Source organism: Macaca mulatta, chromosome 2 (assembly GCF_049350105.2).
Source record: "Macaca mulatta isolate MMU2019108-1 chromosome 2, T2T-MMU8v2.0, whole genome shotgun sequence".
NCBI classification, from domain to species: Eukaryota; Metazoa; Chordata; class Mammalia; order Primates; family Cercopithecidae; genus Macaca; species Macaca mulatta.
In genome coordinates, this window is record NC_133407.1 from 48,409,752 (window position 1) to 48,553,930 (window position 144,179).

The window sequence follows — 144,179 nt, forward strand, 5'->3', positions numbered from 1 at the left end:
GGATGGCAATGGGAAAGAGTGGGAAAGACAGGGAGCAACTGATGGTCAAATAGCGTTTTTTGATTCTGTTTCATTAACTTTAAATTTCATTGAGTAGTATCTGCAGTGCAGTTAATTCTTCACCTATGGAATCTTCCAGGTGACTGTTTAGGAGCTATGCCACTGGAAGTCTTTACCAGTGACGTGTCATTTTGTACTTTGTCATACAGTAGAATTTAATTTTCAATCAACACTTATGACTTGCCTTGAAATTGCTGATGATTTAGATTTATTTTCATGGGCTAAAAGTGCTTATTTCTTTGATTACTTCTATTTATAAACTTCCTTAAATTTACTAGACCTAGGAATACCTCTTTTCTGAATCTCTCATTTCTTTCTTATCTATCTGCATCATTCTCTGAAGTCCTGTACAATACACCTGTCCATAAACAATAATCTCCTTTGTTACATTGCTTTCTTATCTGAGAACTCTTAAACCAGCATGTATAACATTTGGCACACGTTGTTTGTAGTATTTTTTAAGTTTTTTTTTTTTTTTGCCCATTTTTGTCTTTCCAAATAGATTTTAATTCTTTAAAGATAATGAACCATGACTTATACAATTTGCATATCTCCCTGTTACTGATAAACTATTGCACACATTGACAGAGCACATGCATATTTCACAAATGTATGAACATGACTATCTTTGACATGAAGATGCAAAATATTCCATTTAAGAAACTTCATACGATTATTTTTAGTATGGTCAGCACACCAGTCAAATACTTATTTTTAATTTGCTCATGAGAAGAATTATGTCCCTCATTTTATATACTTGGCAGTCTTAGCATACACACAGCAAAATGAAAAAACTGACTCAGAATTATAAATGGATGACAAAGGCAGAATATTTTGATGTGTTTCATTCTTAATATCATCATCCTTATTTATTTTAGTTTTTGAAATTTGTAATTTTAAAACTATTGAATAAATATTATATGCAAGGAATTTATAAGTGATATTTTTAATAAATACATTTAAATTCTTTCCTGAGTACAATTTGAAAGTCTACATAAACACCGACACATAAAGAGAAATGTCTATTTTGAAAACATTTTGACTGGCCAAAATTCTAAATATATATTTGGGAAATATAATATGAGATGATAGAAATATTTTCTTTTAAGAAATAATAATAAACTAATATTTTGAACATTAATAAACCATAAATATAAGTATATAAAATTATGCCTTTGGAGATATGACAATATACAGTAGAATATAATCATTTTACAAAGAAAACAAAGGTGAATTAATAAAAATTTTTGGTCTAATATTATTCAGATACAAGACTAAAACTAGAATACCTATCTCCATTTCAGAAAGGTTTTTTTTCCTATTTCTCTCTTATTACCTAAATGAATAAAAATAAAGTTCATTATTTTTAATGTGAAGCAAAGCATTCATAAGGCACACAAAGTAATATTCTGCTATGTAGAAAATATACAATAGAAAACTACTGTATATAAGTGAAATTAAACTTTATCCAATGACTAAGAAGATAGAATAAGAAAAAAATTATTAGAAATCTGCAAACGATTTTCTTTTTTAATGCTGCTGAGAAGCGAGTTTCACTTATTGAACACAGGCAGACATAATCAATTCAAGTTTCAAACTATTCGTTACACAGTGAAAAATTATGGCAGTGTGCCACAAAAGTTTTTAAATGAACTTTAACTTGGTATAAAATGTCCTGAAATTCATTTAATCTATTTTTAATTGGAATGTTAAGAAAATTATTCTAGGGACAAACTCATATGTGAGTCCCTTTGAACAGAAAGCATGTTTTCTGCACTTAGGAAACAAGCATGACAGCATGGCAAGTATTTGTTAATGTGGACATCTGTCTCTCTACTCTGGAGAACATAAATACTACCCACGTGATACATTCCAGATGGTGAGCATTTTCAGCTACCATGGCCCAAACGTATTTCTGAGGTGAAGTGCCATCCCTCTTCTTGCCGAATGCTCTAAGCCTCGTAGGAGATGAGGAACTGAACCTTTCATAATTCAATATGATCAACAAAAAGATGCAATCTTTAAATTGTTGAAATGTTTGATATATGCATTCTCTCATTTAAAATATCTTTTATTTAAATGCTGTATATAGTTTATTGGTGTTTGGATAACATATTTTCTTGCGTAATATTCCTTCATTGCCTTGATGTTCTCTAACTCAATATGAGATAATTTTGTAAGAATATGGATTCAAATCTTATATCACTCTTGGATGTATTAGAAAGCCAAACCATAATTTGCTACATGTAAATGGCTCACTAAATGTATGCACTAATTGGGATCAAGTATCATCATTAGTACATCCCCTAAGAATATCTCCCTTAATAAATATCTAACTTACAGAAAACTAAATAGTCAAAGTTATTGATAACTGAATGAGGAAGAGCATTCATGAAAAATAATGGAAAGAAAAGAAAATGCTTTGCAAGGCATAACATTTCTGGTGCTGACATTCATGATTCTATTCCTTTGGAAATATTTAGGCTCTGGACTTAAGCATAATTGATTATAGGAAGGATCAAAGAAATAATACACCCACAGTTACCCACTACACTCACATCATATATGCGAGAGAACACTGAGGACATGAGCGTCTAAACCCAGGTGAGGTTGGTAGAGGTCCACTGTAGAAAAGAATAAATTGCAAAGCTGCTACACAAAGGTAGGAAAGTTAGAAGAAGCTGATTCCTGACTGGTTTAAATCCACTATTTAAAATTCCCTGTTTCCTGTTCACAGAAAAAATTATATTACACATAATAAAACTGCTGACAAGAAAAAATAGTAGTTTGAAAATAAAATTGTCAGGAACTTGAATGCTCAGGAAATATTTTTTTCCTCTGAGTTATCAATAGTTGAAAGTAAGAGAAAAGTTAACATAAAATATGTTAAAGTATATATCTATATACATTCAAATTCTATGTCATCAATATATTTACGACATAAGTTTGTAAAATATTCTATGTGATTGTATTGTTTTTGGAATTAATTAAAAATGTTATCCATAAAATAGGCCAAAATATTTATTTATATACTGTTAGTAAGTAACCTAGGTGATTAAATGAAATATTTGCTCTGACTCACTAGACAATTTTTGATATGCTGTTTATCTATACTAAGAGAAATAAAATGTGAAGAGTATGATTGAAAATAATTTTGAAATTCTTAAATGCAAAAGTTATATTCACTTACTTAGAACTGTTTACCTTGAGGATTCCTGGACTGGAAGCCTCAATACTTATTCAAAATGTGAATCAACTTATATTGCAAGTCCAATAGACTTTTAATGATTTGCTACATCATAGGTTCACAAGGAATGTACAAAAACAAAATAAAACAAACTCAATGTCCAGAAGTAATAATAAGTTTGACCAGGTCACAAGATGTAAAGTAAACATTTAAAAATCAATTGTATTTCTAAATTGTAACAATGACCACATGGACCCCCAAATTAAAAATAAAATATTATTTTAAATTGCCAAAAAAGAGAGAGAAACACTTAGGTGAAAATTTGACAAAACATGTACAGGAAATGTTTGCTGAAAACCACAAAATATTAGTGAAAGAAATTTTTAAAATCTAAATAAAGAGAGAGACTTTGTGTTCATGGATTGGAAGACAGCACAGTAAACTCAGTTTACCCCAAATTAATATATGGGAATAACATAATTATTTTAAAAACACGGCAAAATTTTTAGGCATTATGTATATAATAATATCTATTAAAAAAGCCAAAATATTTATTTTGTAGACTTTTTAAAACCTATTTTGTTTTAATATAGTCAAACTTTTGCTAAAATTTATGTAGAAAGGCAAAGGAAATAGAGAGGCAAAAACAATTTTGAAGAGGAAGAGTAAAATGGGAGGAATTAATTTCCCCAATTTCCAAAAATTATTATAAAGTTAAAGTAATCAGGCATGAAGTATTGGTGAAGGGATAGACATAGAGATTAATGGAATAAAATAGAGAAACATAAATGGACTAAATGGAATGAAATAGAGAAACTAAAACAAACATGTAAATTGATTTTCATATAGATGGAAAGGCAATGCGATGGTGGAAAGATATCTATTTTGGATAACTGCAGGAAAGAGAGAGAGAGAGAGAATGAGAAGGAAGGAAGGAAGGAAGGAAGGAAGGAAGGAAGGAAGGAAGGAAGGAAGGAAGGAAGGAAGGAAGGAAGGAAGGAAGGAAGGAAGGAAGGGAGGGAGAGAGAGAGAGAAAGAGAGAGAAAGAGAGAAAGAAATAAGAAAAAAGAAAAAGAGAGAGAAAGTAAAAGAAAGAAAGAGAAAGAAAGGGAGAAAGAGAGAAAGAGAGGAAAGAAGGAAGGAAGGAAGGAAGGAAGGAAGGAAGGAAGGAAGGAAGGAAGGAAGGAAGGAAGGAAGGAAGGAAGGAAGGAAGGAAGGAGGGAGGGAGGGAGGGAGGGAGGGAGGGAGGGAAGGAAGGAAGGAAGGAAGGAAGGAAGGAAGGAAGGAAGGAAGGCCATTCTGGCTACTGTGAGAGGGTATCTCTTTATGATTTTGATTTGCATTTCTCTAATGATTAGTGATATTGAGCATTTTTTCATATGCTTTTCTGCCACATATATTTTTTCTTTTGAAAAGTGCCTCTGTCCTTTGCTCAATTTTATCATGGGGTTATTATTATCATTATTTGCTTGTTGACTTATGTTCCTTATCAATTCTAGATATTAGATCTTTGTGAGATGCATATTTTGCAAGTATTTTCTCCTACTCCTTTGGTTGTCTGTTTAATCTGTTGATAATTCCTTTTGCTGTGCAGCAACTCTTTCGTTTAAGTAAGTCTCATTTGTCAATTATTTTTGTTTTTGTTGCAATTGCTTATGGCATCTTTGTCATGAAATCTTTGCAAGAGCCTGTGTCCAGAATGATATTTCCTAGGCTTTTGTCTGGAGTTTTAATAGCTTTAAGTTTTACATTTAAGTGTTTAATTTAACTTGAATTGAATTTCGTATATGGTAAAAGGAAGGGGTCCAGTTTCAGTCTTCTGCATTTGACTAGCCAGTCATCCTAGCACCATTTATTGAATAGGGAGTCCTTTCCCCATTGCTTTCTTGTCAACTTTGTCAAAGGTCAGATGACTGCAGCTGTGTGACATTATTACTATATTCTTTAATCTGTTCCATTGTATTATGTATCTGTTTTTATACAGTACTAGACTGTTTTGGTTACTGTAGGTTTGTTCTTTTTGCTTAGGATTCAAGTGGCTATTCAGACTTTTTTGGTTCCATATGAATTTTAAAATCGCTTTTTTCTAGTTATGTGAAAAATGTCATTGGTAGTTTGATATAAAGAGCATTGAATCTTTACATTGCTTTGGACAGTTTGGCCATTTTCACAATACTGATTCTTTCCATCCACGAGCATGGAAGGCTTTTCCATTTGTTTTTGTCCTCTATGATTTCTTTCAGCAGTGTTTTGTCATTGTTGTTGTAGAGATCTTTCTCCTCCCTGGTTAGCCATATTCCTACGTGTGTGTGTGTGTGTGTGTGTGTATGTGTGTGTGTGTGTGTGCGCGCACACCTATTGTGAATGGGATTATGTTCTTGATTTGGGTCTCAGCTTGGATGCTGTTTGTGCATAGGAATACCACTGATTTTTGTACATTGATTTTTGTATCCTTAACCTTCGTTGAAGTTGTTTATCAGATCTAGGAACTTTTGGGCAGAAACTATGGGTTTTCTAGGTATAAAAATCATATCATCTGTGAAGAGAGATAGTTTGGACTTTCTTCCTATTTTGTTATTTTTTATTTCTTTCTCTTGCCTGATTGCTCTCAGGCACCATGTTGAATAGGAGTGATGAGAGTGGGCATCTTCATCTTGTTCCAGTTCTAAAGGGGAATGTGTCCAGCTTTTGCCCATTTCAGTTTTCTTATCTATAAAATGAAGACAGTAATAGTACTTTTTCTGAAAAACTGTCATAAATACATACTAATGTATTTATGCTAATAAAACATTAGTATATGCAATGAATGTATTTATGCTAGTAAAATATTATTTTAGCATAAATACTTTAGCATGTATTTATAACCGTTTTTCAGAAAACTTTCATGCTAATAAAATATTATGTTAGCATAATAATTTTACATTTTATGCACTCAACAAATTTTTATTAATAAAAAAGTAATATAAAGCCACTGTTTAACATATGACTATGGCAGTGTGAGTATGACTTAGATTTTATGTCCTTGGTGGGCATTTTCTTCTTTAGAGTAAGACAAAATAACAACTCAAAAGTCTCTCTTCCATTACTCTGAGACTTTCTCAACATTATTGCAAATCACTTGTGACTCTGAAATACGTATAAATCTTTTGGTAATGAGAATGACCTAGCTCAACATTTGTCACTGCTTTGGTCACTGTGACGGATGAGTGATAGGCTGGTATCTTACCATTGCTTCATAATCCAGAAGGTGCCCTCTTCAAGCATGTTCCTAATAAATAAGCCAACTAAGAAAACAAGGACAAGATTTTTAATTGGAACTCACATGTCTTTGATGAAGTATTCAAATAAACCCACTGGACACTTTTAATAAACAAACTCTAAGACAGAAAAAATATAATATTTCAGTAGTGGGTTAATAATGAATAAAGATAATTAGAAAGAAGTTTTAAATTGATCTGAAAAGTGGGCAAGTGTAAACACACTGCATTTAAAGCCAGAAGAAGTTGTGTTGGACATTACAGCATATGAAGATTCTGCAGAAATATTTGAGCCAGTAGAGTCAGATGAGAAAATCAGAGGACCTTCCTTTAATGGAGAAGGGACTGTGGAATTTTAAGAAGGAAAGCCACACAGCCTGCTACACATGTGAATGTTATTAGAACCAAATAAGAGCCTGCTCTAAGCTCGGTGCTTTGTTGTGAGAAAGAAAAATGGAATTCTAAGTTCCCCGATCAATGGAACATCCATCCCAGAGCAACCTTGGAAGATGAGTTAGTGGCCATAATGGTGCGGGAAGTCAGTCATGCCTCATTATACTTCCTCTCTCACTAACCAATATTAGGTTTTCTTCCCCAAGAGCTAAACAGAAACCGGCCCTCTCAAAAGACTGCAGGGCTGATTTCAATCAACTTCCTGACTGCTTGCCCTCCTTGTTGTGGTTTCCATACAATAAGTGACTAGCATTTCTTCCTGATAATAGACCACCAACCACAGCCACCAACCATGGAGCATATCTAGCCAGGCTCAAGAGGATGTGCAGTGGGGATTTTCATGTCTTCTGCTTTACTATTTGACATTATAGGACTAAAAATTCCACCGCTAGATCATGCTAATACCACCAGTTTTTGAATGTTGGACCCATGGAGTGTAATGAAGCTCAATTGCGCATGTGCATGTTTCTCCTTTCATAAATATTCCTGACTCCTCCTGTAGCTTATTGAATCTTTATATTATGTCACCTTATTAAGTATAAATCCTTGACTTATTCTTCCTGTTAAGGGTGGCAAATATTCAAGTTACTAGTGGTAAATTTGTATAAGTCTGCAGTAACTTTAATCCTTGCCTCCTCAGAAGAAAGAATTTGACTGAGGCATATAAGGCAAAAAAAAAAAAAAAAAAAAAAAAAAGGGACTGAGGCAAGTTTTAGGGCAGGAGTGGAAGTTTATTAAAAAGTTTTAGAGCAGGAAAGAAAGGAAATACACTTGGAAGAGACCCAGGCAGGTATCTTGGAGGTCAATTGTGGTGTTTGACATTTTGACTTGGGGTTTTATATGTTGGCATACTTCTGGGGTCTTGCATTGCTTTTACCATGATGCTTCCCTTAGAGTGGGCTGCCTGCATGCTCAGTGGTGTGCTAACACTTGGGAGGTGAGAATGCATAGTGTATTTACTGTCGTTGTACATATGCTTGCCTGAGGTATTCTTCCCTTTGGTGGAATGCTCCCAGAAGGTTACACCCCACCATTTTATCACACTTGAGCCCATTCATCCAATTCCTGAGATTTTATTGGAAACTGTTAATTACCAATTTCAAGGCTTTTATCTATTCTGATATTGCCTCTTCCTGGCACTGGCTCTGACCAGTTATTATTTTAGTGTGACAGCTGACAGACCATCACTTGATAGTCACCTGATATTTCTGCTGGTCACCTGATATTCCTCTCCTGCCCTGCTCATGCTTGGCTAGTGACCTACCGTAACATTCCCACTCTCAAAATGGCTCTTTCTAGCTTCTGGCCAGAAGCTATGCTTCCCAGCCTGTCAGAATGGTCACTGCAGTCTGAAACCCTTTTCAGAAATAAAACTTTCCAAATTTAAGAACCTCAACATTCTTCAGTTTACATCCATGTTATCCTAAAATTTGATCTCAAATTAACTTTAAAATGATTCAGGTTTGCTTCCTGGACTATTAAATTTGACCCTTTAAGTTGCTAGTGACAAAAATGCTACTCAAATTCGTTTAAGTGAAAGGAGAATTTCCATGGCTCCACAATGAAAGAAAGACTAAATTTGTTCCAAGGATCATACGATTCCTCTTTCTATACCCTTTGCTTTTATTTTATCTGTGTTCTGACCACTCTCTATTAGTATAGGTGGTTCTCCTTGAACTGGTAAAAGAAGTTAGTGACATAGGAAAATAAGAGGACTTACTACTTTATTATCTTTTCATTTCAGAAAAGGTCCATGATTGCTCTGGCATGTAAACAGTGCTTACTATTTTTGATACAAGTTCGGGCCCATGGAAATGAGGTATTATTTTTAGTCAGTATTCTAGGACAGAAAGAATTCAACAAAGATGTGAGGAAGGAAGCCATGATGCACAGTCATCCTTAGTAAGTTTTGGAATTTTTCCTCTCTGCTCTAATATCTACTTTTGGATTACTTCTGTGTTAAGCTTATTCCTCACATTTTGACACTGATAATTAAGAGGCTGTGATAAGAAAGAATCAGTAAAATATGTATTTATTGAATTAAATCTGAATTTATATCTCTAACTTACACTTGGTCACCTGCCAGGAAAGTATCTCACTGTGAGATGGAAAATTTCTCATAAGGTATCATTTATGATTGCTAAAAGTTCCATTTGTCAGGTACTGTCAATCATATAAGTCATGGCTTCAAGAATTTAGGAATTACACAATGTAAAAACCTACTATTCATATGACACATTACCTTCCCGTGATATGTTTTCTTCCTTAATAATAAGTCCCCAGGGTTTATTCACACGTATGACACATGACTGACACTTTTAGGATAGATTGTACATAGCAATGCAGATATTTCTTAAATAATTAAAAACCTAACAATGATTTTTAAATTAATACTTGAATTAGTTGTACATGGTTTTGAAAAAAGTACATTTCCTAAATTAACATGTAAAATTATTAATCACAACAATGCAAACATCATATTTAATTATAATCACAAAAGTCTTATAGTAGGACTTCAGAACTAAATAAATACAACAAAAGTAATAAGGCTAAAATGATGAAAATTTGTTTACAACACAGGTGATCTGGCTCCAGAGCCTGTCCATGCTCTCATTTCTACTGACAATTATATTGTGATAAAACGTCTAGCCTTTTAAAATGAATAACCATTTAAAAAGTATTAAATTAATGAGTTACTAATAATTTTATTACTTTTATAGTATTGAAGTCTACATTTGAAAATCAACCAATGGAGTTTTGTGACATATGCCCAATCAACTTCTGTATCAATTTAATCTAATTAATGAAATATCAATCTAATCAATTTTTATATACATAATTCAAACTGTATAATATGCATGTACATATATAGCCTGATTAAACAAAATTCCTTTTTTCTTTTATTCTTTTATTTTATTAAATGTCAAGCCCTTGTTTAATTGAATTTTTAAAAATATATATTAGGACCTTCTATAGCACAAAGCAACTCAAAGAAGTTGAAGATTTATTCTCCAATCTTTGCCCCTCCAACATAGTTCTTTATCATTTTCTTTCCTTTTTCCTTTTTTCAACTTTTCTTCATGTTTTTTCTCTGTCTCTTTTTGTAGTGGTTTAGTATGTGGTCACTCCAGTCCTTTCAGTCAAATCTTGTTTAGTATGGGCAGTTCTGTCCATATAGACTGTTTGCTGTGTTATAGTATGAGAAATTATCCTTAACATTTATCCTACGCATCCAAGTCTCCTCATGTAAAAATCTTGATTATAATTTGAGTACTGTCCTCCATCCACAAGCATTTGGCCTTAGAGTAACTGATGCCTGTGAAGGCTGATATTCTGTAAAGTCGGTTAATAATTTTAGAGATCACTGATAGCTGCTGTCTTTTAAGACTGCAGAAACACAGCCTAGTGTTATGTTTTACAAACGAGGAAACTGAGCCACGGTGAACTTAAATTTTCTTGACCACTCCTCCATTACTATTAATTGGTGCAGCAGGATTTAAAACTGTATTTTCTAATTAAAAGTTTAATTCTTTTTCTGTAACAATACACTTTGTATTTGTTAAAGAGAAAAGGTAAAAATCTTAGAAGAGGTAGAATTACAAATGGGAGATTTTTTAAGGAAGGAAAACAATTAGAAGAGGAAAATATACGTGCGTATTCACCCATGAGCGCACACACACCCACAAACATATACACCCCAAGGACTTCAGCAACAACAGTGAAGCCCAAGCCCACATAGGCATCCTGACAACACTACAAACTGATGTTCATTTCAGGATAACATATTGCACTTGATTCTCAGCAGATCGATAGCTATAGTGCATTCATTTTTTAGTTAACAACCACATTAGTGCCTAGGCATTAAATAAAGGTCAGTAAAATTGGACTAACAATTTGATCAAAACAAACATATTTCAACTGGATTTTTGAGCATAGTCTGAATCATTGTTCACTCAAAGCTTCACCTTCTCCAAGGATTTCTTCTAACTCAGCACCTATAGGAGATATCAGCTAACATATCTCACTCAGTCTTATCTACTTCATCCAGATTCTAACTACGGAGGTAAAAACACTAAAACAAACATTTCTCAAACTCCACTCGAGCAATAGTTCTGATGTAAATTGTTTTCAGCAATCAACCAGGTTTCAAGATTTGAAAAAGAGAAGTGATGTGGAGTCTATTTTTCTATGAGCTATTTTCTGCTGAGAAGCTAGGTTGTGGAAATACGAAGCTTCTCTTACACTGGCTTTCACTGTCATTACACCAGCTTCTGCAGAGTGTCAAAAGGAAAACCAAGTACAAGCCACAAAACATTGGTAGCTGCTTGATCTGACATCCTAATTCCTAACTTAAGGCTTACATTGTATATGTTCAGTTTTTCCTGGGTTACCTGCACAGTTGCAGCAGCAACAACAGTATTGCTTTCCGTATTTCAGTTTTGTTTTCTTCAGTGGTCACCTCAGCAGTTATATAGTAACTCCTAATAAAGCTCCGGTCAGTCACTTCATTTCAGTGTCATTCTAGAAAGCTCAGTTAAAAACTGAGATTCTGTTTTAAATCTCTTTATACTTAAAATGCTTAGTCTATCTGTTTTTTTTTTTTTTTTTTGCCTTGACTGATATAACCTTTTCATCAACTAGAAACAATACTATTGTAAAACATATGATAAATAAAAAAGACTTTGCTTCTAAGTGATATTCTTTTAATTAGTTTAATATAGGTTTGAATGCCTGATATAATTACTCATGACCTGTTGCCAGTTTAAACCACTGATTGTCAATGGCCTGGTTTGCCTTTGCAGACTTTATTCTTTTCTTTTTTTTTTTTTTGTTTTCTTTTCTTTTTTTTTTTGAGACGGAGTCTCACTGTGTCGCCCTGGCTGGAGTGCAGTGGTGTGATCTCGGCTCACTGCAGTGTCTGCCTCCCAGCTTCCAGCGATTCTCCTGCTTCAGACTCCTGGGTAGCTGGGATTACAGCACGTGCCACCACATCTGGCTAATTTTTTGTATTTTTAGTAGAAATGGGGTTTCAGCATGTTGGTCAGGCTGGTCTGGAACGCCTGACTTCAGGTGATATGTCCACCTTGGCTTTGCAAAATGTTAGGATTACAGGCATGAGCCACTGCGCCCGGCCGCCTTTGCAGACATTTTGTTCCAATTTCCAAAGGCTGTTACTAAGAAATGTCTATGTTATTGGTTTAATCTACAGCTTTAGAAATTATCATTTACAATTATAGAAAAAAATCTCTATTAAATTGTGGTGGAAATTTGATATGTACAATGACTTTCAAAGATGATTAATAAGAATAGATTAGAACAATTGTGGAAGGTATTAATAAAGAAATGAGCTTTGAAATAATTTTTACTCATTGACATAAACAAATTCTCTATTTCATTGGACACTAGAAAACTTAAAAAAATCGGATTACTATGAAAAAGTATTTTTGCAGTGCATAATTTCTACCTCATTCTTGGACATATTTTTATGACTTATTTGGTTTTATCAATTTACTCTTGCTTCCAATTTAATTTATAGTTTTAATTTTCTCTTGCTTCTACTACTATCAATCTTACATTTCATGCAAATTTGAATCTTCTTTGAGTGAAGTGGTAGTTAAATGAAAAAATAAACCTTAAGTTTTGAGAGGCTCAACTCATGATATGCTTAAATTTCAGAGGTTTCCCAAAATAACTTTCTACTCATACTGATGTTTACACATAGTACCAAAAGTTGTGTGTAACTAGAAAGTATTTCAAAGGATAAAAGATTTTATCATAAACTGAGCTTTGTGAAGAGTCATCCTGCTATTATAATCATCTTGTCTGGAACAACAGCTATAGCTTAACTTTACCCTGTTAACATAATTTCTTCTAAGAAGAAATAGTATCCTTGTAAACCTAAACTACTCTATGAAACAGTATATTAATTTAAAAACTTGTATTTGTTGAATTATACATTCTAAAAGGCATTGTGGCTCCAATAATTTATTTTTTAAAAAAAAAGGGAAGGAAAAGAAAAAAGGTTAACAAGGACCAAGATCATACAATCAGAAAAGTAGTATTTTGATTCAAGTAGTTTCCATATGCTTCTATAGCTCCTCACCCATTTCCAGCAGAGTATATTTTGCTATGCTGTCAACAAAGTTGGACCATGAAACTTAACAGAAATATGATTTAAAATATCATCAAAGATAAAAAACTTAAGAATACATTTTCTAAAACATATACAGAAACTATCCTACACAACAGTGAAAAATATTGCTGAGAGAAATTAAATAAGACCTAAATAAATGGCTATATACCACTTTCATAATTTGGGAACCTCAATTTTTTTTAAGAAAGCCATATTACGCTGTTCTTGCATTGCTATAAATACTGGAGACTGGGTAACTTATAAAGGAAATAGGTTTAATTGAATCATGGTTCTGCAGGCTTCACAGGGAGTATGGTGCTGGCATCTGCTCAGCTTCTGGTGAAGTCTCAGAATTTTCAATCATGGCAGAAGGCAAAGCAGGAGCAAATACTTAATGAGGTGAGAGCAGGAGCAAATGCGCGCATGTGAGAGACAGAGCAAGAGAAAGAGAGAGACTAGGGGAAAGTGCCACACAGTTTTAAATATTCAGATCTCATGTGAACTCAGACCAAGAGCTCACTTATCACCAAGGGGATGGCCTAAGCCATTTATGAGCAATCCAGCCCCTTGATTCAAACACCTCCCACCAGGTCCCTTCTCCAACACTGGGGATTACATTGTAACATGAGATTTGGTTAGGAACTAACACCCAAACTATATCAGAATAATTCTTCCCAAATTGATATGCAGATTTAATGCAATTAAAATCAATATGGCTAAGATGTTTTTTTAAATACGAATTTTCAAAAGAATAGACTGGAAGTGGAGCACAATGGTTGTATAGAAGCCTCCACTGATTGTTCTCCCCACAGGAATGAAATTGAACAACTATCCACATGAAAAATCACTGTCATAAGAAACAAAAATCAGCTGAGTAATCACATACCTGGTTTTAACTTGGTATCTCTGAAAGAGGCACTGAAGAGGATAGAAAAGAGGGTCTTGAATTGCTGATGCCACCCCTCACCAATCCACTGGCAGCCACATAGTAAAGAAAGTAAATCTGTGCTTTTGAGGGAGGGAGAACACAGTGATTGTGGAACTTTTTATTGGAATTCAGTGACACTTTTTCACAATGGAAAGGAACATGTGGCAGAATTTAGTCCACAGCCCTGGAGGGAGCATTTAGATCAGCTCTAGCCAGAAGAGAATTACCCATCCCAGTGTCAAAACCTGAATTCCAGTAAGCATCACTACCAAGGACTTAAATGTTCTAGGATTCTAAATAAAAATTAAAGGCAGTTAAGCCAGAAGGACTGTAATTCCTTGGCAAGTCTGGGTGCTGAGCTGGGCTCAGAGCCAGTGGCCTTGTGGTACCTACAACCTAGTGAGATGACAGCTCAGGCCGCCAAGAGAGTGCATGCTTCACCCCTCCCCCAACCCCAGGCAGCACAGCTCACAGCCCTGGGAGAGACTCCTATCTTCCAGTTGAGTAGAGGAGAGGGAAGAGTAAAGTGGACTTTGTCTTGAAACTCGGATATCAGCTAAGTCACAATAGGATAGGGCACCACACAGAATCCTAAGACCCCCATTTCAGGTCCTAGTTCCTGGGTAACATTTCTAGACAGACCTTGGGCCAGAAGGGACCTCACTGCCTTAAGGAGAAGGACCTAATTATGGCAAGATTTATTACTGTTCGACTGAAAAACATGTAGGCCTTAAATAATTACCACTGGTAGCCAGGCAGTACTAGTCATGGGCTTTGGGTGAGACTGAGAGCCATACTGGCTACAGGTGTGACCCAGCACATTCCTAGCTGTGATTATTGAGACAGACTCCTTTTGCTTGAGGAAAGGAGAGGGAAAAGTAAAGGGGATTTTGTGCCACATTTGAGGTACCAAGCTCAGCCACAGTGGGGAAAAACACCAAAAGGGCTCTTGGAGTCCCTGATTTTAGGCCTTGGCCTCTAGATGGTATATCTGGAGCTGTCCTGTTCCAGAGGGGAGCTGACTGCCCTGAAGAGTGGGCTCCAGGGCTGGAAGCATTCACCGTAATGGGACTGAAGAGTCCCTGAGCTTTGAGTAAACATCAGTGATAGCCAGGTTGTGCTCACCATAGGTCTATGGCAGTGATGACCATGAGGAGTGACTTTTCTATTTGTGAAAAGAGGAAGGAAGAGTAAGAAGGACTTTGTCTTGTTGCTTGGGTGCCAGTTCAGTTGGAGTAGAATTGAGCACCATATACATTTCTAAGGTTTCTGACTCCAAGACTTGGGTCCTGGACTCATAGTCCTGAAGGAAAGGACAGGAGCCTGGCGAGTTTCATCATCTGCTGATTTTAGAGTGTTAGGACTTGAGCAAATATAAGCAGTTGCCAGGCAGTCATTATTGTGGGCCTTGGGGAAGACCCAATGCTATGCTGACTTCAAGTTGAACCAGTGTAGTCCCAGGGTTGGTGGCCACATGAGTGCTTGTGGCATCCCTCCCTTGACTCCAAGCAACTAAGCACAGAGAGACTCTGTTTGTGTGGGGAAAAAGTAAAGAAAGATAGCAAGAGTCTCTTCCTTGTATTCCAGGGAATATTTCAGATCTCCTCAAAGACAACCATGGAAATACCTCTACAAGTCTGCAAGAGCCACAGTGTCATTGGTCTTGGGGTGTCCCCTAATGCAGATATGGTTGAGTGGCAAAAGACTTAGATCAAAATATGCAAGTTTCACTGAATACCTGGAAGGCCATCCCAAGAAGGACTAGTACAAACAAGCTCACAATGTGAAGACTACAATAAATACGTAATTCTTCAATGCCTGAACACTGACAAACATGCACAAGCATCAAGACCATCCAAGAAAATATGACCACACAAAATGAACTAGATAAGCCCCCAGGGACCAATTCCAGAGAAAGAGATATGCGACCATCCACGTAAAGAATTCAAAACAGCTGTTTTGAGAAAACTCAACAAAATTGAAGACAACACAGAAAAAAATTTCAGAATCCTATCAGTTAAAATTTAAAAAGAAATTTGAAATAATTAAAAAGAATCAAGTAGAAATTCTATAGCTGCAAAATACAAATTGACATACTAAAGATTGCATCAAAGTGTCTTAACAGCAGACTTGATCAAGCAGAAGGAAGAATTAGTGAGCTTGAAGACAGGCAATTTGAAAATGCACAGTCAGAGAAGATAAAAGAATAAAAAAGAATGAAGCATGCCTACCAGAAGTAGAAAATAGCCTAAAAAGGGCAAATCTGAGTTGTTGGCCTAAAGACAAGGTAGAGAAAGAGAGAGTGATCAGAGTAGGAAGTTTATGTAAAGGAGTAATCACACAAAACTTCCCAAACCTAGTGAAAACATCAATAGTAAAGTAAAGGAAGGTTATAGAACACTGAGCAGATATAACTCATATAAGACTACCTAAAGACATTTAATAACCAAACTCCCAATCATCAAGGATAAAGAAATGATCCTGAAGCAGCAAGAGAAAAGAAGCAACATACAAAAGAGCTCCAATATGTCTGGAAGCAGACTTCTCAGTGGAAACCTTACAGGTCACGAGACAGTGTCATGGCATGCTTAAAGGGATAAAAGAAAAAAAGAAAAAAAAAAAAACAACAAAAAAACACCTTTTATCCCAGAATAGTATATCCAACAAAAATATCTTTCAAACATGAAGGAGAAATACTTCCCCTAGACAAACAAAAGCTGAAGGATTTCATCAATACCAGACATGTCCTACAAGAAATGCTAAAGACAGCTTTTCATTCTAAAAGAAAAAGATGTTAATGAGGAAATCATTTGAAAGTACAAAGCTCACAGATAATAGTAAGTACACAGAAAAATACAGAATATTATAACCCTGTCATTGTGGTGTGTAAATTACTCATCTCTTGAGTAGAAAGGCTAAAAGATGAACCCATAAAAATAATAACTGCAGCAAATGTGCAAGACCTAGACAGTAGAAAAATATATTAATATAAATAGAAATAAGAGAAAGTTAACAACTGGGAAGACAAAGTTAATGTGTAATATTTTCATTAGGTTTTTTTTTTTTTTTTGCTTGTTTGTTTAGGCAATCAGTGTTGTCAGTTTAAAACAAGATATGAATGGAAACCTCATGGTAACTGCAAATAAAAAAAAACATACAAAGAAAAATGTACACAATAAAGAAAACACAAGAAATTAAAGCATACCATGGAAGAAAATCAACATCACTAAAAAGAAGACAGAAAAGAAAGAGAGAAGGAAGATAAGACCACAAAACAAGCAGAAAACAAACAAAATGGCAGGAGTAAGTGCTTGCTTATCAATAATAACAGTAAATGTAAATGTAAATGCACTGAACTCTACAGTTAAAAGACTTAGAGTGGTTGAATGGATTAAAAAATAAGACTAAATATTTTGTTGCCTACAAGAAACACACTTCAACTATAAAGACACAAACAGACTGTAAATAAAGAAGTGAAAAAAAATACATTCCATGCTAATGGAAACCAAAAAATAGAAATAGCTGTGCCTATATCAGACAGAATAGATTTCAAGATAAAGACCATAAACAGAGACAAAAAAGTTGTTATATGGTGATAAAGGGGTCATTCCAGCAAGAAGATATAAAAATTAGAAATACATAATGCACCCAGCACTAGAGCACCCAGATATATGAAGTAAGTATTATTACATAAAAGAGAGAAACAGAATTTAATAAAATAATAGCTGTAGACTTCAGCATCTCACTTTCAGTATTGGACAGAAAATCATGAAAGAAACATCAAACTTTATCTATACTATAGAACAAATAGACCTAATAAATATTTACAGAATATTTTATACAACAGCTGCAGAGTGCACATTCTTCTCAGCACATGAATTATTCTCAAGGATAGACCATATGTAGGTCACAAAGCAAGCTTAAATAATTCAAGAAAGTAGAAAGCATATCAAGTAACTTCTTGTACCACACTGGAATAAAATTAGAAATTGGTAAAAAAGAATTTTGGAAATTATGCAAACACATGGATATTAATCATTATGTTCTTGAATGACCAGTGAGTCAATGAAAAAAGTAAGAATAAAATTTAAATTCTTCTTGATAGTATGAAAATAGAAACACAACATATCAAAATTTATAGGCCACAGCAAAAGCACAACTAAGAGCAAATTTTCCAGCTGTAAGTGCCTACAATTTAAAAAGTATAAAAACTTCAAATAAACAACCTAACAATGCATTTTAAAGAATTAGAAAAGCAAGAGCACACAGAACCCAAAATTAGTAGAAGAGAAAATATAAAGATCAGAGCAGAAATAAATGAAATTGAAATGAAGAAAACAACCCAAAAGATCGACAAAATGAAAAGTTGACTTTTTGAAAAGATAACACCAACAAATTGTCAGTCAAACTAAGGAAAAAAAAAAAAAAAGAGAAGTCTCAAATAAATAAAATCAGCAATGAAAAAGAGACATTAAAACTGCTACTTCAGAAATTCAAAGGATCATTAGAGGCTGTTATGAGCAGCTATATGCCAATAAATTGGAAAACCTAAAAGAAATGGATAAATGCCTAGACACATATTACCAAGATTAAACCATGAAGAAATCCAAAACCTGAACAGACCAATAACGAGTAACAAAATTGAAGCCATAATAACAAGTCTCTCAGCAAATAAAAGCCTGGAACCCTACGGCTTCACTGCTGAATTTTACCAAACATTTAACGAAGATCCAATACAATTCTACTCAAACTATGCTGAAAAATAGAAGAGAAGGGAATACTTTCAAATTCACTCTACAACGTCAGTATTACTCTGATACCAAAACTTAGCAAAGACACATCAAAAAAGAAAACTGTTTTACATGCCAGTATCCCTGATAAACTTTGATGCAAAAATCCTGCAAAAAACTCATACTAGCAAGATGAATTCAACAATACACTGAGAAGGTCACTTATTATGGCCAAGTGAGATTTTTTCCCAGAGAGGCAAGCATTCAACAAATACAAATTAAACAATGTAATATATTATATCAACAGACTGAAAGATGAACAGCCCATGAGCATTTTAATTGATTGTGAAAAAGCATTTTATAAAATCCAACATTGCTTCATTATTTAAACCCTCAAAAAATGGGTATACAAGGATCATGCCTCAATATACACCAAAAAAAGCCACATAGGACAGACAACGAATGGGGAAAAACTGAAATCCTTTCCTCTAAGATCTGGAACGTGACAAAAATGACAACTTTTAGCACTTTTATTCAATATAGCACTGGCAGTCTTTGCTGGAGTAATCAACAACAGAAAGAAATAAAAAGCATCCAAATTGGAAAGGAATAAATCAAATTATACTTGTTTGCCAATGATGTCATCATATATTTGAAAAAATGAAAACACTCCACCAGAAAACCATTAGAACTGGTAAATTCAGTAAAGTTTCAAAATCAACGTGTAAGAATCAGAAGCCTTTTTATATGCCAACAGCAAATAATCCGAAAAAGAAATCAAAACAGTAATCCCATTTACAATAGGTACAAATAAAATAAAATAAAATAAAATATGTAGGATTTAACTGAATCAAAGAAGTGAATGACTCTACTTTGACAAAAAAAATTACACTTTCTGACAAACACTATATGACTTTGTAATCCTACTTCAAATCTGCACCTAAAAAAATAAAAATTCATGTTTACACAAAAGCCTGTATGCCACTGTTTACAGATGCTTATCATAAATGCCTAGAACTGGACACAACTATTTGGTTTTCCCTTTTATAATAAATTCTGGAAAAGATACATGTATTGGGATAAAACAATAGTTGGGTGTAATAGTTAAGCACAGGAGTGTCGTGCAAGGAATATTTTCAGGGTGAAATAATGATTATGGCTGGTGATGGTAGATGCATGACTCTAACTCTAGATTTCACTTTAGATTTGTCAAAAATCGTGGAACCATACACCACAAAGAATGAACTTTCCTGCATGAAAATTAAAATCAAATCAATGAGCAATAGGGTATATCACAGGAAGAAATGCATACTATGACAAATGAATCTCATTGTTTTACAAACCTAGGCTATTTTATAACACCATTAAAAGGTGAGAATAAAGGAGCTAACTCTGGAAAATCGCATTTTAACCAGACACTATGAGGGGAAAACTGAAAAATAATTTTATGTAAATATTCTTTTTGGGGCTATTTTTTCTCATAGGAGTACTGATTAGAAATTCAGAAACCTTATTGTATGTGTATTGACTTTGAACACTCGAGTAAAAGGAATATTTATTAATTGTGGTGTGACTTTAGTATATGTCAGGAACTCTTTGATAGTTCTTACTCCAGATGCTACAGCTTAGTTTTCCTCCACTTGAGTGTAGACCAGCTTAATGATGCTCCTCTAACCAACAGAATGGGAAGGGAAAAAATAAAGTGGGACAATGTAGTAGACACCACCATGACCAAGTGGTCAAAGTTAACTCATCCATAAAAAGTCATCATTTTCCCTCTGATGTGATACAATGAAAAGATAACCTCAGTTCTGTGATATTCTTCCATAAATAATGAAACTCCAATCTAATCATAAGGAAACATCAATGATATCCAAATTAAGGGTCATTGTGAAAAATGCCTAAATAATACTCTACAAAAGTACATTATTGAAAGCATAGTGAATCAGAATGAAGTCTGTGATTTATAGTATTGTGCAAATTTTAATTTCATAGTTACAATAAATGTATCATGCTTACATATGATGTTAACTTTCAGAGAATTAGGGGAAGTCTGTACAGAAGCTCTCTATACTGTATTTACAACTCATCTGTAAATCTGAGGTTATTTCAAAATAAAAGTTTAAAAATGTAGAAATTCCTATAGTAAACAAGTCTCCAGAGTTAGGAAATAAACAGCCTAATGAATATTGACCAAATATTTAAATTTTTTTCAGCAAGGAATTTATAGTGATGGTAAATGAGCATATGAAAAAATGTAAAACATCATAATGGAAACAAAAATTAAAACCACAATGAGATTTCATTACATATTTGTTGGAAAGGCTAAAAATGATGACTGACCATGTCAGGCATTGGTTAGGACATGGAGCAACTTAAACTCTACAACTGATGGTATACTTTAAAGCTTAAGCTGCAGCCATATGATGACTTAGCCATTTCTATCTTAGACAAAATGAAAACCTATATTGATACAAAGACTTGTTTACAAAGTGAAGTTTACAATAGCTTTATTTGTAAAAGCCGGTAATTAAAAATATAACAATGTCCACGCATGGATGATAGTAAACTACTTGTGATACATTCAGATTATGGAATATTACTTGTCAAATAAAGGAGTGAAAAATGTATACACATGACAACTTGGATGGATCTCAAAATAATTATTTTGAATGAATAAAGCCAACAACAGAGTACATACTATATGGTGTTATTTATAAAAATTTTTTATGAAGTTAAAATTAACGGATAGTGACAGAAAGTAGATCATGAATATTTCTGTGAAGGACAAAAAAGCTAACTACAAAATTTTAACACTATTTCTTTGCTACCACGTTTTTTTTTTTTTTACATAAGTTTATCTTTTTTTATGGCAATCCTGCACGTCGTACATGCCCTCTAGAAACTTCCTTTTTGATGCAATTATACATCTTTTCACTGAACGAAACTCAAGTGTGTCATATTGCTGATGGTACCCTCCGGGTATCATTCATACACCTCAACATCAGTTTGCAGAATCATCTCCAACTGCACAGAATGCTAAGTGAAGCAATTTATTCACTGCAAGTTTAGAAAGCAGGTGGTGGCGAGGAGAAAAGTCAAAAGCTTCTCCTCAAATTATAATGATCTCAATTATGTATAATATTGAAAAAGAACTACTGAATAAAATATCCCATGCAGTATTTATTTCAATTATTACTTAACTTTTTCTTGTTTTAACCATGTATGAATATTGCATCTTTTTGCTATTTACTCTAATTTTGAGGAATGATTTTAGTGACATTTTATGTCTTATTTGCAACACTGTCTAGCAGAAAATAATAGGTTGTTATGACAGCTACTACATACTTGAATGCTTTAGGTTATAATATAAAATAAATGAAAATATCCGTATAAAAATAATGAATATTATATAAGATGATTAAAATGAATCAAAATTAAATTCATATGAAAATGATGAAATCAGCAAGTTTCTCAAAGTGGAATAGGAAATACATTTGAATTAGTGAATAACCTACTCTTTAATAATAAGGTTTCATAAATATTTCTAATGTAAATTGATTAATAACATGGGTGGGAATAACATGATATATGAACAACTGGAAACAGCACTAGTTCTCAGTAACATGTTTTAATAATATTCAAGGAAAACCCAGAAGAAATAGCAAATATTTTATGACTATAAGTATTCTCACCTTCAGAATTTCACAGAATTTCAAGACAAAATGACATTCTGTCTCTTCTCTTTTAGATAAAATTAACTTCATTTCTTACCATAAACTTTCTATATATTACAGACTGAAGAGTAGAAGTTGTGAGTAATTTTACATACTATATCAGTGAAGAGATGTCTTCGAAAATAACATGCTTACTTTGGATTAAGAAATACATCTTAATGTGTAATATGAAGGTAAATATAAACACTATAATTGACAGTTAATTTTTATGAGATTTTATTTAAATTGTGCTGATTTAAATATTGTGATTTTTATTTTGGGTGATTTGGAATTAAAAAAATAGACACAAATAGCTATACTTCTGAAATTATATATCATTTTGACATGTAAGTAATAGTGTGCTACAGCCTGCTCATACCAGCTTATTAGAGATAATTGCTAAAGTTTTACGAATTTTGCAAGCCAATATTTAACAGAGCTATTATTAAATACTAAAAGTATATGTTTATATAAACTTAAAAATAATTTATTTAAAAAATTAAAGTAATAAATACACAGAAACCACCACTTTGTAATTATTTTGCTATTTATTATCTATGGTCTTAAGATTTTTATGCCTATTATATCCATATGGAAGAAATAATGTACAATGATGTAATATTGACCATCTCTTCCAAAATTTCAACTCAGCAATGTCATTTTGTTATCTTGAAATTGGCCATGGTGGGTGTATTTACACCACAGCAATAAACAGTCATTACAAATCAAGGTTTCTGTTTTCCCTCATGGAGAGCAAACAGTCAGAATGTAACTCTTACTAAGGTTGTATGAATACATGAATGTCTGGAAAAATAGATAATCCAAATGTGTTCAAGTAAGCTAATGCCTTCATTTTGCACTAAACATACTTTTGTGTACACGTATGCACACGTATGTCTATAAGTATATATAAAATTATAATGCATATTATTATGAAATTATTATATAAAATATGTCATATATTTATATGTTATTTAATTTTTTTCAAGTTTAAGATATGAAAATATTGTTAAGATGACAAAAGTTTGTATGTTGGGCCCTTGTTTCCATTTGAATTATAATATTGGGAAATTGGGAGAGAAAAGAAACAGTGAGATAGAGAGAGAAGGGAAGAAAGGAGAAAAGGAGGGAAGAAGGACGGGGTGGTAAGATGGAAAAGAAGAAAGGTGTTAATTCCCCACAAATACAAGATCCCCATGGGTTAGAAAACAAAAGTCATCTTTGACTAGAACCACAAGCCTCCTGGACTGTAAATATCTGGGACTGGGTGCAGGAGGAAGATGTCCTTCATTTTAAAGAAGGCTGTTGCTTATAAACATAGTTTATGCGAGGCTATAGGCCTAGAGAGGCTGAAGTCCCTGGACCTAGTCTTGTCATAAGGAAGAGAAACAAGACAGGCACTGATTTTGTGGCGAGAACTGCTATAATTCCAATCTTATCCTAACGATGATGCCTCAATTCTATTAAGCATGGCTTTTTATTTAGATTAGAAGACTGTTTTAAATTAATATCACTCCATGTTTATCCCACATTTTCAGAAGTTTTGTTTCAAAAGGTGAAATGATTGCTGTCAAAGTTGTCTGCATTAGCAGAAAAGAAAATTCTCAAGTAATTAAATGATACTCATGTCGGTGTCATCACAGATTGTAAATAAAAAAATCATTTACTACTTAATTCAAATAATGTTTTACTACTTTTGTTTATGAAAAGCTTTTTGGGACAGACGTGGTGGCTTATGCCTGTAATGCCAGCACTTTGGGAGGCCAAGGTGGGTGGATCACTTGAGGTCAGGAGTTTGAGACCAGTTTGGCCAACACAGTGAAACTCCACCTCTACTAAAAATACAAAAATTAGCCCGGTGTGGTGGCATGCACCTGTAATCCCAGCCACTTTGGAGGCTGAGGCACAAGAATCACTTGAACGGGGGAGGTGGAGGTTGCAGTGAGCCAACATCACGCCAATGCACTCCTGCCTGGGCGACAGAGTGAGACTTTGTCTCAAAAATAAATAAATAAATAAATAAAAAGAAAAAGAAACACTTGTGGAAGATAATTTACTGAAGAGAAAAAATCCGACGTTAATAATATTGAACATTTAGTTGAAATGCTAGTAAATGAAGATAAACATTATTATGTCAGATTACACATGTTCTTTGTTAACTAAAAACAATATAGAAGAGTGTCTTAATCCATTTTGTGTTGCTATAACATACTTCATTAGGTTGGGGTAATTTATAAACAAACAGGCTTTATTTTGTTCACAGTTTTGCAGGCTGAGATGTTCAAGAGCATACTGCTGCTTCTGGCTAGCTTCTGGCGAGGGCCATGTGCTAGGTCAAACATGACAGAAAAGTGTAAGAGCCAGTGATCATGCATAAAGAAATCACACAGTAAGAAAAGAAGCAAGAGAGAAAAACCAAGGAGTCAGAATCTTTTTAACAACCCATTTGTCCTCTGGGATGGCATTAATCTATTCATCACGACTCCCCCTCCATGACCCGAACAAACACCTGCTACTAGGCACTACCTTCCAACACTGCCCCATTGAAAATCAAATTTTAACATGAGTTTTGGTGGGGAGAAACCACATCCAAAGCACCACAAGGATAAATGTACTTTCAATTGGCTGTGAGGCACACAAAATTTATAATTATGTCCTAACAAGCTGCATTATTCTGCCATCCAGAACAGAACGTATAGTTTTCAACACATAAAAAAATTGTGAAAAATGAAATTAAACTAAACTACATTTTATAAAACTAATATTAATATTAAGAGATTAAAATTTAGGATCATGTGCTTTCTCTTTTATGTTCCGCTAAATGTTCGAAACTTTATAAAGCAAATGTTCAAAATAATCTAAGGATTCTGTAATAACTAGAAACCATTTTACAAAGCAGTTCTCCAAGTTTATGTTGTAATTTTCTTAAAATAAGTTGGAATTCTTTAAGGATTATATCCACAAGCTGTTTACTAACACATTTCAGTTTCTAAAGCTTTTAGGAAATTGCAATTAAAATATAGAAGTGTTCACATGATTTTTTAAATTGAACTTTGAACATTTTTACTTGGATGAATTTATCTTTTGAACGAAAATAGAAGAAAACTGAGAGTCCATACAATATTTTGGCATCCAAATTAGGAAAAACATTCAAAAAGATCATAAATGTAGATAACTTATTTGATGATTTAATTCTTGAAAATATTGTTTGAAGGTTGACACTCTAAGATCAAAAAGAAGTTATGCATGCCAAACAGTTGGCTGGAATGTGTACACAGTTCAGTAAAAGTTCATTTGGAAGATATCTTTGGATTACTAAAACATTTTGTAGGCTTATCCAGTACTCAGCACTTATGGAAAGAATATGTCCTCATTTAAAAAATACATACAGTCCCCTACTTATGAAGGTTTGACTTTACAACTTTTGACTCTATGATGGTGTGAAAGCAGTAAGTATTCAATATGCTCCTCTATGTACAAACGATGAGTTTATGTCCAACCCATTGTAAACTGAAAGTGTCATAAATCAAAATGACAATATTTATAATTTACAATGGATTTATTGTAAGTCAAGGAGTACCTGCACTATAAAGAAGAGTCAATTTCAGGCATCAACATTTTAGGTTTGAAGATGCAAATAAAATTGAAGATAGTTCTACATAAAATGAAAAATAAAAGTAACACTACCCCCAAAAGTAAATCATTAAGAGAACAAAACTGACACATAATTAAAATATAGAAGAAATTTATTTTTATATTTTAATATTTATATTTTTACATTGATAATCAATATTCCAAAATTATCTTTTCTTGACAGAATGGTAATGCTAAATGTGTTATATACCAAATTTCTATATAGGTATAAACTGCTATACTTCATGATTTATTGTTCATTTTTAATTCTTTGCATCATAATCTAATAGTCATAGCTTCTTAGGATCCTCTTGGCGAGATAGTTTCTCAGACTTTTTCATCACACATATCAAAGTTATGTGCTGTCATTATGATGTATCACTGCTGATTTGAGCTTTGATCATCTCTCAGAGGTGGTGTTTGTCAGTTTTCTCCACTAAAAGGATGCTTTCTGTTCTCTCTTTCCATAGTGTATGCTTTGGGAGGCAGTTGTTAAAAAGAAGTGTACATCTAAGGAGTACAGAGTTTGTATTCCACTTTCTGCATTTGTAATATCTACATAAATTATTTGTAATTCTTCTACAGGGGAAATTTGACAATTCTCCTCCATTGATTAGTTCTCAGTTTACATATACAGACAAACAGGTATTATTTGAATTAAATATTTTGTTATAAAAATCAATAAATATATAGGATATAGGAGAATTGGGTTCTCTCCCAAAGGAAAAAATGATTTACTGATAAAGTGACAAAGAAGGAGCCTGGGTGTGGTGGCTCATACCTATCATCCTAGCACTTTAGGAGGCCAAGGCAGGAGGATTTATTGAGGCCAGAAGTTTGAGGCTGGGATAAGCTATGACATCAGCACTGCACTCGTTTGAGTAACAAAGCAAGACTCTGTCTAAAGTACGAAACAAAAGAAACCCATTTATAAATATAAACACTAAAATTTAAGAGAATAAACAAATGGCTTTTTATTACTGACAGCTTAACTATCTCGATTCTAGCAGCTACATCATGATGTGTTCCTTTTGAATATAAAAATTATTTTCTCATTCAAATTTTTCCACCTTTGGGAGCTTTCTCAGTTGGCTCCTCTGAATCTTTGACATACTCCCAAATTAGTTATTGTTGTTGTGATTTTTTAATAGTTCTTTACTTTGTGGTATTATAAGATGTCTCAGGCTGACATCGTATATTCTTGGCCCCAGCCCTAGAATCAGCCATTTGTCCAAGGATTCCTAGATCCTCATACTTGAATGTCATATTAGAAATCAAGATCAGGGCACTGGATAGACTTGTTACTGTTGGGAAATCCTTGCTTCTAAGCCATTTCAATTGACAGCGCAAAGAAATATATGCGTGCATACTATTAACATATTAATCTATCTATCCATATATCTATCGATTTATCTATCTATCCATCTGTCGACATCTGCTTAGGTTTTAAGCTAAGCATGTGTTTATACAGATGTCTTCAATTCTAATCCGTTGTCACACAGATCATTCTAAGTTTCCCCCACACAGGTTTTTACCCTCTTACTCTAATGGTGAGAAATTTGGTTGCCACTACCTGCCAGCTATTTCCTTAATTCTTCAATTTCAGTACTCTGATGGATCAAGAAACATGATTTTCAGTTTGTTTGGCTTTTTTATTATAAGAAGAGGGAGACAACTGGCAAGCTCTCAGATGTGATAGCTGAAATCAGAAGCATTGTGAACAGAATTATACATATTTTCCACATCAGTATGTGCACCTGAAGACCTCCAAATGTAGAAAACCCAGTTATTAAGGCGCCCAGCTTCTGCATTCTGAATTCCTTTGTTCTCTTTTGCTGAGGCCATGCTTTCCAAAGGCTTATTCCCCTGCTCAATACCCAGTATCGAACCGCACAAGGGGTGCTCAGTCAGAAATATTCCAGAAAGACACACAACTACTCTGACAGGCAGCTATAGCTGCCAAGAATGAGTTCATAAGAGATTTGTGGTAAGATGGTGGAGTAGAAGACACCAGGAATCTATTACCCAAAAACAATTGCAGTGGCAGAATGTGTATAACATAACTATTTCAGAACTCAGGAGGCTTTCAATGCTCAGAGGAAGTCTTGCATGTAAATTACAGTTAATTTTGGTCAATTTCAGGTGTTAGCACAGTAGAAACTATTCTTCCCCTACTTCCAGCTTCATAGCATGCAGACGTGCATGTGTTCCTAAAGCAGTTTGCAAGCAAGCTGCAGGAGCCAGAGTGGACATAAAAATTCCTGTTTTCAAAATATCAGAGAGCTGTGCTCTTATTGCTGATTGTTAGTTCTAAACACAGAAGTGCAGACCCAGAGACTTTGGCTATTATCTTTGTACCTTACTGTTGCAAGCCCCTCCTCCTTGGGCTGAATTGACTTCCAAGAAATTTAAAGAGCCATTGACCTTTCTTCCCTCTTCACATCCCCTTCATCTTTGTCTTTTTCCACTTTGGAGTGCAGGATATTAATGATTAGGACATTCAAAAGAAAGTAAATATACGGGAAAATTAGAAAGTGACTAAAACGTATGGTCAGGTAAAGGTACAAGCACAGAAAAGATCTGAAAAAAAAACTTAAGTTCAGAATTTAGGCTGATTCTTGGCACAGAGATTGCCTACACAAATCTTTAAAAACCAAAAAGAATAAAAACAATTTAAAAAAAAAGCAAACCGTGGGAAAGAAGACGAATGTGATTTTGTTTTACCACATTATTATATATAAATGTCCAGTTTTCAACAACAACAAAAAATCAACAAGGCATACAAAGAAACAGGAAAGTATGGGCAATTTAAAGGATAAAAAGATAAACTCTTCTTGAAAAAGACCTGATAGCAGTTCCACTGGACAGACAAAACAACTATCTTAAAGATACTCAAAAAGGCCGGGCGCAGTGGCTTATGCCCGTAATTCTAACACTTTGGGAGGCCAAGGTGGGCAGATCACCTGAGGCTAGGAGTTTGAGATCAGCCGGGCCAACATGATGAAAGCCTGTCTCTACTAAAGATACAAAAATTAACCAGGCGTGGTGGCGCATGCCTTTAATCTCAACTGCTTGGGAGGCTGAGGAAGGAGAATGAAAGAATAGTGAAATGAAAGAACACTAGACAATAACACAAAACTGCATGAAAAAAAATTCAAATGAAGATAAATATTTAGGCAATTATAAAAGTCAGCTATAGTAACAATGCTTTTTAAAAAAATTCTCCTCTGTTTACTACATGACTAAGGAGATTAATATTTTTGAAAAAAATATTATTAGTTCAAAAGCTAGTATTACTGTAACTTTGGTTTGCAATTTCACACTTCATTTTCTATATAATTTAAGAAAATAATGCATTTAAAGTATTCATGATAAAAGCATTCAACAAACTAGGAATATAAGAACATCAACTCAGCTGGGTGGGGTGGCTGGTGCCTGTAATTCCAGCACTTTAGGAGACCTAGGCAGGCAGATCACCTGAGGTCAGGAGTTCGAGACCAGCCTTGCCAACATGATGAAACATTCTCTACTAAAAATACAAAAATTAATCAGGTATGGTGGCGCAGCTACTCGGGAGACTGAGACAGGAGAATTGCTTGAAACCAGAGGCAGAGGCTGCAGTGAGCCAAGATCACACCACTGCACTCCAGCCTGGGCAACAGAGTGAGACTCCATCCCCAAAAATAATAATAGTAAAATTATTTCAACATAATAAATACCATATTTGTAAAACTTACATTATACTCAAAAGTAGAACACTAAAAACCTTTAAGATCAGGAACAAGGTAAGGATGCTCACTTTCACCACTTCTATTCAACACAGTACTTGAAATGCTAGCTAGAACATTAAGTAGCCTACTGTCAATTAAAAAAAAAACAGAAAATAACTGATATTTGTAAGGATATAGAGTAATTGGAGTTATTGCGCACTGTTTGTGGGAATGTAAAATGGTACAGACGATGTGGAAACAGTATGACAGTTCCTCAAAAAATTAAGCATAGTATTCTTATATGATCCAGCAATTCCACTTCTGTACATATATTCAAAATTGAACATAATATCTTTTTTTTTTTTTTTTTTTTTTGAGACGGAGTCTCGCTCTGTCGCCCAGGCTGGAGTGCAGTGGCGCGATCTCGGCTCACTGCAAGCTCCGCCTCCCGGGTTCACGCCATTCTCCTGCCTCAGCCTCCCGAGTAGCTGGGACTACAGGCGCCCTCAACCGCGCCCGGCTAATTTTTTGTATTTTTAGTAGAGACGGGGTTTCACCGTGGTCTCGATCTCCTGACCTTGTGATCCGCCCGCCTCGGCCTCCCAAAGTGCTGGGATTACAGGCGTGAGCCACCGCGCCCGGCGAACATAATAATGTTTATACAGTCATATTTATAGCAGCATTATATACAATAGTCAAAATGTGGAAGCAGCCCAAGTGTCTATCATCAGATGAATTCAGGAGCAAAAGTGATATGCACATACAATGGAATAGTATTCACCTTTAAAAAGGAAATTCTGCAACATGATACAACATGCATGAAACTAATAACTGTACATTTTAAAATTACTTACAGAATGGAATTTGATGGTTTGTAACTCAAAGGATTAATGCTTGAGGAGATGAATACTCCATTCTCCATGATGTGCTTATTTCACATGGCATGCCTGTATCCAAACATCTCATGTACACCATAAATATATATACCTGCAATGCAAGCACAAATATTAAAAAATAAAAATTGAAACAAATAAATTAAATTAAAAATAAAAAAGACATTATGCTAAAAGAAGTAAGCCAGTTACAAAAAGACAAATGATCCCATTTTGATGAGGTACCCATGGGATTCAAAATCATAAAAACGGAAAGAAGAAGAGTGGTTGTCAGGTGCTGGAGCAGAGAGGAATGGGAAGTTACTGTTTATTGGGAATAGAGTTTCAGTTTTACAATATCAAAGAGCTCTGGGGATGGATGGTTGGTAATGGGTGCTCAACATTGTGAAAGTACTAAATAACATTGATTCGTGCATTTTAAAATGGTTAAGATGGTAAATTTTGTGTTATGTGTATTTTACTATGAGTTTTAAAACTAAGGAAAAATATTTTTCAAGTGTGCTCATAAAAATGTTTAAAATATGCATAAGAAGGACTACTGAAAAAAATATACCAAAAAATTAAAATAGCTATGGTAGGAGGAATATGAGACTTATTTTTTACTTTATAAATATTCTGTATTGTGGTTTTATCATCTTTGTAATTCAAAATACTTCTTCAAATAGGAAAAAGAATAAGTATAAAAATATTTGGCTTCTAAATAGCAATAAAATTCTTCCATCTAACTTTTTCTCTTTCTCCTTCACTCAGGATCAAGCTCGCAACAATCCTACAGTTCTTCCAGCTTTGCCTGATGATTTCCCTATTTTCTCTTACTCAAGTATTCCCATTAATAAAATCTTTGCACATTTTATTTTGTCTTGATATCTACTTCTCAGAGGATCTAGTCTAACAATCTAACTTTTGGAGCCTACATTCTCAGAACCACTAAATACAAGAATCATATGTTAATCTATCACAGAAATATTCCAAAAGAAGTAAGATGCCAATTGAGAATATAAAAATTGTAAGTATATAAAGTATGTATGCATTAGAAACATTAGCCCTCTTCTATAGCTATCAATCACTTGGTTCTCCTGGAGAACACAGAGATGTATATTAAACACTCCTCCAGGCCAGAAAAAGTGCCCTTCTTGCTTCTTCCACACATCTCAAAATACCTAGTTATTTAAAAAATATTTTTATTTTAAAATTTTATATGGAAAGACTAGACTAATTGATTTTACAAACTTATTTGGCCTATTCAATGAAGAAAACTCATTTTCCAAAAATCTCTAGATGTTGTTAAGATTGAATGCATAATTTCACTTTATTCTTCAGTGCATTATTTAGACTTTTTGTTAGTTTTCTTGAGACAGGGCCTCACTCTGTTGCCCAGGCTGGAGTTCAGTGGTGCAATCTCAGCTCATTGCAACCTTTACCTCCCGAGTTCAAGAGATTCTTCTGCCCCAGGCTCCCAAGTAACTGGGATTACAGGTGCATGCTGCCACACCCGACTAAGATTTGTATTTTTAGTAGAGAGAGAGAGTGTTTCACCATGTTGTGTAGGTTGGTCTTGAACTCCTGACCTCAAGTGATGTGCCTGCCTCGGCATCCCAAAATGCTAGGATTACAGGAGTGAGCCACCGCGCCCAGCCTCAGACTTTACTTGAACATTTTATAATTTTTTTTACTAATAATTACATAGATTTAGTTATGTTGAATTTCATTTAAGGAGATTCAACTTTATTTGTTGTTTGTCCAAATTCTTACTTTATTTGGTGTCTTATAAATATAATACATATAAAATGAAATATTTTACAATGTGTTTTCATAAGCTTGATTGCATCTAATCTTTATTTTTATTATAGACGGTGAGCTTTAAATATTAACCCCAACAAAATACAATATAATCATTTTAAAGGCGCTCTGTTGATAAAGCTTTTATTATCATTCTTCCTACTTTATCTATCCTATCACCATAGCACAGACCTGCCCTGGTTTCTGTTTAGTATCACAGTCCTCACTGTCAACACGAATTAACTCAAGGAGGTAAGCAGTTTGTTTCTCCCTTATGACTTTCTCGGGCAATAAATAAAAACCTAGGATAAATAAAATCTGAAATACTTATGGTGGCGGGTCTATTGTCATGATTTATAGTTGATATGGATTATGCCCTTAGAGTAAACTTCTATGTCAGAAATGTTTTGTCAATAACAATATTACACAAAACACAGTATCAGTGATATAATGGGAAAAATGTATTGGTCTATAGAAGTAGACTCTAGTTCATTAAGCAATATTATTATCACATAGTTTTTTAAAGAATGTTTGAACTTCATGTTTATCAAACAGAAGGGACAACTATTTAAAGTTCAACATTTTCCTGTTAACACACATACATTTAATGCTGTTTTTTATACTGGCTGTCTCTTACATTTATTTATTCTGTTTTTTTCTTAGGAGACAACTAATGTTAGTGCAGAGTTTTAGTTCAACCAACTTTTACAAAGGGTATTGTTTTTCTCCTCTAGTCATTCTCACAGGATACTGTTTTTTCTTCTCCTTATATCAGTAACTTCTACTAAAATTACCAAATTAGATTTTGACTTCTTGTGTTATTACAAATAATATTTCAACAACTTTATAAAGGTACACTTTACATAAAATGTACAGCAATATTTAAAGTGTACAATCTGATATGTTTTAACATATGTGTACCACTACAGAGTCATCACAATAATAAAGGTATTAACATATCTGTCACCCCCAACATTTTCCTTTCAACATTTTCCTTTCATTTTTTATAATCTCTGCCTTTGCTATCTTTTCTTCTCAACTCTTCTTATTCTGTCTTCTGGCAAACATAGATCTGCTTTCCACGACTATACCCTAATTTTTATTTCCTATAATTTCATAAAATGAAGTCATATCATGTATGCTTCTCTTTGGCTTCTTTCATTCAACAGTTTCTGAGATATTACTATATTGTAGCATGCATAGATTTTTAAAAAAAAAAATTTATTGCCAGGTAGTATTCCATTATATTAAAATATCCTCCTTTTTTTTTTTTGCCATTGAGATGGCAAAAATATGGGCATCTGGATTGATTTCAGTTTTAATGTATAACCACTAAAGTTGATGTAGATCTTTGTGTTGTCTTATGTCTTTTTTCTTTTCTTAGGTGAATACGTAGGTATAGAATAGCTGGATCACCCTGTAGATGTGGGTATTTTTTTTTAATTGCCAGAATATTCATTCATTAGGATTGTGACAAAATTTGAGGAGGATTTGTTAGGCTTATTGAAACTGTATATCCTCTCACTTGAGGAATTGGATGGGCAATTTTTCATTTATAAGAATAGCTACATTTATGTGTAAATATAGCAGTGTTTTGTTTTTGTACTAAAGTTCAATTGTGAACAGAACAGTGTATTTGGGAGCTGAGTAGTCAAGTTAGTAATGTATTACCTCTTGGATCCAAATTTATCCAAATTTATCTTTATATGTCTGCTCTGTGATAATGGAGGGAGGCTTTGTAAAAAAAAAAAAAAAAAAAAAAAAAACTTCTGCTTTTATGTTAATCTTGGTCAACAGAAGGTGTTGGATTAACCTCAAAGAGAAAGGGTAATTTACTTTCTGATCCCTGTGTGTCTTGTTCACTGGGATCCAGGAGAGTACCCTTTCCTGGATCACCAGGATCCTGAAGTATGTCTTTTCTCTACCTGCCATATGCTAAGCATATGTAGTTTACTTCGCAGTAGGTTTCTGTAAGGACCAGATTTCTCCCGTCTTGAATGTTAAGCATACACATTCTCTCCTGATAGACTCCTGCAGGTTGTAGCTTTCTCCTGTGCTCCACTTTTTCAGAGGGTGGTTTCTTCCAGGTTAAGCTCTTGGAGGACAAAGCTGTCTCCACCATCTTGGCTCCTGTGGAGTGTGGTTTCTCCATCTTCTTTAACACCTAGAGGCCAGGAGTGTCCAGCAGGTAGCACGTTCTACCTGCATTTTCTTCGGAGACTCACAATGAAATGGAACCAGCAAGGCATCTTCTCATAAAAACCTCCCTCAGCACTCTCATATGTTCTTATGAGTGAGTTTTGAGGCATAGCACCTTCCTATGTGTGACTTTTCCTAGCATTATAGATTTCCAACAAGTTCCACCAGAGACATATCTCAAATAATTCTGTGCCATCTGGTAAAACATCAAAACACCCTCTAAAATCAAGGTGGAAACCAGGGGCACAGGTAATGGATTTTCCTCAGCAGTTCAGTCTTAGGGCCAGCATCTGCCCCATATATTCACAATGTTTGTATTCTTTAAAGTTCTCTTTAACTTGTTAGCCAGTTTCCTATTACTCTAATCACCTTCTTAAACAGTATAGTAAGCATTTCTTGTTCAATTTACTATTTGGTCAAAACTCTTCTTAATTTTGTTATTAGGTCCTATTGATTCAAAAGTAAATGCAAGTCAAGGAGTTAAATTTCAAAAATTTTACTCTTTTTGCAATGTTCTTTCTTTTTTATTACAATTTAATATAGTTTATAACTTGAATCTATATAGTTGTTAAAGTAGATAGGCTGCATTCATGGTGTTACTTAATGGACATTGAGATCCTTGCTTGTTCTAAAAAAATCTCCTTCTATCACTGAATTGTTGGCTTCTGAAATGCCACAATATGAACACAATTATTTGAGGCTGCAATTGTATTCATTATTAGAAGGGAAACCTCTTTGGAGGCTAACATAAACTTTCTCAAAAATTCAAACATTGCTGAAAATTTAAAATAATCTCAACACTAATGCCTCTATAAAATCAAATTCAGACTCTTGAAACAATAGTTTTGTCTGTGGTGTGTGTGTGTGTGTGTGTGTGTGTGTGTGTGTGTGTGTGTGTGTTTTGACGTGGGGGAGAGCATTGATAATGGAGAAATGAAAAATCACCACAAGAGGTTAGGACAAGCTCTGAAAAGAAGAAAGTGCAGCAAAGATAAAATTCACTGTTTTATATATTTAATAGGCCTAGCCAGCATAGCTGTTAGAAGATAGCTTAAATACTTGGCATATACTTATTTGTTTGACAAGTAGTCACACAATGTTTAATGGCCAGAAACCCCTGGAAATAAAGACATACGGGCCTCAGTTCTTAACAGAACTCGCTGTGCATTAAAGGTCACACATTATTATATATGTATATATTAAGGTTAACAAGGATTAGTTCTGCAAAAGAGATAGACATAAAATGCTAAGAGGAAATCCTAAGGAGAAAATACTATTTCTTGCAGAGGAAGATGAGAAAATACTGACTTAGTTGTTTCTTATATAAGTTTTGCCTATCTAGAAGTGCTTAGTCTTTATGAATATTTCACATTGTTACAACAAATAAATAGCTTTTTCAGATTTATTTATTCCTCTACTTTTAACTCTTGTGTAATATTAAAAGAGACATCTTTTCTGGTCCCATCTTCTATTATCCAGACTTAACACATTATTTGCAGATTCTTCAAACATCCTACTTGCTGTCCATGTCTCCAACATGTCTCTGTACTGTGAGATATGTTTATCCTATGCCTAAAAAGTGCTTCACCAATGTTAAATGATATAAATGATACGGATACGGCAGTGCGGAGAAGGGAAGAGGATGGTCCCTTTAAATGATACAGAAGTAGAGAAACGAAGTGCTAAGTAGAGGAGGGTGTGGTCCCTGGCTAGTGCTCCACCCCCATGGACCTTCCGTGAGGACAGGCACTTCTGTTTTTCTGCCTAAATGTTGCATTTCCCAAGGCCACCCTGGCCTGTCATGGCCCATCCTGTGCCTATAAAAACCCCAACATCCTAGCAGGCAAAAACACAGGTGGCTGGACGTTGAGAGGAGCACATCAATGGAGGAACACACAGGCGGCTGGATGTCAAGAGGAACGCACTGACAGGCACATGCACGCTGGCAGGCCTGCAACTCGCAGAAACAGAATGATACAGAGTTGGCTGGGGCTGTCTGAGGAGAGCCGACGACGCTGAGTGGCCCGATTCCATTGGAAATCCTTCCCACTACATCCCCTTCTGACTTACCCCATCTGCTGAGAGTGACCTCCACTCAATAAGACCTTGCATTCATTCTCTAATCCCAGGTGTGAGCTGATTTTTCTAGTACACCAAGGCAAGAACGGAGATACAGATAGCCCTCCGTCCTTTTTACAAGGTAGAGGGTCTAATTGAGCTGGTTAACACAAGCCACTTATAGACGGTAAAACTAAAAGAGCACACAGTAGCACACACCCACTGGCGCTTCAGGGGCTGTAAACATCCACCCCTAAACACTAGCATGGGGTTGGAGCTCCACAGCCTGCCTGTCTGTATGCTCCTTTAGAGGTCTGAGCAGCGGAGCACTGAAGAAGCCAGCCACCTGCCCTGCTGCATGCCCTGCGAGGGGTCAAGGGAACTTTCCTCATTTCAACACTTGCTCTGATGAATCTTCCTTAACATACCACTTTTTTCACTCTCAAATCGGGCACAGCATGCAGATCATCACAGTTGCCAAAGGACTGGATAGGTAATATACATTATGTCTATGAAATGTACATAATATATCATGCATGCTTCTACCTACATTTACTATCCTTCTTTTTTCTTGCAGAATTTGGTCATGTATCCAGACCATTTTGGTCCTCAAAAGATACTTCTACATTGAATGAATAAAATAACAATTTGACATTAAGTAATATTCAAAAGTTTCTATCATTACAAAATTATCCAGTTGGCAAATAGATATAGTACAATCTCCATTTTTTAACTACATAAATGTTATTTTTATAGGCTAATATTGAATAAATTTTTTGTATTCTAAATAAACATACAATTAATGCTTATATATAGGACAAAGTTTTAACTTTGAGTCAAACTCTTAGTCACTGGTTCTATGGAAGATGGTCATATATTGACCTAAATAAGAACCTATGCTTTTACTTTCATTACGATGATGCTGTCTGCTCTGAGAAGGATCCATTTAAGAAAAAGGAAAAGGAAAAAGAAGGCCTCTTAGAAAGCCGTGACAGATGTCTGGTTACAAGGTCATGGTGGCTTAGTCCAGGGTGGAAATAACATTAATTAAAATTGATGAAGTATTTATTTTAGAAATAAAGTCAAGCATACTGACTGACAGATTGAACGTACAGAGAGGGAAATAAAGTAACCAAGGCTGTCTCCTACATTTTGATTCTAGTAAATGTGCAGTTGACTGGGATGATAAAGACTGAAAGAAAAAAATATATAAGTAAGTGGGGCAAGACATCAAGCTATCCATTTTAGTTTTGTAAGTTTGAGATAGCCAAAGTACATCCATGTAAAGGTATCACAATTGAAGTTGGAAGTACCAGAGCAGGTCCTAGAAAACGTTGAGCTCCACAAATAGAAATATGGGACTTATTAGCATGCAGATATGGCTGAGACATTTGCTGCTCAGCAAATATCCATGTGTTCCCACAATTTACCAGTCCTCTTGTATTTACACAGAGCCAGGTGACTGGTTCTGCTGAAGGGCTGTGATTGAAAATGATGTGTGTCCTTTTCGAACCAAATTATGTAATTACTCATGTGTGACTGACCAGTTCTCTCCTTTGCACTGGTGACCAAAATGTCGATATTTAAATATGAAGCATCTAACATATGATAAAATAATCACCAGAATGGTTTCCTGAATAATATACATTTTATATATCTATTTGAATTGAATTGGATACATCAAGTAAGTAGCTGAATATAACTAATCTGGAATTCAGAATAGAGGTACATATTTGGAAAACATCAACATATAAGTACCTTTCAGTGCTCAGCCTGAATGTGATTAGAAAGTGAGTAAATCCCTGCAGAGAAAACACAGGCCATAAGGGCAGAGCCCAGACACACTCAAAGAATCCAGGATAAAGTAGGATTACCAGTAAGAAGACTGAGAAAAAATGATACTTGAGGTAAAAGAGAAACCAATAATGTGGTATTTTGAAAGTCAGATATAGAAAATATTTTCAGGAGGAAGGACCAAGAAACTTCCGTGTATTTTTCATATGTCAGAAATTTAGGTTTGCATTGACAATTGAATTTAAGAGTATGGAGATAATTTGTTACTTTAAGAAGCAAGCTTAGAAGAGTATTGGGTATTAAAAAAGTGATTTTAGGAGTTTATAAATAGTATGGGAGGAGATAAATGATAGCCACAGATTAAGAACAACAATTTTAAGATTTTTAAATGTGAAATGAAACAGATAAATGAGTTATTAGAAAGAAAAAGTTGAAGTTAAAAGAGATTATTTTTTAAGATGAGAGAAATATGTATGTATTTTTATTCTCGTGGAAACAATTTGCCTGAGAGGAAAAATGGAAGATGCAGAAAATCTGAAGTAATTTTATTCTTGGAGATATTTTGAAATAATAACTTTGAGTAAAGAACATGTGATGTGATCCAGTACACTGGAGGAAATGTTCTTTGAGAGTCCCGTGGAGAAATCATGTATAGTAACAGGAAGAAAAGCACATCAGAGTGCTATAGATGCAGTTTAACAAAGAGGTATTGGGATCAGATTCTTCTGACAGCTTCCATTTTCTCAGAAAAATACAAAGTGAGGTTTTTAGCTGAGAATAAATAAAGGGATGGAGCTATCTGACAGAGAGGAGAGAGGAGAAGGTATATACTAGCCTATTACAGAAGTGGGAGGATGAATCTTCTAAGAAAATGCAGTAGAGTTACTTGAAAACATTGTCTAAAAAAGACCAAAAGCGAATCTTCTAAGAAAATGCAGTAGAGTTACTTGAAAACATTGTCTAAAAAAGACCAAAAGCGGGGCGGTGGCTCACGCCTGTAATCCCAGCACTTTGGGAGGCCGAGGCGGGCGGATCACGAGGTCAGGAGATGGAGACAATCCTGGCGAACATGGTGAAACCCCGTCTCTACTAAAAATACAAAAAAATTAGCCGGGGGTGGTGGCGGCGCCTGTAGTCCCAGCTTCTAGGGAGGCTGAGGCAGGAGAATGGCGTGAACCCGGAAGGCGGTGGAGCTTGCAGTGAGTGGAGATCGCGCCACTGCACTCCAGCCTGGGCGACAGAGAGAGACTCCGTCTCAGAAAAAAAAAAAAAAAAAGAGACCAAAAGCTCAGAATGTAGACTGAACTTTGTCATTTACCAGAAATTACATTATCAAAAGAAATGAGAGGAGTTATAACCATTCAGAGCTAGAGACCACTATACCATCTTAATCAGGAGAGAATTAGCTGCTTCAGTAACAAACTATCCCATAACTTTCAATTACTTAATAAAGAAAATCGTTTATATCAAATTATTCCTACTCAAAAAAATTTGATAAAGGGTTTTGTTTCACATATTCCTTTATAGAACAAACTGACAGATGCTTTAACAATAGAACATATGTGTCCTTCGGTCATTGCAACAGAGGAAGAGACAGACTGCAAAATGACATACTAGCTCTTAAATGCTTTGGCCTAAGAGTGACATATGCCACTTCTACTCACAATCCATAGGCTATAATGTGTCACATATTTTTAATCCATTGCAAGAGATTTATGTGCAAGAGCCCAAAGACAATAAATAGTAAATATCTATGGACTAGCATTTTAGTTATTTAACTTGTCAAAATTATGATTCTATTTGATACAAAAGTATCATTTAAGAACATTTCAGATAATTTTTATGAATATTGAGTACACATGCGGTAATTATAGAAATAATGATAAATTCTCACCAAAATATGTATGCATCATCATTGATTTAATGAACAAACTCTTTGAGGCCTTTCAAAAGTGTGTAATTACCACTTCTCTTTGAGAGTCATAGTCTTCTCTTTACTGAGCTAAAGTCCTTATAAAATTAAAAGTAACAAAATCAGCTCCATGGATAACTTTAATAAAGAGAGATGATGTGTCATGCTATCTGGTGGCATGGATTTGAGACAGAGAGATGGAGAGCGAGTGGTCAGAAAGCAGCAATAATTTACAAAGAGAACATCTGCCCCTCCTCTAAGCTAGTCGAAAGGAATCAGTCAGACTACAAAGCGTCTCTACTCTTGAGACTGTAGCGAGAGCAAAACTTACCAAATGTCAGCTTCCACTCAGATCAATTAATGAAAAGATTGCTTGGAGGGAAGATAGTGGATATAGGGGATAATTAATGACTGACAAGGAGTTATTAGTGGCACAACAGACAAACAGGATCAGAAAACAAAACACAGAATCCTATGTGGCTTAGAGTGAGAAGTAGTATGGATGATCTAGGAGTCCCTCACAATTTTTGTGGTGACCTAATTAAATTAGAATAAAGAATCTCATGGAAATCCTTCTGGTAAGGCTCTGAGGGCTAGTAGAGGGGGAGAGGTAGGGGTTTCTGCTAGAAACATCATGACCATTCTTTAATTTGGCCAACAGTTGAGTAGAGTGATGATCTTAATTAGAATGCTCAGCATTCAGAGGATGTTCTAAAATGGTGTAGGTATATGATAAGAGTGTCTAGATCATCTTCTGGGAGTGGGTGTGTAACACTTATTTAGGGAGATAGAACATTTTTAACATGTAAATTCAAACAGAACTAGAGAAGCCAGCCATGAAAACCAAAACAAAATATGCAACCCATAAGGTAGATAAAACCAGGAGAGTGAGGTTGCAAAAAGATATCAGATACAAAAAATGTTTGAAGTGGCGAACTGTGCTAAAATTATGCTTAGAGATCATGTCGAATGTGTGTGTGTGTCCATAGACATATCCGTCCATATGTTTTTGTAACTGTGATAGAGTTTAAGAAACTAATGTTGATGTCAGGGAAAGACATCATCTCTCTTTATTAAAGTTATCCATGGAGCTGAAGTGTTCATCAAATACTGTTTTTAATCCATTAATTAGTCATACTTTTAGATAGACAGATAGATAGATGTATAGATGGACAGATAGACAGATGGATAGATAGACGGATGAATGGATGGATGGATGGATGGATGGATGGATAGATAGATAGATAGATAGATAGATAGATAGATAGATAGATAGATACATAGATACATAGATAGATACATAGATAGATACATAGATGATAGACAGAAAGAGAGAGCACATACCATGTGCTAAACAGGATTAAGGGCTCCAAGATAAGAAAACAATACAAAATAGCCTGTGCTCATAGGAATTAACTTCTGATGGATTTTTTTTCAACATGCTAAGTACTAATACAGAGCTTCTGTCTTCTTAAAATAATTATTCACTAAAACATATGGAAACAAAAGGCATTCAGAATCATCAAATAGTTTGATTTGTTTATGCTTTCAATCATGGTAACAAATATAAAAAAGAATTTATCATGAATGTACAGATTAAATAGTGTTCTAATCAATGACTTTTAAAAATTGGGTATTAGTTTGGTTTTGGTCTGTGTTCAGAACATCATTGTAAAACTATATTGTGTTTTGAAATGCATGACAAACAGAAAATAGATTTCCTGAGATATGTTTTCAAATAAAAGTATTGTCATAAGAATATTGTAAAACATGCTTTAAAAATCTTGATATAAAATTCCATTTTTAATTTATACATTTCTAATGGAATCAGAATTAAATGGAATTCTAATGAAAATGGAATTTCAAATTAGAAATGTATAAAATTTATATAGATGGAAACCTTAGAGAAGAAAGCCTTTATTATCTTCCATATCAAAGTAGAAATAATTAAAGGAGTGATTTTTACATTGGATTTCATATTATTAGAATGATGAGTGCTAAATCATATCTGCTTGTTTGTGACAAACAGGAGCAATATTTGTAGAAATTGCTAGGATGCAATACTACCTCTTTTATTTTTCTCTTGGACTCTTGGAGATACTAAAAATAGTTTTTAATAAGCTTTTTGGTACCTTACATTTATTCATTTGTTTAGAAAACCTCTTTTGTTTATATCTATAACATCTAAACTCAGACACATATTACATTTTAGAAGAGGGTTGTAGGACATCAATTTTATATAAGATGTTTTGTTTATATCTATAACATCTAAATCAGACACATATTAAATTTTAGAAGAAGACTGTTGGACATCTATTTTGTATAAGATAATTGACATTATTTTCTGAGGTCCTCATTTGATGGAAGAAAATACTAAGTTATGTTCATTTAAAAAATTATAATAAATAATAAATTTTCACAATTTTATTTTGAGAGAAAATATAAATTGAATTTCACTCTCTTTGAAGAAGCACTGTGTCTTGAGGTTACCATTAAATTTTAGGTGTTTAATCCATAACAGAATAACCATGTAAAATACCACTTGAGTACGTCTACAAAAGGGAACGGTAAAAAAGTACCATCAATGTGACAGATAATTGCAACTCTAAAAACTATATGCATTTTACCAAGGGGAACTGATCCTTCAGAGATTAAATAAGTAGCCCTCGAACAGATATTAGATTCAAACCTCATTTTCTGAAGATCAGCTTTTTCCTCATTCTGCTATATGATACTCTGTTGTTTCTTTAGACAGGGATGCTATTGATGGAAAGATATTGGTAAGAAGACATAATATCAGGTTGATATCAACTTGATTTTAACCTGAAACATTTTTTATTATACCTTATATTTCTTATATCTTATATCTATATATATATAGGATCCCTCATCTCCTGAGTCCGCACTAAAATTAGAACTTATATGTCCATACTAGGGACTCATATAGAAATGGTGAGTTCAGTAGCTCAACTACCACCTCCTTTATTTATCAAAGAAATTGCTCTGGCTAGACAGATTGGCAAATTTTGTTCTGGGGCCATAATATAATATCCATAACATCAGGCTGACTGAAGACATTGATCCATTTCTTTTGAGCCATGTATTAGATTTATTTCTTCTGAGTATGATGTCATATAAAACAAAGAATGATGAAGAAAATTATTGAAAGCTCAAGAACCTGTGACAATTTATTCTACTTTGGGGAGAAAAAATATTAACGATTTCCTGCCCATTGACATTATTCTGATTATCCAGATCCCTTCTACTGTGCTGGCTTTAATTTAGGTATGTAATCAAAGCAAAAAACAAAGAAAACAAAGAAACTAAATTTTTTGAAGGAATGGTGCAAACAGTACGATTTGTTCTATGTTTTCATCTTACATCCTGCTGCACTTTAACAAAGAGTCAATTTATAGTTATATTTTTGTAAACTTGAAGATGTTTAGTAAGATTTCATAGTATATCTGCATCAGATTTTAAAAATTCCACACAGATTGTTTCTGGAGACAAGGTTTTTTTTTTTTTTATGAAAGCATTAGAAAAATTGTGCTTTATTAATCAGAAATGGATAACTTACATCATTTTTTACAACTTGGGATTTTATAAGTCCCACTCATCTGTCAATTAAGCAACACTTCCATTTTAGTAAGTTAAATGGTATCTCATTATTTCATCCCTCATTTATTTTTCACCCTATATGTAATTCTGAGTTCTTTATTCACTTTTCACACTGGTGAAATACTTTACAGTCACTTCGCAGTTGATATTTAGGAAATTTTATTTTCAGGTACTTTTGGATATCATCTTTTCTTTGTATTTTCGGGGGTTTCTAGTATTGTCTTTGTTGTTTTTATTTATTTTCTTTTTTTCCTTAAACCATATGCAAAAATTAACTCAATATGGATTAATGACTTAATTGTAAAACCCAAAACTATAAAAACCCCAGAAGACAATCTAGGCAATACCATTCAGTATGTAGGCATGGGTTATAATTTCATGATGAAGATCCCAACAGCAATTGCAACAAATCCCAAAATTGACAAAAGGGATCTAATAAACTAAACAGCTTCTGCACTGCAAAAGAAACTATCAACGGAGTAAATGACCTAAAGAATGGGAGAAAAATTTTGCAAACTATGCATTTGATAAAGGTCTAATACCAAACTTAAACAAATTTACAAGAAAAAAAGCAAACAACTCTGTAAGAAGAAAGTGGGCAAAGGACATAAACAGACTATTTTCAAAAGAAGATACCCATGTGGCCAAAAATCATATGAACAAAGCTCAAGATCCCTGATCATTAGAGAAATGAAAATCACAAAAAACAATGAGATACCATCTAACATCTATCAAAATGGCCATTATTTAGAAGTTCAAAAATAACAGATGTTGGCAAAGTTGTAGAGACAAAGGAAGGCTTATACTCTGCTGTCGGTTGTGTGTATTATTTTAGCCACTGTGAAAGACAGTGTGGCAATTCCCCAAAGAGCTAAAGAAAGACAGAAATACTATTCAACCGAGCAATTTCACTCCTAGGTGTATACCCAAAGGAATATAAATCATTGTATTATAAAGACACATGTATGTGTATGTTCATTGCAGCACTATTCACGATAACAAAGGTATAGGATCAACCTAAATGTCCATCCATGATAGACTAGATAAAGAAAATGCGGTCCATACACACTGTGGAATACTATATAGCCATAAAAAATAAAGAGATCGTATCCTTTGCAGGGACATGGATGAAGCTCGATGCCATTATCATTAGCAAACCAACACAAGAACAGAAAACCAAATACTGCGTGTTCTCACTTATAAGTGAGAACAAAATGATGAAAACACATGGACACATAGAAGGGAAGAACACACATGGGCTTTTTGGAGCAGGGAGGCTAGGATGGACAGGATTAGGAAAAATAACTAGTGGGTACTAGGCTTCATACCTGGGTGATGAAATAATCTGTTCAATAAAACCTCATGACAAGTTTACCTAGGTAAAAATTCTGCATTTGTACTCCCGAACTTTCGTAGTTGAAAAAGATGAAACATACGAAAAAAAAATGTAGACAGGTTTAGAAAATTTTTTGTTTGTTTGTTTTTTGTTTTTTGTTTGTTTTTTGTCTAGTGTGCTCAGAAATTGCAAGAGAAACATGATGTATTCAAAAGGGAACCCATATATTTAACTACTTATTGTTTTTGTTTCCTGGTTTTGAAAACTAAAAAAAGACAAAAAACAAACAATAACATTTATACATATTTCAAAATAATCAAAAGAGTAGAACTGAAATGTTTTAACACAAAGAAATGACAAATATTTGAAGTAATGGATATCTCTATTATTCTGATTTTATCACACATGGTATGCTTGTATCACAATATCACAGGTATTCCATTCATATGTACAGCTACTATGTATCCATATAATTATAAAAAAGGTTTTTTAAATCATGCAACTCAGGCCCTTTAAATGATAACAAAGTAAGTGCAATAATCCACGAATTATATATAATCGGTAAGTTTAAATAATAAACTATTTCCTATATAAGGACATTTGGGAATGATTTTCAAAATGTTCAATCAGTTAAACCAATATTTATTGAAAGTTGATTTGGTAAGGTTAATAAGTAGCTTACAGTCCTTCATGCTGAGCTCCAAGCTCTCTCAATGAAAGGGATTCAGGAAAGAGCTATATTTTATTTGTTGTATCATAGCCTTTACATTTTATTAATATGAGATATTTGTGTCAGAAAAAAAGTCTTAATTAATTATGTCGTAAAATAGAGGTAATTCTACGATCTAGTTAAAAGTCTTGACTTCTTTTTCGCCTCTAGAAAGAAATACATATAAATTTCTATTTTAGTACTACGGAAAACATATGCAACTGGAGAGAACATCAAACAGACTAGCCTAAAACTTAGGTGCTCGATAACTTTTGTGATTCTTTGTAGCCATTCTATGCTGTAGTTTCATCATTCATATGTCCTACAGCACAGTATACCAGAATGATATTAGCTTGTGGACTCGGCATATCTAGACTCCCAGCTCTGAGATCTAGGTAAGATTAGGCACAATTCCAAATTGCTCTAAATCCTGTTTTCCTTGTCTACTACCTGTAACAAATATAATACAAAATAAGCTCTATGTCCCAGGGCAGTTTTAAGGATGTAATATGACTATATATGCATTACAGTAAATACACTTTTCCAGTGCAGATGTATACAACTGACCAGATTGATATAGGTGCAAGGCAACTCAAAACAAATAGTTATAGAAGAAATAAGTGCTTATAGAAAATGAAAAAGGATGTATAAAAGATACCCTTTGACAAAGTGATTTTAATTCTATGATTCAATCTTTAAGAAATAACCTTACATATTTTGCAGGATAGGAGCAAAGAAGGCTGTAAGCATGTAATATTTCTTGCACCATTATTTGGAAGAAGAGGAAACAAAGTTTAAGATTAAGGAAATGCTTTAGTAATTTTTGGAGCGTTCAATAAAACAATATACACAAAACGAACTTGCAGCAGATGAAGTGGAATACAAGAATGCTCACTTATCAAACTCCATACTGCAAGCTACAAGTGTGATCTGACCAAGGCATAGAAAAAGGAAGTTGTTATTTTTCATTTTTGGTATGAACAGAGCATACATTAAACTAAATTTTTATCTTATTATACCTCGAATGACATTGCTACAGCCTTTAACTTAAGCCATTGTGTTCCATGATGCTGCTATGCTTTCTCATTCTCTATATGTAGCTGATTAGATTGTGTAAGAAACAGCATATACCTGTAAGTCAGATTCATCTTGTGATCTTGAACTCAGGTTTATAGATATTCTGGAGTTTTTAGTGCATATTCACTACAAGTTTGAAGCGTATGCCCTCTAGCAGGTTATATTCTTCAAGTGTGGATGCAATAAAATTGTCCATCCTAACAGCTGTTTCATGAAGAGTTTTGCTCTATTGACTCTTCTGAACTCTGGAGTGCCTTTGTGGCTGTGTCAACTAATAGGGTATGGGCAAAATGATGCTATGTGACTGCAAGACGACCCCTGCCCTGACCACCTTCTGACTGCAGAGTCAACAGAGAGAACAAGCAAGAATTTCCAAATGGGTCCAACCTCCAGAACCATGATCAAAGCACAAGTTTGCCGTAGTTTTAAGTCATCGTTTTAGAGTGGTTTGTTATATAGCAACAGATAACCAGAACAACCTCTGTTATTTTATCCAAACTGTTGATAAACCTGAAGAATGAGATGTAGAAGTAGTGATTCACAAAAGTAGCTGCATTTCAAAAGCTCCTGATTTTCAATTTTAAAATACTCATTCCTAGGCATTTATGTCTATGCACTTTTCAGATGTATGGCCAGACAACTGTATCTTTTTAACATTTTGCATGTGTGTGGTAAAATACATACTAACATAAAATGTACCATTTTAATCATTATATGGTGTACAACTCAGTGTTGTTTTGTTTTGTTTTGTTTTGTTTTGTTTTTGAGACAGAGTTTTGCTCTGTTGCCCAGACTGGAGTGCAGTGGTGCAATACTAGTTCACTGCAACCTGCACCTCCCAGGTTAGAGCAGTTCTCCTGCCTCAACCTCCTAAGTAGCTGGGATTACAGGCAAGTGCCACCACTGCCAGTTAATATGTCTTTTTGTTTGTTTGTTTGTATTTTTAGTAGATACTGGGTTTCACCATGTTGGCCAGGCTGGTGTCAAACTCCTAACTTCAAGTGGTCCACCTGCCTCGACCTCCCAAATAGTTGGGATTACAGGAGTGAGTCACTGCGCCTGGGCAATTCAATGGTATTAAGTACATTCACAGTGTTGTACAACTACCGTCACTGTTAGTTCCAGGATGTTTTATTACCCCAAAGGGAAACCTTATACCCATTTAGCCCTCATTTCCTATTCCCATTGTCTGCAGCCAGTGGAAACCAAAGTAATTTCTATTTCCATATATTAGTGTATTTTGGATATTTCAATTTTCTAAGGAGCCTATTGAGTGATTTTTATACAGACCAGCATTTGTTAGCTGATGGATATTTTAAAACAGTATACTGTTGTGTGCAATTAGAAAATTCTCTTCAACTTAAGATAAATCTACCCATGTTCTATTCCAAAGGCACTAATTTCCATTTCTATCCTGGGCCTAAGTGCTTTTCTTTCTACTATGTACCACCAAATAACAATTTAATTTTTTGTTTCTATAACTGCTCAGAATGAATGTGAAATTCTTCATATTGCCATTTTCACAATCTATCTTCTTTCTCATTTTGACCATCTGAACAGACTATAGAATGAATGAGGGATTAATTATAGACCCAGTTTCCTTGGTTCATCAATGCTTAGTGATTCAGAGAAACACAAATTACTGGGCTATACTTATTGTGGCAGGCGGGAGGCATAGGGTCTGTATACTTCACAAATCTCACTACTTCTGTTAGTTTTAATTTACTTAAATATATATTTGAGTGTCCTATGCATTCCACTTTAGAAATTCAACAACAGAAAATAAAATTGAAGATTGCCACTTTTTTTAAAAGAGTAACTCAGGAATGGAAAACTGGCAAGGCATGGTGGCTCACACCTGAAATCCCAGTACTTTGGGAGTCCCAGGCGATCGGATCACCTGAGGTCAGGAGTTTGAGCCGGGCCAACATGGTGAAACCCTGTCTCTACAAGAAATGCAAAAATTAGCTGGGCAGGGTGGCAGGCGCCTATAATCCCAGCTACTTGTGAGGCTGAGGCAGGAGAATCACTTGAACTTGGGAGGCAGAAATGCAGTGAGCAGAGATTGCGCCATTGGATTCACTGCATTTCAGTCTGGCCACGAGTGAAACTCTGTCTCAAAAAAAAAAAAAAAAAAAAAAAAAAAAGGAAAATCAAGCATCCTATGTTCTCACTCATAAGTTTGAGGATGCAAAGGCATGTTTGAGGATGCAAAGGCATAAGAATTATTCAATCAATTCTGGAGACTTGGGGGAAAGGGTGGAAGGGAGTGATGGATAAAAGACCACAAATTGGGTACAGTGTATACTGTTCTGGTGATGGGTGCACCAAAATCTCACAAATCACCACTAAAGAAGGTACTCATGCAACCAAACACCACCTTTTCCCCAAAATCCTATAAAAATAAAATAAGATAAAAATTTAAAAAATAAAGAACAAAAAGGTTGTTTTTTTAGTGGAGACGGGGTTTCACCGTGTTAGCCAGGATGGTCTTTATCTCCTGATCTCGTGATCCGCCCGTCTCCGCCTCCCAAAGTGCTGGGATTACAGACTTGAGCCACTGCACCCGGCCATACCCTAATCTTAATCTCTTAACAGGTAAATGCATTAGAATGAATAATGGCCACAAAAGGGGACCTAATATGAAACCTGTGTATACATATGTATATAACCTTCTATGGTCAAAGGGACTTCAATAATGTGATTAAGTTAAGGATTTTGAGTTTAAGAAATACGATTTATAATTTTCTTAGAAACAAATTATTGCTTTTATTTGAATTTGGAATGATGATGAATTAAGATTGTGCAACATGAAGTAACAACTCTGGTATATTAATATTATTTAATTACTTATTTAATAAAACAAAGAAATATGAAATATAATATACATTGATATATCACTAATTAATACTAGCAATTGTCCCCATGAGTTTCACTCTTAAAATGCAATTGCATACATATTCTCAATGACATGTCCTATCATCACATGAGAAGACAGAGATCAGATATTATTATTTTCCTATGATTGAGAAACTCAGGATGCAAATAACATAATTTGAGGAGTACAAATATTTATTGATGATACACATGGGAAAATAGAACATATACTTAGGATTTAGTCAGAACTCGTTTTGGGTGTCAGCTTCTCCACTATCAAAACAATCTTGACCCAGTTGCTTAATCTCACTTAGCCTCAATTTCTCATATGTCAAGTAGTAATAAAAATAATACCTGTATTATAGGGCAATTGTGAGGTTAAATGTACAGGTTCAAGTCCAAAGTATGTGATCAATAAATAATAGGCATGTGGCCCATCCTTAAGCTTGATAGTCTACACATATTATCTTAGTGGACCCTCAAAACAACGATTTAATATGTAATTTCTAATTTAGAGCTGTAGAAATTTATTTGCAACCACCAATGGTAACTACAACATGTCTGTTAGCATAACTAAGGTTGAAGTGTTTTACACTAAGAGTAAGCAGTAGGTATTGAAGTCCTGTTCAATTTAAAGTTCATAAGAGACACATGTCAACCCTATATCAAATACCAGTATTCACCTTTCAATCCTGAGATATCTTCTTTGTTGGAGAAAACTTGTGAGAACTGTGTTTTTTGACAAGTGTGAAGAAACTGGGAATAAATACCAGGCGTTTTAACACAATTCAGAATTAGTTTTCAGCCTTGAAGTCACCTTCAATTTAATCCTTTTGTTTGGTATTGGTCTGTTGCCCAGGCTAGTTTCATACTCCTCAAGTCCTGGGCTCAAGTGATCTTCCTGCCCAGTCTCCCTAATAGCCAGGACTACAAGCCTGCACCACTGTGCTCGAGCTCTACTTCCCCCCCGCCCCTTGAAATAGGCCCTCTTTTAATGACAGATTCATTTTCTTCCCTTTAAAATTAGGGTACAGAATAATGATCTCTAACACTTCTACCTGCTCTTCTTTCGTGGATCCTCCAGTACTCAATTCAGTGATTTCCTTCATTCTTTAAGTTTTATCATTTTAATAGCAATGTGTTGTGCATTTATTTTCTTTTTAATTAAGCTGACAAAGTATGTTTCCAAAATATTTTCCAATGTGTTTACTGTAAACATATTTTTAAAAATTAAAATATTTTAGTACATTTATTGATTTACAAAAAATATTGAATAGACAGTATAGAGTTTCATATGTCCACAGCACCCCTACTGCTACCCGTAGCACACAGTGTGATCTAATTCTAAATAGCATGAGTCAGTGTGGGACATTTGTTACAATTAATGAACCAATGTTGGTACATTAGTATTAACTAAAGTCCGTAGTTTACATTAAGATGTACTTTTTGTGTTGTATGGTTCACTTTGTTTTAAAAGATGCATGATGACATACATGCAACATCACATTGTCATACAGGATGTTTTAACCATCCTAAAGACCCTCCAATGCTTCTCCAGTTCATCTTTTCCCCCTCTCCTCAAGACCCTGGCAACCACTATGCTTTTACAATCTGTGGAGTTTGCCTTTTCCAAAACGCCATGTGGTTGGAGATCATACAGTATGTAGCCTTTTCAGACCGGCTTCTTTTACTTAGAAATATGCATTTAAAGTTCTTCTATGTTTTTCATGGCTTGATAGTTTATTTATTGTTATTATTAAATAATATTCCATTGTATGCCTGCACTACAGCTTACTCACCTATTAAAGGACATATTTGTTGCTTGTAATTTTTGGTAATTATGAATATAGCTGCTATAAACATTCATGTGAAGGTTTTTATGTGTACATAAGGTTTCAACTAAATTGAGTAAATCAAATTGCTGGCTTTTGTGGCTAGGCTAAGTACAGTTCTCTATGAAACTACCAAAATGTTTTCCAAAATAGCTGTACCATTTGCATTCCAACCAGCATTAATGAGTTCCTACTACTACACATCTTCATCAGTTTTTGTTAGTATCATTTTTTTTGCCATTGTAATAAGTGCATTGTGGTACCTCATTGTATTAATTTGAAATTCCCAATGATGTATGATATTGAGCATAGTTTCATATGCTTATTAACCATATTCATATCTCTTTTGATGAGGTGCCTGCTCAGATCTTTAGCCTATTTTAAAATATTTTATTTTATATTTGAGCTATGAGCATTTTGTATATTTATGGATACAAGTTATTTATCAAATATTTATTTTGAAAATATTTCTCCCATTCTATGACTTGTATTTTGATTTACTTAATACTGTAGTTTGCTGTGCAGACGGTTTTTTTTAAATTTTAATAAAACTTAGTTTATCCAATCCTGAAATTCATATGGACTCTAAAAAGAGCCCACATAGTGAAAACAATATTAAGCAAAATGAACAAAGCTGGAGGCACCACATTACTGGACTTTAAATTATACTACGAGGGAAGAGTTACGAAAATAGCATGGTACTGGTATAAAAATAGGCACATAGACCAATAAAACAGAACAGAGAAGACAGAATTAAAGCAAAGTACTTATAGCTAACTGATCTTTGACAAAGCATACAGAACCATAAATTAGGGAAAGGACACTCTATTCGATAAATGATGCTGAGAAAACTGCAAGACACACGTCAAAGAATAAAACTAGATCCTCATTTCTCACTGTATGATAAAACCAACTCAAGATGAATCAAAGACTTAAATCTAAGACCTGAAACCATAAAAATTCAAGAAAATAACATCCTAAAAACATCTCTGGACATTGGCTTAGGCAAATAATTCTTAACTAAGACCCCAAAAGCAAATGCAACAAAAATAGATATGTGGGACCTAAATAAACTAAAAAACTTCTGTACAGCAAAGGAAAAAAATCAGCAGAGTAAACAGGCAACCCACAGAGTGGGAGAAAATACTCACAAACTATGCATCTGACCAATGACTAGTATCCAAAATCTGCAAAGAACGCAAACAAATCAGCAAGAAAAAAACATATAATTTCATCAAGAAGTGGGCAAGGGACATGAATAGACATTTATCAAAAGAAGATATACAAACAGCCAACAAACATAATTAAAAATGCTCACCATCTCTAATCATCAGGGAAATGCAATGAGATACCACCTTACCCCGGCCATAATTAAAAAGTCAAAAAACAATAGATGTTGGCATGGATGTGATGAAGAGGGAAAACTTTTATACTGCTGATCAGGAATGTAAATTAGTATAACCATTGTGGAAAACAGTATCGCAATTCCTTAAAGAAATAAAAATAGAACTACCAGTTGACCCAGGGATTTCACCACTGAGTATTTACCCAAAGGAAAATAAGTCATTATATTAAAAAGACACATACACAAACATATTTATAGAAGCACAATTCACAATTGCAAAGATGTGGAACCAACCTAAGTGCCCATTGACCAATAAGTGGGTAAACAAAATGTTGTATATATATACACCATTGAATATTACTTAGTCATAAAAAGGAACAACTAATATTTTGCCGCAATTTAAATGGAGCTGGAGGCCATTATTCTAAGTGAAGTAACTCAGAAATGGAAAACCAAATATTGTATATTCTCATTTATAAGTGGGAGCTAATCTATGAACACACAAAAGCATATGTGTGATAAAATGGATTTTGGAGATTTGAAATGGGGAAAGGTTGTGAGGGAAGTGAGGGGTAAAAGAGTCCGTATCTGGTGCCATCTACATTTCTCAGGTTACAGAGGGACTAAAATCTCAGAAATCACCGCTAAAGATTGACATTTGGATTGATTTCATATCTTAGCTATTGTGAATAGTGTTGCAATAAGCATGGAAGTGCAGACATGGCTTTGGCATATTGATTTTATTTGCAGTGGATACATGCCCAATAGTAGGTGTGTAGATCTTATGGTACATTTATCTTTAATTTTTTTGAGAAATCTTCCTAATATTTTTCACAATGGCTGTACTAATATACTGTCTCACCAACAGTGTGTAAGGACTATCTTTTCTCTACATACTCCCCAACCGCATTATCTTATAATTTGTTGACGGTAGTTATTCTGACTGGAGTGATTTGATATATCATTGTAGTTTTGATCTTCATTTTCATGATGATTAGTAATGGCGAGCATTTTTTCCACATATCTTTTGGCCATGTTTATGTCTCATTTTGAGAAAGGTCTGTTCAGATTTTTTGCTTACTTTTTAAATAGGTTATTTTGTTGTTGAGCTGTTTGATTTCCTTATATATTACGCATATTAATCCTTTATCAGATGTATAGTTTGCGAACACCATCTTCCATTTTGTAGGTTGTCCCTTTGCCCTGTTGATTATTTCCTTTGCTATGCAGAAGTACTTTAATTGGATATAATCCCATTTTTTGTTTGTTTTGTTTGTCTGAGTTCGTTGCAGATGCTTTCACAGTTTTCTCTAAATATCCCATTCTGCAATAATGTCATAGCTTTTCTCCTATGTTTTCTTCTGGTAGCTTCATAGTTTGGGGTCTTACATTTAAGTATTTAATCCATTTTGAGTTAATATTTGCAAATGGTAAGAGATAGAGGTCGTTCTTCAGCATGTGGATATCCAAGTTTCCCAGCACTCTTCATTGAAAAGACTGTTTCCCATTGTGTATACTTGACACTGTTGCTGAAAATAATTTGGCTTTAGATGCACAGGTTTATTCCTTGCATTTCTATTTTGTTTCATTGAGTATGTATCTGTTTTTATGTCCGTAACACACTGTTTAATAACTGCAGCTTTGTAGTGTGTTTTGAAATCAGGTAACATGATGCCTTAGCTTTATTCTTTTTGCTAAAGATTGCTTTTGGCTATTCAGTCTTTTGAGGTCCCATACCCATTTTACACATTTTTTTCTATCTCTGCAAAGAATAACATTAGTATTTTGATAAGGATTGCATTGAACTTAATAGATTGCTTTTGGTAGTACTGTCATGTTATCAATATTAATTCTTCCAATCCATAAGCATTGGGTATCTTTCCATTTATCTGTATTCCTATGTTTTTCGTTAACATTTTGTAGTTTTCCTTCTGGAAATTTTGTAATTGGTTCAATATATTCCAAGGTATTTTACATATTTTTGAAGCTATTGCAAAAGGGATTCCTTATTTCTTTTTCAAATATTTTCCTATTGATACACAGAAATGCTACTGATATTCATAAATTGATTTTATACTGTGAAACAGTACTTTATTTATTTATTAATTCTACTATTTTCTTGGTGGAATATTTGGGGTTTTCTATATATAAGATTATGCTAGCCACAAACAGGGACAATTTGACTTTCTCGTTTCCAATTTGGATACCTTTTATCTCTTCCACTTGCCTAATTGCTCAGGCTAGAACTTCCAGTACTGTGTTAAATATTGCGATGAAAGTAGTATCCTTGTCTTGTTCCAGATCTTATTTAAAAAACTTACAGCTTTTGCCAATTCAACATAATGTTAGCTGTATGTTTGTTATATATAGCCTTTATTATGTTGCAGTATATTCCTTCTATATGTAACTTGTTGAGTTTTTATTGTAAATGAATGTTAAGGGCTGGGCATCGTGGCTCATGCCTCTAGTCTCAGCAATTTGGGAGATCAAGGGAGGTGGATCTCCTGAGCTCAGGAGTTTGAGACCAGCCTGGGCAGCAAGGGAAAACTCTCTACCAAAAATTCAGAAAATTAGCCTCGTGTGGTGGCATGTGCCTGTGGTCCCAGCTACTCAGGAGGCTGAGGTGGGGGATCGCTTGAACCTGGAAGGGGGATGTTGCACTGAGCAGAGATTGCACTACTTCACTCCAGCCTGGGTGACAGAGTGAGACTCTGTTTCAGGGAAAGAAAAAAAAAAAAAAGAAGGATAAATGGATATTGAATTTTATCAAGTGCTTGTTTTGTGTCTATTGAGATGATTGCATAGTTTTTGTCCATTCTGTTAATAAGATGTATGATGTTTATTGATTTGCTTATGTGAAAACATCATTGAATCACTTGAAATAAACCCCACTGGATAAAGAAAAGTAATATTCCTGATGTGTTGTTGAGTTTAATTTGCTAGTATTTTGTTGAGAATTTTTGCATGCATGTTCCATAGGATATTGGTGTATAACTATAGTTTCTTGGGGTTTTTTTTGTTGTTGTTGTGTCCTTGTCTGCTTTTGATTTTAAAGTAATCCTGGCCTTGTAGAATAGTTTATAAGAATAATCCCTCTTATTTTTTGAAATAATTTTGGAAGAATTGGCATTAGTTGGGCTTGGTAGAATTCACAGTAAAACCATCCAGTCCTGAACTTTTCTTTGATGGAAGACTTCTTATTTCTGACTCAATCTTATTACTCCTTGTCTGTTTGGATTTTCTGTTTCTTTGTAGTTCCATCTTGGTAAGTTGCATGTGTCCAGAAATACATCCATTTCTTTTAGGTTTTTCAATTTGCTCTCACATAAATTATTATTAAAAATTATTATTATTAAAAATTAAAAAATAATCTCGCATAATCTTTCATACTTCTGTAGTGTCAGTGCTAATCACTTTTTTGTCTCTAATTTTAATAACTTTAATCTGAATTTTAATGACCGTTTGTCTCTAATTTTGAGTCTTCTCTTTATTTTTAGTCTATCTAGATTTGTCCATTTTATTTATCTTTTCAAAAAATCGGCTACATGTTTCCTTAGTCTTTTGTATTTTTAGGTGTTATTTTGTATATTTCTGCTCTATTTTATCATTATTGTTATTATATCTTTTTTTTTTTAGACCGAGTCTAGCTCTGTCACCAGGTTGGAGTGCAGTGGCGTGATCTCAGTTCACGGCAACCTCCGTCTTCCGGGTTCAAACTATTCTCCTGCCTCAGCCTCCTGAGTAGCTGGGACTACAGGCACATGCCAGCAAGCCCAGCTAATTTTTTATTTTAGAAGAGACGGGGTTTCACCATGTTGGCCAGGATGGTCTCAATCTCCTGACCTCATGATACGTCTGCCTAGACCTCCCAAAGTGCTGGGATTACAGGCATGAGCCACTGCACCTGGCCTATTTCTTTTGTTTTATCTCTTTGGAATTATTCTTGTTTTTCTAGTTTCTTGATTTACAACATTAGATTTCCATCTTTTGATTTATAGATTAACTGCTATGAACTTTCCTCTTAGTACTGCTTGTGTGATATTTCATAGATTTTGTTATGTTGCTTTTTTATTTTACTATGTTTCAAGTAATTTTTTAATTTTAAAATATTTCTTTATTGATTTTTTGGTTGTTTGAGAGCATGTTGTTTAATGCCCATGTATTTGTATAATTTCCCAAGTTTTCCTGGTATTGAATTCCAGTTTTATTGCCATGTAGTCAGAAAAAAACACTTCACGTGATTTTAAAATTTTTAAAAAATTTTTTGAGTTGTTTTGTGGCCTATCATACGATCTATCTTGGAGAAGGTTTTATGTGCCATTGAGAAGAATATGTACCATGCAACTGTTGAGTAGAATGTAATATACATGTCTGATAGATCCCTTTGGTCTAGGTTGTAGACTAACTTCACTGTTTCTTTGTTGATTTTTTTTTTTTTTTTGGTCTAGATGATATCTTTTGCTGAAAATGGGGCGTTAAATTCCCTATTCTTATTGTATTGGAGTTTCTCTCACCCTTATGGCTTGTTTATATTTGTTTTATATATTTCGGTGTTCTGATATTGGCTGCATATGTATTTACAAGTTTAATTGACCTTGTTATGATTATATAATAGCCTTATGTGCCTGTTTTTAGAGCTTTAGATTTAAAGTCTATTTTATCTGAGATAAGTCTAGCTACTCCTGCTATCTTTTGGTTTCCATTTGCAAGGAATATCTCTTTTTTCCATCATTTCACTATCATTTAGTTTCCTTACAAGAGAATTAAGTTTTGTTTTGTTTTGTTTTGTTTTTTCTAAGCATCATGCAGTTAAGTCTTGTTTTTTAATGAAATAAATCACTCTCTGAGAACTTAGTCAATTCACATTTAAGGTAATTATCAATAAGCAAGGATAATACTGCCTTTTTTTTCCATTAGGTTTTGTTTTGTTTTGTTTCTTTGTAGATTTTTTTTTTTTCTTTCCGTCCTGTCTCTTGCTGTTTCCTTTTGTGGTTAGGAGCTTTTCTCTAATAGTATGTTTTGATTCTGTGCTTTTAATTTTTAGTGTATCTACTATAGATTTTTGTTTTGTGGTCAACACGAAGTGTTCCAAAAATATCTTGCAGTTAAAACAAGTTATTATAGGATGAGAGCAACCTAACTTTAATTGTAAAAATAGGAAATTTAAAAAGGGAAACAAAAAAAATCTACAATTTAACTTTATTTCTCCCCACATTTGGAACTTTTCATATCCCACATTACATAATATTATAATTCCTACTTTTTTTTCAAATTAAAATAGTCGTTATTTTTTAGTAATTTGTTTCTTAAGGCCTTATATTATATCCACACTCACTCTTACTGTGTTGGCACAATTTAGACATGCCAATGAATCTAACATGCACATTTTTGGGATGTGGGAAGAAACTAGAATACCTGGATAAAACATAAAGAGATGTAGGGAGATAGTAGCCCTGGCTAGGAATCAATTTTTTCTCATCTATGTTATAATGCAATGACATTAAAGAAATTAATGCTATCCCTGGACTTTCTATACTGTCAATGTGGTGTGTAAAGTACTTATATCTTTAATATGATAAAATTAATTTCACTGTAACTTGTTTAACTTGAAGTTGCAGCTACCAAGATTTTACAACTATTTTAAGAGAGGACTTATGTATCAGAATATTCTTAGTTTCTCTGTAAATTTACTCTTACCAGTGAGTTGTATACCTTCAGATGTTTTCTTGTCACACATTAGCATCTCTTTATTTCAGTTTGAAGATCTCACTTTAGCATTTTTTGTAAGACAGGACTGATGGTGAGGAGCTATCTCAGTTTTGTTTTTGTTTTTTGTCTGGGAAAGTATCTTCATTTCTGAAAGATAACATTTTTGGATATAGAATGGTTAGTTGGCAATATTTTTCCATCAGTATTTTGAATATATCATTCCACCCCGTCTAGTCTGTGTGTTTTCTGTGAGCAGTATATTGCCAGGTGAATTAGAATTCCCATACGTATAACTTGCTTATTTTCCCTTGCTGCTTTCAGCATCCTCTCTTTGTTCTTTGAAATTTGAGGGCCTGATTACAATATGTCTCAGGGCAGAGTTATTTGCACTAAATCTTAGTGGCCCTTGACCTTTATGACCCTGGTTCTAGGACTATTATGTTTTTGCTGTTTCACTTTTTTGAAATTTTCTAAGTCATATTATTCACAAAAACACTTTCATTTGTTCTTCTCAATCTGTATACCTTTTATTTTCATTCTCTCATAATATTTCATAAGATAAGAATTCCAGTACAGTATTAACAGAAGTGATGAAAAAGGCAGTCTGCCTTACTTAAGATCTTGAGAAAAAAGCATCTAGTTTCTTCTCATTATAGGTGAGGGTAGTTTTAAGTATTTTGTAGGTGTTCTTTATCAACTTGAGAAATTTGACCTCTATAGCTAGCTAAGAGTTTTATTATCAATTGGTATGAGTGTTTTATCATTTTTTTCTACATTTGTTGATGTGACTATGTATTTCTTCTTTAAACAGATTTTGTAATGGACTACCTTAATTGAATTATGATTATTGAATCGACTTTGTATACACTAAATAAACCCTACTTGGTTATGGAACATAATTTTTTTGCACATCTTTGAATTTGATTTGCTAATATTTTGCTGTGAATGTTTGCATTTTTGTTCATAAAAATAGTCTGTAGTTTTCTTTCTGCATTTGATTTTGATATTAGGGTAATTCTTGTCTCATAGAATGCATTAGAAAATATTCCTTGTGTTTCTATTTGATAGAAGATATTATGGAGAATTGAAACAATTGCTTTCTTAAGTGTTTGGTGGAATTCTCCAGTGAATCTGGGCAGGATGCTTTATTTTTTAAAAGATTAATTGGTTTAATTTCTTTAATCGGTATATGCATATTTAGATTATAATTTTTTATTTGTGTTTGTATAATTTTTGCCTTTAAAATAATTGGTCTATTTCAATTGTTATTCAAATTTGTGGGGATTGAGCTGTCCATAAAATTTTTTTGTTTTTTTTTTAATGTCCATAGTGTCAGTAATAATGACTCCTGTGTCATTTATCATATTAGTAATTTGTGACTACTCTTTTTAAAATTCTTTTTTGGCTAGCTTTGCTAGAGTTTTATAAACTTTATCGATCTTTTAAAAAGCTAGCTTTTGGTTTTACTTATTTCCACTATTGATTTTTGATTTGATTTGATTGATTGCTACTCTATTATTTATCATGTCTTTTCTCCTACTTGTTTTAAGCATACATTGTTTTTCTGTCTCTTGTTTCCTATGGAGAAACTTAGGTTATTGATTTTAAATCTTTCTTATTTTTCTAATATATAATTGCAGTCTATAAATTTTTCTTTAAACACTGTTTTTGCTATATCTCACAAATATTTTTTTTCTTTTTTTCTATTTCTCTGTATAGATATATTTCTATATCCTTATATATTTATTATATATGTATTAAATTGAAATAAATCATATATATATTTTAAATTATTTCCTGAGACTTCTGCTTTGACTCATATGTTATGTAGAAGTTGTTGCTTAATCTCCAAATATTTTTGGATTTTCCAGTTATCTTTTCATTATTTTTTTATAGTTTAATTTAAAGAGTTTAATTTAAATATAAAGAGTTTAATTTCACTGTGGTCTGAGAGAGTAATTTGCATGGTTTCTCCTTTTTAACTCAATAAGGTATTTTTTATGACCCAGAATGTGATCTATCTTAGTGAATTTTATGCAAACTTGAAAAGAATATGTATTCTGCTATTGTTGAATGAAGGGATCTATAAATATCGATTAGATACAGGTGACTGAAGGGGCTTATTAGTCAGCTATAAAGTTATTGCTTTTATGCCTCCTAGGTCTTTTAATTTTTAATAAAAGGGTATTAAAATCTCCACATATAATTCTAGATTTTTCTATTTCTTCTTAGAATTCTATCAGTTTTTCCCTCATGTATCTTGATGCTGTATTAGGTGCATACTCATTGCTGTATAGTTCCTAAAAATTTACTTCTTTATCATTATCTAAAACACTTCTTTGTCTTTGATAATTTTACGTGCTCTGAAACCTGCTTTGTGTGAAACTAATATAGCTACTCCAGCTTTATGTTTATTAGTGTTAGTATTATATATATTTCTTCATCCTTTTGCTTTTAATCTACTTGTGGCTTTATATTTAATGTGGGCTTCTTCTAGAAAACATACAGTTGGGTCTTTATTTGTCTTATTTACTCTAACAATCTCTGTCTTATTTGCTATATTTAGACCATTCACATTGAAAGTTATTATTGATACTGTCATATTAATATCTACCATGGCTGTAACACTTTTCTCTCATTGCACTTGTTATTTTTCTTAAGATTAATATTTTTTTCTTTTTCTGCCTTCTCTGGTTTTAACTGAGCATATATTTTATTCCATTTCCTCTCTTATCTTACCAAATCAATTATTTTTCTTTGTAAATACTCTTTTGTTCTTACCATAGAGTTTGAAATATTCATTTACAACTAATTTAAATCCACTTTCAAATAACATAGTACTATATTACTTCATGAGTAATGCAATTAGTGTGTAACATAGTGAACCCAATCCTTTTCTCTCTTCTCATCTGTCTTTCATGTCACTAATCTGTATGCTATTAGCATTCAATACATTGCCGTTATCATGGCTTTGAACACATAGTTATCTATTAGAATAAGGAGAAATAAATAAAACAAAATAATTTATTTTTTATTTCTTTTCTGTCATTCTATCTTTCTTTATCTAAATAAGAGTTTCTGACACATTTAAATTTGTTTCCTATCTTCTAATTTATGGTTAGAGGAAAAAAATAAATATTAAATCTTTCTACTTACTCAAATTCTTTGATTGTTTGCCAAGTGGTCATCTCACAGGTTTTTTTAAATTATTCTTTCGGTAAATTTTACTCTTTAATAGCAGGGTTTTATGCTGTTATTTGTATTTTTAATTATACTAACAACTATGATTCCAAAATTTTGTTTCCATTAACTTTAAGATTTCATGGTTAAATATGACAATAGCTCTATGAAAATTCTAAAATTAAATACTTTCAAATATGTGTAGTACTTTTCTTTAGTTTATTAGACTATTAAGAGTAACTATCTTTTTTAAATATTCTATGTATTTCTTTTATAATTATACATCTAAATATCAAAATTTTATAAACAAATCTGCATAAGTGGTTGTTTGATTATTTTTTAAAATACTAAGCCAGGTCATGGTACATTAAGAAATCAATTTAAGAAAAATCTGTTTGATTATGGAACTCCTTAATTTTCTACTATTAAAACTACCCATTTTTCTCTTTTAAAGCTGATTTTTTTCAATGACTAAATGTCACCCTGGGATTTTTCAGGGTGTTTGTGCACTGATATGACTCAGCAGGAATGCCTAAGCAGAACATTAACATGAGCAGTCGTGAGGGAAGATTAAAGATTAAAAGTTGCATTTAATTTTCTAATCAATGGGAGGGCAATATTACCCATGGGATGCTTCCTTCGGCAGGTTGCAAACCCAGTAACTGTATATAATAGGAATCTTTTGGTTTGAGTTAGAACTGAACTTTTGCCTTAAGATGAAAATTGTAATGTGCATAGGTATGACAAATTATTATATTGATTTATCTTGGGTTTATTTATGCCTTAAAGTGGAGGGGCATAAAAACAAATGAGGTAATATTTACTTAGAAAACTTTATAATACATTGAAGACTTTTTTCTCCTTTCTTGCCTGCTATGCTTATAGTAATCATTCAGAAACACCTCTATCATCATCTTTTCTGTGAAATATTATTTCAGTTCATATTGTGGGATAATTAATATTCTATTTTTAGAGTTCCTGAGCCATACTGTGCATACATCCTTACAACATGTATCCCATTATATTTTAATAAGTGTGTTGGATCTTCCTGCTTACATGCCTCACTGGTCCCTAACAAATTCATTGATATGCAATAATAATGATAATTAATAATAATAGTTGAAGTGATTAATATTTTTCATCACTTTTATTTGACTTATTCTTTAAATGTAAAATTCTAATCCTTATAACAGCATTTTAGATGTTTAGAGAAGTTAAGTCACACCGAAGATTATTGCAGTAATTATTCAGTAATGACTCAAGTTGGCATTTGTACCTAGATTTGTCTTATTCCAAAGGCTGATTTTTCCCCAATACAGAATGACTCATTAAATGACAGCAAAAGAATTCTAATTCTTAAATACATAAAAGAAAATAAATGATAGTGCTGAAATTTTAGTTTATGTTATGCAGCCTGAGGCCATAACATAAAAAATATATGAAGACATAGTGAAACAAACAAACTCACAATGTGCATGTGAGTATAATGTTGGCTGCTATAGCAAATAATTACCAAACTAAGTGGCTGTCAGTATGAGGCTTTATTCTTAACTTGTATAAATAATCCACAGAGATTCCACCTTGTTATTTTTGGTGGTGGGCAGGCAGAAGTTATGTTCCTTAGTCATTCAGAATGAGGCTGATGGAGTCTGTGCAGCCTGCAATGTGGCAAAATTTGCTGGCATTCTTGGGCTCTATCCCTCTAACTAGCAGAAAAGGAAGAAATTTGATAATCACACACAGGAGCTTTTTATGAGTAAGATACAGACCTAGTGAACATCACTTCCACTGGCAAGAACTCAGTAGGAGTTCTTTCATCTCCTATGCGTTCAATTGAATGCATATTTTCATCTCCTATACATTCAGTGGAATGTTTAAGTGACCGGGAGATCCAGGAATATGAGGGAGAAATTGCTTGTGGAGATTTAGCCATTTTCTAGACTGTTGATCTGGTCACCAATATCCATTTTCCAACATCTCTCTAAAGGAGAAACCCATGTTTCTATTTAATCACTGCATCTGGCTTATTGTTTGCCTTTGATCTCTGAAGGAATACTATTTCCTAGTTTTAACATAAAATTTGTTAAGTACCAGCAATGACAATCAGTATCAGCAAACTAGGAGTAATAAATTTATTAGCCTCAATTTGATATATTCAAACATCCCACCTCTTAAGTGAGGACTCATAATATATAATGACATTTGCTTCAGATACGTTTCCAGTAAACTTAATTACAGAACTTTAGTAGTTTTTTATTCCTCTCCAGAATAGAATCAACATTGTGGTTGGTTGGGAACTAAGATAAAAACAAGTAGTAAAGAAAAAACTCTAGGAAAGTAAATGAATCTATACAAAAAAGACAAACTCTAACATTCAAAATTCAGTGGTGTGAAACTCTTCATTTCTCAGGGGGCAAATTAAAAAGGCAGAGACATTGTCCCAATTTAACACATGGATGTTGTAGAAATATGAAATACATAGAGACAAAATATGATGGAAAAACAGTGTTTGAAATAATATAGAAAACACTGTATAAAGATGGCATAATTTACTTTTTCTGTTAAAAAATGCATGTAAGAAATTTCATCATAATTCCATTTTTCAAGCATTAGATCTACTGAACATGTTCTCTTGATTTTTGAAGTATGTGTATTAAATGAATAGAATTGCAAAACACCTGAAGTTTGTTATGTCACATCATAGTTTAAATGTAACATATTCTAAGGCCAGCAGAATATTTCATAATCAGCAGGAAAAATGTGTTTGGAAGACAAGTTACAACTGGATGGTAAGAGTAAGTGAGACGGTTGATGTCAAGAATGTTTATAGTGATTCTGAGCACGAAGAAGGATGTTTGTTACAAAGCATAACACACAAGATCTGAAAAGGATTGAGTTAAATTATCACTCTGTGAGGCAAATGATCTGAAAAATTCAGATTAGTTTTTTAAATCTTGTTTGTCTAGATAGCTTCAGAAAATATATTTATCTTGATTTTACAGATTTATGCCATTGATAGATATTTATAACCACTGAGAAATACATCTATCTTAGAGATGAGAGTATGTTAATATTCACTATTTATTGTTCATCAGCTCTTGTGCTAGAGACATTTCCTATGTTTTTCATTTAATACTTAAGTAAATACAATTATTATATTTAGTAATTATGTAACTGACCTGAAGATACAGATTTTGTGGGGCTTGAAGTTTATGCAGCATATGTGGCCATGCATTTTGCAGGTTTTATTTTTTTTAATTTTGTATACAGGAAAGATCTGGTACAAGTGAGAGGCACTGAAGCTTAAGCTTCTGTAGCTTCATGGTAAATCTGTCTCTACCAAAGGTAGAGATGAGAAAACTTAGATTTTGAAAAGGTAAATAATTTTCATAATAAGTAGTGAAGCTGACTTCAAATCCATGCACTTCTGAATTTGGGGGCCATGATCTCGCAATTCAAAACATGGATGATTTGAAAGTTGATCTGAAAAGGAAGAGAATGTGCATCAACTCTGATAGATCTACAGAGACAGTGCCCTATTTGCCATTCCCTTTAGTCACTGGGACCAAACAGCATGCTAGGATAGCGAAAAAATTCAAAGAAGTTATTTCTCTTCCTCTTCTATAGAATTTATCTTTATATTGGGAAAATTGTAGCTTTATATTTCTTTAACAAATCTCATAATCTCATTGAAAAGTAATATAAGTCAAGAGAAAATTATTGCCTCAAATGAAGACAGTAAATAATAGTGAAGCTAGTTTTCAGGATGATAAAACCAGGAGTTTAAACCACATCAGTAATTGTTTTTCTGCCAACCCATCTCTGTTTCCCTAATCTTATTGTATTCATTTCTGTGTACTGCAGAAGTGTTTTCTCCATTTTAAAGACAACACATGAGGCAGTAATTTTGAAGGTTAAATCTAAATATGGACAAGTGAAAAAAAAAAAAGGACTGTTTCCTGATTTCAACCAGAAATTCCTCAGTTATAGGCATTTGTCCTTCTTCCACCTACTTGGTCATGGATCTATAACAGTGATCAATGATCAGAGGGAAAAGAAAAATTTCCCAAAAGAAGGGGTACGACTTTAGTCCAAAAAAGCAATTCATGACAATCACAATGATAACTTTATACTAAAGTGAAAATGTACACATTCTGTGCGTTCTTGAGTGCATATTTCAGTAAATGTGTTACATACTTCAACTTTGCCAATTTTCCACATATTTCTCAACTACATATATCCATACTTTTAAATTATTGAGAGTCATTCCTCTTAACATTGAAACTAATTATTAGTGTCTTACAACATCCTCCTTAGTTTACATACTTAAATTACTGTATACTTAATAATTCCTAGTAACGTCACTTTTTAGTTAATTGATTTTAATTATGAGAACTCCCTGTGCATCTAACCTATTAAATGTTATTTAAATATCTACACTACAATTTTTATTTGTCCTAATTCATTGCAACTTCACTGTCACTTACTAACATCTTCTTATGCTAAAGGGATTTAAAAAAGGGAAACACTAATTAAAACCTCCGTACAAGTTTTGCCTTTCTGGAGTTTTGTTCAACAACTTGCCCAATCCATTTAAGAGCAGTCAGTAGTATTTCTAAAGTTGTTTTGAACTTTTGTGTAAACACCTTTTTTTTTTTTTTTTTTTTTTTTTTGAGAGGGAATCTCGCTCTGTTGCTCAGGCTGGAGTGCAGTGGCGTGATCTCGGCTCGCTGCAAGCTCTCCCCCCCAGGTTCACGCCATTCTCCTGCCTCAGCCTCCTGAGTAACTGGGACTACAAGCACCTGCCACTATGCCCCGCTAATTTTTTTGTATTTTTTTAGTAGAAACAAGGTTTCACCATATTAGCCAGGATGGTCTCGATCTCCTGACCTCATGATCCACCTGCCTTGGCCTCCCAAAGTGCTGGGATTACAGGCGTGAGCCACCGCACCTGGCCATCTCAAAAATTTCATTATGTACATCAGTAAATATTCTTTTTCCATTTGGGGGACTTTTGATGATGTGTTTTTGTAGGAACTTATATCAGAAATAGTTGTGAGTTATGGCCTTATAAAGTTGTGAGTTATGCCCTTATAATTCTTTTTATTGTCCTATTTTCCATTTTTTAAATTTTTGTTATGCCTTCTGACATCTCTGGTCCAGTGGCTAGGATAAGCTGTATTACAAGCCAAGCACAAAACTGTGTTTTGTTCTTCAATGTTAATCAACCAAATAGAAATCTATAATAGCTCTAAGATATATCCTCATCCCTTGTGTGAAAATAAATTCCCATTTATTCACTTTACAGTTTTATTTGCCTCCAACATCTGCAAATTTGCCTTGTTGTTTCTACAAAATATTCTGGATTCTTTCCCCTACTAACCTTTAAAATCAATTAATTAATGCTTGTTTTGTTTTGTTGTATTTTGTTAAAGAATCTTCAAGTTATAATACATGAAATACTTTTTAACATATAAATGTACTCACTTATAAAACTCCTAGTTTCTGAAGCCCCCTTATTATAATAGGAGGAGTCTGAGAAAAAGATAAATTAATGACGAAAATTTACATTGGAAAATTGGGAAATAAATCTTAGTGAAATAGATTTTGTTCTTTATTCCCTCTGTTGCCTACAGAGCTGGAATGGTTATATTTTAAATTAACATACATTGATTATTTTATTTTTAGCAAACAAATGTTTTTGTATTACATACATCTTCAAATGCAAAGCATTTTTCAAAAACAAGCAGATTAAAATATCAGAGATTTTGTGACTTATGGAATATTGCAAATTAATTTTATATACATAACCAAATATTAGAGAGGATATGAAAAAACTATTCTACAATGTTAAAGAAGCACTATTTTTTTGCATTACCTTTAGTCTATTTTTTTCTTTATTAAGGTATAACTGACTAATGAAAATCATATTTTTAGTTAATATTTTGATACATGTATGTATTGTGAAATGATTGCCACAATCAAGTATCAAGCTAGTTAACATATTCACTAACGCCCTCATATAGTTACTTTTATGTGTATGTACCTGTGTGTGGTGAAAATATTTAAGTTCTATTTCCTGGGTAATTTTCAAAGATACGATACAGTATTATTAACTATAGTCACTATGCTGTACAACAAATTTCCAGAATTCGTTCAAACTCTCCAGCTGAAACTTTGTTCCCTTTGACCAACATACCCTTATACCACTACTCACCCCCATTGCTGCTGGCAAGCACCATTCTACTCTCTGCTCCTGTAAGTTCGAATATTTTAGATTCCACATGTAAGTGATGTCACGTCACATTTGTCTTTCTGTGTCTGCTTTTTTTTTTTTTTTTTCCATTTAACCTAATATCCTCCTGGTTAATTCATGTTGTAGAAAATAGCAGGATTTTTTTTTTTTTTTTAAGGCTAAGTAGTCTTTTTAAAGGGGGGGAAAATACCTGAATGGGCATTAAAAGGATTGAAAAAATTGCCAATGAACCTTCGGAAAAGTGTTTAATATTGTTAATCAGAGAAATACAAATTATAACCATAATATCATACCAATATGTATCGATGAAAACAAAAATAAATAAATACCAGGAAGTGGCAATAATATGAAAAATTTAACTTTCATACATTGTTATTTCACGTGTAAATTGGTACAGGCTGAACAAGCGTCTTGAAAATTATTTATGTTTACTCACAAAACCTATGCATACATATACATCATGGCCCACTGGTACAGGATTCCTTCAGTGCCGTTTGAGCAGCCAGAAATCTCTGTGGCCATCACCTCTGTCTGGGTTTCATTTGGGCGCACTGGGATTACTCTGCCCACTTGACCCAGCAGGTTGTGCTTGGCCTGTGCCCTGGCCTGGATGTCACACCTGCCGTGGCTCCACGCTCAGCCCACGGTTGAACCTGGCATGCTGTGAGCGGCTTCAGAATTGGATGCTGATGTCCAGATGAGGGGAACGCCCTGGTGCCTAAAAACTCAGAGATGCCAGCAATCGTGGAGCCCCAAGGGGAGTTACAGCTCTTGCTTGGGGATTCTCGAGGTCTGAGCTCCCCAAAAATGTCACAGCTCTTCACTCCCAAAGCTCAGTTAGTGGGAGTGTATTACAAGCCCTTTTATTCCCACCACTCATAGCTTGGCGAGCAGAAGGGTGTGGCACTCAGAGGCTTTTTGACTCTCACAGTTCAGCAAGCAAGAGCATGGTACAGCATTTTTATTTCTGCCACCAGCAGCTTGGTGGGTTCTGTGTTTGTAACCTTCAACCAAGAGGAATAAGGTGCATGGACACCAGAGAGTGAGTAAGGCAGAAAAGAATTTTACTGAGTGACAGAAAGAAAGCTCTCAGTGGAGAGTGGACTCCAGAACTGGTAGCCAAATGTGTGGCTGAGTCCATGGGCTTAGAATGAGGTAAATGCTGGCGGGCACCTGTAGTCACAGCTACTTGAGAGGCTGAGGCAGGGGAGGAGAGTGGCGTGAACCCGGGAGCCAGAGCTTGCAGTGAGCGGAGATCAGGCCACTGTACTCCAGCCTGGGTAACAGAGCGAAAGTGTGTCAAAAAAAAAAAAAAAAAAAAAAAAAGAAGGAGGTAATGAATGCTGATTGGTCCATGAGTGCTCTTTGGTAAAAGCACCATTCAATTGGTTAAAAGGCATCATCCAGAAGAAACCAATCCAGGCCGAGGGTAAGATGTGGATAGAAGTTCTCACTTCACCTGTGCACTGTATCTGGAACCAGCAGCTTGGTTGTCAGGCTTTAAACTGTCTTTGGCTTGAAGGTCAGGCTTCACCACAGACCTGTGCCTGTCTGCCTAGGAGTTCTTCTGTCTCCTGTTGCTTTCACTATAAATTTTACTCCTAAGTACATAACAAATTAGTATATATGTCCACCAAAAGATATACAGAAAATTGTTCTTAGCAGGTTTACTACAAATAGGCCAAACTGGATATAATCCAAATGTTCAAATATTCAGCCATACAATGGATACATAAATTGTGGCATATGTGCCAATATAATATATAAACAGGTTTTTTTTAAAAAAAAAATTCATCCTAGATTAAAATTGACTACTAAAATAATCTAAACACAAAATACTACACACTACATATATGATGCCACTTACCTTATGTTCAAAAAAGGCAAGGCAAATCTGTGAGGATAGGAGTAAGAATATAGCTACCTCAAGGGGAGGCACATGTGTATTATAAGGAGTGCAATGGGGTACCTTGGAATGATGGAAATATTGAATATTTTGATTTGAAGTGATTATAAGTTTAAGGAGTTTTACACATAAGATTTGTGCCCTCTACTGTATGTAGAATTTTTTTATTGTTTAAATATTAAAAATCATATATATGCTGGTATGATTTCCTAAACACAATTTAACATGAAGAAATAATTTGGCAAATGATATATACGGTATGGAATCCTGTTATATATACACATATAGCATATATCCCAAATATATACATACACATATACACTATATTCCATACTATATATTTATGTAGTATGATATATACAATATGGACTCCTGTCACACATATATATATATGGAATCCTATTCCATAATTTCTAGGAATACATAGACAAATGTGTAGAAGCAACTGTAAACTATAAATATTGAATAGCTCTGATGATGGGATTAAGGTAGTGGATTAATATTGGGAGCAGTAGTACAAAGAATCTTTAGTTTCGTCTTTTATTCTTTACATTTTTTAAAAAAGATTACATTATTGTGTTGCATTTTTAATTTAAAAATATTAACAAGTCTAAAAGTCTAAAAAAGAACTATTTTAAATTTAAATGTTAGTTGAAATAAAACGCAACAAAACAATACAAATGCTAGAAATAAAAGAGAAACAAATTTTCCGAAATGCCGTACAAAATGACAAAGATATTAACAATTTGAGTAAAAATGTAGGAGAGGCAAGAAAGGTCAGGTTGTAATTTTTGTAATAGTCTTCTGGATTTTTGCAGTTGTTGGATATCAGCATCTGCTCCACCTTTTCCTGATAATAGCACTCCAACTGACCTCTGTGACATCACTTGTTTTTTTCTTACTGCATACAGTCCGGTAGGATTGTTAAATAATTTCTGTCTTTGTCTAGAAACTGGTGCACAGCTGCTCCATACAAAGTTAATTTAAATGCTTCCCCACATAATTAGAATCATGTATGAAGTGACAAAAAACTAAAGTGGTTAGAGTTTTTGTTGATTTTTGATTTTTATTTTTAATAATTCCATTGCTGGTAACGGAACATAATTAGAAGGCATGCTGTTTCGTATCATACTGGAGCCTGTTCTTCAACCTTTCTTCAATTCTACAAGCTTCCCAATAATATATCTATTATTTTTTCATTAAGTTTTTTTATTAGTTAGGATTGCCAGATTTACTTAGTTCAAACCAAGAACTTTGACTGATAACATGACCATCGGTCATTGTTTAAAATACAATTAAAATACAATTAAAAATTACATAAGATAAACTTGAAAATAGGGAGAAAATTAGCTAAAAGTAAACACAAAACAAATTTCAGCAGAAAGGATAAAAATCTTTCATCTGCACACATTTTTATGGAATTTTACAAATCCATAAATAAGAGAATATGCTACTTGCATCCATGGATAAATAATGTATTCTCTTCAAAAACACTGTGTGTTAGACAAAAATAGCAATGACCCTTCAAAGTTCTTAGTGAAAACTAATTATAACTAAGTAATAAATCCATTTTGATAACAAAAACAAAGATTTTGTCTTTTTAGGCACAAAAATACGCCGAAATTTATATGCATGCATTCTTTCTTATTCATCCATCAAGTAAAATTCTTAGGAATTTTATCTGATAATCTACTCTGAAAGTAAAAACAGGGAGTAAAACCACACAAAAGAAAACATGAAGTACAAACATTTCTTTGAAGAGGTTTCTAGGATTGCATCTGGGAAGAATACGTAGAAAATAGTCAGTATAGATTAGAACTTTATGATAGAGAACTTTACATGAGAGATTGCCAAGGAAAAACAAGGATATAATATACCAAATAAGTGAGATGTTGTGAAACTAGAAGATACAATAAATGATTAGATGGTAAATAAAAAGGAAGGGCAAACTTTAAATCAAAATAAAACAAGAAAGGTTATGCAACCATAAAACAAAATAGAACACTGCATATTTTCAGCCATTAGTGGAATATAAAAGTAGAGCATCATTCAAAAATAACTCAGCAAATTCTCCTTTGAGCAGTTTGGGAATTGTGAAGTTTGAAAAGAACTAAAGGGAATTTCAGTTAGTTCTTCTATGAGAAATTAATTCATAGACAAATCTCATTAGAACTTTATGATAGAGAGCTTTACATGAGAGAATGCCAAGGAAAAATGAGGATATAATACAGCAAATATGTGAGATGTTGTGAAGCTAGAAGATAATAATAAATGATTAGATGGTAAGCAAAAAGGAAGGGCAAAATTTAAATCAAAATAAAACAAGAAAGGTTAAGCAACCATAAAGCAATTTAAAACACTGCATATTTTCGGCCATTAGTGGAATATAAAAGTAGGGCATCGCTCAAAAATAACTCTAGCAAATTCTCCTTTGATCAGTTTGGAATTGTGAAGTTTGAAAAGAGCTAAAGAGAATTTCAGTTGGTTCTTCCATGAGAATTTGTAGACAAATCACTGACATATGCTATAGTCATATAATAGCATTGTTCTATGCATGGGCAATGTATGCAAAGACACAGATAGCTCGGGTTAGGAAATAAGAGTAAGCCCAGTAAATTAGGGGGAGAAGAATCATATGTAAAATCATGAAGAGTAATTTATTCATCATCCCACTGTGCTAAACCAATAGCAAATCAGAATAGTTACATTTGAGAGAATGGGAGAAGAAAACTGCGAAGTAGATTCAACCCTCTCCTGTTATATCATTAATTTGTTAAAAGGGGCTGAATAATGTCTAATTTATGCCGAAAGCACAGTAGCCATCATTTTTTTCTTAAAAGAAGTTAACCACAAAACTATTTTAAAATATAAATGATTGCAACTGGCTAGGAGAAATACAGTGGGCACACTATATTATTGCAATTCATTATAAATTATTTGTCAAATTTTACTTCCAGTATCATGCTTGTGTATTAGTTTCATTAAAACAGGAGATGAAAAGAAATAGACCAAACAGTTCACAGAAAATGTACAGTAGTTAAGGATGATATAGAAAACACTAACCAATCTTGTGTAATCAAATATTATACATATAAAGACATGTAATATTAAAATTACAAATTTGATATAATTATGTTCTTATATATTTACAATATTAGACTGGCAGGGGTTTAAACATGTTAACTAACACAGAGTGCAAGCCGGGGTATGGGGAAATAGGAAATAGGTCTTCTCTTACATTGTCAGATAAAAGATGAACTGCATATACGTACTCATATATAAGGTACAGAGATGTAATTGTATATGTACACATAATATATTCATGTATGTAATAAATAGAATCATCCATATATTAAATCTATACATATACAAAATTTTATATTAACATTTTACTTTAGAGAGAAAAAACTATGCTTTACCCTGGTTAAATCTGTGGCGTGAGCTTATATGGGGTGAGTAGGAACAATTATCATTATTCACTTTTCAATTTATTTGTACTGTCTGAATGTGTTCCATTTGAATGTAGTATTTTTGTAACACAAAACCTTTGAAAGCGAAAAATGCACTAGGATATTATTAAACATGCATGTATAGTATTTAAGAAATTTAGTAATCAAGACCCCTTGAACAAAACTGAAAGTTAACAAAATCCATCAACCAAGTGATGAAACAAAGAAAATTATTCAGGAATAGATAGGTTGTGGTAAAATAATAGAACTAAATAAATACAATGGGCATTTAGGAACAAATCTGTGATAAATCATTGTTATTGATTTGTTAAAAATATAAGGCAGAGCAACATAAATCAACTTGTTTTTTCATAGCAATAATATAAAAGAGTGCACAAAATCTTCATACCTCTCAAGTAGTCAAAGTTTAAAAACTTTAGGTTAAACATTGAGGTTGATGGTAGTTTTCAGATGTGTCAATTAATTGGGTATCGAGAAAAAAAGCAATTATTTTATAGTAATACTGACAAATGACTGAATCCCAATTCTACCACTTAATACCTATACAACCATGGGCAAGCCACAGTCCTCTTATTTATATAAAATAGAGTAATGAAGATGGCACATAATTGTGGCATACAACCTGTATTTAAATTAGATACCATAAATATTTTCTCTAGTTTCTTACATGTACTTTTATCAATTAAACAACTGGCTATTTTAATGTCGTATGGATTCAGCTACACTGACAATGTATAGACTTCAGATGTTAATAAATATTTCAGATTATTTGGTTCAAAATTATAGTTATTTACATCTATTTTTTTACCTGTAATTATTATAATAATTATAATCATTCCAATAGTGATTAAAAAATTAAAACCAGACCTGGTTGACATAGCACTGATAGGCTGAAAATTTTTCTATAGCCTGTGGACATGAATAGTACATAAATAAGATCTTCAAAGATCACTTTAAGGAGGGCTAGTTGGCAGTTGCATAATTTTCTTATGCTAACATAACAATTATGTCTAGCTTTCTGTAATATTTTTATCTTGATCAGAATGAAATGACACGCATTTTTAAAATTATACTTTAAGTTCTAGGGTACATGTGCACAACGTGCAGGTTTGTTACATACGTATACATGTGCCATGTTGGTGCGCTGCACCCATTAACTCAACATTTATATTAGGTGTATCTACTAATGCTATCCCTCCCCCCTCCCCCCACTCCATGACAGGCCCCGGTGTGTGATGTTCCCCACCCTGTGTACAAGTGTTCTCATTGTTCAATTACCACCTATGAGTGAGAACATGCGGTGTTTGGTTTTCTGTCATTGCAATAGTTTGCTCAGAATGATGGTTTCCAGCTTCATCCATATCCCTACAAAGGACATGAACTCATTCTTTGCTATGGCTGCATAGTATTCCATGGTGTATATGTGCCACATTTTCTTAATCCAGCCTGTCATTGATGGACATTTGGGTTGGTTACAAGTCTTTGCTATTGTGAATAGTGCTGCAATAAATATATGTGTGCATGTGTCTTTATAGCAGCATGATTTATAATCCTTTGGGTGTATGTGTATACCCAGTAATGGGATGGCTGGGTCAAATGGTATTTCTATTTCTAGATCCTTGAGGAATCGCCACACTGTCTTCAACAATGGTTGAACTAGTTTACAGTCCCACCAACCAACAGTGTAAAAGTGTTCCTATTTCTCCACATCCTCTCCACCGCCTGTTGTTTCCTGACTTTTTAATGATCGCCATTCTAACTGGTGTGAGATGGTATCTCATTGTGGTTTTGATTTGCACTTCTCTGATGGCCAGTGATGATGAGCATTTTTTCATGTGTCTGTTGGCTGCATAAATGTCTTCTTTTGAGCAGTGAATGACATGCATGTTTAACCTTAATATTGCATGAAATGCAACGCAAGGAAGCAATTTACCTTACAACTTACTATATACAAGCAATTTCTGCTTGTATATAGAAATAGAAATCTACTATAACAAAACTCAGCAATTCCAAATGATAAAACTCACACATTCACAAAATTATTAATTATCAAAATGCCTTTTATTATACCTTGACTCTTTAAGGTTTTGATTGACAGCATTAAAATAAATGATTCATTGTAAAAATCTTAATATTAAATTTTCAAAGAAACTTGTCTTCAAATGAGTTATCTGTCCACTCTCTCCAATTCCTCTCTCACTCTCTCCAATTCACTCTCTTCGACATTTACTTATAATTTAATCTTATATACTCAAGTGTTGCCTCCTAATACGTATCCTAACCACACTCTTGAAAGTCACAGTTGGCCTCTGAAACACAAGCTATAAAATATTACATAAAATTACTCCTTTTAAAAAAACTGTTTTTCAGTTTGGAATAAAATACTCTTTCTTTTTATTGCTTGTATGGCATTTTACTAGCTTATTCTAGAATACTGTTTGGACCATAAAAGGTGTATCAGCTTCATTTAATGTCACCTCTTCCTACATATGGGTGACTCAAATTCTCTGTTTTCACCCTGGCCAACTCTCTTCCCCTGAGGTGTATTCCTTTTATTTTACTATTTATTTTAATACACAAATGATTTTTGGAGTCCTCTCTCTCAAACTTTATGGTTTTAATTGTTCTGCAATTGATCGAGTAGAACAACAATTTATTTGAAATATTTTATTGAAAACTTGTTACATGCCATACACAAAAGACAAACAGTAAAAAAAAAAAGATTTCATGAAGTATTTATCCTAGCTTCAGTCAATGATATCTGCTAAGGAAAAGAGACCACAAAAGATATAGTGTGACAGACGTGTGTGGGGGAGGAGAAGGGTGTTATTTTAGGATAGGATAGCAAGTGAAATTACTATCAAGACATCCAAAATTTCATAATGCTTTAAACATGGAAGTTTTGGCATACTTTGTCCCTTCTTCCAGAATACAAAACATTCCCAAATTCCCATTTCACACTTTGAGTGACTTACTGCTCCATCCACCTCTCTCCTAAATTGCAAATCCATTTCTGCTAGTTTGACATACATTTCCAAAGCAACTCCAAATGAAAAATGTCTACAAATAGCACTTACACTGCATCCCGCCCCCCAAAGCATCATCTACTGAATTTCTTAATCTTGATGAATCAATTAATTTATTTAATCACACACATTATGATAGACATACTGCTTGATCTTGCAGTAAGGGAGAGAGATTCACAGTTTTCCTCACAGACCATAACTTGATTTTAATTAAGGATGTTAAACTTCAATTGTTTGGTCAATTCCTCCCTCTAATTAGCCTTACAATGCATATATTTCATTTCTTTCCTCAGCCATTAAGCTTTAATTATTCTTTAAAATGCTTTCTAAAATCACTCTTTTTCTTGTGTTATCACTTGGATTGCCTCATTTTTTATCTTATGTTCTGCAGCAACAGTGACAACAAATAAATCCTCTTAGAGCTGCTTCATAAGAGAACTTCCTGCTTCCATTCTTATTTGTCTCTTAAAGCATCCATGCTGTTACAAAATTCTACATGGTTCACATATATTAACTAACCTAATTCTTCCAATCCCAATAAGGCAATTAAGTAGATATCACTACTTTTCCAATGAAGCCATTGTCGCACGTTTATACAGCTAAGAAGTAATGAAATCAAAATTTGACCAAACTCAGACAGTTCATCTCTGATATCTAGGCCTTTAATCATTTTCTAAGTCCAAACTATATGTTTCCATTACCATTTAAAAAAATCTCCAGACATAAAAGAGGTAACTAAGGAATAGAAGAAGAATGCAAGTTGTATGTGCATAAAAGCAAGAGTCATCAATGGCTATTTATATTGGAATATCACAGCATCACTATGTCAGCAACTATGTCTCCTCTAAAAGTTGCTTGCACTTTCTGCACTCACCACGTAGTTCTTCAGAGTTAACTTCTTTACAGATAGTGATTGTTAATGCTTCGGCTGTCCTTATACCTATCCTCCACTATCAGCTCTACAAGGTGTTGGAAAAATGTGCCTTCCTCATCCACTGGAGACGTCACAGGCTTTGGCTCTACATTGCAAACTGTGTTTTCAACTTAACAATTATACAATTTGAATTCTAAAAATGCATTACGGTTAATATTTTGCTATCAATCTTCTTATTGATTATTACAAATATGTGGAAACCAAAGGTCTACAAAGTTCCCCTCCCAGTTTTTTCTGCCTAAAAATTGACATTATGTATTTCTAATTATTTTGAAGGGATGAGTATGAGAGAATCCTGGGGTAAAGCAGGAAGAAGTGATAAATGCTCATTGCTTCTCTTAGCTTAGTTTATTTTTTCCTCTTACAAAATATCTAAGGACAGAGCTTATTGCTTGATAATCCTTTAGGTACTTGAGCCTAAAATGTAATAATGCTTTACTGTCAACTGGTTAAAGAGTTGGGACTCTCTGGCAAGTTGATTAGCCATACTTGAGGATGGTGTGAGTAAGCGTTGTATTTATGAATATGAACCACTGGGTCCTGTGAAAGAATACATCTTCTAGGTGTACTGACTACATTATACTGTCCGAATATGAGCAAGAAACTAATGAGTATACCTAAGGAGGTAACAAAAGATTTAAATACTTTAAAATAGAAAAGCTTAATTTGGAGAAATGTTAAACTTTCTATTTTGAGTGTTAACCAAAGTTAAAATAACATACATTTTAAATTAGTACAGGAGATGATATCAAATTTTCCCTATATTTTAGGAAGAACTCAAAGAGTATATCTGTGAAATGCAAAATAGAAAGCACTGAATATGCTAAGATTAAGACTAAATATATTTATTATCATAAAAATTCAAATCATATGCCATCCTATTGAGACAAAATTGATTTGTTTAATTAAAGTGTATGCTCATCTGCTTCCTCTCCAAATATCATCCATAAATTCCTCTGAAGACTTTTTTGAAAAAGAAGGAAATTTTTTCATTAAAATTAATATTGACCTAATATCAAATCAGACACTTAAAATTATGTTGTTTCAAAACTATTAAATATAAATGAAAACATTGCAGGGGAGTAGAAAAAAATACTATCTCAGTCTACCACAGTTGTACTAGATATGATTCTTTAACATTCAACCAGATGCTCATTACTTTTACCTAATTTTTAAATTTAACAAAGTTAGTATTTTAGTAGAATATTCATGCATTCATACTTACCACCAAATTCACTAATTCAGCACCTTTCTGCATCTAGGTAGCTATAATGACCTATGAGATATATTTCTTGTTAATCTTACAATATCCATTTAATTTCTTTTTTAACGTTTTAACTAATTACTTGATTTCCTTTTTGTCTATCTTTTCTCTATTTTCATTGATATATTAATTACAGTTATTTAAAAACGTGTGTCTGTTGGCCGGGCACGGTGGCTCACGCCTGTGATCCCAGCATTTTGGGAGGCCTAGGCAGGCGGATCACGAGGTTAGGAGATTGAGACCATCCTGGCCTACATTGTGAAACCCAGTCTCTACTAAAATACAAAAAAATTAGCCGGGTGTGAATGGTGCGCGCCTGTAGTCCCAGCTACTCGGGAGGCTGGGGCAGGGGAATCGCTGGAACCCAGGTGGCGGAGTTTCCATAAGCCGAGATGGCACCACTGCACTCCAGCGACAGAGCGAGGCTCCATCTCAAAAACAAACTAAAAACAACAGCAACAACCAAAAAACGTGTGTCTGTTAAATATCTGGGTCATCTCTCTGTTTGCTAATATTTACTATTTTATCTCTTATCAGCCAAATTTCCTGACTATACCTGGTAATTTTTAACTGTATTTTGTACTAGTATTCTAGAGGAGTTATATTATCCTCCCCTAAAGGAGAGGTTGGCCACCTTTTTCTTAAAGAATCAGACAGTACATATTTTAGGTTTGGGGACCATACTGTGTCACATCTACTTACCTCATGTGTTGTTGCGTGGAAGTAGTCAAAGAAATATGTAAACACTTGGCCATGACTATGTTTGTGTAAAACTATGTTTTTGTAAAAATAAGCAGCTGGCCCAATCCATGCTCTAAATCATGTTGACTTTTGTTACCACAGGCAGTTAAATTTCAAGCAAATAATCTTATTCTTGTTAAGGTTTGGTTTTAGCCTTTTTAAAATTCGGTCTATGTCAGCTTTCCAGTTAGTCTTAAGGTTCAGCACTTTTCTGATTGTTGGCCCATAGTCTTAGACTATGGGTGTTATGTGGTTTCAAATGAATGCCTGGTATTTACTATGGTCCTTGAATCTTGGCTAAGTCAGAAATTCAATGTTTCCTAGTAGTGTATGAAGACAGAAGCTGTTCTACACCAAGCCTCCAAAAGCCTCACCGTCTGCATGTGCACCTTACAAATTGGAAAGGGACCTAAGGGAAAAAACCCTACAAGAATTTAAGGCTTTCTTTCTGTGATGCTCTCCTTCTAGAAACCTTGACTTCTTTAAACTGCAATCTCTTTTTCTTCCAATATCAAAGTTGCTACTTTCTACTTTGACTCTACTTCTCTGTGATACACTGACACCCGTGTCTCCAGAGTAAAATTGGTGAAAGTGGGACCCAACTCATGGGTTTACCTTCCCTCAATGAGCGCAGTCCTGTTTTTCATAGCTGTTTCATATGTGTTGACCATTTTTATGTTTGTTTGTTATGAGAGTGAAATCTGATACTAGAAAAATCTGTGAAATGCACTCCATCATGTAAAGAACCTGAATGCCAAATGTTAAATAAAAATTATATACGTACCAGATGTGGCTATCTTCTAACAGAGTGAATTACTGGTCTTTGCTGGGCAGCTAGAATTGGGGCTGATTGCCTTAATCTAATTAGCTATTGAGCTGAATTCTGTCTGGGTGTGAGTTAATTTAGCCGCAGTCCAGCTTGGGCTTGAGATTTTTTTGTAAGACATAGCCCTCTAAATATCTTTATGTGATAACTTGCTAAGTTCACCAGGGTTCCTTCATATAGGATCTGAACTCAATTGTTTTCTCTTTATCACAGTGAGACTCCCAAAAAATAATATGAAATAATTTATTCAAAAACTAGGAGTAACTGAGAAATTAACAAGCAAAAGAAAAATTCTGTTCAAAGCCATTCCTGTAGAACTTAAAACTTGTTTAATTAGTATTTTGAATGAAGCGCAGGCATATCTGGAGTTATTAAGGTTCTGGTGATGTTTGAAAATGTTCAGAAAGACAGAAAATACATTTTTTCTAGTAAGAAGAAAAATGTTAGTTCAATTTGAGACCAAAAAAACCCAAAAAAACAAAAAAAAAACCCTCTTTGGCCTGCAGTGAAAGAGCCTTTGATCTCAATTCAGATCCAGATGAATTTCTACAGCTCTGCTTAGGTAAATTTACCTGCTGTAGCCAATTAAAGTATGTTGCTTAGAATGTGCATCTCAAAGACTGTGAAAACACAAGCAGTTATTTTTTTGTTTCCTGGAGTAATCTCATGTGGCAAACTTGCACTTCAGTTGAAAAAATTACTTTTCTATCAATTTGGGAAAAACTATTCTTCCCATTTGTTAACAAAAATAAATAAATAAGGTGGCAGAGCAAGATGGTGGAATAGAAAGCTCCACTAACCATGTCCCTTCCCAACAAGGACACCAAGTTAACAACTACCTACACTGAAAAAACACCTTCATAAGAACCAAAAATCGGGTGAGTACTCACAGTACCCGGTTTTAACTACATATTGCTGAAAGAGGCACTAAAGAGATAAAAAAAAAAACCAGCCCTGAATCACCAACACCACCACCCTGTTACCCCCAGCAACAGAGGCATGGTGCGGAGAGCTTCTCTGTGTGCTAGGGAAGAGAGAACACACCAATTGTTATGTATTAAGCTCAGTGCTATTCTGTTAGAGCACAAAGGCAAGCCGGACCAAGCTCAGCTGATATATGCCCATGGAGGGAGCATTTAAACAAGCCCTAGCCCGAAGGGAATTGCAAAACCTAGCATTCTGAACTTGACTACTTGCCAACCTCACCACCAAGGACCAAAGTGCTCTTAATCTCTAAGTAAATTGAAAGGCAGCCTAGGCAAGTCCTAGGACTTGCAACTTGTAAGCAAGTCCTAGGACTGAACCAGGTCAAGAAATGGTAGACTAGGGGGCACACGTGACATGCTGAGACACCAGCTGGGGCAGGCAAGGGAGTTCTGCCATCACCCTTCTTCTAATCCCAGGCTGCACAACTCAGGGCTCCAAAGGAGACTCCTTCCTTCTGCTTGAGGAGAAGAGAGGGAAGAATAGAAAGAACTTTGTCCTGCATGTTGGATACCAGTTCAGCCACTGCAGGGTAAGGCAGAGTCAAGAAGCCCCTGTGCCAGGCCCTAGCCCACAGATGACATTTCTAGACATACTTTGGTCTAGAAGAAAATCTGCTTCCTTGAAGCAAAAGACCCAGGCTTACCAGCATTCATCACCTGCTAAATGAAGAGCCCTTGGGCACTGAATAACCAGCAGCTATACTCAGGTACTACATCAACAGTCTTGGGTGAACCTCTGAGATTTGCTGGCTTCAAGTGACACTCATCACATTACCAGCTGTGGTGGCTAAGGAGCAAAACTATGAAAAGAAGAGGGAAAAGTAAAGCGGAGTTTGTCTTGTCCCTTAGGTACCAAGAGTGCCGCAAGGAGGTTGAGAACCAAGCAGGATCTTGGGTTCTTCGATTCTAAAACTTTACTCTTGGATGGCATTTCTGGACCTGCCATGGGCCAGAGGGTGGCCCAGTGCCCTAAATGGTGAGTCCCAGGCCAGGCAGCATTCATGACAAGCTGACTTAAGAGACCTTGCATCTTAAAGGAACATTGGTGATAGTCTGACAGTACTCCCCGTGGCTATGGGTGGCGATGGCTATGGGATGAGGCTTCTCTGACTTTGGAAAGGGGAGGGGAGAGTAGGAAGAACTGTGTCTTGCAGTTTGAGTGCCAGCTCACCACAATATAATAGAACATCAGATAGACTTCTAAGATTTCTGACTCTCATTCCTGACACCTAGATGGCACTTCTGGACCCACCTGGGGCCTGGGAAACCTTCCTGCCCTGAAGCGAAGAAAACAGGCCTGGTTGGCTTTGCCACCTGCCAATTATAGAGGGCCAGGGCCTTGTGCAAACATAGGCAGTAGTCAGGGAGTGGTTACAGCAGGACTCGAGCGAGACCCAGCCCTGTGATGACTTTAGATCTTACTCAGTGCAGTCACAGTGGTGGTGGCCACAGGAGTGCTTGCGTCACTCCAACCCCAGTTTTAGATGGCACATAACAGAGACAGAGATTCTGTATGTTTTAGAGAAAATAAGGGAAGAAAACAAGAGTTTCTACCTGGTAATCCAGAGAATTATGGACCTTGTCCAAGACCATCATTGTGGTCCACAAGAATCACAGTGTTACTGGCCTTCGGATGCCCCTTAAAGCAGAAACAGCATTGATAACAACACGCAAATCCTTTCAATATCTGGAAAGGCTTCCCAAGAAGGACAGCTACAGATAAGACCAGGCAATGAAGACTACAATAAGCACCTAACCCTTCAATACACAGATACTGAAGAACATCTACTAGCATAAACACCATCCAGGAAAACATGATCTCATCAAGTGAACTAAATAAGGCACCAGGAACAAATCCTAAAGAAACACCTTCCAGACAAAATGGAAGTGACCATTCCAGACACTGGTCACAAAATGTGACCTTCCAGACAAAATAATTCAAAATAGCTGTGTTGAGAAAATTGAAAGAAATTCAAGATAACACGAAGAATTCAGAAATCTATCAGATATATTTAACAAAGAGACTGACAAAATTTAAAAGAAGCAGAAATTCTGGAGGTGAAAAATGCAACTGGCATACTGAAAACTGCATTAGAGTCCTTTAATAACAGAATGGACGAAGCAAAAGAAAGAATTAGTGAGCTTCAGGACAGGCAATTTGAAAACACACAGAGGAGACAAAAAAAGGTTAAAAAACAATAAGGCATGCCTACAGGATCTGGAAAATAGCCTCAGAAAGGCAAATCTAAGAGTTATTGGCATTAAAGAGGAGATAGAGAAAGAGATGGGGTAGAATATTTATTCAAGTGATAACAGAGAACTTCCCAAACCTAGAGGATGATATTATTATAATATAAAAGTACAAGAAACTTGTAGAACACCAAGCAGGTTTTACCCAAAGAAAACTTCCTCAAGGTATTTAATAATCAAACTCCAAAAGTCAAACATAAAGAAACGATCCTAAATGCAACAAGAGAAAAGAAACAACATACAACAGAGCTCCAATGTGTTTGGCAGCAGTCTTTTTAGTGGAAACCTTATGGGCCAGGAGAGAGTGGCATGGCATATTTAACGTGCTAAAGGAAAAAACAAACAAACAAAGAAACAAACAAAAGTTTTACCTTAGTAAAATGTTACTATAGTATATCTGGCAAAAATATTCTTTAGACATGAAGGAGAAATAAAGACTTTTCCAAATGAACAAAAGCTGAGCAATTTCAACCGTACCAACCCTCTCCTAAAAGAAACGCTAAATACTTCAATTGGAAAGGAAAGGGTATTAACGAACAATAAATAATCACCTGAAGGTACAACACTTACCAGTAATAGTAAATATGCAGAAAAACACAAAATATTATAACACTGTAACTGTGGTTTATAAACTACTCTTATCCTAAGAAAAAACACTAAACAATGATCGAATCAAAAATAATGACTACAACAAGTTTTCAAGCTATAGTCAGTAAAATGAAATATAAATAAAAACAAAAAGCCTGTAATCCCAGCACTTTGGGAGGCCGAGGCGGGCAGATCACAAGGTCAGGAGATTCAGACCATCCTAGCTAACATGGTGAAATCCTGTGGCTACTAAAAACACAAAAAATTAGCCGGACATGGTGGCAGGCCCCTGTAGTTCCAGCTACTTGGGAGGCTGAGGCAGGAGTATGACATGAACCTGGGAGGCAGAGCTTGTAGTCAGCCGAGATTGTGCCACTACACTCCAGCCTGGGCGACAGAGCGAGACTCCATCTCAAAAAAAAAAAAAAAAAAAAAAAGTTAAAAAGCAGCAGGACAAAGTTAAGAGGAGTTTTTGTTAGTTTTCTTTCTGCTTGTATGTTTACACAAATAGTGTTCAGTTGTTATCAGGTTAGAATAATGGGTTATAAGATAGTATTTGCAAGCCTCATGGTAACCTCAAACCAAAAAACATACAATAAAAACACGAAAAATAAAAAAGAAAGAAACTAAATTATATCACCAGACAAAATCATCTTCACTCAAAGAAGACACGAATGCAAAAAAGAAGAAATAGAATACAATAAAATACCAGAAAACAAATGACAAAACATCAAGGGTAAGTCCCTACGTATCAACAGTAACATTGAATGTAAACGGACTAAACTTTCCAACCAAAAGACATAGAGCGGGTGAATGAATGTAAAAACAAGACCCATTTACCTGTTGCCTACAATAAACACACTATGCTTATAAACACATACACAGAACTAAAATAAAAGGATGGAAGAAGGTATTACATGCCAGTGGAAATGAAAAAAGAGCAGGAGTTGCTAAACTTGTATCTGACAAAATAGATTTTAATACAAAAACCATAAGAAGATTCAAAAAAGGCCAGGTGCAGAGGCTTGTGCCTGTAATCCCAGCACTTAGGGAGGCCGAGGCAGGTGGATCACGAGGTCAAGAGATCAAGACCATCCTGGCCAACATGGTGAAACCCTGTCTCTACTAAAAATACACGTGGTGGTGTGCACCTGTAGTCCCAGCTATTCGGGAAGCTGAGGCAGGAGAATCGCTTGAACCTGGGAGGCAGAGGTTGCAGTGAGCCAAGATCACACCACTGCACTCCAGACTGGTGGCAGAGTTAGACTCTGTCTAAAAAAATAAAAAAAAAATAAAGAAATAAAAAGATACAAAAAAAATCACTATATAATGATAAAGGGTCAATTCAGCAAGAGGACAAAATGATTTTAAATACACATACACTCAAAACAGGAGCACCGAGCTAAATAAAGGAAATATTATTAGCGCTAAAGAGAGAGAGATAGGTCCCAATACAATAATAGATGGAGACCTTCACCACACCTTCAGCATTGGACAGAAACATCAACAAAGAAACATCAGATTTAATTTGCACTATTGATAAAATGGATCTAATAGATATTTACAAAACATTTCATCCAAGAGATGCAGAATACACATTCTTTTCCCCAATATATGAATTACTCTCAAGGATAGACTATTAGGTCACAAAAAGATCAGAGCAGAAGTAAATGAAATTGAAAGGAAAAAAAATACAAAAGATGAATGAAACTTGGGAGGCTGAGGCAGGAGAACTGCTTAAACCCAGGAGGTACAGGTTGCAGTGAGCCGAGATTGCACCACTGCACTGCACTCCAGTCTGGGAGACAGAGTGAGGCTCTGTCTCAAAGATGAATGAAACAAAAAGTTGTTTAACATTAAACAATATTGGCAAAGTTTTAACAAGACTAACAAGGAAAGAGAGAAGATGAAAATAAATAAAATCAGAAATGAAAAAGGAGACATTCCAACTTATACTGCAGAAATTCAAAGGATCATTAGTGGCTACTAAGAGCAAATATATGCCAATAAATTTGAAAGTCTAATAAATCCAATAAACTGGCATATAGTTGATTGCATTAGCCACTAATGAGCCACAAAAGTAAAGAAGAAATGGACAAATTCCTAGACACATATAACTTTCTAAGATTGAACCATGAAGAAATCCAAAACCTGAACAGATCAATAGTAAGTAACGAAGCTGTAATAAATTTTTTCAGTAAAGAAGAGACTGGGACCTGATGGCTTCACTGCTGAATTCTACCAAACATTGAAGGGGGAACCAGTATCAATCCTAGTTAAAGTATTCCAAAAAAGAGAGGAGGAGGGAGTACTTCCAAACTCATTCCACAGGCCAGTATTTTCCTGATATCAAAACCTGACAGTCACATGAAAAAAAGAATCCTACAGATCAATATCTCTGATGAATATTGAAAACAATCCTCAACAAATTACTAGCAAACTGAATTTAACAACACATGAAAAAGATCATTTCTCATGACCAGGTGGGACTTTTATCCCAGGATTTCAAGGATGATTTAACATACACAAATCAATCAATATGATACATTATATCAACAGAATGAAGGACGAAACCCATATGATTTCATTTGATGCTGAAAAAGCATTTGATAAAATTCAGCATCTCTTCATAATAAAAACCCTCTAAAAACTGGGTATAAAAAACATATCTTAACACAACACTTTTTATATTAGATTTGCTGTATTTTATTACACCTTCCACAAGATTCTAGTTATTCACAACTTCTGGGTATAGTTACAGTACAAAGATTAGTGAAAATAACTCTAGAATCTTGCTGCTCAAGTTGGTCCAAATTCCTTAACAGATAGTTATTACCTTCCTCTTCTACTGCTTATTCTGATTTTCTCTTCCACTTAGCTAACTTCTCTGCCAATTCTGATTGTTTGTCTGTTGAATTGGAACAAACCCTCCTTCCTAAAGTGTTCAGAGTCTAATTTAAAATGTCATTATCAAGTTACAAGAGCTGTTCTTGTCCATCTTGTTCATATCAACAGAATGAAGGATAAAAAGTATATGATCATTTCAACTGACTCTGCAAAAGCATTTAATAAAATTTGACATCCTTCATAAAAAAAACCTCAAAAAATTGGGTAACTCAACATAATAAAAGCCATACATGACATACTCAAAGACAGTATTGTACTAAATGGGGAAAAACTGAAAGCTTTTCTTCTAAGATCTGGAACATGACAAGGATATGTATTGTCACCACTGTTATTCAACATGGCAATTATGTCTCAGCTAGAGCAATTAGACAAAAGAAAGATGTAAAAGGCATCCAAATTGGAAAGAAATAAATCAAATTATCCTTGTTTGCTGATGATATGATCTTATATTTTTTTAAAAAACTAAAGCCTCCATAAGAAAATTATTAGAACTGACAAAAAATAGTAAAGTTGCAGGATACCAAATTAACATACAAAAATCAGTAGCATTTTCATATGCCAACAGTAAACAATGTGAAAAAAATTAAAAAGCAATTCCATTTACAATAGCCATAAATAAAATTAAATATCTAGGAATTAACCAAAGAAGTAAAAGTTCTCTATAATGACAATTTTTAAGCACTGATGAAAGAAATTAAAAAGAACACCAAAGAATGGAAAGATATTCCATGTTCATAGATTGGAAAAATTAATATGGTTAAAATGTCCATACTGCCCCCAAATAGTCTAGAGGTTCAATCTCTATCAAAATATCTGTGACATTCTTCTCGTAAATACAAATACAATCCTAAAATTTATATGGAAATTCAAAAGACCCAGGATAGTCAAAGTTATCCTAAGCAAAAAGAACAAAACTAGAGGAATCACGTGACCTGGCTTTAAATTATACTACAGAGCTATAGTAACCAAAACTGTCATAAAAACATATAGAGCAATGAAACAGGAATGAATCATTTCTTTTTTGCTTTTATTTTACCTACCATCAAAAACCTCAGCACAAAGTACAGATGAGAATGGAGTTTTCTGGAAAGAATAGCAAAACACCTGCAATAAATGTCTATACCTCATTTCTGCAAACAGCTGGCAAGTTGACTTCATCAAGGGGTCAGGTTTTTCAGCACGCTCTCATTCCAGTAGCCCATAACTATGTAGGAAAAGATTATATAACTTAAAATTCAAAAAACCAGATCATTTCCCAAAAATAATGAACTAATTTAATTATAACTTTTTAATGTATTATTAGGTCTTAAATTAACATAGCTACAATTGGTTTCCAACTTCAACAGACACCTTAAAACTCAGAAAAAATAACATCCCTGAAAAGGTCTAAATATGTATACGAAGCTAAACACTTTTTATAAAGCTTAGTGAAAAATATTCATAGATACATATCGATTGACTTTCCCAATAAACTTATTCAAAACAGTGGTTTAATGTTATACTAAATGTAAAAAATCCCTGTCAAAGGGCCTGGCCATGTTTGATAAAAATCCTTGGTTTTGATTTTCTAACATTTTCACAAAAGGAAAGCTTCCACTTGTCTAAAAATTCGTACTGTTTACCAGTACTAACTCATCCACATACTAAAATGTGCTTTTGGATATTAATGCCATATGTACTGATAGCCCAGACCTCATTGAGGAAATGACAAATCTAGTCTAAGTAAGTGGATATTTACAGAAATATCATGAATACTGCTTCTGACAACTAATCACCAAAGATAAATAAGAAAACTATGGCCATCACCAAAACCCTGGGTGGAACCAAGGGTATCAACCTTGAACGGAACTTTTAGAAAGATTGGACTGATCTGAGTCATGGTAATATGGCTGTTCTCTTTTGAGATGCAGATTTTCTATTGCCTGCTACAATAATGGTGAGTTACAATTCTTTAATTACCTGTAAGATGTGTTTAAAGTTTGAATATTCTAGGTATGGATTGTAAACTCTATTTGTTGCATTGTGTGAGAATGTTCAATTTTGCCATAAAAATAAGAAAATAAATACAAAAATAAAACATAAAAGAGGTATTACATAGGTGTAAAAAATAAGCTGGTAAATTAACTGGGCAGAATCATTAAACATGTAAGCACAGATAAGTTAGTAAACTGTAAGACATGTTTGGCATAGACAATGTAATTTAGTAGCTAGAGGTAGAAGCTTCTAAAAACTGTAACAAACAAAAAAAACCCCAGAGCTTCTAAAAAGTGTAACAAACAAGAAAACTAGACATACAAGTAGTAAAAAATAGATAAAGACTGGCCTATTAGGAGTCAAGAACTAGAAGGTACTGTCATAACTATTCTAATATATTGTAAAATCGGCTCTGAGCAGTAGCTGTTAAAATTTTTTTAAATATTTTGAAAGTTCAATCTGTGCTATTCAGAATTAGTTTCATGACAGTGCATACCATTTAAGTAATAACTTACCTACAAATAATTTTGTTCTCAGAGTGAACTATCTACCTATTCATACACTACTTGAAATTTGAAGTTAAAATATGTTTCTTCATATAATATGAGCAAGCTATAATGGTATACATAATCATATCTATGTAACTCACAATCTTATTTAGACGTTTGTAATACATGCTGGAAATATGTTAAATGTCAGTCTTCTGCTTAATAGTAAAATTGAATCCTGTGTTTTACACATGACACAAATCTTCTTCTGATTTGTATTATGCAATATTAGCAAACAGAGTATTCTACAGTATAAATAAATTTAAAAATCTCCTTGCAACAAACTTAACAGAAATAAGTCACTAGGGAAAGCTAGTGATTCATATATGCATATTTGTCACTTGCTAGAACAAATGATTCAGGCCTCTACCTTGTCTTTATTTAAATTGTAAGAATATTAAACTTATAAGACAAACTGTTTGAATGCTATTTACCACTCTGATAAAATCAAAAGTTGTGAAGTTTATATGGTTTTTGAAATTTAGCACTTACCAAATAGCTATTGATATTTATTTGATTCACATTTACTCTATGGTAAATCAAGTAAGAGAAAGCATAACTGTCTAAATATGAGACTAACATAGATATTTAACTTAAAAAATATTTTGTGGTATTTGTAATTTCTATATTTTATCTATTTGCTTAATTTTTATTTGATTTTAAAGAGTTTCCCAAGTACACTTGACATCGCATTTTTCATAACACTGGATTCCATAAAAGTTTTGTATTATTTTAAGTAAATTTGTCATAATTTTCCATATTATTTAATAATTTTTATATTTTTCCTCTCTACAGACATTCAAAATGTTATTATGTGTAGTATTATTGAATAGAAAATAATCTTTTCATTCCACAGTCTTTCATTCTCTAACTTCTAATGGACGGGGTAGGCTTACCATTCTAAAATCCTATATATCTTATCAATTAATCACTGTCCATGGGCAATATTACACGTGCCTGACCTTGGTGCATTACATAAGAGAATATAACAGAAAAAAAGTATGTGTATGAGTGTGTGTATATATATATACACACACACACACATATACATACACATATATATGTATATTCACTGGCCTAATAAGCTAATATGTAGAAACTTATAGACCAACAAATCCTATCTGCCATTTTATTACAAACTATTACATAGAATAATGCTAGGAAATTGAGTCAGTTGTAAATACATTTGAAGGGAATTTTAATTAGTTCTATTATTTTTAACATTTTCAAATAAATACTACCAACATTGAGTTAAGGAACTAGCACTGCATATTGATAAAGAAAAAGCACAGTTGGATCGTGTACATATACGTAATGAGATGCAAGTTATGAACAGTATACCAAGTACAGACTTGAATTCACAATTGTGTGTAATAACACTAGTTATTAAAATGAGGGAAACTTCCAGGTTAATAATTATTGATAAACAAAAAGCACAGTTGGATCGTGTACATATACGTAATGAGAGGCAAGTTATGAACAATATACCAAGTAAAGACTTGAATTCACAATTGTGTGTAATAACATTAGTTATTAAAATGAGGGAAACTTCCAGGTTAATGAAATTGACACTTTAAATTGTTCCATGAAACCATATAGATCAACATAGAAAGCATATAAAGTCACCCAAAGACCACACCAATAGCACATCTAAGAGAAAGTATACTGTATACTTTAATTATTATTATTATTATTTTTTGAGAAGGAGCCTCAGTCTGTTGCCAAGACTTGAGTGCAGTGGTGCAATCTGGGCTCACTGGAAGCTCCACCTCCCAGGTTCACGCCATTCTACTGCTTCAGACTCCCAAGTAACTGGGACTACAGGCACCCACCACCAAGCCTGGCTAATTTTTTGTATTTTTAGTAGAGACAGGGTTTCACTGTGTTAGCCAGGATGGTCTCAATCTCCTGACCTAATGATCCGCCTGCCTCGTCCTCCCAAAGTGCTGGGATTACAGGCGTGAGCCACCGTGCCCAGCCTATATATTTTAATTTACAGGAATGTGAGGAAGTAAATCACTGACACCACAGAGACAGTACAGACAACACAACGTAGCCAAAAAAATAAAGCAAGGACTCTGCAAAGAAAGAAGAGTGTCATGAGGTCCTCATAGTGGAGACGTGCTGATAATAAATTCACTCCCAGAAAAAAAGTCCCCATCCTGATTATTTCCCTAATTAGCACTGGAAGGTCAAATTAAAGGGAAAAAATGTGTATGTACATACACATACACATACACACACACACACACACACCCTACCAAATCATACCTTTAACTGAGTTTACCTCCTAGGCATGCTCAAGTTCCTGGCATTTCCCTCAATGTTGAGCTCTTGAGATCTAGACTTACAGTATGCCTTCTTCACATCTGCACAGAGATCTCCTCCATGTGTGTGTGTGTGTGTGTGTGTGTGTGTGTGTGTAGTAAATAACTATGTATGTCTACATATAAAACTATAGATAAATGTATAATATAATACATTAAGTAAATGTATAATATAATACATTAAGTAAATGTATTATAATTACTTTTTACCTATTAGTCAAAGTTCTGAGAATCAACTTTGCAGACTACTCTCCAAAAGTAAGAAATAATATATACTTAATTCTGCATATTCACTGTAAAAAGTTAGAAACAATCCACTTTATGCTAATTATAAATCTTTAGTGGATTCATATTAAGACCACTTAATATATATTATAAATTTTTTCAAAGATACACAAAATAAGGTTATATACCATCCATTTATTTATTTTAGATTTACTGTTATTTATTATGATGATTTTTTTAAAGAGAAGATATTGCTCTGTTGCACAGGCTACAAGACAGTGGCACAATCATAGCTCACTGAAGCCTTGAACTCCTGAGCTCAAGTGATCTCCCGGTTCAGTCTACTGTGGGATTACAGCACATGCCACTGTGCCTGACATCATTCATTATTTTTAATATTAGTAATAAGATCAGTTTTACAATTTTAAATTCTTTTGGACATTTTATTGGGTAAAATTCAATGCTTTTTAATAAAGAATGAGAAAATATCTGAAAATATCTTAATTGTCTATTTAGAAAAGCTATCAATTCACAACTTTTATTGAAATAATATATTTGGGAAACAATTATCAACTGATGATAAGAATCATTGAAAGAGGACAAAAGAATCACAGATCACACTGATTCAACCTGATTCCAAGGTCTGTGTTTTTCACATCTATACAATCTTTCCTCTCAATATGAATGCTGGAATTTTAAATATGTTACTGATATGCCAGATTTCCTACTTTAACTGATATATTTTTAAATTATATTTGGAAACCAGGGAGTTTATCTTAACTTGCTTTTTTCTTCTCTACTTAGTATCTACTCACTGCATAGAAAAAAATCAACACAGAGGCTTTATATCAGAGTTTCTTGAACAGTTCCAGGTAGTTTAGGCAAATTGTAATTGGTGTAAATAGTGCCATAAATAGGGTTTCATTATAAACAAGGTTTGGGTTTTCAGCCAACATGTAACGCAAAATTGAATATGGCAAAAATTTCCCTTGAACAACACCTTCAAGAAGCCAAGATACTGTGTACTTTCTCTCAGTCAGCGCAACCTAGTCAGTTTTCCTCCAGTGTTAGAATGAGTTTCTTTAGCTTTGTGAAACAAAAGATAAATGTCATGTTTATAATTTAGGGGCTGATGTATGATATAAGAGTCAATCTTCAAACACTAGAAGCACAGGAAACTACTATGCTCATAGCGTGAGTGTCAAATGCACACTGATAATCAGGGAATTATGGATTCATCACTGTTTGACACAGAGAGACTCTCTCATTTTCCTCCACTATTCTCATGTGTTCTGCTAAATTAACATTATTTCAATTCACTCTAGAGATACCTGTCCTCATATTACAACAGAAAATAATGTCACTAAAATCATACCTTTAACTGAGTTTACCTCCTAGGCATGCCCGAGTTCCTGGCATTTCCCTCAATGTTGAGCTCTAGAGATCTAGACTTATAGTCTTCCTTCTTCACATCTGCACAGAGATCACCTCCATTTTATTAGGAACATTTTTGCAGTGGACAGTTTGGCTTTGTTTTGGGGTCCATCCGTTCCTCATTTAGGCAACCAGTGTACAAGAAGAGTGCAGGGTTATGGGTGTGAGGAGAGAGTGATGAATTTAGTGCTACAGCTAGAAAATAAAGTTCTTGTTCACATAAATGAGTAAAATGCCCACCTTCCCTTTATTAAACACAGCCGAGCCACCGTGCATGGCTTGGCGAACAGAGCATGGGCTCAGTATTGGCTCCCAATCATTCTCATGATGAAGAGGTTTTTAATGTGCCCAAACTGAATATAATTTAAAGGCAGCCAGGGATGAATTCTGATACATATCCCAGGGTGGTTTCAGGCACATGAATACTCAATATCTTTCTGGCAGTGTAAAGATTCAATATGTCTTTCCTTAATCCCTGGCCATCCTGGCAGTAATACTGAATGTTTCTTTCCAAAACACATATATCCCCACATACCTCACTAGAACAGAAAGATAATATTTCCCAAACTAGATCCATGTTAGGAAATATAAATGTTTTCAAAATATAAAATTAAACCTCCTGAGTCACTCCTACTCACAATGGGGATAATGTTTTCCATTATATGGTATGATGAGAGGTGTCCTGTTCTCCTTTGATTTAGTCTTCTGCTTTCAACAGACTGAGTGGATCAGTGGGTATGACCATTGACTAAGGATTGGGGTGAACTTTGTTACCACTTAGTGTAGTGGTATTCAAATTCCAGCCTGTACCACCAGCATTAGAATCGTCTAGAATCTTGTTAGAAATACAAATTTTCTGGCCCTATTCCAGACCTACTGAATCAGAAACCCTGGGAATGAAACTTAGCAATCTGTTACTTAATAAGCTCTCCAGGTGATTCTGATGCAGACTGAAGCTTGAAAACTAATTCCTTGCTTCAAGGAACCATATATTGTGTCCAAGACTTATTTTATTTGGGTCGTCTTAAATCCAAGCAGAAATAGAATCCTCTAGGGTAAAGCTATGTGTGACAACTCTTGGCAAATATGGGGCACATAATTAATTTCAAACTTATATGGGTTAAGGAATAATAGAAGTTTTATTCTCAATGGTATACTGATTTACTCATTGTTCACCTTAAATAAGAATAACATGCTAGAATGAATAAAATTTAATAAATGCTTTATTTTTTAATGTTCACATCTTTCTCTTTTCTAACATTTCAAACAATATTGCTGCCTTTTACTTGTTATAATTAGAAAGTTACATTCTTATAATTTTGTTTGAAGCTTCATCAAGTTCATGTCACTCAAATTATTTTAAAAGTGGCTGTTCCTTCTAGATTTGTGAGGAAACCTGAAGTAATGAGACTTGTTTCATTTTCAGCCCTGCTACAGAACTGGCTAGAGCTTGCTCAAGTTAAATAATCCTTTATCTTTCAATTTCCCCATCTATACAATTGGGTAGTAATACCTGAAGCCTACAGAAAACCATGCCATTATGTTTACTTAAGTAAACTGGTTAAAGAGCAGAAATGAGAGTCTAACCGCTGAGAATTGCTGGAGAAAATGCTACATAATTAAGGAATATTTCAGAGCTACCATTTCTCTTCTAAAAGAATCCTCTACTTCAATGCTTTTGTTTAGTAATCTTTTCTCTCAACTCTCAGTGATCCTTTTTAAGTGAAGTTTACTTTAACTACTGAAATTCCACTTTAACTATTCTAATTGGTATCTAACCTATTCTGATACTGTTTTAAACTCCAATATCTCTAACTAATCTTAGTTTATTATAAGCATTTGAAAGGAAGTGATGTGGGTACACTTCATCTAGATAAGTTATATGTAACAGAAAATGAAGAAAGAGGCGTGTATATATATATATATACACACACACACACATACAGACATGTATGTAGATAATTGAAGATTATGAAGATAATTTGAGAAAACTGAAAACATAAGTATGGATAAATAAAAATGTAAAAATCAATACAAAAATAAATGAGAAATAGTTATCATCTTGATAATAAGAAAGAACAAATTACTTTCCTGATATTCTTTTCAGTAATAGAAAAAATATAGTACATTTTTTCAATTGAACTATTCCATCATCTTACACCTCTTTGATACTGTGGTGACTTTTGTGCCACTGTGGTCAAGAAATAACATAAGGGAAAAAAAAAAAGAAAAAAATTTATTCAAATTTTCATGTACTTTAATATACTTCTTTAAAATATCAATGCTATTGTAATTGCATTAATAATATATGAATACATATTTATTCATAAAAATAATTTTCTGTTGATGATTACAAAACTCAATTGTAGCCACATGACCCTAAGTCTCCACTCTCCTCTGACTACATACTTTTTATTATTGAAGAGAAAGAGGTCCTTTTATGCCATCTAGAATCTAGAAGCCTGGAGGGGGGATGCTTGTTTCTTATTTCATAAAATAATAATAGAAACCACATAAATAGCTCAGAGCTTTAAACTCTTAGCTTAAGTCAGTGTCAGAGGACCAGAGAGTTCATCTGGTGGCCCAAACATAACCTTTTCTATCTTGTAAACACAGAGCCAACTTCATTGAAAATCAGACCCAAATTTTAATTGTGGGGGTTACATAATGACATTATGTTAACTTCATTGCCTTGTTTAAGGTCAATGTGAAATTTAGGATGGAAATAGTGGGATTTGGAATAGGAACATACGGGTGGACCCAGACAAAACTGAAAATCTGAAATCCTTCACATGTAGAAGCAGATACAATAACCTTCTCACTTTTCACTAATTCCCATCCAAGACTTGCTTAAGGCAAAACTTAAACATTGTTTTCTTTATCTGATCTTTCCCTCTTCCCCACTTCCAGTCAAATACCAAGTTCTCTTATATTCTGCCTCTTAAACATTTTAAACTCATTTTTATTTCCTTTGTCATTAATCGGCACATGAACTATTAGACACTCCCCTAAAAGTGGTAGCTGCTTCCTGTATTTATTATCTGTTACCTCAGTATTCTATTTTTGCCTTTTCAATTTTCCAGTATCTGTTTAAAATTTGGGATATTAAATTATCTTTGTGAAGATAACTGTTGTGGCTTGTGCATTCAGGGCCCATTGCAGTGTCTGATCTCAGAGGTGTCAAATGCCTGGGAGGTGTTTACACGGCAGTGAATAATTTCCTGCATAGACAACTTTTATTTATTTATTTATTTATTGAGATGTAGTCTCACTCTATTGCCCAGACTGGTGTGCAAAGGCGCAATCTTGAGTCACTGCAACCTGTGCCTCCTGGACTCAAGCCATTCTCCTGCCTCTGCCTCCTGAGTAGCTGGGATTACAGGCACGCATCGCTGCGCCCAGTTAATTTTTGTATGTTTAGTAGAGATGGGGTTTCACCATGTTGCCCAGGCTGGTCTTGAACTCCTGACCTCAGGTGATCTACCAGCCTTAGGCTCCCAAAGTGCTGGGATTACAGGCATGAGTGATCACACCCGGCCCATAGTCAACTTTTTAATTCGCAAGAGAAATTTACAGTTTAAAGTTTTATTACATAAATAATTATTATACATAGATATTAAGCAAATCATATAAGTATTCTGTAAAGGAAGATTGAGGTACACAGAGCTCAGAGAAACTTCCATATATAAGAGTTGAGTTTTAGAGAAAAACTTATAAGAAACGGGGGGAACATGACTATGTAACTAATTTGCTTTCCTTGTGTATTAACTGTTGCATTTTAAATTTCCATATTTGTTCAAATACTGATTTTATATGGATGTTATTAGTATAGTGAAGCTTGTTTAAATACCATATGTATGTTTAATAAATCATATGTTTAGGTTATAAGATTTAAAGATAAACAGATTTTCTGTTAGAAATGAGCTCATTTTCATTTCAGAAATGAAAAAACTAAAACTGAGAATTTATGTAAAATAATCTCAAAGACACACACCTCCTAAGTGAACGAGACTGAGCGTCTAGTCTAGTACTTAGATAACTATTTTTAGTTTAAGCCCAATTTCTCCTGTACCATTTCCTGTGAATCTAAAATAATCTAAGTCTGTGATGAAAGGAAAAAGAGCTCTCAAAGATAGATACATTTCCTGACATAAATTTTTTGACAAACTATGTAATTTTGATGTACCTCACTTTAGATGCTTAAATCAGCTTCATTATTCTATACTTTCTTTTCTCCACGAGCTAATTGTACTACTTGCTGCTAAAACACATTAGATTCACAAGTTCAGTATTTCTACACATCTCCCAATATAGCAGAGTGGTTAAGGGTGAGAGCTTTGTGGTAGATCCTCTCATGTTGTCAAAAGCTAGCTTATCACTCACTGGTTACATAACCTTAGGAAAATTTCTCAGCATTCTTTCCCCTCTGTTTTTTCATCAGTTTTAAGAATGATAATAGTTCCTCACTATTCAAGTTAAATAGACTACATGGAAAAACCTTAAATATACCACACAGTGAGCACTCAGTAAACTATTATTAATATTACTAGTAATCTTCCATGACTCAGAGGAATTTGTAAAACTGTAGGGACAAGTGAAAGTGCAATACAGTGTAGAATCCATTAAATTTTAGTTCCTCACAGCTTTCAAGAACAACTGAATACATGGGATACGTGCTTATATTCACATATATTTCATACAGTGATTAATGATTTTTTATTAAAATAGCACTGCCACTTATTGTAAATATTATTATTTCCATTTTAAAGATGAGAAACCTGAGATTTACATTGGTCCAATAGGTATTCCTTGGTCCGATAGACAGTATGTGGTGAAATTGAAAATATGTAAACTATTTAAATTTTGGTTTTATCTACATGTCAAGAATTCCTCCAAATATATCTATTTGTCTATTTATATACCTAGCTATGATATAATTAGAATTCAAAATAACATAGCGCCTTCAATATATAATGCAGGTTGTTTTTACTTTCTAAAATGTAGTAATTAAGTTTTCTTCATAATTTATATCAAGCTTATTATATTTATAATGGGCCTATTCATTTTATGGCTCCAAATTTTCACTAAGTATTTTAAAAATATTTTTATGATAGTGCAAAAATCATTGAGAAAACAAGTCATACTAACTGGATACCTGCCATTTAAACTAAAGGGCCAATAAAATAGTTGAATATATTTTTCTCCTGAAATTCAGACAGATGATCAGTTAATCATAGTGCTACATAAATTGAATATGAGATAGTAGAATTAATTATCAAATGTGTATTTTTATGTTAACCAGAAACTAAGTTTAACTTAAAACGTTATTTAGAATTCTAGTTTTAGTAGAAAAACAATATTTGTTATATTGATAGAATGCTTTCTTAGTGTTCCAATTAACAGTCATTTTATATTATCTCTTTAATATTTTACTGTGTGATTCATTTTTTCTTCATTTGATTGTGTTATTTTTTGATATTTGGAAAGGTTTATGTGTTTATTCTGAAATGTATCTTTAAAATTATTATTTTATAAATTCTGTATTTTAGATAGTATTCTTCAGATACATACAATGAATGATAACATTAAGAGTTTTATTAATCTTCTTTGTCCCTCTCATCTCATTACTTGCAGTTCAATAGTGTTATTTTTTTAGTGTGCACCTTGACAGAATCCTTTAAATTAAATCTCTTAAACAACAGTGAGCTTATTCCACTTTTGCCTCTTCTCCTCCTCCTTTAATTTACTTATATTTATTTATTTATTTACTTATTTATTGAGATGGAGTCTCACTCCATCACCCAGGTTGGAATGTAGTGGTGTAATCTTGGCTCACTGCAACCTCTGCCTTCTGGGTTCAACTGATTCTCCTGCCTCAGCCTCCCAAGTAGCTGGGATTACAGGTGCTTGCCATCATGTCCAACTAATTTTTTTTTTTTTTTTTTTTTTTTTTTTTTTTAGTGGAGATGAGGTTTCACCATATTGGCCAGACTGGTCTCAAACTCCTGACTCAAGTGATCTGCCCACCTGGGTCTCCCAATGTCCTGGGATTACAGGTGTGAGCCACTGCGCCTGGTCTAACTTACATTTTTATTGTTGCATTTACACTAACCCTGCATTCTAAAACAAATGTTCTAAAAATCTGAAGTTAAATAAATTTACATAAATTGTACCTTCTCTGATATAAATCTGTTTCAGACTTCTCTTCCTTGAGTGTGTGCTGGGTTTGCCTCTACCGTCTTGCACTGAATTTTCATATAGAACAGTTAATGTCAACCTGGTTATCCTCCTTTTAAGAGGATATCCTCCTTTTAAGAGAGACTTCCTTTAAAAAAAAATTATTGAGTACAAAGAATAGAAAGCATGAATAAGACCTAGTATTTGGCTAAAGTCAAAAATATTTAATTGAATATTTTTAAAAAGCTAAATGAATAAATCGAATTGTTTGTAACACAAAGAATAAACACTTGAGGTGATGGATACACCTATTTACTCTGATGTGATTCCTTTGCATTGCATGCCTGTATCAAAATATTTCAGTTAACCCATAAATATAAATACCTACTGTGTAACCACAAAAAAATTAAAAATTTTGACCAAAAAATTATTCTATTTTTCATGTTTAAAATGTAATGTTATTAATCTTATATTACTCTTTCTTTTTTTTTTTTTTTTTGAGACAGAGTCTGGCTCTGTCTCCCAGGCTGGAGTGCAGTGGCGCAATCTCGGCTCACTGCAACCTCCGCCTCCCAGGTTCACACCATTCTCCTGCCTCAGCCTCTCGAGTAGCTGGGACTACAGGCGCCCACCACCACGCCTGGCTAATTTTTTGTATTTTTAGTAGAAACGGGGTTGCGCCGTGTTCGCCAGGATGGTCTCTATCTCCTGACCTTGTGATCCGCCCGCCTCGGCCTCCCAAAGTGCTGGGATTACAGGCATGAGCTTGTATTATTCTTAACTATTGAAATATATTTTTTCTGTAGCAGGTCTGTGACAAAAATACGTAGTATAAAATTTTTTTTCAGAATACTTTGTTTGAATTGTATCTTAAAATACACTGTTATGTCCATTGTCTTAGTTTTCCTCTCTGGGCACATCACATAATTATTTGCATGGATAAGAATAATCAATATCATTAAAATGGTCACACTGTCCAGAGCAATTTGTAGATTCAACGTTATTCAAATTAAACTATCATTGACATTCTTCACAAAACAAGAAAAAAATGTTTTAAAATCCATGTGAAACCAAAAAGGAATGTGAATAGCTAAGGCAATCCTAAGCAAAAATAACAAAGCTGGAGGCATTACACTATTGAACTTCAGACTATATTACATGGCTACAGTAACAAAAACAGCATGGTTATTTGTACAAGAACAGACACATAGACCACAGAACAGAATAGAGAACCCAGAAATAAGGCCATAAACTTACAACTGCTTGATTTTCAACAAACCTGACAAAAAAAAGCAATGGGGAAAGGATTCCCTATTCAATAAATGGTGAGGGTATAACTGGTTTCCCATATGCAGAAAACTAAAGTGATCCCTTCTTTATACCATATACAAAAATTAACAAATGATGGATCAAAGATTTAAATATAAAACCTAAAACTATGAAAACTCTGGAAGACTATTTAGGCAATACCATTCAGGACATAGACACGAGCAAAGATTTTATGGCAAAGATGCCAAAACTAAGTGCAACAAAAGCAAAAACTGACAAACAGGGTCTACCTAAACTAAAGAGCTTCTTCACAGCAAAAGAAACTATCAACAAGGTAAACAGACAACCTACAGAATGAGAAAATATTTTTGCAATCTATGCATCTGACAAAGGTCTAATACGCAGCATCTATAAGAAACTTAAACAAATTTACAAGAAAAAAAACATTAAAATGTGAGCAAAGGATAGTAACAGATCCTTCTCAAAAGAATACATATGTTTGGCCCACAAGCACATAAAAAAATGCTTAACATAACTGATTATTAGAGAAATGCAAATCAAAACCACAATGAGACACCATCTCACACCAGTCAGAATGGCTGTGATTAAAAAGTCAAAAGCTAATAGATGCTGGCAAGGTTGTGGAGGAAAATGATTGTTTATACACTGTTGGTGGTAGTGTAAATTAATTCAAGCATGGTGGAAGACAGTCTGGCGATTCCTCAGAGATCCAGAACCGGAAATATCATTTGACCCAGGAATCCTATTACTGGGTCAAAATAATATAGATTGTTTCATTATAAAGACACATGCATGCATACTTTCATTGCAGCACTATTCACAATAGCAAAGACGTAGAATCAACCCAAATGCTAATCAATGATAGACTAGATAAAGAAAATGTGGTACATATACACCATGGAATATTATACAGCCATAGAAATATCATTTCCTGGGCAGGGACATAGATGAAGCTGGAGGCCATTATCCTTAGCAATCTAATTCAGGAAGAGAAAGCAAATACTGCATGTTCTCCTTTATAAGTGGGAGCTAAATGATGAGAACACATGAACACATAGAGGGGAGCAACATACAAATAGGACCTAGTAGAGGGTGGAGGTTGGAAGGAGGAAGAAAAAATAACTATTGGGTACTAGACTTAATACCTGGGTGACAAAGCAATCTACAACAAACACCCATGACACACATTTACATATGTAACAAACCCACACAGTTTGCATATGTACCTGTGAACTTAAAAGTTAAAAAAGTAAAATAAAGAGGAATAATTTTAAAAAGTTATTCTTTGATGGATTTTTTTTTTTTTTGGAGTCTATGCCTGTCATTTTATCCCTGATACCTTTTATCTCTTTAATGATTTTTTTTTCTTTTGTATGTTATAGCTTTTTTCACTGATTTTTCTTCATTGTTTTCCTCCTAATTTAGCCTTTCTGTTTCCTGAAAGGCCTTCTCTTCCCCCCTCATTCTGTCAGTTCTAGTTTTAGTTCTTCGATCATCTAGTTATCACTTTTATTGTGTGCTCCTCTCTTCTTTAATTTCACTTTAATGTTTTCATTTTTACTTTTTGCTTTGTTTAATGTGAGATCCACTTGTGTTTATTTCTGGTTATTGTTCATTTTTTGGAATGAATACACTGTAATTTCTTATTATATGGCTTAGTGCATAATGGAAGGCATGCTGAGACATTGGACAATTATTAGAAGCTTTCCAGAAACCTTTCAGTAAGTTTTTATTATTTTTTCCTGGTGAATATTTCCTTTAGCATTGAAACCTTTGGGCTCACCTAGCTCTCTACTCTTCCCTCATTACTGCAACATTAGTTAAGTGTTAAGAGGCATGGTCTGGATAATAGAAAAGCTTCTCCCTTAGAACCACCTCCTCCATGATTTTGAGTTATATAATTGACTTCCTTGGAATAGTTTTGGCATCTCCTTTTTAAATTATTACTATAAATAACAACTGTTGTAATTAAATTATCATTTTGACATGCTTTTAGGGGTATGATACTCTTACAAATTTAAGTTTACTTTTCATTTTACACATAGTAACTTATATAATGCTTAAAATTATTTGTGAGATAGGTTCTCTGACTATACCTTATTAACTCAAAAAGACTGAAGCAGAGGGCAGTTACCTTATTTGAATATTTAATAATTGGTAGAATTTAAATGTAAAATCAGACATTCTGGTTCTGAAATACTTGATTTACTTAACTATACTAGTTTGCCTCTTGTCTCCCTTGTCTCAGTCTAGTCTTACAGATTTTATGATGTAAGTGGAAGCAAATCTGTAAAATAAGGATAGAAAACCATGATACTGACTAATAACAATAAAGACAACACTCATAAGTTTCTCTGATATTGCTTTTTCTGCAACTAAACTCTGCGGAAAAATGGGAATTATATCTGTGAATATTCAGGGAATTAGAATAAACATCTGGGTATTTGGGGAATTTTGGTATCAAATGCTACTATCCAAAATTGAACAAGTTTTCCAAAGCCCTAAAGAACCCCTGAACACTCAAAAGGACTCCACAAATGGATAGAAAAAAAGAATTCTTTTGGACAGCCAAAATTAACTAGAATATAATCTAACATAGCCTTTCAAACATCCCCATATACAATCATACTTCCCTCAAGATAGATAAAAGCAAATAAAACATAAAATATGTAGTCCAAGGATAAAATAAATTTAATAAAAACAAATATGTTTTTCATGCTATCAAAAGGAAAACAATAAGAAGTTACATGCATATTATATGGAAAAGCGATTGTTACCCACATTAAATGCAGGTAAATTAAAGAAGTCACAAAACACCCACACAAAATATAACATGTCAAAAGAGAAGAACGTAGTAAGAAAAAAAAGGGAGTTCAAGACACATTTTTATATGAGATGTAGAAAATATTTTGCAAGTATTTCAAGCTATGAGAAAATAAAAAAATTTACATAAATTCAATACAATGAAGCCAAAATTGGTTGAAGAAAGCAAAAAAGAAAAGAGATGAAATGAAAAACATGATGGAGTGAAACAAAATGAAGACAAAATATATTTTAGTTATGAACAACAAAGAATGAATAGACATAGCTGTTGACAATTTTTTAACAAAAAAGCTACAAATAATTGCAGAAGAATGAGCAAATGGATTAAAGTGTAGTGAGATGAAAACAGGATGCATTTCAGGAAAACTGATGTGCATAAAGTATAATATCTAATAAATATTAAAGCAAATATATTCAAATTACCCTTGAAGCAAAATATTGAAGAAATGAAGTAAATAGTCATAAAAGCATAAATCATATTCTAGGTAAAATTAAAATCTAGTCATTTGCTTATCAATGTGTTGATTCAATAAATAATTATGCCGTTCCTTCTGCATGACACTGGAATACACTGCAGAAGACAGATATGGATTCTGGTCTGATCAAGCTTACATTTCAATCTGGTTCATCACTGAAAACTCATCAGTCAGAGAAGTAACTGAAATAACTATATATTTTGTTAAATTGAAAGTAAGAAAATATAAGCTGCTTGGATAATAAAATTACAGAAAGCCTTTAAAGAGAGTTAAAAGTTAAAACAATCATTAAACCATGAGAAAGATCCAGCTATGGGAAAATCAAATGTTTCTGGAAAATACACAACTGGTGTAAAGCTCCTTAAGCAGAAAGAGTGGCTTTTGGAAGATTCATATACTAGTGTTTCATAGGAGAAAGCTTGGCCAAAAGAGGTTGGAATGATGGAGTGGGTAAATCCTTAAGGTTCTTTACATATAGTTTTCAATTTGCTACTGAAAATCATCAAATGTTTTAAGAAGCAAGTGGCATGATCCTTTTATGTTTTCAGGTGGTAACATTTTTTTGTATTGTGTGTTGATTGAAACAGAAGAGTCTAGAGTAGAATTGAGAACAGTTAGGTTACATTGGCGTAGTTCATATGACAATGCCACTTCACTTTGCTGATGTTAAAATTCATGAAAAGAAGTTATACTTCTGTTATATTTTAGACACCAAATAGGAGTGCTGAAGGGTGTGATGTATGTAATGAGAGAAAAGTAGATCCTGAATGTGATGGGTTTGTGGCTTGAGTGATGTCTTGCACTGAGGAAATTCCTGTTTACTTGAATGAGGGAAAATGCAGTAGAAGACAATTTTGAGGTGAGGAGTCTCAGAGTTTAGTTTCGAATATTTGAGTGGAAATTTAAGATAGGGAGTTAACTATAGATACTCAAAAGATACCACATGGACAGCTGCCTATGTCAGTCTGTTTGAATTCAAGGTTTAGGATAAAGATATACATTTTGAATCATTAGCATAAAATGACACTGAAACCCATGTGTTAGTTTGAGAACAACAAGAGAAAGATGTCAAGAGAGAAAAGGAAGAGAGCTTGATTTGAAGGAGAAGACAGCAAGAGGGAAGGATAAAAGCAGACAGTTAGATAACAGAAAAACCTTGAAAAAGTATAAATTCAAAAGCCAGGAGAAAAGATTACCTCAAAGGAAAGAAAATAGCTGGCTAACTAGTGATTTACTCAGATAAGGTCAAATGAGTTTTTGGGTTTTTTTTTTTTAACACCTACTAAGAAATACTATAGTAAGATAATCATAAGAATAAAGATATTACCCAAATGTTATAATATTGTGGGTAAGGGAGCATGGTAGAAAATGTATGTGACTTAATTTACTCATCTTTTAAAGGCTGATAATAGTAAAGGCTATAAATGCTAAATCTAGATTTGAAAGTTTGATTGCTGAAAGTTATGACATCAATTCCTAACACATCTAAATATAATGATGTATGTAGCAATATTGGGAGTGGAGACATCAAGAAGTATAAAATGGATCAAATGGTAGTTCTACTTTTAGTTCTTTAAGGAATTACCATACTGTTTTCCACAGTGGTTGCACTAGTTTACATTCCCACCAGCAGTGTAAAAGTGCCCCTTTGCACCACATCCACCCCAACATCTGTGTGGTTTTGTTTTAACATTTTTATTATAACCATTGCAATGCCACTACTGGGTATCTGGCTAGGAAAATAAGTCATTATATGAAAAAGAGACTTGCACACGTATGTTTATAGCAGCACAATTCTCAATTGCAAAAATATGGAACCAGTCTAAATGCCAATCAACCAACAAGTGGATAAAGAAAATGTGGCATATATTAATACATCCCATGCAATACTACTCAGCCATAAAAAGGAATGAAATAATGGCATTCACAGAAACCTGGATGGAGTTGGAGACCATTTTGTAAGTGAAGTAACTTGGGAATGATAAAAAACAAATATTGTATGTTCTTACTTATAAGCAGGAGCTAAACTATGAGGATGCGAAGGCATAAGAATGATGTAAGAGACTTTGGGGACTTGGAGGGAAGGGTGGGAGTGGGATGAGAGATAAAAGACTACACATTGGGAACACTGTACTCTGCTTGGATGATGGGTGAACCAAAATTTCAGAAATCACCACTAAAAATCTTTTCCATGCAACCAAATATCACCTGTTCTCCCAAAACTATTAAAATAAAAATGAGGCTTAAAATGGGTAAAGAAAGTATAAGTATCTAAATATTTAATCTTTTTTTCAGTAAAAATATAAGTAGAAGCAATATAACTTAGTATAACACACAGTTCTCTGGAATCAGCCATCTGGGTTCAAATCTCAGCTCTGCCACTTATTGGCAGCAGGAGTTTGGCAAAGTGAGTAAATTTCTACATGTCTCAGTTTCTTTATCTGTAAAGTAAGGGTAATAGTAATACCTACTTCACATGATTGTAATAAAAACAAATAGGAATTATTACATGCAAAGCACAGGGAAAAACTCTGTCATAACAATATTTATTCTTAGACTTTCTAAACTTAATTAATCTATTTAATTCTTCCATAAAAATGTTAAAAACAAAATGAAGATCTGACTATGAACTTTCCAACCACTAGGACAAAAAAGAATACACACAGAGAACAAAAGAAAGCAAAGAGATTAACAGTAAGACAAATGAAAGAAAATAATGGAAGGGTTAAGAATGAATTATAATAACAATGAAATGAAATTGCATAAATAACTGCACATATCATTTATATCAATAAAAAATAAATAGGATTCTGAGTCTTTGTTTTGTTTTATTCAAAAGAAGACATCTACTGTAATAAAAATGAATTGTGAAGACCCTGACAAAGAGGAGCACTTTATAAACACACAGTCTACATAAGTCAGCAAATGTTATAAAAGTTTGGTGATAAATATAATAATATTAAAACATCTGAGGCATAAAATAATTGTAGTATTAATTTTTTAAATGAATGTTTCTTAATTTCCTAAAGAATAACTCTAAAGTTTCGTTTTCTCAAGATGAAGAAATCAGTGCACATTTTTAAGAAGCACCTTATGTTTATTTCTATATCACCTTAATTTCTACCTTCTGCTCTGATATATAAAAGCTTAATTTATAGGCCATAGAAAATCATAAGAGATATTTACATTTCTAAAGAACAAATTTCTATAATAAATGAAAATAAGCAATAGACTAAAAATAAATTATAAGAATACAAAAATAACAGTAAGAAAAGTAGAATGTAGGAGTTAAGATAGACATAAAAATAAAACGATCAAATGAAATATCTAAGTTGAATTCAAGACCTCATCTGATATATAGCAATAAGAATGACAATGCAATTCCCAACAGAAACAATGAAAGTCAGAAGAAAATAAAAATGATATATTTTGTCTGCTAAATAAATTAACAAAGTAAAATCAAATTTGTAAAAAAAGTTTAAAAAATAAAAATAAATGAATATGATGAATAAAACTTAGAAGTAGTTCACCAGCAATACTTTACTAAAAGAAGTACTAAAGGAAGTACTTCAGTAGGAGGAAGATGACCCAAGAAGGAAACATGGAAGGAAAGAACAGTAATGAAAATATAAGGATGTGCATTATATAATTGAATATTGGCTATTGTATATAATTAAATTGATATTTTTGAGTTTTAAAATATATACTGAATTAAAATATATGGAATCATAATTTAATAATTATAATTCTTGGCAAAATTTCTGAAAATGGTAAAAGGGAATATTCATATTTTTGAAATATTAATTTAAAAAATGAATATTATACTAGTAAAAGTAATAATAATATATTATTATAGTAGGAAAACCGAATAACAAATTATATCTAATTAATTCAAAAGAAAAAGAAAGGAAGAATAAAGGACTAAAGTGGAAGTAGAGAAAAACAAAAGTTAGATGACAGATATAATTCCAAATGCCAGCCATTATATTAAACATAAAGAAACAAAACACTTTATTTTATAAGATAATAATTTAGATTTAAAAATGTATTCTGCTTCTAAGATAGAAACCTTAAGTAATAAGACATCAAAAATTTGAAAGTGAAATGATAAAAATAATATATAATGCAAATATTAACCAAATAAACCGATGTAGTTATGCTAATGTCAGACAGAGTAGACTTTTTTTTTTTTTTTTGAGATGGAGTCTTGCTCTGTCACCAGGCTGGAGTGCAGTGGCATGATTTTGGCTCACTGCGACCTCCGCCTCCCGGGTTCAAGTGATCCTCCTGCCTCAACCTCCTGAGTATCTGGGACTACAGTCGTGTCCCACCACATCCAGCTAACTTTTTGTATTTTTAGTGGAGATGGGGTTTCACCATGTTGGCCAAAATAGTCTCGATCTCTTGACCTCGTGATCCACCCACCTCAGCCTCCCAAAGTGCTGGGGTTACAGGTGTGAGACACGGTAGCCTTTAAGATAAAAAGCAACATACTGGTGGTACATTTTATTATAATCAAGAGGGCAGTTAACAGAAATGTATTATGATGCTAACTTATGAACATAATATATAGCTTCAAAATATATAAAGCCAAAATGGACAAAAATAAAGTGGAAAAACAAATTCACAATTGTAGGAGAGCTTTTAACACCACTTTCCTGCCAGCTATCAAAATAAGCTGCCAAGACAGAAAATATATACAAAGGAATGGAAAAACACAAAGAAAATATATAGAACATGTATAGAAAAAACATTGTATCTAACAGTAACGAAATAAACTGTGTGTGATGGAACATTTACCACAATTGACTTCCAAATAATAGCCAACAATTTCATAGGACTCATAATTAAGCAATATATACATACACAGGTCATAGGTTAAGGGACACTATGATAAAACTTAAGAAACATTTTTGTCTGAATTATAAAGAAGATAGAGCATATCACATCGTCTTTGAAGCAACTAAAGCAGTGTTTGCAAGGAAGTGTATATCCTTAAATAACTGTTTCAAATAACAAAGTCAAGTAATTAATCAATGACCTATAATAATAGTTAATCTCTAAAATCTAGAAAATAGCAAGAAATCTCACTCAAAATGTAGAAGAAAATAAATATTAAAAATCAGTGAAATAGAGCCAAATGTAAAACAACAAAGCCAAAAATAATTTCTCTGAAAGCACCTAAAAAGTATGATTCAACCCCTAGAAAGATTCTTAAAAACAATAAAGACATTAAAAAACAAAAATTCAAGGTACCAATATCAGGAATTTAAAAAAAGAAGGCATGCTAACAATCCTCAATACAATTCAAAGATTACAAAAATTGTGATGCGTTAATAAGTTTGACAATATGAATGAACAATTATTTTGATCATAAAATGCTATTTTTAATAAAAATCTAAAATATATACATAGCCCTTTATTAAAGTAACTGAATCTGTTATGTAAAAATTGTACCAATGGAAACTGGAAGTCCAGATTGACTCATGAATAATTGGTTTTCGCATATGTAAAAAGATATAAAACCACTGTAACACAAACTAGAGAACAGAAAAATAGAAAATTTTATATGACTTATTTTTTGAGGCCATCATAAACTCAGGACCAAAACCTGGTGGAGTTATTACAAAAAAGAGGATATTACAAGAAAGAAATGTGATACCAATCTCATTAATAAAACCTCAAAAATCTTCAACCAAATAATAGTAAATGGAATTTAGCAATATTGATACAAAAGTAAAAAACACATTTTTTTTCTAGAAATGCAAAAGTGGTTTAACTCACAGCATTAACAGAAAGGGTTTAAAAATCAGATCATCATCTTGATACATGAATTAAGTATTTTAACTCTCAAAACATGTCAAGATAAAACTGAGAGCAAATTAGAAACGAGAGATCATTTCTTTACTCTGATAAAAAGTACCTATAAAAGTCCTTCATCAAACATTATTCATGGATAATTACTGATAGTTCCCCCCTTAGAACATGGATGACCTAAGAGTGTCAATATCACAAAATAATATATAATATTATAATGGAAGTGCTAGTCACAAAAATAAAGCAAGAAAAGAAGAGAATTTTTTAAATATAGAAGGGATAAAGAAATAAAAATGAAGAAAAACATCATCATTATTCACAGATTATATGATCTTACACATGTAAATATATGCACCAAAAAGATATGTCCAAGAATGTCCATAACTGCCTTAGTCATAGCAGCCCAACAAATTTAGTGTATATTCACATAATGGAGTGTTATACAATAATGAGATCTTTCAAAAGCTACAATTATACACAAAAAAGATAAATTTTACAGTCAAAATGTTTTGCAAAAAGAGACAGATACAATAAGCTACGTGTCTGATTTCATTTGCATAAAGCTAAAAAACAAACTACTTTTTGACAATAAAGTTAGGACAGTGATTACACTTGCCATATTCAGTGTCTGGGTAGGGGCATAGAGTGGATATCTGGAACATTTGTGTTATGCTTTCTTGTGTATACTGAATTTGAGCAGGTTCACTTCATGAAAATTAACCCTGCTGTGCACTTTTGATTTCGTCACTTTTCCGTATCTGGGCTACATTTAAATAAAATTTCTTAAATTAATGTTTGATAATAAAATAATCGCATTAATGTAGAGCAATAAAAATGACTTATTTCATCCGTATTGTACTGTGATTTTCTGAAAATAGACACCACGCAATTAGAGAAAAATATCAATAACATAGAATGCAATGTTTTATGTTAGTGAATGAAGAAGAAAACAAGGATCACTGTATTTGATGTGAAGTTATGCCAAGAAAACAGAAAATTCACTGGAAAAACTATTGGTAACAATAAAAATCATGCAATAATGAGGCTAAAGAAAAAATTATCACATAATTAGTAAAAGCTTTTCTGCATAAAAATTAAATAGTAAAAAGCATATAATGAAAGATGCCCCATTTATATTAGCAGCATAAAATCTAGAACACTTAGAAATACATTTAACAATAATTGTGCAGAATATGTTTGTGGATTAATTAAATCTCAAATGTTAATGCACCCTATGCAACATCATGAAAATTTGCAGTGCCCAGAGATAACATTTAGACAATATTATGTGGATCACTAACAACAAAACGTTGAGTTTAGGTTTTTCACTTGTCCTTCAGGATGTTTCTCAGCCTCCTCCTCCTGACACCATAAACTTAGTGTTTACTGATTACAAATTAGATCTTAAGTCATACTTAGCAAAAATTAGCAAAGCTAACTTTTTACAAGAAATGCTATTGCAAAGTCAAATACGAATGATTTCCAATATGCTTATTACCACTCTGCTCCCATTCATTAGCAGAGGTAATTAAAGAGTTGGCTGCAAATACAAAACATTCATTAACAGCCTTTTAGTATTCTTGCTCTCTCTGCCTATGGAGTCTAATGTGGAAATTCCGGCACCTTCTCACATTTATTTTGTCTTTGTGTATATTAATTAAACTTTCTGGTAGTCAATTCCCAATCCTCTGGGATAAAAGGAAACTGAACCAGATAAATTCAGGGCAGAAATATTAATAATTGAGGCACCATTGCACTCGAATGTCTGCTTGTTTCAGGAAAATATTAATGAAGTTAACTCTCCATTCTGGAGAAGAACAGTATGTGAAGAAACATTTGTTATTATTATTATTAAAGAAAATGTGTATTCACACTTATCTTTCATTCATGAATGCCTCTCCCTCTGATATACAAATAAAATGGCACTTATTTAAGCCAATATATAAATATAGTATGCGTAATATGGAAGTATTGTTGGTCATTACTTAATGGATGATGAGGCCTATAAAATACTCTCTTATTTTTAGAAAGAATTGAACTTTCAACAATACCATCATGGTAACTTTTAAACATCTTACTCAACTGTCACAAATGTGACAAAGTTGATTTCAAGTAATGACACACATTTTCATGCCTAATGTTTGAAATTAAAATATCTGTTCTACTTTGTTAATAATATGAATAAGGCAATGCAGGTAAACCGTTCAGAGAATTGCCTGATATTTAAAGTGTTCTATCATAGTCAATTTTGAATGTTATATTCAATATTGACATTTTTATTTTGTCAGACATGTTTATATACTTTATAACTTAACTTACATGTAATATAGTAATAATTCTAATGTAAGCCAAAGACAGCCAAGACAGGTGAGAATAAAGTGAGTTTCGGTAGGAGGAAATATATTTTCAGGAAAACAAATTCTGTGTTTTAAAAAATAAATTTTAGATAGCTGCTCAAGAGGCTGAGGCAGGGATATTGCTTGAACCTGTGATACAGAGGTTGCAGTGAGCCAAGATCATGCTACTGCACTCCAGCCTGGGCAACAGAGCGAGACTCCCTCTCAAAAGAAAAATTATAAATACATTTTATCAGAAATTTGATTAATAAATCAAATACTAAATATAAAATATGAAGATAATTATAGTGAGTCCATTTCTATTTCATTTTCTGTTTCATTTCATTTTGAAATGTTCACATATAGTCAGATTAATAACTTATGGCAGCCACATATTTGTTTCAAATATTGTTGAATGGCACAGACTCCAGTTGAAGAAACATGTGAACAATTAAATATTTTGCTGAGACTTTCTGTGACCTATAGAAATAAGTTTGCTATTTAACTTCCTTCATAGTCTTTGCCATCTCTATGTTTTAACTTCATTTCCTTATAGGGAATCTTGAATATAATTTTTATGGGAAAGAGACAATAAAATCAATTATATATACTTTCTCATTTCTGCTAAAATGCTTAAATTTTTACAATGTATGTTTCCTAATTCATTCTATATATTGCTACCAAAATAAAAGAATAATATCTGAGAGAGAGAAAAATCTTAGGTGGGAGAGAGAGAATATCAGCTTTAAAAATTGCACACTGCTTTCAGAAGAAAAATCAAAAGACCTTAGATCAATATTCATGATTTTAAAAATTCGCATCCAAACCAACTTTTGCAACTTTTTGCACTCCAATATGAAAACCACCTTGTCATCAGTGGGATTACACTTTTAACAATCTTCTCAAAAATAGCTGAACAGAGAAATTATGAAAAAAGTCTGAAAGGCAAAGGAAAAAATATTCACCAGTATAACTGTATGTTAAACTTACGGTAGTTCTCATTTTGCAAAATTGTGTGGCCTGCATGGAGTTGTCAGAGGTTGTTCACTATAGACCAATGTACGAACTAGAAGTACACCCTTGGATAGTCATGGGCTTGTGGTTTCAGAGTTGTCAGATCGAGCATAGAACACCACATAGAAAATTCACTTTCAATTAGATCATTCTTTCCACAAGAAACTCATGTGCACATTTCTTATTTTCAACATTGGTAGATCTATTACAAGTTTAATTTTGCAAGCTTGTATATGATTTCTTTCTTTCTTTTTTTTTTTTTTTTTTGAGACAGAGTCTCGCTCTGTCGCCCAGGCTGGAGTGCAGTGGCCGGATCTCAGCTCTGCAAACTCCGCCTCCCGGGTTCACGCCATTCTCCTGCCTCAGCCTCCCGAGTAGCCGGGACTACAGGCGCCCGCCACCTCGCCCAGCTATTTTTTTTTTTTTTTTTTTTTTTTTTTGTATTTTTTAGTAGAGAGGGGTTTCACTGTGTTAGCCAGGATGGTCTCGATCTCCTGACCTCGTGATCCGCCCGTCTCGGCCTCCCAAAGTGCTGGGATTACAGGCTTGAGCCACCGCACCGGGCCGCTTGTATATGATTTCTAAAGGAATCTAGTGGAATACTTTTAGAATGAGCATGGTAAAATACGAGACGGATGGGCAGGAGGTGGAAGACGTACATTTTATAATACCATCTCCACAAGTGACTAATGTTACCTTTGAAGAACTTACATTTGACATTTATTGACTTTAGTTTTCCCCATACTTTTTAGCTCTTAAATAGCAGTTAATTTAAATCTGAGTTTCCAAATGCAACTCCTTGAAGCAAAGGCACCACTGATTTGACTATACATAAGCATGACTTGGAGAGCTTGTTAAAAAGATGGATTCCTGGAACTCATTTAACCATGCCTAACATTTTGACTACGTAGTTCTAGTAAGAGGTCTGTGAATTTTAAATATGAAATTCTGAACATTCAGCAGCAGGTTGTTCATTCATAAAACTGAGAAATGCCTTCTAAGATTCCATCTGTCTATCTCACAATTACGGTTGAAATATGAGGTTCCAAGGTTCTCAAGCTTCTCATTTGTCTATCTCGCATACTGGGTTGTCTAGGTGTTTTCCTAAATGCATGAATTAAACTTTGAATCTGACATTTTATACCACTCTCAGACACAAAAGAAAATTTTGCAAAGCAGTTATCCAAATGATTATTTTGTGTAAATTGCTAATTCCCTTTCATTGTTTGGATTACTAATCCATAATGCTGAAGAAACATTAATTTATTGCATGTTTGTTTGAAAGTTAATCAGAGGAAAGATTTCCTTATCTATGCTGTGACCCGAAAGCAAAACTAAAAAGAAGAAAAATAAACATAATGAACAACTGCAGGGCACATTTTATGTAATAAACTTCTCTGAAAATGGTAAACTATGTTGTTTTATTGAAGGAAATACAAATAAAACCAAGTAATTGTCATTGGATCTAAGTGTACATTGGTGACAGTGTTTACATTTAATTAAACACATGGAACACAATTTCTTTCACAAACTTATTAGATGCTGAGAAATACAATTGCCAGTTGGGTATGCAGGGAAGAAATGTGTACATTTAAAGTTTAATGTACACATTTAATGATTTAAACATTAAACTATGGACTTTAAGTGATATTGATGTGTCAGTGTACATTTACCAGTTGTAACAAATGTATCAAACTTGTGGGAGACCTTGATAACTGGGGAGGCTATGCATGTTTGGGGCAGAAGGTATATGGACATCCCCTTCTAAATATTACTGTGAACCCAAAAACTGCTGTAAAAAATAAAATCTATTAAAAAGAAAGTATACATTAAAAAGAAAAGCTGGCTGGGTGTGGTGGCTCATGTCTGTAATCCCAGCACTTTCAGAGGCCGAGGCGGGAGTATCACGCAGTCAGGAGTTCCAGACCAGCCTGGCCAACATGGTGAAACCCTGTCTCTACTACAAATACAAAAATTAGCCAAACGTGGCAGGCGCCTGTAATCCCAGCTACTCGGGAGGCTGAGGCAGGAGAATTGCTTGAATTCGGGAGGCGGAGGTTGCAGTGAGCCGAGACCGTGCCATTGCACTCCAGCTACACAGCAAGACTCCGTCTCAGAAAAAAAAGAAAGAAAGAAAGAAAAGCTTAGGAATCCAATAGAGTTAAAAGAGTTTCTCATAATTTGTTTTAAAATTAAAAGTTCATTTTAAAATTAAATTAATTTAGACTTAAAAAATTTATTTTCTAGATATAACTATAATTTTAAAGTGCAGAAAATATCTGTAGTGAATTATTAGACTATCTTATTAAGTTGATGAAAATAATTTTTAGAGTAGTTTCAATATTCACCGTTTTTACATCAAATGATTAAAAATAGTGATGTCTGAATATATCCTTGTGTAATTCCTAAATCATGCATATCTAAACAAAGCTTGGTATTTCACTTCCTACTCTGCTTCCCCTGCACAGTCTTCATTCACGTAGATGGAGAGCTACCTAGTCAGACATATATACAGAAATAAATATAGATAAATTTTGTTATTCATAGATGTCCATATTCACTTATATTGTGGTTTTGTTTTCATTTGCGTGTTTGTACTTATAAAATCGTGTGTGCGTATATATATATGTGTATATATATATATAAATCTGTGATATGTTTTGCTTACTACCTATACATCTTTGCTACTCCATTTTGTATTTAATAGCTGTGTAATATTTCATAGTATAGATTAAAATCAAGCAAAGTGGGAATCATGTACCTTTCCTTTTCAAATTATTTTTTAGTCCATATACTAAGTGTCACTAAAAATTCTACCCTGAGTTGTTTTCAGTTCTTACTTTCAGCTCTGTATCCTCGATAGTGAATTACTATACTTCGTGTTTTCTCAGTCACATATATTTAAAATAGTTTTTATTGTTTATAAATCTTGACTTTGCATTTATTTCATTCATACAAAATGATATAGCTTAACACAGTAATTCAAAACGTTTTAGTTTATATTTAGTACGGAAAAGTAGGAATCAGTGTATAATGATTTCACTTTCTTAAAATTTATTTCTTGCATTAGCTGTATTGTCATATTTTATGCTGTAGGTACAAGTACTATGACATTCAATACGGAATAAGGGCAGTAAAAATAGAAAAATTCAAATAATTATAGCTAAAGTTAAAAGATATATAAATTTACTAGTTTGTAAAATGCCTTAAAATATTATAATTTTATTTATAATGACATTTCATTCTTCATATTAAATATCTCTATCAAAATAGTATCAATCCCTGAGTCATGGCAGAATCAAATCTTATTTAGTTTTAATTTTGAGGATTCTCAATTTTTCTGTTCATTTTTCTCAAATGTTCAAATTTATTTGCCACAGGTGAGAATGGCTGTATTTTGACAGAATATAAACTATTATATTGATTTATTATGTTTCAAATCTTCTTGTAGTGATATAAAAATAAACTGAAATCAGTATTCAACCTAAATTTTTAACATGAGATATCAACACATGAATAATGCTTTCTAAGAATAATTTTTCTTGTATCTATTTGATTCTTCTCTCTTTTCTTCTTTATTAGTCTGGTTAGTGGTCTATCTATTTTGTTGATCCTTTCAAAAAAACAGCTTTTGGATTCATTGATTTTTTGAAGGATTTTTTGTGTCTATCTCCTTCAGTTCTGCTCTGATCATAGTTATTTCTTGTCTTCTGCTAGCTTTTGAATGTGTTTGCTCTTGCTTCTCTAGTTATTTTATTTGTTATGTTAGGGTGTCAATTTTAGATCTTTCCTGCTTTCTCTTGAGGGCAGTTAGTGCTATAATTTTCCCTCTAAACACTGCTTTAGCAGTGTCCCAGAGATTCTGGTACATTGTGTCTTTGTTCTCACTGGTTTCAAAGAACTCATTTATTTCTGCCTTCATTTCGTTATTTACCCAATAGTCATTCAGGAGCAGGGAGTTCAGTTTTCATGTAGTTGTGCACTTTTGAGTGAGTTTCTTAATCCTGAGTCACAGTTTGATTGCACTGTGGTCGGAGAGACTGTTTGTTATGATTTCCGCTGTTTTGCATTTGCTGAGGAATGTTTTACTTCCAATTATGTGGTCAATTTTAGAATAAGTGCGATGTGGTGCTGAGAAGAAAGTATACTCTGTTGATTTGGGGTGTAGGGTTCTGTAGATGTCTCTTGGGTCTGCTTGGTCCAGAGCTGAGTTCAAGTCCTGAATATCATTGTTAATATTCTGTATCTTTGATATGTTTAATATTGGCAGTGGGATGTTAAAATCTCCCACTATTATTGTGTGGAAGTCTAAGTCTCTTTGTAGGACTCTAAGAACTTGCTTTGTGAATCTGGGTGCTCCGGTATTGGGTGCATATATATTTAGGATAGTTAGCTCTTCTTGCTGCATTGATCACTTTATCATTATGTAGTGCCCTTCTTTGTTCTTTTGATCTTTGTTGGTTTAAAGTCTGTTTTATCAGAGAATAGAATTGCAACCCCTGCCCTTTTTTTAGTTTTTATTTATATTATTTTATTTTTTGCTTTCCATTTGCTTGGTAAATATTCTTCCATTCTTTTATTTTAAGCCTACATGTGTCTTTGAACAAAAGATGGTTCCATATGAAATCTAAAGTAGTTTTTTTTCTAATTCTGTGAAGAAAGTCAATGGTAGCTTGATGGGGATAGCATTGAATCCATAAGTTACTCTGGGCAGTATGGCCATTTTCACGATATTTATTCTTCCTGTACATGAACATGTAATGTTTTTCCATTAGTTTGTGTCCTCTCTTGTTTCCTTGAGCAGTGGTTTGTAGTTCTCCTCGAAGAACTCCTTCACTTTCCTTGTAAGTTGTATTCGTAGGTATTTTATTCTCTTTGTAGTAATTGTGAATCTGATTTCACTCATGATTTGTCTTTCTATTACTGGTGTGTAGGAATGCTGTGATTTTTGCACATTGATTTTGTATCCTGAGACTTTGCTGAAGTTGCTCATCAGCTTAAGGAGATTTTGGGCTGAGATGATGGGATTTTCTAAATATATAATCATGTCAACTGCAGAGACAATTTGACTTCCTCCCTTCCTATCTGAATATGCTTTATTTCTTCCTCTTTCCTGATTGTCCTCTGCTCTGAAGGCAGAACTTCCAACACTATGTTGAATAGGACTGGTGAGAGAGGGCATGCATCTCTTGTGCCAGTTTCCAAAGGGAATGCCTCCAGTTTTTGCCCATTCAATATGATATTGGCTGTGGGTTTGTCATAAGTAGCTCTTATTATTTTGAGTTACAGTCCATCAACACCTAGTTTATTGAGAGGTTTTAGCATGAAGTGGTATTGAATTTTTATCGAAGGCCTTTTCTGAGTCTATTGAGATAATCACGTGGTTTTTGTCATTGGTTCTGTTTATGTAATAGTTTCAGTTTATTGACTTGCGTATATTGATCTAGCCTTTCATCCCAGGGATGAAGCTGACTTGATCATGGTGGATAAGCTTTTTGAGGTGCTGCTGGATTTGGTGTGCCTGTATTTTATTGAGGATTTTCACATCAATGTTCATCAGGGATACTGGCCTGAAATTTTCTTTTTTTGTTTTGTCTCTCCCAGGTTTTGGTATCAGGATGATGTCGGCCTCATAAAATGAGTTAGGGAGGATTCCCTCTTTTTCTATTGTTTGAAATAGTTTCAGAATGGATCAGCTCCTCTTTGTACCTCTGGTAGAATTTGGCTGTGAATCCGTATGGTTCTGGACATTTTTTGGTTGGTAGGCTATTGATTACTACATAAATTTCAGAACTCATTATTGGTCTACTCAGGAATTTGACTTCTTCCTGGTTTAGATTTGGGAGGGTGTGTATATCCAGGAACTTGTACATTTCCTCTAGATTTTCTAGTTTATTTGTGTACAGGTGTTTATAATATTCTCTCATGGTAGTTGTATTTCTGTGGGATCAGTGGTGATAGCCCCGTTATCATTTTTTAATTGTGTCTTTTTGATTCTTCTCTGTTTTCTTTTTTGTTATTCTAGCTAGTGGTCTGTATTTTGTGTTAGTATTTTCAAAAAGCTATCTCCTGGATTCATTGACTTTTAAAGGCTTTTATTTGTGTCTCTACCAAAAAAGAGCCTGCATAGCCAAAACAATCCTAAGCAAAAGGAACAAAGCTGGAAGCATCATACTACCTGACTTCAAGCTATACTACAAGGCTACAGTAACCAAAACAGCATGGCACTGGTACTAAAACAGATATATAGATCAATGGAACAGAACAAAGGCCCAGAAATTACACCACACATCTACAACCATCTGATATTTCACAATCCTGACAAAAACAAGCAATGGAGAAAGGGTTCCCTATTTAATAAATGGTGTTGAGAAAACTGGCTAGCCATATGCAGAAAACTGAAACTGGACCCCTTCCTTACACCTTATACAAAAATTAACTCAAGATGGATTAAAGACTTAAATGTAAGACCTAAAACCATAAAAACCCTAGAAGAAAACCTGGGCAATAACATTCAGGACACAGGCATGGGCAAACACTTCATGACTAAAATACCAAAAGCAATGGCAACAAAAACCAAAATTGACAAATGGGATCCAATTAAACTAAATAGCTTCTGCACAGGAAAAGAAACTATTAGAGAGTGAACAGGCAACCTACAGAATGGGAGAAAATTTCTGCCATCTGGCAAAAGGCTAATATCCAGAATCTAAATAAATTTACAAGAAAAAATTGAGAAATTAAATAAATTTACAAGAAAAAACAAACAACCCCATCAAAAAGTGGGTGAAGGATATGAACAGACACTTCTCAAAACAAGACATTTATGTAGCCAACAAATATATGGAAAAAAGCTCATCATCACTGTTCATTAGATAAATGAAAATCAAAACCACAATGAGATACCATCTCACACCAGTTAGAATAGCATTCATTAAAAAGTCAGGAAACAACAGATGTTGGAGAGGATGTGGAAAAATAGGAACGCTTTTACACTGTTGGTGGGACTGTAAGCTAGTTCAAACATTGTGGAATACAGTGTGGTGATTCCTCAAGGATCTAGAACCAGAAATACCATTTGACCCAGCAATACCATTAGTGGGTATATACCCAAAGCATTATAACTCATTCTACTATAAAGGCACATGCACACATATATTTATTGTGGCAGTGTTCACAGTAGCAAAGACTTGGAACCAACCCAAATGCCCATCAATGATAGACTGGATAAAGACAATGTGGCACATATACACCATGGAATACTATGTACCCATCAAAAAGAATGTGTTCATGTCCTTTGCAGGGACATGGATAAAGCTGGAAACCATCATTCTCAGCAAATTAACACAAGAACTAAACCAAACACCGCATGTTCTCACTCATAAGTGGGAGTTAAGCAATGAGAACACACGGACACAGGGCAGGAAACATTACACAACAGGGCCTGTCGGGGGGTTGGGGGCTAGGGAAGAGACAGCATTAGAAGAAATACCTAAGGTAGATGACTGGCTGATGGATGTAGCAAACCACATGGCCCATGTATACCTGTATAACAAACCTGCGCATTCTGCTCATGTACCCCAGAACTTAAAATATAATTTTAAAAAAGCCAGATGCAAAAGAATACATGCTCTGTAATTTCACTTATATGAAGTTCACGAACAGACTGAATCTACAAAGACAGAAATTCATAACAGTGACTGTCTCAGGTTGGGAGTGGGATTTGGGGATTAACGTGATTGGCAGACAGGGGAATTTTCAGGGGTCCTGGGAATATTCTATATCTTAATTGGGATGGTGATTACGTGTTTGTGTATTTATCAAAACACATTGAATTATGCAAATAAAATTTTTAATAAAAAATAATTTTTCATAGCATAGGTCTTAAATTATTCTTATCTTACTAAGACCATAATATTCTGGTTTTTGTGGTGGATTTTATGGGAATTCCCTCCTCTCTCATTTTGCTGGCCAAGAATAATGAGGACATATTATATAAGTTTATATTTTAGAAAAATATAGACTAAGCCTACTGTAAGCCTACTAATAATTAGTAGTTCAAAATGAATTGGTGATTCAACAATAAACATGATGGGATGGTGAAATTCTTAGTTGGCTCTAATTTAATCCTCAATTTTCTCATTTTACAGAATGCTGTAAAATTTGAACCTTTAGGCATTTATTAATTAGTTTCTGCCTAATTCAGAATGACGTGGATGTAACTTTAAGCACCTTATTTGTGCCATGTGGCACACTAGAAAGAAGTGTTGGTGTGAAGTCATGGAATAGCCATTACTACTATCAGAAAGGTGGAGATAGAAACATCCTGTCTCTGAAGTCAAGAGAAAAATCAGTAAATTAACAAGTTATAATAAGAAACACAGGCATCATGATTCTTGGTAATACATAAATAGTGAATAGTGATGGTCATACATTTTCTCCAGCCTTAGCTATGTATAACTAAAATCTTTATGTATCTTACTATGAAATACCCCAGTTTTCATATTTTTGGGGTGCTTTCTTTGTAAAGCAATAATGAAAGATTAGACAATGGACCTATTTTTTCTAACATCTGTAACATTGTAAAGAAAATATTGTCCATTAGCTTGAATTTCCATAATATGGTGGATTGATTCAAACTTCTCTAGGAGGATGCCTCAAGATATTGCAGGAATGACTTGAAAAATATCTAAGAGATATATTACCTTTCCAATTCATTTTAGTTAGGGAAAGAGAAGCCTGTGTTTAAAAAGTTTATTTTCTGATTCTACTGATTATGTGACAATGGAGAATAACAATGAACTACCTTTACAGATTTCAAGACAGACAAAGAACTTTATTTCAGCAGCTTCCTCTAGTACACAAGCAAAAGACAGATATTGAAGAGTTTATTTGACTCAGAAAAGTTGTCTGCCAAAATGAAGACAGACTAAAACAATTCATGCAATTAGAAAAATTTTGAAAAATATGAATCATTACATCTCAGAGAAGAAAATTTTATGACCAGCTTTACATCTTCCTTGACATAGATAGCAGGAATACCAGATGTCTTCCCTGTGGGGGTAAAATTATCCCATCAGTAGCTCTAATTCTGTTATTTCAGGACTAAGAAAGATGAATAACAGAAAGATATTAACCTTTTGCATTTGTTTTATCGGATACTACCTCAGTTTCTTCTTACAAAATATTTTTAAATTTTTTATGCTATTTTAAGAGCAACTCAAAGACTTCTCTATACCTTTGGAATAACTAAACAAACCAGAACTTGGAGCGATAGCAAATGTTGCATTTCAACAGCATGATAAATAATGAATAGGTCATTAAAATACCACCGATCACATCTCTTCATCCGGCTGCATAATACAAGAGCAAAGGGACACGTAATGCTAACGACTTATAGGAAATTGAAAACTCCTAAAAGGAAATAGAGTGTATAAATGAGCACAGTATTATAAATCTGTAGAGCTTACAGCCATGTGGGAAATCAATGAGACTAGTTGTTTAGAGAGATTTAAAAGGGACTTGCAAGTTCCTTGAGAGCTGCAAGAGTAAATCAACAATTTGAGCAACAGTATCACAAAAAAAGTAATCCCAGTCCTTAAGCTTCAGGTTATGACTTGATAGCTGAAAGAGGAAAGAGGGAGATTGATATCCCCTAGTTAATTGTAAATGAAAAGAATTAAAGGTGAGAAGACAATGAATTCTTGAAAGCTTCAGATTTAATTCAAAACTGAATTTATTGATTTTTTTTCAGTAAGTACTTTAAAATCTCTAATCTACTCTTCATGGGACCTATGAGAGATATGACTTTGACATAAAGTTATTTCTTATAAAATTTCCCTAATCCTTTATTTCAATCCAAAATGCAAAGTAAAATCCTGCAGATAGAAACATCTGGCCGGGCGCGGTGGCTCAAGCCTGTAATCCCAGCACTTTGGGAGGCCGAGGCGGGTGGATCACGAGGTCAGGAGATCGAGACTATCCTGGCTAACATGGTGAAACCCCATCTCTACTAAAAATACAAAAAACTAGCCGGGTGTGGTGGCGGGCGCCTGTAGTCTCAGCTACTTGGGAGGCTGAGGCGGGAGAATGGCGTGAACCCAGGAGGCGGAGCTTGCAGTGAGCCGAGATCACGCCACTGCACTCCAGCCTGGGAGACACAGCGAGACTCCGTCTCAAAAAAAAAAAAAAAAAAAAAAAGAAAAAGAAAAAGAAACATCTAACATAGTATAGTAGCAAATATTTCGAGGGGGGAAGGAATGATAAAAGAAATTCAGTCTCAAGAAGTTTTAGTTTTTGCCTTAATCTTTAATCAATAGAGAGCATGGATTCCAAGACAAAGCATGGTTTTACAAATGTCAATTATAAATGGCTGGTGAAAGGTTGATGAGTGAAAAAAAATGCATTTTTTTTGGGGGGGGCAAGAAGATAAAACAATATAATTATCTTTGAAATGCTTGAGAAAACAGTGATAGAATGTATAAGATACATTTAAACTTCATAAGAAATAAGCATCCGTATTATATTAAATCATTTTCCATTTAATTAAATAAGATATTAGAATATTTTCTTCATATACAATAAATCTATACAACTACAATTGCATACTTGTAAAATATAATATAGAATTACATACAATAAAATTCATTACAATTATGTATTTTCCATTAATCTTGGGGCTTTCAAAAATTATGCAGTTCTAGTTTTTAAAAGTGCTAATCATACTCTTAGACACTGAAAATTTATGAGTTGAAATGTTTATGAAATAAATTTTACCTGGGGTATGGTGGCTCATGCCTGTAATCCCAATACTAATGAGGAAGGCCAAAGTGGGAGGAACACTTGAACCCAGGAGTTCAAGACCACTCTGAGCAACATAGTGAGATTCCGCCTCTCCAAAAAATAGAAAACTTAGGCAGGCGTGGTGGTGTGTGCCTGTGGTCCCAGCTACTTGGGAGCCTTAGGTGGGAAGATCGCTTGAGCCTCGGCACTAGAAACTGCAGGGATCTGTGATTGTACCACTGCACTCCAGTCGGGGACACATAGTGAGACCCTGTCTCAAAAACGAAAAACAAAAACAAAAATATGAATACATTTTACCTGACTTCCAAAAATATGACCATCTTCTTCCTATCAGAAACGTGCATGTATTTGTGTGTTTAATTGAAGAGGGTTACACGTACTCCTATTTCAACAGTGTCCATATTTCCAATATTTTTTCTGCACTGATATTTATTTTGATTTTTATCAAAGTGCTGTCTCCAACCAATGCCATCTTCTCTTGAGGTTGAGGCAATAGTGAGTCAGAGATTTCTTCTGGGGCTCTAGAACTTGCTAGGCGTAACACCAAGCAATAAAACTTACTTTATATGGTTTTGTTGTAAGAGCTAAAGAAATAAACTTATCATAATGTAATCATTTTTGTAAAAAAATTCAAGGTCTTCTTACCGGCCTACCTGAATAGCTGAAGATCAGATTTAAATTTTCTGTATATGAAATTCAATTTTAAAAAATCATTTGGTTTTCTTTCATCATAAGAACCTCATCTTTGTTTTTTTTTAAATTTTTAATAACTTTTAAAAACAAATACAATCTCAATTTCCAACAAAGTTATTGCTAAAGTTAGTGTGTGCTAAATCCTATCCAGGAAATATTTTAAATTTATGTTGGTGTCAACATATGTTTTATTTAACAATTCCCTTATTGAGAGGCATTTACTTTCTTAAAATTGAAAATCGTGCAACCAAGTGTCATTTTATATATTATAAATTTCCCCTTCTACATACATATATGTTTTCTGAAAAATAGACTGTCATCCCGGCACGGTGGCTCATGCCTGTAATCACAGCACTTTGGGAGGCTTAGGTGAGCAGATCACGAGGCCAGGAGTTCAAGGCTAGCCTGACCAATATGGTGAAACCCCGTCTCTACTAAAAATATAAAAATTAACTGGGTATGGTGGCCCACGCCAGTAATCCCAGCTACTCGGGAGGCTGAGGCAGAGAATTGCTTGAACTCAGGAGGCAGAGGCTAAAGTGAGCCAATTTGCGCCACTGCACTCCAGCCTGCGCAACAGAGCGCGATTCTCTCTCAAAAAAAAAAAAAAAAGAAAAAAAAAAAAAGAAAAGAAAAAGAAAACAGACTCTCAAAAGTGTCACTTCTGAGTCAAGCTGCCAGATCATTTTTAGTTTACAAGTAATAGAAAAATGTTCTTCATAGTCATTATACCTATTTACCCTCTAATTCACTAATTCTCCAAAAATTCTAAGCTTTATGAGTTATTTTTCAGTACAACATGTCATGGGATTTGGAAAATGTAGATGAAGACATTCTGGCAATGAAAATACTTTGTCGGCCGGGCGCGGTGGCTCAAGCCTGTAATCCCAGCACTTTGGGAGGCCGAGGCGGGCGGATCACAAGGTCAGGAGATCGAGACCACAGTGAAACCCCGTCTCTACTAAAAATACAAAAAATTAGCCGGGCGCGGTGGCGGGCGCCTGTAGTCCCAGCTACTCAGGAGGCTGAGGCAGGAGAATGGCGTGAACCCAGGAGGCGGAGCTTGCAGTGAGCCGAGATCGCGCCACTGCACTCCAGCCTGGGCAACAGCGTGAGACTCCGTCTCAAAAAAAAAAAAAAAAAAAAAAAAAAAAAAAAAAAAAAAATACTTTGTCGGTAATTTGTACAAAAGGTTTATTTCTTTTCTCAAATTTATTTATGCAATCATTGTTGTATTTATATCTGTATGAACTCATGGATATTTCTTCCATATTTTGTGTTACAAACCTATGCTACATGATTTATTTTGTTGGATATTTTCTGCTTTGCTCTTGGGGAGCTCTTTCAGGTTGGTCACTATGATTTTTTCCATGTTCCCATTCTGGTGTTTTTTGAGCACATCTTTATTTTCTGGTACTCCAAGTGCTTCATGCTCATCTTATGTTTTCCCTTTCCTGAGGATAAAATCAGTGATTTCTCCAAGAAACACTTGGCCCTTGTTTTAGACAATGATATTAGGAAAGAAAGCTCTTGATGGTTGGATGTAGTTATGGCTCTGAGGTGTCACTGCTTCTGAGCCTTCCTTATGGGCAAAGTGAGGCAATATATTTATGCATATTAACCTACACGTAAACATATTTATGATTGCTTCTGTGTCTAAACATCTGAATATATATTAGGCTACACATAAATTCATACCCATATCTCTGACTCTAATCCTCCCATATGCTTTTAATTCCTCTCTCTGTTGATTTATATTTAAAGTATATGCATATATTTGCACTAAAGGAAGTAAATATTAGAAAGCAATCAGGTACAGAATTCATGGATATTTGCGTACTGAATATATAGTTACATTTTAAGCCACCTCATTTGCTAATTCTAATTTTACTATAATAAAACCAGAGATTATAGAAAATAGGTGATTTAACCATATTAAACATCTATTCAGTGGAAGAACCAAAATAGCACTTGAATTAAGATAGATACATAAAAAGCCTTAACAGCAATGTTTTTATATTTCTTTATTTTTTTTCAGTTTGGGGAAAATACACATCTCACATCACCTTTATTTCAAGAGTGTGTGGATGTGGTGACAATGAAGATATAAGAATTGGAAAAGAAATCTGAGATGTTGAGAGTGATATAAAAGATTATGTTACTTAAAACAATAAATACAAATAAAAACTGCATTAAATATTTATATGTTAATCTCTAACTAAATGAAGTTAACGTATTAAGTTTAAACATTCCTAAGCAGCATCAATGCCTAAGGAAAGATTTATGGTAATGAAATGTTGACAGTTTTTTGAAATTGCTTATGTATATGCTAGCTGACATTAACATAAGTAAATTGCTTCTGTCTGGAATTCACCTTGAAGCCATTTTCAAATATAATAATTCCCTATCCTCTAATATGAAAGTCATATTTAAATGAAAAATGAGATGAAAACTGTCTGTTACTCTTGGGTATTCAGTATGTCCCAGGATTTCTAACTATAGCAGATGATAATAATTGTCATAATATAACCAGTGCATACCAAATTCAACACAATTCAAAATAGAGACTTCAATGATTCTCCAAAAAAGGTAATTAACTATAATAATTGATCTCTTACTGTTCTTGGTTTATTTGTATAGATGATTATTTTGGAATTCACCAGCAGAGCACCTTAAAGCCTCCCCTAATATTATCCAAGCTGTCAGTTGTTTCTTCAAGTAAAAATGCTATTCCATGAAAAAGAAAGGTTACTTTAACTCTCAACTCAAAATAATAGCACATGTGCCTTTGGATAATCATCGTATGTTCATATACAGCTGAAAGATATTTTACATACTTCTGGTTTCACCATACAGAATATTTTTTAAAACATGTAGTAACAATCAAGCTTTCACAAAATTAATAAATTTTACTGATTCTTGAAAGACAAGCTTCAGTGAAACTATTTTTCCCTTAGGAATATGTGACGGAAAAAAATAAATTGAATTGAATTCATGCTAAGGTAACAGAAGTAATAACCATCAATGTAAATGACAATGCAGTTGTTCCTGATATACCCTGATATTAAAATCTGTCATTCAACTATGTCAGCATAATGGCACAATTTGTGTTCATTTCCAAGCATTTCCATAGAAGATTTTCTTTGATGATTAGCTGGTACTGATACCCAATTATCTGTAGATTCATTCACTTGTAAGACATAGGCATAATTCTGCTAATAACACAAGGTGTCAATCAATATTTATACATACAGCTGAGCATTTCATTTGACAAGTTACCTTCTCATTGTAAAAGAACAGTTCTGTGATTTCTATTACTTTTCATCAAGCAGGCATTCAGCAATGTCAACTGCATAAAGCTTTATTAATCATCTAGCTATTGAGTGCCTTTCTCTAACCAAGGTAATATGGTGTGATGATTTACCCTGTTAAGACACTTCAGTGGCTTTTTCATTTGCAGTTTGGAAAATTATAAAATAAAATTAGAACTCCTAAATATCTTACTGTCTATATTTGAAATATTTAGTTCTGTTTCCTTTAAAAGCTAAGCAATTTGTTTCAAAACAATGCTACAATTAAACTGAGAGTATAAGCTTATTTGAAAATCTTTTGTTGTATAAGGCACAAGGGATAAATCATTAACATTTATAAAGCCAAAAATAATAGCATTTTTATATCAGTGGTCACTACTTAAATTATTTTTTAAAATTTATTTTGGAGTATATTTGTGTAGTTCATGGGGCAAAAATCTATTTTACTTTTTGCAGCAGTGTTAGACATAGACAATGAACCAGTGGACTGAGAAAGCAAATCTTCTAGTTTCCCCCTTTAAACCAATACTCCACTTTGAAACATTAGAAAAATGCCCAACATGTAAATTTCAATAACCACTTATAATCGCATTAAAATAACCTTTTTTTGCATGCTTGCTATTGCACAAAATTATCTAGCCATTCTTTTAATCAGACAGGCCTTTTTGGTCTCCTTTGCTTGCTCCTGTCTCTAAATGTCAGGGGGCCCCAGTTGAGGGTCTTGTAAAAGTAGCAATTCCTTCTCTCTTTGGCATGGTTCTCACTATAATCATTCTGATATCAATGAGAAGAAAACTAGGGATAATAAAAATCAGGTGAATTAAAGTGGCATGAAGAGAAATTCTAGGCAGAAAAGGGTGAGTCCCTGGCAAAACCCCATCCTCAAGCTGAAAAGCCTGAAACTGTGGCCCAAAGTGATAATTTCTATCCCTGTTTTCCCACTCAAATGTTGCCTTTTCCTAAACCATCCATGACCCTGCCCTACCCCACCCTGTGCCTATAAAAACCCCAGACTCAGCAGGTAGACGGTACTATGGCTGGATATTGGAGATAAGTGGCTTGACTTCAGAGGCACAGCTTAATAGCATAACTTCAGAGAAGAATCTGGCTAGCAATTGCTGTAATTCAGAGGAAGATGAACTACCTGCCACATCCCCTTTTCAACTCCCTTTCCCACTGAGAGCCACTTTCATCAGCAATAAAATCCCCCACATTTACCATCCTTCAATTCATTTGTGTGACCCCATTTTTCCTGGATGCCAGACAAGAGCTCGGGAGCCACGATTTGGATACAAAAGGCTATCATACTGGCACTTTTCCCTTACAGGTGGAGAGCAGCTCCCTCATGCAGAAAGGCAAAGTTAACACTTAAGCCATCTGTGGACAGCAGAGCTAAGAAAGCACTACAACCTGCCCTCTGGGGCTTCAGGAGTTGCAGGCACCCCTGCCTGGATGCTGCCATGGGACATGCATGGAGTTCGCTCTTGCCCATGAGCACTCAAGCTGGCTCCTACATCCACTCACTAGTGTGCTCCCTGCCATGAGGGGTGAAACACAGTGGGTCCAAGTGAGTGCAGTTTGATCCCACTGGCACTGAAGCAGCCAGCCGGTTCCAGTGCTCATGTATTCCCTTTGCTCATGCACTCCCTCCGGATGAGATGAGAGCAGTGGGCTGGGTCAATGAGGCACCCCTGCCATGGGTCCTGTGAAGGTGTCATGGAAATGTCCTGCTTCACTATGATATAAAGTTCTAAGCGCTACCCACTCTGGTTTTGGAGCTAAACAAAGTTGAATTATTCAATGTAAAATTCTTGTCCTATGACCTGACAGGCTCACTAAGCATTAGCAACTAGTTATTTTTATTATTTTAACTATAAAAGTCGAACAGAGAAATTTTCTCACAACCTTCCTCCAATCTTGTAGGCAACTAGCCTATGATTTCTTTCCTTGGGGCGTAAATTTGTGGAATCTATACGATTGTGTTTTACTTTACTTCCAATACAAAGAAATGTGTTTTCCCACAGTTTGACTATAGGGACGTTTTTGCCAAGATAATAAGAAGGCAAGAAGTCTAAACAAAGATTATTGAAACAGGGGACTTTCAAGTGCTGCATGTAATCTAATCTCATTGCAGATTTTGACAGATTAATGATGGCAGAAGAAACTTTAACCCTCTTTTTATTAAAAAGCGAGGTCTGTTTAGTTATCCCTTTGAATCTGAGCTGTCCTATGACTTCTTGAACCAGAAGAATAGGCCCATACTGGGCATAGCTTCTTCAGCTTTTTATCACTCTTGGGGAGCTCTAAGCTGCCATGTATTAAATCCAATTATGCTGCTGGCAGCATCATGTGTGGAAGACTCTAGAATGCATAGAAAGGAAGGTGTACAAATATTAGCTTTCTTCTAGTCACCTTCACCAAGTCACTAGACCAAAAGGCTGTGAATTGAATACTGCCAAGTGACAGCATCCTTGCTACGCTGAGCAGAGGAATCCACCAGCCAAGTCTTGTCTGAATCTCTGACTCCTACATTATTAAATATGATTACATTGTTGTTGTTTAAAGGCATTAAGTTTTGAGGTAGCTTGCTAGGCAGCAATAGACAGACTTAACAGAATTTGGAAACTGATAGTGAAGTGCCACCTTGATAAAAGCAAAAATAGTTTTGGTTTTGAAACTAGGTAATGTGTGGATCTGAAAGGATCTTAAGAAGACTTTTAGGGGATGCTGGAAGGCCTTTTAAGATGGTACATGGAAACCTCAATGGTAAAAAGAAAAACATTATTGGAGGCCAGAGAAACACGAACACTCTGGATACTCCTTATCTAACTGCAGAAAGTTTGGCAACATTGTCCATGCCATAATGGAGAAACTAGCAAGCTACTTAATAAATTTGTCTGTCTGGTTGTTGAATCTTTGATACAAAGTATAGAAATTACTTTTTAAAAATTTGAAAATGATATAGGTGCATTAAAGAAGAAAGTTTTTAGTAGAATTTACAGGAAGTATAAAAGCAACCAGGATATCCTGTTAACACAAGCATGCGTGCACACACGCACACACACACACGCACATGGATGTACTTCAAAGCAAACAAAACAATATGTTTCTCAGGCCATTGTTCTTTTCAGCCATTTCAAGGGCTTTTAATGAGCTAAAATGTATGTCTTTGTAGTCTCACTGTTTTAAATTATAGTTTCTCTAAAAATCCTAAGGATTTTCTGTTCCAGCAGTCTCATATGCCACCTACCATAATAAACAGCATGTCTCAAAAAAAACAGCATATGAATATGTCAAATGGAGCAAACTCTAGTGAAATTCATAGAAAACCCACAAAGTTTTTGATATAATGATAAGAAACAAAAAGAGGTATAGGATTCCCCCAAATACAATGAGAATGAAGAAGGTAGAAAAGCCTAGTTTCTCTCAAATCTAGGCCATTTCTTATGAAAAAGAAGGGATATCACAAAGGGTGGTGTCAAGAACACAAAGCAAGATAATATTCAAGGAGAACAATGGAATGTGGAAACATAATCAGACCTTCAAAATAATACATCCAAACAGGAGAACTGAAGTTGAGATGGGCAGAACCAGTCCAGACTGCAAGAACTGTAACATTTTAAGTTGCTGAGTTTCAGAGCAGTTTGTTCTGAAGCAAAAATTTGCTGACACAATCATGTTAGATTACATCCTAACTATTACAGAAAAGTGGTACAAGAAAGTGAAGGAATATCATAAAAATGACCTACATTCATAGCAGTTTTATAATACGGCAAGGGTAACGATAGGGCAGGTTAGAGAGGTAATGACACATGCAGTTCTATGGCAAAACATCAGTAAAACTGTCACCTGAAATACTTCACAAGGTAGACTGCATACCAACACAGCCTATAATTTGGGCATAATTGGTTGCAACTTTGATTTCTCTTAGCATGTGTGCATTTCAATAACTATTCAATGCACGTTCTGATAAAATCAGAAAGATCATCTGTATACCTTTCATTAAGGGGAAGGCCTTCAACGTTTCCATTCTCTTTTCTTATTAAAAAAAAGAAAAAAACAAAACAAAACCATACCCACATCTTGTTGGTAACGAAACATAATTATTTCTGCCTCAGTAAAAATAGAATAGAATTAACCTTCTCTGGAGGTAGGAAGTTACATTTTGGCACTTATAAAGGTATTCTTGTTTAAAACAAGCTTTGTGGAAACCAGTCTCCAAGATGGCTCACAGTAGTTCTCACCTCCCATTGTTCATCGGCTTGTCCAATGCCCTGACACACTGAATAGAGTAAATTTATATGATCATTAGGATAACATGGAGGTGGCAGTATGTAATTTCTGGGGCTAGATAATAAAAGGCACTGTCACTTACGCTTCTGTCTTTTGGATCATTCACACTGGGGAAACCCTGCTGTGTCGTGAGAACCCTTAAGCAGCACTGAGGAAAGAACTCCATGAATTGGATGGAGGACTGAGGCCCCCTGTCACCACCCAGTGACAGGTCACCAAAGTGACCATGCTAGTGAGTCACTTTGGAAGTGGATTCTTCAGCCCTAGTGAAATCTTTAGCTAACTCTATTCCTGGCTAATGTTTTGATTGAATCTCATGAGAGACCCCAAACCAGAACTGCTCAGCTAAATGGTTCCCCAATTTCTGGTCTGTACATACTGTGAGAAAAAAAAAGTGTTTCTTGTTATTTTAACTATATTTTCAGGCAATTACTAATCCAGCAATAAATAACTAATAAAACTATAAACAAACATTTTATGTCTTAAATTTTCTTGACTGCTGTATTGCTTTTTCTTTAAAAGTACTGTCTTTGGACACAGCACTTGAATTTGTCACTTTGTAAATTTGAGCAAGTTGTTCATTTTCGTATGTTCCATTTCTCCAGTCTGCAAAATGGAATAATAATGGTAATCACATGGTTAAGGCTTACACAATTTACATTAAATAACATACATAAGTGATTAAAAATACACCTGGCACATAGCAAACACCCAACCTCTATCAAAATTGATTTTTGTGGAAGGGTTAATGGGTTAAGGTTGAATGCACAGCAAATCACATTTACCCAGATTCTAATATTTCAGGCTGTTTTTTACAAAATATGATACTTAATAAACCCGTTATTTTTTTCTCATGGATATTTCTCAAAGTTGCTTTTATTTCTACTTTTTTTTGTTTCACAATATCATTACACATTTTGTATTCCTGCTATAAAAAGCCAAACTTTATTAAAATAGGTGGTGGTTGTTTCTAATAAATGAAATAGTCATCCTAAGGCACAGTATGAAAGATGAATATCACTTCGAAGTCTGGATACAGAATAGAGACTTCTATTAATATTAAGTATGCATTCTCCAATTTTAGACTCACATTCTTTATCTGAGCTTTGCACTCCTTGGGAGACATATCAAATTGTAATTCTTGCCCTTTTGAGGTTTACCACAGCAAATAACTTATTTCCTGTGATCCTATTCATTTTTCCTTCATAAATAAAACATTCTTTCACTTATTGTATGTTTTATTGTTATTGAGACCAAATCCTAGGATTAGCATCAGAAATGTATTTCTTCAGTTGGCCATTTTATTGTTCCTTTTGCTACCATTTGTTGGAAATAATTATGCATTACATGCTGTGAATATTAGAAGCCATCACTTGTATAACTCGTGTCTGTTTTCTAAGTTGCAAATGACTGATTCTTCCCTAAATAATGCTTTTTTTCAAGCACAACTATTTCCCATACATATGATGAAAAAGTCATGCTCTCAAAATATAACAAGTGTAATATTAACTAGTCTGACTCTATGTTGTTTTTGAAACATTATACTTCAATCATTGAGGTTAATTATTGACTCTCAAGAAAACAAAATAAAAATGACAACTTAATGTGACTAACAATGTAATAATTTAATGGAGATACTGACATCTAAATTGGGCCATGTTTTATTAGTTCAACAGAAATTATCAATAGTTTCCAGTGTGGAAGAAAATGTCAATGAGATTATAAATTGTATTTATCATATACATTAATATAATAAAGAATCCATATTCAATTTATTATATAGGAGGGAAAGGCTCTCATGCCATCATTGGTTTTACTTTTGGCTTGACTAATGCCAACACAAAGGACACATTTCATTGTGTGTGTGTTGTGTGTGTGTGTGTGTGTGTGTGTGCAGAACAGGAAAATACACATGCAGCATTCTGTGTTCTAGTTACTAGAACACAGCCAGTTAGGTGACATTTGAAAACTGTTACTGCCAAAGCAAGTCAGTTTGCAAAATGTAGTATCAAAATTGAAACATTTGTATGAAATGCCTTGTCACATGCTGAGTATTTGCCATACACAACACAGAGATAAAGTAACCATTAATTAGTTTGCTTTACTTTTTTTTTAATCCTCAAAAGAGAAAAGAGAATAGGAAAGAAGAGGTCCACTCTATATTTTCCCCCCATTCCTATCTCTGCTTGAGTAAAACAGAGTCTGTGGCTGTGGAAAAAACTCCCAGTCATATCATACAGACACTTGACAGTGGAAGCATTATATACTCAATTAACCAAAAATATATTAATGTGTATATATATTATATATATTATATTATATTTTATATATACATGTAAATACATACACACTGCATTCCTGTTGGATTGCTTCTCACTCGGTAACTCTACACAGGGTCTGGAGTATGTCCAGAGGAATTGTCTCCATCCTGTGTATAAACAGTTGCTATTTCTCCCTAAATGATTTGAGAATTTTTTTTAATTAAAATTAATTTCTTTTCAAAGGACACATTTCCTAAGAATGAACTGGCACAGAAGTTTTAAGTACAGGTCACCTGGAGCAATATTTACCAGAATGTTTTTCCTAAATTTGCTTGCATACCTTTTTTTGTCATTGTAACTGTGCAAGCAAAAATACCAAGGAATAGGTCAAACTACCTTAGTCCAGGCTAAAAATAGGAAATAAGCTTTACGCATCTATTATATACTTAATTGCAAATAATAAAAAAGCATAATCAAACAGGATGTTATTAAATGTAGAAAAGAAAGAAAAAAAGGAGAGGGAAGAAGGGAGGGAGGGAAGGAAGGAAAGAATGTATAAGGGAGGGATTAAGGGAAGGAAGCAAGCTACTTGATACTTGGTTTTCCTACTAAACCACTTAATTTACACAAAAGAAATTATTTATGCATGTCTTGCGCTTTCTGCCTGAGGACGAAGAGGAGTGATAATGACCTCTGAGTCTAGAAATTCTCTGCCAGAGACTAGGAGCTAGTGAACATAGAGGAAGAGAATTTACAACCAGGCATATTTGCTTTTGAATTTCTATTCTATTACTTACTATATGATGATAACCATCCCTTAGTTAACATATTAACACCCTCTCAGTCTTTAAAGTGAGAATAATGGAAACTAGTTTCCAGCATTTTTTGAGAGATAAGTAAATAAAATGGCCTAATATTCCTGACACAAAAAAGTTTTCTTGTTTGTTTGTTTTTGTGTTTCTAATAGTAAGAACTCTTTAGTAAAGACAGTGAACAATTACAATGGGAGACCAGAATTATAGGCTGGCTTTCCCTTGTGTACCTTCAGAATTGTGTACTTTCAGAATAAAGAGATACTTTAAATCTTCCGAAGTTTATTAAATAAACTATCTGGCCTAAAAGGAGTTTGCAAGTTAAGAAACTAATATAAATTACCCAACAATGAAAAGAACAAAGGTGTAAACATCAGTGTCTAAAGGTACTGTTTTAAGTGAGATTTATAAAACAAATAGAAATTTCTCTAATTTAAAATAAATTTCCTGGTATCAAAAATTCCATTCAACTGAGAAATTAATTCCAGTATTTTCATGAATTATTTCCCTCAAAGTTGCGATATATTTACATGTCTAAGGGAAAACTGAGAAATCATAGAGACATAAAATATTTGCTATACTCAAGGAGCAAACCTGCAGCAACTGTAATGTTTTGCATTTTCAGTTCATAACATGCTTATAGTATTATCTATACATTACATGCATCAATTTTCTACAGCAAATAAACATGTTTGGAACACATTGAGGATCTTTTCATTTCATGGGCTGCAATGCTTGACTAAAGTAAAACTGGAAGAAAAATTAGCATTGTCTTATTATTCCACACTACAATAAAATATTTATGGCAATTTAGTAATTATTGATCTTGTACATTCTAGTTAATTCCTCTGAAAACTTGGGGATAAACATTGTCCTAAAAATGCCAAGGGAAAGTAAAATACCATCAAAAGAGATAATTAACCTTATCTTTTAACATCTTATAGTATCCAGAAGCTTGAGATATGAGGTAGCTTGGAGGGCTTCTCTGGAGTTGGTTCCTTCTGGTGGGTTGTTGGTCTTGCTGACTTCAAGAATGAAGCCACCGGACCTTCGTGGTGAATGTTACAGCTCTTAAAGGTGGCACAGACTCAAAGAGTGAGCAACAGCAAGATTTATTGTGAAGGGCAAAAGAACAAAGCTTCCACAGCGTGGAAGGTGACCAGAACAGGTTGCCACAGCTGGTTGGGTGTGGCTAACTTCAATTCATTTATTTGTCCCTGCCCACATCCTGCTAATTGGTCCATTTTACAGAGTGCTGATTGGTCCATTTTACAGAGTGCTGATTGGTCCATTTTACAGAGTACTGATTGGTGCATTTTACAAACCTCTAGCTAGCTACAGAGTGCTGATTGGTGCATTTTACAATCCTCTTGTAAGACAGAAAAGTTCTGAGTCCCCACCCCACTCAGAAGTCCACCTGGAATCATCTCTCAATTTGGCTCTTAATTTAATGTTTCTGAAAATTTAAATAATATTAAAATGGGTGTTTCTACTTAAATCAGAAGAAGACATATGCAAGTAGTGACTAAGAGTTAAACTTTCTATTCCAGAAAATAAAAAGGAAAAATACTATAGATTAGAGATATTGTTTTCTTTTCTTTCTTCTTTTTTTTTTTTTTCCTAAGACCCAGTGTCACTCTGTGGCCGAGGCTGGGGCGCAGTGGCACCATCTCGGGTCACTGCAGGCTCTGCCTCCCTGGTTCACGCCATTCTCCTGCCTCAGCCTCCTGAGGAGCTGGGACTACATGTACCTGCCACCATGCCTAGCTAATTTTTTTGTATTTTTAGTAGAGATGGGGTCTCACCATCTTGACCTCATGATCTACCCTCCTCGGCCTCCCAAAGTGCTGGGATTACAGGCGTGAGCCAACGTGTCTGGCGAGATACTGTTTTCTTTTTGTGCATGTGTGTGCTATTAAATTTGTGAAAGTTCTAATGTAATATGAAACAGTAATCTTGTTACAGGCATCCTGTCTAGTTCTTGCCTTTAATTAAAATAGTTTTAATATTTCCTCAAAATATTAGCTAAAATTTCTGGCCCTCAGTTTGTATCACATTTATATATTTTATTTCATTATTTTATTTTTAAAATTTCTATTATAAATAGTTATTGGGTCTTACTGCATATTTTTTCAAACTCTATTAGTACACATTTATTCTCTGCTTTTTCTTGTTGGTACGATGAATTAAACTGATACAGTTTTGAATCATCTTCGTATAATATTTGAAGAGTAAACTCAAATATATATTGAAAAGTATAAGATTTTTAAGGAATTAGATATTAAATTCAATCATATTTTATTCAGTATATTTAATGTGACATTTCTTAATTTCATATTATCTTTTTATGTGTTTTATTATGTTTCTTGCTTCTAAATTTTTTGAAATTAGTTCTTAGCTTATTTCTTTTTTATTTAAGTATCATACTAAAAATATTAACTACTTGAATATTTTTCTCTCAGTAAATATTTGGGTCCCATAAGTTATTTTTTAAGTTTTTAAATTTTCATAGTAGTAGATGCTTTGTGGAAATACCTTTTACTTTCCTCTTTTACTTAAGTTTCTAGTCCACTAAATTATATCTCACAGCATATAATTACATTTCGTTAATTAAGTCTAATGTATTTTTGTTTAAAGTCATGGATTTTTAGCTTTTTAGCTTCATAGAGGGCTTTTTGATTGTTTGTATTTTGGAAGGCGGCATTTTCACAGAATGATAAAAAGTAGGAATCCGCAGAATCAAAAATGCCTGCAGAAACAATAGAAATATATCTCTTTGTGGAATCAGAGAACAACAAAAATGAAGAAAGCATCCAGACTGAAGACATTACTTAAAAAGAATAACGAGTGAACTGATAGAAAATTTTTCGACAGCAACAAAAGAAGCCAGCATACAGTGAAATATTTTATTTAAAAATTAAATATTATTACATAGGAATAACTTACCAACTCAGACAAATGCTGCGATTTAAAATCGAGAAAACTTAATAAAATTAAGTTCAAAGGATGAACTTCAGGAAGAAATATAAGTATCCTAGAAGAAAAGTTAAAAGTATGAAAAATGTAATGAAAAAAGCTGGAGTGGGTTGGAAGGTGAAAGAGAAAAAATAACAAATGATTTGTTAATTCACTTAGATTTCGATAAAAAAATTCCAATAATTTAAACACATGGAAGAAAGTGATTAGTTTTAAGCGTGTTACTATTTGGAAATACATCTGCTCCTTCAATCAGACAGAACATGTAAAAAATAAAAGATATTATCAAATATTTACCTGTTCTCATCTTGAGACTTGAAACTATTGGCCGGGCGCGGTGGCTCAAGCCTGTAAGCCCAGCACTTTGGGAGGCCGAGGCGGGCGGATCACAAGGTCAGGAGATCGAGACCACAGTGAAACCCCGTCTCTACTAAAAATACAAAAAATTGGCCGGGCGCGGTGGCGGGCGCCTGTAGTCCCAGCTACTCAGGAGGCTGAGGCAGGAGAATGGCGGGAACCCGGGAGGCGGAGCTTGCAGTGAGCCAAGATCGCGCCACTGCACTCCAGCCTGAGCAACAGCGTGAGACTCCGTCTCAAAAAAAAAAAAAAAAAAAAAAAAAAAGAAACTATTGTTAGAACAGGGTTTTCTGGATAAGGGAAGCTGATATATTGATTATTATGTTTGTCCTTATATGTTTAAACTTTTGTTTCATGACGTCTCTCCCAATACCACAAAAGCAACTCCTAAGTATCTGAATTCATTTCAGCTTAGCTAATTTTCTATTACAGATGACTTTTTTTTTTTACACAAACTTGAAAGTATTTATGGCGTTATTGGTGCAACACTATAGCCTTGGAATAAAAAGTTTTAAGCTTAGAAGTCAGACGTACGCGCGCGCGCGCGCGCGCGCGCGCACACACACACACACACACACACACTGGTTTCTCATTCAATCTAACTAGGAAGAACGTTCCCATTTCAATAGTTAATATTGCTTTTTATCAACTTATTGCAAATTGAAAACAGCGACATATGTTTGTTTGGAAAGCGCATAAAATGAATTGGGGGAAAAGGTGCTAAAAATGTGGGAATCAAATAAAGAGGTTTTTTTCCTTGATTGTTTGATTAATTTTATTTTCAATGCAATATTTTAATTAAATAGTACTGCTAACTTTTCTGCCAAAATGACTTCCAGTAAAACAATATTCATATCAAAACAAAGGATGTGGGAGACGTTAGTATATATTTGATGTGATTTTCATCTCTATATATGATATATGTATTTGTATGTATATGGTATATGTATATGTAATTTTCATATCTGTATATGGTAGGGGGAGAGGGAAAACTTTTAAACTTTACATTTATTTTTCTAGAGTTTTTAAAGTATTTTATAGATTTCTAGTTAGTACCCTCAGTAAATGTTTTTATATATAATATGGCAATTCCAGTAGTCTTTAGTAGAAGTATGTAGAGTATAAATAGACATTTTTGTTTAATAATACATTATTGAATAAAATTGGAAAAATAGCCTCAGATTCTAGGTACATAAAAGCTTTTAAATATCCATAGAATAAATTCATGTAGATATAGAAACAGGGTAGATATTTTCAGTGAAACTTTTAAATTAATTTTCTTGTTGATTCTGCATTATTAAGCAAATAATAATCTTCCCTGTTATCCACCCAGTAATATCAGCTTTCTTGGATGTCTACAGTATTCTATCATTCTAGTGGTAGTGAAACTGTTACTAAAATGTTTTGTGAATTTTTTACTAGTCTGTTACTAAAATTGCTTTCTGAATTTTTTTTCATTCTATTTCCTCTTAAGTTTTTTTTCCATTTACATAATTAAAACATTTTAAATGGGGAAACAGAAATCTTTAGGATTAATGCACAGAGCAATTTGTCTCATAATGTAAAAAAATTACTTTCATTCATTCATTTGTATTTTCATTTATGCATTAACTCAGTCCACATTTGCTAATCACTTTCTATTTTTCAGAGATTTATGTTAGTATATTGGGTACAAAAATAAAGAACTTTCTCTGATTATAGTATGGATCAGTATTTTAATTTGTAGATAGGTAGTTTTAATAACTCAGGAGTTGTTAAAACATCTCTAGTTGGAAAAGGGAGGTTATGACTGAAGAATCTCTTTGAGAATTCTGAGTCTTCAGCACTAGTGGAAACTTCTGTCAACCAATCATAAGAACAATGGGATATTTCATTCAGAAAGTAGAATTATACATAAGAAATTTCACTGGTGATGCAAGTGGAGAGTGAAGACCTCCAAAAAATGTCTAGGAAGCAGAATAACTAGAATTAAGGATTCCTCCATCAAGAGATTGATCCATTTTTCCATTCAACAATGTAATATTACTCTTGTATGCATGTGTGTGTGTGTGTGTGTGTGTGTGTGTGTGTGTGTGTGTGTTTAGAGCTATGGTTTCAAGGACAAAGCTCAAGCCTTGTTTTGAACTGGCTATGAAATGTTCTGTGCATATTTTCATCTCTTCTCTCTGACATTTGAATTTGTGATAGTCTCTAACACATATTAAATTTCAGTAAATATTTATTGAATGATTAAAATAAAGTAAAATAGTTTGTAAGATGAGAAAGGCCATGAAACTAAAAAAATAAGTGTTTTAAAGACTGAGACATTTACCAGTCTGAATAGAGCCCAGTATTCCCCCAAAACATTTTGCAATCATTCTATACTATGTAGTGAACAGGAAAAATATTCTCTAAGATTTATTTTAAAAAGGCATGAAGTCTGATTATTGTAGTCTAACATCAATTTGGGGTGACAAGTACTTATAACAAATCAATTTATTTAAAAGTTCTGTTTGTTGTTATAATTTCATATGATAATAAAATTTTTAAGATATTTCTGAAATGCTCTAAAATCCCCTGAATTATAATTTCTCCATTGTTACTGACCATATACCAAAATTTTCTTTTTGAAATCAATGTAACTGAGATGCCTATTTCACCTTCTGTTCCCTTATTAAAATAAAAAAATGACTTAAGTTTGTGGCAGATGGCAAATCACTTCAAGATCAAAATAATAATGAAGTAATATAATTAAAAACACATTAGTTAAATGAAAACCTGTCCACATTAAGGCTGGTACAAAATATTCATTACAGCTTTATTCATAAAAGCAAAAATTGATCAGCAATTTACATGTCTACAGGTCCATGTAAAAGCCACAAAATGAATCTAACTATTGAATAATAACAGGCAATGAACTCCTGATACATACACCATGAAGGAATCCCAAAAGCGTTATGCTAAGTAAAAGAAGTAAGATATGTGACTGCATACTCTAGAATTACATTTTTAAGTTCTAAAAATGACAAAACAATAGTGATGGCAGATACGTGGTTGCCAGGGGCTGGGAGTGAGAAAAGGAGATTGACCAGAAAGGAATACAGAAAGTAGGTGGGATAAAACTGTGGGAAGATATAGAGAAATAAAAACTCAAACACAAACAAAGGAAGGTCTTGCAGCGTTAACTGTCATTTTCCCAATGGAATTAAAACTTAGAGTCAACCAATACAAGTGCAGGAATGAGCAGTGTATCTATCAACCCACAGGTTGTGGATAAAGCAAAGCAGCCTAGAGAGAAGGGACATATGTCTCTAGGTACCACTCAGTGGTAACTTGTAAAGCTCCAGACTAAATTCCATCAAAGGCAGTGAGCAAAGAAAATGTGCCAGGAACAGGTTGTGTTACCTGTAGGCATTCTTTACCCCAGCTTACCCGCTAAATAACATAAATCAGTGTTTCTCACTATTTGAGAACCAAACTGAGATTTATGGGACCTCTAACAATCCCTAAGATCTTTTCAGGCAGTCTATGAGTTCAAAACTGTTTTTATAATAATACAAACTCTTAGTATTACATAATCTTTTCATTCTCATTCTCTCACAATGTATCCTAGGATATATTCCAGAGACTACACTACATGTGATGACATCATTGCTCAATGGCTAATGGAATGTGTGCTTTTATGTTTTTGGGTTTTAAACATTTTGAGGTTTTAACTATTAATATGGCAAACATCAGAAGAGATAATACACCTAAATAAAAGCGTAGAAATGAGTCCTAAGATAGAGAAGTTTGCGAATTGCTAATACAGTTAAATAAATACTGAACCGCTGTCAAGATTGGGCCTGGAACCTCTCCTTCCCAGAAGTATAGAAAGTAGCTTTCTTTCAAGCTTTGAGAATTAATTCCTAAACACAGCAAAATATTTGCATGAGGAGATCATATGGTTGAAAAGCAGAATATAGCCAAGTGTCACTACAGACCTGTATAACAAACACAGATAAAAATGTAAAAAGTCTAAATGGTCTGTTTTTCTACTCAATAATGAAACATTACCCTAATGCATTCCAGTTTAGGCTTCATCCTCGTTTCAGTCTGCTGACGACAGACCTTGCCTGCTCAAAGGAAGCCTCAGCGACAGCTCTCCTGTTCAAAGGAATAAATAGACTAGTACAACTCTAAGGAAAATATACTATATGTCATAGTGCTGCCTTCAAACATAAAAGCACTACAACAGACAAAAATTCTTAACTATAGATTATATTAAAGAAAATCTTGGCCGGGCGGGGTGGCTCACGCCTGTAATCCCAGCACTTTGGGAGGCTGAGAAGGGTGGATCATGAGGTCAGGAGATCGAGACCATCTTGGCTAACATGGTGAAACCCCGTCTCTACTAAAAATACAAAAAATTAGCCGGGCGTGGTGGCGGGCGCCTGTAGTCCCAGCTACTCGGGAGGCTGAGGCAGGAGAATGGGGGGAACTCGGGAGGCGGAGCTTGCAGTGAGCCGAGATTGCGCCACCGCACTCCAGTCTGGGCGACAGAGTGAAACTCCGTCTCAAAAAAAAAAAAAAAAAAAAGAAAGAAATCTTTACTATGAACATTGACAACAATTGGTCCAGTGACAGAACTGGATCTATAGATCTGAGGACAAAACCACAATACTATGTAATCAATAGAATAGAATCAAGAGCATCTGCCATTCAGAAAATTTTATGAACTTCTCTAAGAGGGAGGGAATCAGAGAATATGAAGTTATTGTAACTTAAAATGTAATTCCTATAAGTAAAACTTCAATAGAATGTCTGGAAAAGAGGACACACATATACGTGACCAGTAATTTAAAATTCAAAATTTCTCCCAGAAGGCTCAGCAACAAGTAAAAGAGATAAAAATGTAATAGAGCAGTTCAGAGATACAGAGCACAAAGCTGAATATTCTAACATCCGTATAATAGGAGTTCTAACAGGAGGAAG